Source organism: Palaemon carinicauda, chromosome 4 (assembly GCF_036898095.1).
Source record: "Palaemon carinicauda isolate YSFRI2023 chromosome 4, ASM3689809v2, whole genome shotgun sequence".
NCBI classification, from domain to species: Eukaryota; Metazoa; Arthropoda; class Malacostraca; order Decapoda; family Palaemonidae; genus Palaemon; species Palaemon carinicauda.
Genome location: NC_090728.1, coordinates 64,710,258 through 64,854,436, shown reverse-complemented (window position 1 = coordinate 64,854,436; position 144,179 = coordinate 64,710,258). Strand labels below are relative to the sequence as shown.

Genomic DNA, 144,179 nt, shown 5'->3' with positions numbered 1-144,179 from the left:
TGTTATGTACTGTAAACAACTTATTTAAATGTGACTGGTGGGAATTTTATTTATTTTTTCTAAAATCTTTACATTAATTGGTTGTGAATATAACCTACACCTAATTGTTTGAACTCGATAATTTCATTTGCTATTCATGTTTTCAATTTTCATTAACTAGCTATTGAATGAACTGTCAATTTCCTCTGGACCTTTTGACATACTTCTAGATCATATTTCTAGAAATATTTAATGTTCTGTAAACAAGTAATCTGAATGTGACGAGGGAAATTTATATATATTTCTTTTTTAGCAACTGGTTCAAATTAATACTGCAATCTTTATACTAATGACATTAATTGCATGTGAATATAACCTACATCTAATTATTTTAACTCTATAATTTCATCTTTCTCTTTTGAGGCTATCATCTAGTTATTAGCAACTATCATTGAATTTTCTTTTTCAATAATATAGACCTATGCTGCTTCAATCTATGCTTATGTTCTCTTAAAAGGTATAAGCAAATTTGCATAAGATAGTAGCTATTGGACGAAAAAGTCTGGCTCTCAAATTAGCCAAATCTTGCTAGAGCATTTGTTCCCTATTTTGGGGGGCTAGGAAGAATTATATATATTTTGCTTAACTGAAACATTCAAATAAAGCTTCATGCTATCTACTTACCATTAACTACACCCAATTTTAGTGGGTAGTCGACATATAAAAGAAACAAAATTGGTTTCCCCCCCCCCTTGTTCTTCCTTGCCTGACGAGGGACCCAACCGAGTTTGGTTGGTACTGCTAGGGTGCCACAGTCCGCCCTCCCCCGTGTTCCATCACAATTGAAGCTTTACATGCTGATTCCCCTACTGCAGCTACCTCATCGGTCACCATACAGTGACCTGAGGTAGCAACAGTGCATATCAGAACACTTACAATTGCTCGCCTTTCATTGCTATTCCTAGCTTGCTCTTTTGCTTCAAATATGTCGTCTTGTCACTTAGGGCTTTCTTCACTCAATTCACCCATCCAAACCTTGGCCTTCCTCTCGCACTTCTCCCATCGATTCTAGTATTCACCACCTTCAGTAGACGACCATTTTTCCTCCTCTCTACATGACTAAACCACCTCAACAAATTCATATCCACTTTAGCTGCTAGATTATTCCTCACATCCGTTCTCACTCTTACTACTTCGTTTTAAACCATATCCAACTGAGATAACACCCAACATAATCCTCAGACACATCATCTCAAACACATTTAATTTCTCTGTTACTTTCATTCCTCACAACTCCAATCCATACATCATAATTAGTACAATCACTTTCTCATACAGAACTCTTTTCTCGCTCATCCTTAACCCTCTATTCTCTACTAGTCCCTTCACTGCTCCCAACACTTTACTTCCTTCATTCACTCTGACGTATATCTGCTCCCACTCCACCATTTGCAGCAACAACAGAACACAAGTACTTAAGATTATCTCCTTCCTCAAGCAACTCTCCATTTAACATGGCATTCATCTAGCCCCATCCTCACTTCTTGTGCACTTCATAACCTTACTCTTACCCACATTTACTTACAACTTCCCTCTCTCACATATCTCTCAAAATTCTGTCACTATTGAACACATCTCTTCTGAGTCTACAACCAATACAGGATCATCTGCAAACAAACAGCAACTGATCAACCTCCCATTAATGATCACTCTTATCTATATTTCAATCCTCGACGAAGCACTCGAGCATTCACCTCTCTTACAGCTTCAATAGCAAACAAATTGAACATCCATAGCTACATTACACATCCCTGTCTTATCCCCACTCTCACTGGAAACCACTCGCTTCATTCCCTATCCTAAAACACACTTTACTGCCTATGTATAAATTATTCACTGCTGGCAACAAGCTTACACCAATTTCATATTCCACATCAGATCCCTATCAACTCTTAAAAGTTTTCTCCAGATTTATAAAGGCAAAATCTAACCCCTTACCTTTTGCTGAACATTTTTTGCATATCTAACTAGAAATCTGATCTACACATCCCATACCTCTTCTAAAGCCACCCTGTACCTCTTAAGATAACATCTCCAGTTTATCCTTAATCCTATTGATTAACACACTACCGTACACTTTTCCAACCACACTCAATAAACTAATCCTCCTAGAATTGCAACACTCGTGCACATCTTTATCTTTGCATAGTGAAACAATACATGCACACACCCAGTCCACTGGTACCATTAACAACAAAAAACGTTTAGATATTAAACAATATCACCAACCATATCAGCAGGGTCACCAACCATTTCAGCAGGGTCACCAACCATTTCAGCAAGGTCACATCCCCTACCTTTAGCATCTCAGCAGAGACACCATCCATACAAGGTGTTTTTCGTGTTCTCGTCTCTTCTAGGTCTATCTTCACTTCCTCTCTTGTAATTACTTTCTCATCTCCTATCACATGTCACCTCAGCATATGCAACAGCAATTATATTTAAGTCCCTTTCAGCCTCAACATTCAACAACCTTTCAAATTTGCCTCCCTATCATTCTTAACATTCAGTAACCTTTCAAATTATTCAGGCCACCCTTTTTCGTCTTATTTCCTTTCAGTAACTTTCCATTTTCATCTTAAATTGTCTCTTCACTCGATCCACCCTTCCTTACTCTCTTCACTTTTTTTCCAAAACAGCTTATTTCTTCATGCAAACTACCCAATCCCTGACCCCATCTCCAGTCAACCACCTCTTTGCCTCAGCCACCTTCCATTTTACTTCCACATTTCTCTGTATTTTTCATACTTCTCTATACTGTTACTCTACAGCTATTGTTCAAATATCCTATTTTTCTCTTTCACCTTCATTTCATCACTCAGGACCATTCCTCGTACTACCTTCAACAATCCTCTTACTATATACATCACTTGCATACCCAACAAAATTTTCTTCTCATTAACTTCATCTCCTCCTCTAGATCACTAGTTTCTCTTGCTTTCATCCTGTCATATGCCACTTTCAACCTCTGGTTTTTTTTTATAAATTCTTCCGACGTCACTACTTCTTTTACATAGCCCCATTCTATTTCTCCATTCTTATACTACAACTAATTTTGCTTCAACTAAATATAATGGTCAGACATACCAGTAGCCATACTCCAAACATATACACATCTTTCTATCATCTTTCTTATTACCAATGCTCTTTCTGTCAATCTTCCATTAGCCCCACTTATCCATGAATGTATACTAATATATCTCCTCTTGAAAAAAAACTTACTAGCAGCTCTTGTTCAACACATTTCTAGCACTCTTGCCATTCTCATTTCCACCTTGTACGCCATACTTTCAAATGACACCTTCTCCCTTCAGTACTAGAATTAGTTTTCATACATTTCAGTTAAAGGTAGACCCAAGTATGCTCTCTAAAGATTTCGCTTTATATTTATTTAAAAGGTTTGCATATTATGCTAGCAACTAAATAATTTATATTGTGTAATGGGAAGCAAGGAAAGTTATGGATAGAAAATTTTTGAATATTTGTGAAGAGAACCACTGTATTTAAGGTCTTGAATAGTATTGCTAGGCATTAGAAGGGTAATATGATTCTCTCTCTCTCTCTCTCTCTCTCTCTCTCTCTCTCTCTCTCTCTCTCTCTCTCTCTCTCTCTCTCTCTCTCTCTCTCTCTCTCTCTCTCTCTCTCTCTCTTTCTCAGTAAGGTTATATCCACAATGAAAATATTAAGGTTATATCCACAATGAAAATATTTTCGAACAAGTTTTTCTGGATTTTTTTCTCAAGGTGTTTTGAGTTTAATCTCAAAACTTCATAACAAATGTTTTAGTAATTTTCGTTAAATTAATCATTTCCCAAAATATCAATATTAATTATTCTGGTCACGTATAACATTCCAAATACTTGTTGGCAGTAGAAGATTGTTTCTTTTTAATCCAGTGAACGAGAATTTGTTTCAAAACATTTGAATGACAAAATTGGGATAAAAAGGATAAAATCTACTGGTTTTAAGCTTTGCATATTCTGTATAGAAAAGATGCAAATAACTGCTTGTTACTCTAGTCAAGAATATAACCTATATAGTTATCACCTGTTGTGGTTTGGAGCATTTTATAAATTATGGTTATATTAAAAGCTTTTATGAAAGGAATAGTAATATAGTTTGAGTTCCTGGGAAGCATTAGCTTTTCTATAGTCTTTAGAGAATTAAACAGTCATTGAAGTGGATTTTAATCAACATTCACGGTATATTTATTAAAGTGGATGTCCTAAGAGTTTTTTTAACTTAGAGATTATTTCTGAAAGGGTTACAGGAGTGGTTATACTTATTTGAAAAGTGAAAGGCTTATAGGATTAGTTGGATGTCCTAATAGTGGTTTTATTGTAAAACTTTACGATAATTTAAAATACTAACAGTGGCAGCTATGCTTATTGAAAAATGGAGGGCTTATATGAGTAGTTGGGTGACCTAATAGTGGTTTTATCGTAAAACTTTACGATAACTTGAAAGGCTTACAGGAGTAGTTATACTTAATGAAAAGGTTAAGATTTTTGTAAAGAAAATGCTTTGTCACATTTGGCTCTTAGTACGTAGGCTAAACTTGAAGGGATGCTTAAGGCACTGTTTTGGAAGAAAAAATAGTCAGGGTGTGATGTTACTTAGGACAATATGAGGGAATAGAGTGATCTTGGCACACTTGGCTCTTGGTACGTAGGCTAAACTTGAAGGGATGCCTTAGGCACTGTTTTGGAAGAAAAAATTAGTCAGGGTGTGATGTTACTTAGGACAATAGGAGGGAAGAGAATGATCTTGGCACATTTTGTTCTTGGTACGTAGGCTAAACTTGAAGGGACACAGGAAGAGAGGAATTGCACTTAAGGCGCTGGTTTGCAGGGAAAAAATAGTCAGGGTGTGATGCCTTTTTAGGACATAGAGGAATAAATAGTTACTTATAGAGGATTTAAAGACAAAAAAAAATAGCTTAAAACCATATGTAATATTTTGAATGCTTAGAATATTCCTTTCAGCATTTTTGAAAAAGTATTTAGAGGGTTAATACGGTTTAAGATATTAGAGGGTGGCGTTGTGGTTGAAATTTAAAATTTTTATAGAAAGGTAGATTGTATCTTTTAGCCCTCTCAAAAGTGGTTTTATAGGTAGAATCGCTTTGCAAATATAATCAAATTAACTTCATATAAATAGGATGTAAATTGTAGGTAATAATCATGGATATTTTTTTCAAATTTAGGTAGCAAAGCAGATATCAAATGCTTAAAACCAGTTTTTTTTTATATATCAAAATGTTTTATTTTCGAGTATCATTCACAAATATTGATAATTAAAACTTGATATGTGAAACTTGTATAACTTATTTCAAATATTTTGTTGTAAATAAAATGCCCTACTTGATAAGGTCTATTGCAAAAGAAAAATATGTATTGAGGAAAATACTTAAAAGATAGAACTATGGTTTTAGATGATAATCTATGGCAAAAAGGTGACATACCACTGCTACAACTACATATTTTGAATAAGTAAAGGTATATGACCCAGTATTTGGACGTCAGAAATGTGAATATTACTGACTAGTTTTGTCATACCATAGTTTCATTATAGCCAGAGAACTGAGAAGGATTTATTCATGATAAGTACAAGATATTTGAATAAATAATTAGAATCAATTACTTCCTTCATAATAGAAGTTGGACTCAAGTTGAGAAATCCTGGGGTTTATCAAGGGGAGGTCATATTTCTTAAGATTTCCATTGAGAAATGTTATAAGATTTTGTCTTTCTCAAAACTGAGATAGAAAGTTCAGACTAGTCTTATATAAGAGATTGATTGAACAACTTTTGTTCAGTAGACTCTTTCCTAAAAAGCCTCCTTTGATTTGAACAAGCTCGTATTGTTATTGATATTACAGATGTAATCTTCCTTAGCACGAAGATAACATAATATATGGTAGTCCACATAAGGAAAGTTAAAAGATAGTGTATATGTAGAAATGTTCTACAGTTTCGTCCGCCACTGGACCTCTTCTTAGAGCGTTTATTTTTCCCTTAATAAACTCTCTCAGAAGAGGTCCAGTGGCGGAAGAAACTGTAGTGCATTTCTACATATATACACTATCTTTTAATTTTCCTTATGTGGACTACCATATATTGTTACTAATGTCAACAATAGATACTGCATGTCTTAAGTCAAATGGGGCATTTCTAGGAATAGTTTACTGAGCAGAAGTTTAGAGTCGAGCTTAATCATGTAAGATTGGTATTTTCATCATATTTCAATTTTGAAAATGAGCTAAATCTTACTTTATCATATTTATCAGATATTAAGAAATAACACCCCTTGCTAAACCTAAATACTGCTTAATTTAAGAAGTTTCATTTCTGGTATGGACTAATTAGTTAATTCTAATTACTTATTAAAATATCTTTCACTTAATATTATGAATAAATAATTACCAGCTCTGACTATACTGAGCCTAAGATGTGAATAAAGTAGTCCATAATCACCTTATTATTGACGTCCAAATGCTGGGACATCTACCTTAACTTACTAAAATATATGTAGTTATAGTATTATCAGTGGTATTTCACTTTTTTGCCATAAATTCATTCAGGACTATAGTTCTATCTTTTAAGTATTTTCGTCCATACTAATTTTTCTTGAGCAATGGACTTTATCAAGTAGTGCTTATTATTTACAACAAGATATTTGAAATTGTTATATTTCTGATAAACCATGAAGATATTTTTTATATAATTTGAATGTTTTTGTAAAATTATGAATTCCGAAATAAAAGATATATGAAAGGTATTACATTCTTTAATTTAGTTACCCTTGTATACATAAAGAAAACCTGAAAACATAAGGTAGAAAAAAAAAATTCATAAAAAAGTAAAGAAAATGGGAAGACTTGAGTATTCTCCCTAATTTAAGCCTCATATGACAGAGTATTCTCCTTAAACGCCCCCCTACCTCTTATAGCACTAGCAAATGCCTTATTCCTCACGAAAAATGAGCCCAAAGGCTCATGAAATAGTCCTCTCTCCTAACTAGTCACTTGTCCGTTTGGACTGTTATTCATCCCCCATATAGAGTTCATTCACTCCCCCCCCCCCCCCACTGGGGTATGAGAGCAGCAGTTCCAGTGCTTTATGAATATAAAGTACAAAGCCAAGATGGCCGACATGTGTGTTGGTATTTCATTTTGGATCTAAGTCCACTTCTTGATCCAGATGTCTATGAAGTAGGTTTTTTTCCTGACTAAAGTCATGATAATATTGGCTTGATATTTCCTTAGTTAATATTCCTCAAAAGCCTCTTATTCACTCAAAGTATTTAATTATAAATTTAGGTACAAAATCATAGCTAAACAAGTACGTAGAACTTCCAATTAACATCATTTGGTTGAAGAAAAACTTAGAAATTCGTTAAAGACTTTTATTGTAGAAGATTGGAATATCAAACATGAGACAGGTTTCAGTATAATCAGATTGGTTATTTAATTAAATTCAAACACTTCAGTCAATGATAATATATCAAATTTATGAAACCCCATTTTCTGAAGCTTTAAATGCCCTAGATTCAAAGAAAACTTAATGTTTGTCATGCATTGAGCACAGAATTCGGTAGAATTCAATCAAGAAAGACTTGAGTAAGTCACCCTTCATCGACAAAACAATACGTTTTCTTTGTTTCCAAGCCGGTGTCCATTTTCTATGTTTGAACAACCATAGGGACAACTAAAGCTTAGCATTAGAGGTTACACCTTTCATGATTGTGTAAGCAAGTAGTGATTTCTCTAATAGATATATAAAATTATTAATAAAAAAAAGGAAAAGGAAAGCCCACCAAGGCCATCCCCTGTCCCACCTAGTAACCAGAACTTAATACAAATTTTTCTTTTGATGAAACAATGTTACTAGGCCCTTGAATGCTTTCCTTTTCCTTCTTTTTTTTTCTTTTATTGATAATTTTACAAACACTGATATCTGAATTGTGATTTAAAGACTTCATAAATAGTTTGTAGCTCTCATGAAGTTAAATGGTAAAACATTTATATAATTATTTGCATTACTATAAGGCAGATTCCAGTGATCATAGAGCTACGTTAATTATGTAAAGAAAACTACACACTTAAACAAGAAAAAATCCTTAAAATTTCTAGAATTGAAACAAATTAAAGCTTTAAAACAAGTAAAATTAGTCATTTTCAGTCCTTTGTGCCATTTCACAACGATCCATTACTACAGACACCTGAAGCTCGGTCAAAAGCAGACAAGATTCACAAATGCCAAGTTGCCTCCCTGTCTCGCCCCATTTCATACACATGATTGAGTCAGGTAAAAGAGAAGAGCCGTGCAAGACTACTGCCCTGACCATCCTTGCTACTCCTCCCAGCAGACAGTCAGATCGGACCGAAGTACGCATTCATCTTATACGTGGACACCAAAAATCACTTTATTTGTGTAATAAAGTTCTCGAATACAAACCCTATAATATGCAATTTACCCGAAACACTTTTTAAAGCTAACCATACCTTTCTAAACTATAGAATATAATTTTATATAACTATAACTAAAATAACCTTATGAAAAATGGCTTTCTTTTCACATGCAAATAGTGTTATGAAATAATCTAATTGAATATTTGCTTATATTTTTAGGTAGATTAAGTTTTAATTCATTGTTATTGTAACGCCCAACAAACATAGGCCTACAATTAGTACCAAAAAGTTTACAATACTCTTTAAAATATGGTTATGTCTTATACACCTATAGAATTTGATAAACTCATCCACACTAGATAATTTCCTGAGCTTTTCATCCTTTAATATATTATCTTCAGCTTACAATCCTACTACAATATAGCCTACTATCCTCAGCATATAAGCCCTTAGTATACTAGCCTCAGCATATAAGCCCTTAGTCTACTAGCCTCAGCATAAAAGCCCTTAGTATACTAGCCTCAGCATATAAGCCTTTAGTCTACTAGCCTCAGCATATATGCCCTTAGTATACTAGCCTCAGCATATAAGCCCTTAGTATACTAGCCTCGGCATATAAGCCCTTAGTCTACGATCCTCAGCATATAAGCCTTTAGTATACTAGCCTCGGCATATAAGCCCTTAGTATACTATCCTCAGCATATAAGCCCTTAGTATACTAGCCTCAGCATATAAGCCCTTAGTATACTAGCCTCAGCATATAAGCCCTTAGTATACTATCCTCAGCATATAAGCCCTTAGTCTACTAGCCTCAGCATATAAGCCCTTAGTCTACTAGCCTCGGCATGTATGCCCTTAGTATACTAGCCTCAGAATATAAGCCCTTAGTATACAAGCCTCACTATATAAGCCCTTAGTATACTAGCCTCAGCATATAAGCCCTTAGTATACCAGCCTCAGCATATATGCCCTTAGTCTACTAGCCTCAGCATATAAGCCCTTAGTATACCAGTCTCAGCATATAAGCCCTTAGTATACCAGCCTCAGCATATAAGCCCTTAGTATACTAGCCTCAGCATATATGACCTTAGTATACTAGCCTCAGCATATAAGCCCTTAGTATACTATCCTCACCATATAAGCCCTTAGTATACTAGCCTCAGCATATAAGCCCTTAGTATACTAGCCTCAGCATTTAAGCCCTTAGTCTACTAGCCTCAGCATTTAAGCCCTTAGTCTACTAGCCTCAGCATATAAGCCCTTAGTATACTAGCCTCAGCATATAAGCCCTTAGTATACTAGCCTCAGCATATAAGCCCTTAGTATACCAGTCTCAGCATATAAGCCCTTAGTATACTACCCTCAGCATATATGCCCTTAGTCTACTATCCATAGCATATAAACCCTTAGTCTACTAGCCTCAGCATATAAGCCCTTAGTATACCAGCCTCAGCATATAAGCCCTTAGTATACCCGTACTACAGTAAACTATCCTCAGCATATTAACCCTTAGTATACTATTATCATCTTATAGCTATTTATAATACTATCCATATCTTATAAGGACTACTATACTATCATGAATATAATATTCCCTTCCTACGGTATCCTCAGCCAATAATCAAAGGAGATGATTCTTTATTACGTATTTTGCAGGTCCTGTGTAACTTGATATATAACTAAAAATAACGGTCAAAATAGTTATGATTAAGCTGTTTTTGGTAAGTAAAATAATTGGATATTTTCTGGAATTTTATCCATAACAGACTTTAGATCAACCAAAACTGAAATGAAGTTAAAAAAGCATTTTTAAAGTTAACAGAACGAGATCAGCTACAAGACACAGACAGATCGAGATCAAATTCGCCAAGATGAAGCCGTCTTTTATAATAATTTGATACTTTCTGCAATTCCGTCCTTAACAAACTTTAGATTAACCCAAGCTGAAATGAAGTTTTAAGTGCCTTCTTAGAGTTACCAGAAAGAACTCAGACGCAAGAGACAGGGACATATATCACGTTCACGGAGTACGATTTCTCTACTGAAAACCAACACAAGATGAACACGTATCAAATAACAGATTTTAGTATTGTTCGGAACTCGAATTGCTCTCAGCTACTTAATACCTTTCAATTTAAGGCAGTTAAAAGATATTACTGACGAAGGCAAATATATATCTAATATTTAATTATCTTGAATATTTAATTATCTTTAATTTTTAATTATATTTAATTAGCTTTAATATTTAATTATCTTTATTTAATTATCTTTAATATTTAATTATCTTTATTCAATTATCTTTAATATTTAATTATCTTTATTCAATTATCTTTAATATTTAATTATCTTTATTCAATTATCTTTAATATTCAATTATCTTTAATATTTAATTATCTTTAATATTCAATTATCTTTATTCAATTATCTTTATTCAATTATCTTTGATATTTAATTATCTTTAATATTTAATTATCTTTATTTAATTATCTTCAATATTTAATTATCTTCAATATTTAATTATCTTCAATATTTAATTATCTTTAATATTTAAATATCTTCAATATATAGCTATCTTCAATATTCAGTTATCTTTAATATTCAATTATCTTTAATACCCAGAATTTCTACAAAATAAAGACATTTAATAATGATGAAATCATTACGCGTTTTAATTCAGAAAAAAAGCTAATATTTTCTATAATTAAGAAACACAGGACCAGAAATTATTACTTCTTTGCAAATTGATTATTGTTCGTTAAGTATATATTAATAAATAGCGAAGCTTCAAACTCAAATTTCTCTAAAAAAAAAAAAAAAAAAAAAAAATATCTCATTTATTTCGTGATGAATTTATGAAGACTAATATTTTCCTTAGATAATCTAGTCCAGCAAATTATATGATTGGAACCTCAAAACTCTAAAATCGAGAAAAGAAATTGTTAAAGATTTTTTACATAAATTTATATATAAAAAATTAAGTTTAAAAGTTATTTCAGAAAATTTATATTTAAGCATATACTAAAAATTCGAGTGATTTTTTTACTCTAATACAATTTTGAAATTATAACATGATAGTTATTTCAGAAAATCTATAATATTTAGGCATATAGTAAAAATTCGAGTGATATTTTTACTCTAATACATTTTTGAAATTATAACACGACAGTTATTTCAGAAAATCTATAATATTTAGGCATATACTAAAAATTCAAGTGAATTTTTTTACTCTAATACATTTTTTAAATTATAACATGAAAGTTATTTCAGAAATCTGTAATATTTAGGCATATACTAAAAATTCGAGTGATTTTTTACTCTAATATATTTTAACGATTATAACACGAGCTAGTTCAAAAACTTAAGAATGTAATTTTTACATATCCTTTGGATACTGAAACAGGACTCTACACTCTTGGAAAATATTTAGGCATATACTAAAAATTCGAGTGATTTTTTACTCTAAATATATTTAAGGGATTATAACACGAGCTATTTAAAAACTTGAGAATGTAATTTTTACATATCCTTTGGATACTGAAACAGTATTTTACTCTCTTGGAAAAAAAAATTCTTTGAAGAAACTCGAGTTTGAAGCTTGCCAGTGGTCTGACTGACTGAGTGTTGTACTTGCTAAATGGATAGAGGATATTTTTAACCTTTCCACAAATTCAAATAGAATTTCTTTAGAAGCTACACTACTTAAATTAGAATACAAAACCCACCCTAATTCTAAATGAAGAGCCTGTAATCCTAAATTTGTACTCTACAAAAAAAAAAAAAAAAAAAAAAAAAAAAAAAAAAAAAAACTATTTAGGTCTGACTTCTTCAAGTACACAGATACATAAAAACTGAATTCTTTTATCGGACTGATAAAACCTGTTATCCTAAATTTGTACTCTACAAAAAAACCTGTAACTAAAATCATTTCAGTCTGACTTCTCTAAGGTCACGGCTATTTAAAAACTGACTTCCTTCATTGACAAACAAAATTATTTCCCTCTTACCCCTTGGGACATGATCTACCTGAAGGGAAATAGTTAAAAGAACGACCTAACTTCATAAGAATCTCACACAAATCAATCAATACTAGAATAGTAATCCCTCATTCCTTGCAGTGGAAATCATAACTATCATAGCATAAATTCTCATCATAATTAAATCAGACTGACATTGATGATCCAAATATACTGGGGTTTAATACTTTATACTGATGTGCAGTGATTAACTATCTGAGAGAGTAAAAGTGGCTTAAAAACAATAGAGATCGGTACCATTAAAAAATATTATTTGACGAGTAATCAGGTGACTAGAGTTTTTTACCTGACGAGTAAGACGAGTAATCAGGTAACTAGAGTATTTTACCTGACGAGTAAGACGAGTAATCAGGTGACTAGAGTTTTTTATCTGACGAGTAATCAGGTGACAGAGTTTTTTTTTTATCTGACGAGTAATCAGGTGACAAAGAGTTTTTCATCTGACGAGTAATCATGTGACTAGATTTTTTCATCTGACGAGTAATCAGGTTTCTAGAGTTTTTTATCTGACGAGTAATCAAGTGACTAGAGTTTTTTAACTGACGAGTAATCATGTGACTAGTGTCTTTTATTTTACGAGTAATCAGGTGACGAGTTTTTTATCTGACGAGTAATCAGGTGACTAAAGTTTTTTTTTATCTGACGAGTAATCAGGTAACTAGAGTTTTTTTATTTGACGAGTAATCGAGTGACTAGAGTTTTTCATCTGACGAGTAATCAGGTTAGTGTTTTTTTAAGGAGATAGGATTGGATTTAGAAATATAGCCTAGTGTCTGTGCTTGTTGGGCCATTCAGCATCTAAGGACAAGAAGGGTAAAACCAAGATTGAAGAATGAAGGTAGGATAGGAAAAGTTGAAGCTGGAGAATATAAAGATAGTGAGGTTACAGTATAGTCTGAAGGGAAGCTGACAAGATCATTGAGTAAAGCCTAGTGAATCCTCTGAGAGAGAGAGAGAGAGAGAGAGAGAGAGAGAGAGAGAGAGAGAGAGAGAGAGAGAGAGAGAGTAACGCCTACGGAGATTCCTACCTCCTGGATTTTGAGAGAGAGAGAGAGAGAGAGAGAGAGAGAGAGAGAGAGAGAGAGAGAGAGAGAGAGAGAGAGAGAGAGAGAGAGACCTTTTCCATTACGTCGTAGAACTAAACAGTAACACTAAGGTAACTTGGTTATACAATATCAAATTGCCCATATTCTGTTTTCATTAATTTTGCAGTTTCATCAATCATTTTAATGTAATCTTATAAATCTCAATTTATTGCTCAAACTACTTTCTGATGATCCCTTAAAGGCCAACAACTCAAGCAACGGTTAGCTATCCTCGAAGGGTGTGGGCACACAAAGAATTTATTACAAGATCAGTAGTGAGTACTTTGTTTTTGACAAGATTAAAACCCTAAGAGACATCTAAGACATAACTATTAATATCATACTGTAACATTTTAAATTGTACCCTCTTTATATAAAACAATTTGTAAATTTCTTTCATTGGATTCGTTAGAATTCATAAGTATTTTCCACTTTTTTTCTTAATATTCTTTACAAATAATGAGTAAGGTTTGTTATTACTTTGAAAACTATCAATGATCTGAGAGTGAGGAATTTTAATCATTGTAATTCGAGTCAAAGTTTACGGTAGTTTCAAATGGGATACAATTAATACTAATTAACTACTGAATTAAAATCAAAACTGGCCAAAATGCCAAGTAATTCAACAATCGAATAAAAGTTAAAATATCCACAGAAAAATGTCAGGGATGAATCTGCCCACGATCCAGAGTATAATCTAATAATCTTACAATATCTATTCATTGCCAAGATGGCTAACCATAAAGTAAGTTAAGGAAATGTAAAAAGGGAGTAAAGCTAATTATGAATTATATATATCTAAGGCATTAACGAGCTTTTGCATACAATATTCTAATCGTTGTAAAATTTGCAGGTGTAGAATACCTAATACGTCTCTTACAAAGTTACGGATTTTCCTCAAAGGAAGGATACTGTTTAAAAAAAAAAGGACCATTTCTGCACATCAGTATTGCATTAACCAAAAAAGCTACCCAGAAATCAATGCATCTTTAAAACACAGGTTATGAGAATATGTAAAGTAAGCAACTTTATGGAAATCAAACTTTCAAACCTTGACCTATGTATGAAAATAAAAAAAAATACCATAATTTCATGAAACTTCACACTAAAACCACATAAACCTGGTGAGATTCTTCCCAAGGATTTGTAAACCTATTCTTCATACCAAACCAGTTTTCCCACCCTTTAAACAACAAGAAAATATTCAAGAACTTATTACACAATTCATGTAAAGATGATTAAAAGTGTTATTTATCCCTCCTTTATGTCATGGGCCCAAACGACACGAGACAAGAAACAAAGTGGAATTTCTGAACCGAGCTGTGCACCTTTTCAGAGAGCCCAGGTATCTCGCCATAATAGAAAGTTCTGAAATGCAAGACTTCAAAATGACCCTCTTACTAAAGTCCTTAAAACACTTACGTTAAATACACTTATTATTAATCTTATAAGTTTAATTATACTTGAACTGGTAGATTTTTTTAAAAAAAAATTTGGAAATGAAAATTACCACTGATTACACATTAACTTCAAAAGAGCATAAACATGTCTGGAACACATTAAATCACAATTCTTTTACATTACATAGATTCATCACTACTTACATTACACAATTCATGACAAATTTGATATTTTTGTCATTGATACAAGTGCATACAACTTTGCTAGAAATGAAAATGATAGTACCAAAACCTGTACATTTGACATTATAACCTCCTACAATATTCTGAAATATTTAATTTAAATGAGATCATCTATACCAAATTCTAAAATCTTATAAATCATTACATACTTAAAGAATTTGAGGCTTTTGAGTAAATTAATAATGGTATAACAATGCCATAATTTTTCATGACTTTAGCTGTCAGGATAAAACCTACACTTACAAGACAGCTAGATAAATAAGTAGACTAAAATCCAAAATATTTACCAACACAGACTATCGGCCTTTGACAAGTACAATATATTCAAGCAAACACATTGAGGTACAGCTCTCAAGACACCAGTGAAAGAATGAACAAATTCTGTACATGGGGAATAAAATAACAGTCCAAAAGAACAAGTGATTACTCTAGTTAAGATCAGGACATATCTCATGGACCCTTCAGCCCATTTTATAGTGAGGAATAAAATGGCAAATGCTGATGCTCAAGAGGAGGGGGGCAGTGGGAGACACATCTGCCATATAAGGCGAGTGTTTTTTCTTTTTATAACATTTCCAAATTTTGGGATAGGGAAGGATCAAGGATGGGGAGTGGGAGATCTGAAATTGGTGGTGAGCATCAGGGTGAGATAAAAGAGAACTTCATAATCTAAAATTATTGGAAATTTATACAAAATCTCCCATTACTTTTAGCAGTTAATCATGTAATTTTTTCAAGGTATATTCATGTAAGAGAGAGAGAGAGAGAGAGAGAGAGAGAGAGAGAGAGAGCGAGGGAGAGAGAGAGAGAGAGAGCGAGGGAGAGAGAGAGAGAGAGAGCGAGGGAGAGAGAGCGAGGGAGAGAGAGAGAGAGAGAGCGAGGGAGAGAGAGAGCCAGAGCAAGAGTGAGGGAGAGAGAGAGCAAGAGCAAGAGTGAGAGTGAGAGAGAGCAAGAGCAAGAGCAAGAGCAAGAGTGAGAGTGAGAGAGAGCAAGAGCAAGAGTGAGAGAGAGCAAAAGCAAGAGTGAGAGTGAGAGTGAGTAAGAGCAAGAGCAAGAGCGAGAGCGAGAGTGAGAGAGAGCAAGAGCAAGAGTGAGAGTGAGAGAGCGAGAGTGAGAGAGAGCAAGAGCAAGAGCAAGATCGAGAGTGAGAAAGAGCGAGAGTGAGAGAGAGCAAGAGCAAGAGAGAGAGAGATAGTGAGAGATAGTGTGAGAGAGATAGTGTGAGAGAGAGATAGTGAGAGAGATAGTGTGAGAGAGATAGTGAGAGAGAGACAGTGAGAGAGCGAGAGAGAGAGAGAGAGAGAGCGAGAAAGAGTGAGAGAGAGAGAGCGAGAAAGAGAGTGAGAGAGAGAGAGAGCGAGAAAGAGAGTGAGAGAGAGAGAGCGAGAAAGAGAGTGAGAGAGCGAGAACGAGCGAGAGAGAGCGAGAACGCGAGAGAGAGCGAGAACGAGAACGAGAGCGAGAGCGAGAACGAAAGCGAGAGCGAGAACGAGAGCGAGAACGAGAGCGAGAACGAAAGCGAGAGCGAGAACGAGAGTGAGAGAGAGCGAGAGCGAGAGTGGGAGTGAGCGAGAGCGAGAGTGAGCAAGAGCGAGAGCGAGCGAGAGCAAGAGCGAGCGTGAGCAAGAGCGAGAGTGAGCGAGAGCGAGAGCGAGCGAGAGCGAGCGAGAGTGAGCGAGAGCGAGCGAGAGTGAGCGAGAGCGAGCGAGAGCGAGAGAGCGAGAGTGAGCGAGAGCGAGAGTGAGAGAGAGCAAGAGCAAGAATAAGAGAGAGCAAGACCGAGTGAGAGAGCAAGAGCGAGAGTGAGAGAGCGAGAGTGAGAGAGAGCGAGAGTGAGAGCGAGAGTGAGAGAGAGCGAGAGCGAGAGTGAGAGAGAGCGAGAGTGAGAGAGAGCGAGAGTGAGAGAGAGAGCGAGAGTGAGAGAGAGAGCAAGAGCGAGAGAGCGAGAGAGAGCAAGAGCGAGAGCAAGAGCAAGAGCAAGAGAGAGAGCAAGAGTGAGAGCGAGAGCAAGAGTGAGAGCAAGAGCAAGAGCAAGAGCAAGAGAGAGAGCAAGAGCAAGAGCGAGAGCGAGCGAGAGTGGGAGCGAGCAAGAGCGAGCGAGAGTGGGAGCGAGCAAGAGCGAGCGAGAGTGGGAGCGAGCAAGAGCAAGCGAGAGCAAGAGCAAGAGCAAGAGCGAGAGCAAGAGCAAGAGCGAGAGCAAGAGCGAGAGCAAGAGCAAGAGCGAGCAAGAGCAAGAGCAAGAGCGAGCAAGAGCAAGAGCAAGAGCAAGAGCGAGCAAGAGCAAGAGCAAGAGCAAGAGCAAGAGCGAGAGCAAGAGCAAGAGCGAGAGCGAGAGCGAGAGCAAGAGCAAGAGCGAGAGCAAGAGAGAGAGAGAGAGACCAAAATATTACTAGATTACTTAAAGTGCCTGGAAACTAAAAGATCTTCCTTAGATTGGAGTGACCATTAAAATAAATCTAACTTATATCCCATTTATTTTATACCTAATTAAAAATCCACTTTTATCTGCGACTATATAATTCCAAACTCTTCTCCCTCCCTTTAGCTAAACAGAAACACTTTACATGAAGGCTTTCTTGACCCAAGAACTTAGAACAAAAAATCTAACTATGCAATTAACTACAGAAGTTTTCAGTAATCAGCTGCTCGCCGAGGTCGCCTTCTAAAACTCCCAATTAACTAAAAGATCTTTTTTAATATCAGTGATCAGTCACAACATTTAGATATTTTTAGTTCATGCAATAGGTCTATGTTTAGTGATTCTTAAAAAACCAAAGTGTTTAGGAACTGACTTAAAATGCCTACCATAGATTATTTCTATTTACCAAAAACATTACGAACACTTTATCAAAAAGAATTATTTAATTTAGTTCTATAATTTCATTACTTTCCTCAACATTCAAGTTATCAAGTTTCATTAGCTAGTCTCTCCATCACTTCTCATTCACTTTAAGTTCCTAAATTTCTTACAAAATGAGAGAGAGAGAGAGAGAGAGAGAGAGAGAGAGAGAGAGAGAGAGAGAGAGAGAGAGAGAGAGAGAGAGAGAGAGAGAGAGAGCCAACTGCTGTAAACATATGCCAAAGGTCAAAGAGAGGATGGCCATTGGGACGAAATTTGTCTAATATCTAAGAATTATTCAAACATTAATTAAACATGAGTCAAGATACCATACTATTCTTTAGCTTTAACATATGAACCAAAAGAAGTATTCTAGTTTGTTTTCATCCTTAGAAAACATAGAATTGTAAAGGGGAAATACATTAGTGTATTTTACTCAAATTAAAACACAAGCTAATTACTATACACGGTTTTCTATTAGCAATATACAAAAAAATTATAGAATATTCTTTTATTATTTTCTTATCTAAGAATCAAAAGGGGACAAGTTAATTACTGTACACGGTTTTCTCTTAGCAATATATTGAAAAAAAAATGCAGAATATTCTTTTAATATTTTTCTTAAGAAACTAAAGGAGACAAGTTAATTACTGTACACGATTTTCTCTTAGCAATATACAAACATTACAGAATATTCTTTTAGTATTTCCTTATTTAAAAATCAAAAGGGGACAAGTTGATTACTGTACACGGTTTTCTCTAGCAATATACAAAAAATTTACAAAATATTCTTTAAATATTTCCTTATTTAAGAATCAAAAGGGGACAAGTTAATTACTGTACACGGTTTTCTCTTAGCAATATAAAAAATTACAGAATATTCTTTTGATATTTTCTTATCTAAGAATCAAAAGGGGACAAGTTAATTACTGTGCACGGTTTTCTCTAGCAATATACAAAAAATTTACAAAATATTCTTTTAATATTTCCTTATTTAAGAATCAAAAGGGGACAAGTTAATTACTGTACACGGTTTTCTCTAGCAATATACAAAAAATTTACAAAATATTCTTTTAATATTTCCTTATTTAAGAATCAAAAGGGGACAAGTTAATTACTGTACACGGTTTTCTCTTACCAATATACAAAAATTACAGAATATTCTTTTAATATTTTCTTATTTAAGAATTAAAACAGGACGAAGCAAATCTCTCGTCAATATGCTCATTTGGCAGATAGCATAGGAAGAAAAGATTAAGAGGCTACATGTGAGTAATATACCTTGAATTTCAATACAGAAGTTCTCTTTTAAATATCCCGAAAAAGTAAAATTATTAGATACAGTATATATTGTATAAATCTTATATCCACCCATTGCAAAAGTTTTGTCAATTAGATCATAATTCACATAGCAATGCCAGATAACTCTAGAGCCAAAAGATTGACAAGAAAACTGCAACTCTTGGAGCCAAAAGGTTGACAAGAAATTAAGAAATTGGAACTCTTGGAGCCAAAATATTAACAAGAAAACTGCAACTCTTGAGGCCAAAAGATTGACAAGGAAACCAACTCTTGGAGGCAAAAGGTTGACAAGAAAACTGAAACTCTTGCAGCCAAAAGGTTGACAAGAAATTAAGAAATTGGAACTCTTGGAGCCAAAAGATTGACAAGAAAACTGGAACTCTTGGAGCCAAAAGATTGACAAGTACACTGTAACTCTTGGAGCCAAAATATTGACAAGAAAACTGCAACTCTTAGAGCCAAAAGGTTGACAAGAAAACTGCAACTCTTGGAGCAAAAAGATTGCCAAGAAAACTGGAACTTTGGAGCCAAAAGATTGACAAAAAAAAAACTGCAACTCTTGGAGCCAAAAGGCTGACAAGAAGACTGGAATTCTTGGAGCCAAAAGATTGACTGGAAAACTGCAACTCTTGAAGCCAAAAGATTGACAAGAAACTGCAACTATTGGAGCCAAAATATTGAAAAGGAAACTGGAACTCTTAGAGAAAAAAAAAGATTGACAAGAAAACTGCAACTCTTGTGGCCAAAAGATTGACAAGAAAACTACAACTCTTGGAGCCTAAAGATTTACAAGAAAACTGCAACTCTTGGAGCCAAAAGATTGACAAGAAAACTGCAACCCTTGGAGCCAAAAGATTGATAAAAAAAATTGGACTCTTGGAGCCAAAAGATTGACACGAAAATTGGAACTCTTGGAGCTAAAAGATTAACAGGAAAACTGGAACTCTTAGAGCCAAAAGATTGACAAGAAAACTGGAACTCTTGGAGCCAAAAGGTTGACAAGAAACCTGGAACTCTTGGAGAAAAAAGATTGACAAGAAAACTGGAACTCTTGGAGCCAAAAGGTTTAAAAAAATAAAATAGAACTCTTGAAAACAAGAGTTATTGAAAGAGAATGAAACAAGGAATTACTTGAATAGAAACAAGAAAACAATGAGTAACAAAATAATCGATCCAATGAGTGTACAAAATAGCTTCTTAGACCAAGGGGTGTAGTGGATAACTCCATACACAAAGAATTGCTCTCAATACTTCCGTGGACAATAAAGTGCTCAAAATAACTTTAGAACAAGGCATATCCCAGATAACTTCATTATTCAATGAGTACCAAAGAGACCACCATAGAAGTGTTCTAAATAACACTAAAGGCGAAAATGTAAAGAACAACTTCCTAGACAGAGAAGGGTCATGAATAACTGAATGGACCAAAGAATATAGTCTAAATGACTCCATAGAAAAAGTAATGTCCTGGATAAACCAGTGTATGCTATAAAAAATCTACTAAAGAGGGAATATTCAAAACTGGTAAATCAAATAAATGCCCAGATAACTTATTGAAACACCTTGAACTAGTGGGGCACTCAATAGAACATAGACCTCTTGTCACGGCAGCTTATTACTTGACCCTTTGCTCGACCTTGACCTCTGACCTAGGACTTTCAAGACTGAATCACTTCCACTTCTCAACATAATAATTAATCCCTGAAAGTTTCACTGCTCTATGAGTAAAATTGTGGTCAGGAAGTTGTTCACGAACAAACAACCTTTTGCTCGACCTTAACCTTGACCTTTGAGCTAGGACTTTCAAGACTGAATCACTTCCACCTCTTAACTTAACAATTAATTCCTGAAAATTGCATTACTCTGAGTAAAATTGTGGCCAGGAAGTTGTTCACACACAAAGAAACAAACAAGGGTAAAAACATAGTAAAAAACATAGATTTTCTGAGAGAATAACTTTCTGGACAGAACCTTCATATACAATAGGTTATTAACAGCGTAAACTTGATACTTTAGCAGAGTTTACCAGTTGATTAACATAAGGTAAGAATGCAACTCTGCACATTATTCAAAATCATAAGCAGTCTTTCACATCAATCAGAGCAGAAGTGGAACTGAATTACTGCTGATAAAACTTGGCTATTCACCAAAATGCAGCATCTGTTGTAAGCAAAGAACTTCGAAAAAGCATAACAATTTTTAAAGGTTTTATGTCATATTGGTGCATATGATGTGTTTTAATAAAAGGCAAAGCTTATGACCAACAGATGTCTACAGAATAAGAATTCCCAATGGAAAGTAAAGATAGAAACAATACTTATACGACCAGAAAAGCAGCCCTCTAAGTAATTATAGTGAAGTCATAAGCTAAACCACAAGTTTAAAAAATCCAGGAATTGTTAAGCAGATTTCAAAGCTAATGACCAATAGGTATTTACAGAATAGGAATTCCTAATGGAAAGTAAGGAGAGAAACAATACCTTAGAGGACCAGAAAAGCAGCCCTTAAAGTAAGTAATAATGTAATAAGCTAAAACAGGGTCAAAACCCTGGAATTGTTAAGCATCTTTCCAATCTATAACCCTTAGTCCAATATCCAAAGGTACCACCAAGATCACTGTATCATAGATATACAATGAAGAACAGAAATCACAGTATAACAAATATCATCACGAAGTAAGACCTCGCCTGATAGAAAAACTGGTGACCAGTTGAACTTCAAGTCTCAAAAATATGTTCAGTAAAGTTAAGATCAAATATTTTGACTTGTGCTGATATATCGTTTTAAAAACATACATTACATAATATAAATTGATTGAATATTTTCTACGTCATTTTCGTAAGAAGAAAAAATCACCTAAAGAGACCACATTGCTTGCTAGTGAAAAAAATAATCATTTAATATTAGTACCAAAAGTTTTAGCTGTGTTTTCTTATTCATAACAGTACTATGATTATGTGTTTGTGATACTTCAAATACTATATAGACATTATAGCTATTAACCCTTTAAAGTACATATTCAGATAGTATACAAGTGATATGAATCATGTGTTTAAAAGAAGACTAGCAAACACACAAGCAGTGTGGTCAAATCACATAAAAATTAAGTGGCATACAATTAAAAATTACAAAACAATTTTTCTTTAGTCCTGATAAAAGAAGACTACTAAAATTCTTATACCTCGTATAAATACAGAAAAAAATATTATAAGTAAAATATTCAATTGATGGCAATACAATAGTGAGACTGATAATTAATATTGAGTCTTCTAGTAAATTTAGTATGACACAAGATAGCAGAAGACTAAGATGGTGATCAAAGTTAATGAAGCTGTGATTCAGTGATATTTCAAGTTGCAAATATAGTTAACTTAATTTTACGTTTTGTTCTTTGTAAAAATTCTCTGATAAAACTGACAGAAGCGTTTACATTAGTTAAAACTTAATCAGTATTATATAAAAAGAAATTGTATGCCAAAGACAGCAACAGACTTTTGATTCTATAGAAAAAATGTTAGTAATACAATTGAATTCTAACATTTAACTTTAACAGATCAATCAAGTAATATCAAGGTACTTAGAGCACTGTTTAGTATTATACAAAATGAAAACTGTAAGACAGACAGCAACAGACTTTTGATTATGTAAAAAATATTAGTAAAGCAATTGAATTTTCACCTTTAACTTTAACAGATTAATTAAGCAAAATTAAGGTTGCCTACTTAGAGCCTCACTGTAAATAGATCTAGAAAAAAATTTAAAAATTATTGTTATTCATGGAGAAATAAATTTCAAAAAAGTGTAAATTATCATGTCTCAGGACTTGATTGGGAACTAATTTTGAATACGGATTTTGTAGAAAGCCATGGTGTCTATAGTTTTTCTTCTTGAAGTCCCAGATTCTACTTGCTCATTAAGGGACGTCACTTTTTCTTCTTGAAGTCCCAGATTCTACTTGCTCATTAAAGGACATCACTTTTTCTTCTTGAAGTCCCAGATTCTACTTGCTCATTAAAGGACATCACTTTTTCTTCTTGAAGTCCCAGATTCTACTTGCTCATTAAAGGACATCACTTTTTCTTCTTGAAGTCCCAGATTCTACTTGCTCATTAAAGGACATCACTTTTTCTTCTTGAAGTCCCAGATTCTACTTGCTCATTAAAGGACATCACTTTTTCTTCTTGAAGTCCCAGATTCTACTTGCTCATTAAACATCACTTTTTCTTCTTGGAGTCCCAGATTCTACTTGCTTATGAAAGGACATCACTTTTTCTTCTTGAAGTCCCGGATTCTACTTGCTCATTAAGGGACTTCACTTTTTCTTCTTGAAGTCCCAGATTCTACTTGCTCATTAAAGGACATCACTTTTTCTTCTTGAAGTCCCAGATTCTACTTGCTCATGAAAGGACATCACTTTTTCTTCTTGAAGTCCCAGATTCTACTTGCTCATGAAAGGACATCACTTTTTCTTCTTGAAGTCCCAGATTCTACTTGCTCATTAAAGGACATCACCATTATATCAGCCCCCAGTCACCTTGTTAATTTCAACCAACTTTATCCTGAAAGAAAAAATATGAATTATTCTTCTTTCAATTTAGGATAAATAAGAGGCTTTGATAGGCGAACTCAAACTAATAGTAAAATATCATGTAAAAACTGCTATTAGATGAGATGATACCAAAAAACTACTATGCCTTTATAGGACAAAACACTGTCTTTTGTAGGCGAACTCAAACTTATAGCAAAATATTATATAAAAACACAGTGTCTTTTGTAGGTGAACTCAAAATTATAGTAAAATATCATATGAAAACACAGTGTCTTTTGTAGGCGAACTCAAACTTATAGTAAAATATATAAAAACACAGTGTCTTTTGTAGGTGAACTCAAAATTATAGTAAAATATCATATGAAAACACAGTGTCTTTTGTAGGCGAACTCAAACTTATAGTAAAATATATAAAAACACAGTGTCTTTTGTAGGTGAACTCAAAATTATAGTAAAATATCATATGAAAACACAGTGTCTTTTGTAGGCGAACTCAAACTTATAGTAAAATATATAAAAACACAGTGTCTTTTGTAGGTGAACTCAAAATTATAGTAAAATATCATATGAAAACACAGTGTCTTTTGTAGGCGAACTCAAACTTATAGTAAAATATTATATAAAAACAGTGTCTTTTGTAGGCGTCTCAAACTTATAGTAAAATATATAAAAACACAGTGTCTTTTGTAGGCGAACTCAAACTTATAGTAAAATATCCTATAAAAACACAGTGTCTTTTGTAGGCGAACTCAAACCTATAGTAAAATATCATATAAAAACACAGTGTCTTTTGTAGGCGAACTCAAACTTATAGTAAAATATCATATAAAAACACAGTCTCTTTTGTAGGCGAACTCAAACTTATAGTAAAATATAATATAAAAACACAGTCTTTTGTAGGCGAACTCAAACTTATAGTAAAATATCATATGAAAACGGTGTCCTTTGTAGGCAAACTCAAACTTATAGTAAAATATCATATAAAAACACAGTGTCTTTTGTAGGCGAACTCAAACTTATAGTGAAATATCATATAAAAACTGCTATTGGATGAGATTATAGTGAAAACTTTGACTTTCATAGCTATTCGTTCATGAAAATCAATTAAAAGCACATATGCTTCAATAGATTGTTTATGAAAATTGTTTGATCATGTGATCGAAAATTAGATTTCATATAAACAAAAGAGATTTGATTCCTGGGCTTACTAAAAATGGTGTTCTTAACTTTCAAGTAATTTTAACAAACGCACATAAGAGCATCAATTGGTATGCATGAAATTGCTTAGAAATTATAAGGAACGTTTTAACTCGTTGTTATGCTGCACTGAGACTCTTCAACGACCTTCCACTCGATGTCAAGAATAGCAAAAATGTGGCAGCTTTCAAGAAAAACCTGAAGACTTATCTCTTTGGAAAGTGTTATAATAGTGATCAGAAAACTATGAAGCCTGAATACAAATGCTAGCGAATAACTGAAAAGATACAGAGCAAAATATAAACTGGAAAGAAATTATTTTCACACATCAAGGCCCGCCTGAACAGACTCTTAGTGTCTGATGGAGGGCGAGAAATAAACCCCTAAAAGTAAAAAGTAAAAGTAGGGGTAACATTTACAATATCAGAACACTCTAAGACTCCTCAATGTGGAAGTAATTAATTCTATATTAATAAATCTATTATTATATCCCCTATTATTTTCTTTAATTGTCTAACAAACTTTTTAAGAATTTTCCTTTTGAGAAATTTTTTGTATATCTAGAATGATACGATAGTATATTGACATAAAACTATTATGTATAGTAATGACAAAATCTATGACCATCTTGCTAAAAATGATATTTTAATTATAAAATAAATTTTTGAATATACTTACCCGGTGAATATATAATAGCTGCAACTCTGCGGCTCGACAGACAACATACTCAAAAAACTCGCGAGCGATTGCTATGCAGGTTGCGGGTGTGCCCACCAGCGCCAACTGTCGGCCAGATACCACTCTTATATGTAAACAAAACCTTCAATTCTTCTCGTCCCGCTGCGTCTCTATTGGGGAGGAAGGGAGGGTCATTTAATTTATATATTCACCGGGTAAGTATATTCAAAAATTTATTTTATAATTAAAATATCATTTTTTAAATATTAAACTTAGCCGGTGAATATATAATAGCTGATTCACACCCAAGGAGGTGGGTAGAGACCAGAGTTAATATGTTTACAGCGTATAAGCTAAGAGTTTTTTCATTTTGACAGTTATCAATATAACAAAACCAAAATAAATAGGTACCTGGTAAGGAAGTTGACTTAGACGATTACTCTGCCTTGTAAGTCTGTCTTCCTCACGGAGCCCAGCGATCCTCTTAGGATGCTGACAGACTCCCAGGAGCTGAAGTATCAAGGGCTGCAACCCATACAACAGGACCTCATCAAACCCCTAATCTGGGCGCTCTCAAGAAATGACTTTGACCACCCGCCAAATCAACCAGGACGCGAAAGGCTTCTTAGCCTTCCGAACAACCCATAAAAACAATATTAAAAAACATTTCAAGAGACAGATTAAAAGGATATGGAATTTAGGGAAGTGTAGTGGTTGAGCCCTCACCCACTACTGCACTCGCTGCTACGAATGGACCCAGTGTGTAGCAGTCCTCGTAAAGAGTCTGGACATCTTTCAAGTAAAATGACGCGAACACTGACTTGCTTCTCCAAAAGGTCGCGTCCATGATACTTTGCAGAGATCTATTTTGCTTAAAGGCCACGGAAGTTGCTACAGCTCTAATCTCGTGCGTCTTAACCTTAAGCAAAGATCGGTCTTCCTCACTCAAGTGTGAATGAGCTTCTCGTATTAACAATCTGATAAAATATGACAAAGCATTCTTTGACATAGGTAAGGATGGTTTCTTAACCGAACACCATAACGCTTCAGATTTACCTTTTAAAGGCTTAGTACGAGCTAAATAGAACTTAAGAGCTCTAACGGGGCATAATACTCTCTCTAACTCGTTGCCTACGATCTTTGATAAGCTAGGAATATCAAAAGATTTAGTCCAAGGACGAGAAGGCAGTTCATTCTTGGCTAGGAAACCAAGTTGAAGAGAACAAGAGGCTTTTTCTGTCGAAAAACCGATGTTCTTGCTGAAGGCATGAAGCTCACTGACTCTTTTAGCTGAGGCCAAGCACACCAGGAAAAGAGTCTTAAGAGTGAGATCCTTCAGGGAGGCTGAATGTAAAGGCTCGAACCTGTCTGACATGAGGAATCTTAGGACCACGTCTAAATTCCATCCAGGTGTAGCCAAACGACGTTCCTTAGAGGTCTCAAAAGACTTAATGAGATCTTGTAGATCTTTATTGTTGGAAAGATCTAAGCCTCTATGCCGGAAGACCGAAGCCAACATGCTCCTGTAGCCCTTGATCCTATACTCAGGTATAGGAGAAAGTCCGCGATTTGGGCTACAGAGGTACTGGACGAGGATACAGATACTGACTTGCACCAGTCTCGGAAGATTTCCCACTTCGATTGGTAAACTCTAATGGTAGAAGCTCTCCTCGCTCTTGCAATCGCACTGGCTGCCTCCTTCGAAAAGCCTCTAGCTCTCGAGAGTCTTTCGATAGTCTGAAGGCAGTCAGACGAAGAGCGTGGAGGCTTTGGTGTACCTTCTTTACGTGTGGCTGACGTAATAGGTCTACTCTTAGAGGAAGACTTCTTGGAAAGTCTACCAGCCATCGAAGTACCTCGGTGAACCATTCTCTCGCGGGCCAGAGGGGAGCAACTAACGTCAACCTTGTCCCTTCGTGAGAGGCGAACTTCTGCAGTACCTTGTTGACAATCTTGAATGGTGGGAATGCGTATAGGTCTAGGTGAGACCAATCTAGGAGAAAGGCATCTATATGTATTGCTGCTGGGTCTGGGACTGGAGAGCAATAGATTGGAAGCCTCTTGGTCATCGAGGTTGCAAAGAGGTCTATGGTGGGTTCACCCCAAGTCGCCCAAAGCCTCTTGCACACATCCTTGTGGAGGGTCCATTCGGTTGGAATTACCTGACCTTTCCGACTGAGAATCTGCTAGAACGTTCAAGTCGCCCTGGATAAACCTCGTCACTAGGGAGATGCCTCGATCTCTTGACCAGATGAGCAGGTCCCTTGCGATCTCGTACAGTGTCAGGGAGTGGGTACCTCCTTGTTTGGAAATGTACGCCAAGGCTGTGGTGTTGTCCGAGTTGACCTCCACCACTTTGTCTCGAAGGAGACTCTCGAAGCTTATCAAGGCCAGGTGAACTGCCAAAAGCTCCTTGCCGTTGATATGCATGCTCCTCTGACTTGAGGTCCACAGACCTGAGCATTCCCGACCGTCCAGTATCGCACCCCAACCCAAATCCGATGCGTCTGAGAAGAGAACGTGGTTTGGTTTCTGAACTGCTAGGGGAAGTCCCTCTCGTAGACTGATATTGTCTTTCCACCAATTCAGGCAAGTCTTTACTGTTTCGGAAATCGGGATCGAGACCGCCTCTAGTGTCTTGTCCTTTTTCCAGTGAAAAGCTAGATGGAATTGTAGAGGTCGGAGGTGTAGCCTTCCTAGCGAGACAAACTGCTCCAGGGATGATAGAGTTCCTATTAGACTCATCCAATTCCTGACTGAGCAACATTCTCTCTTCAACATCTTTTGGATTACGAGCAGGGCTTGATCTATTCTGGGGGCCGACGGAAAAGCCCGAAAAACTGGACTGCGAATCTCCATCCCTAAATACAGAATAGTTTGGGATGGGATCAGCTGGGACTTTTCCAAGTTGACCAGAAGACCCAATTCCTTGGTCAGATCTAAAGTCCAATTGAGATCCTTCAGACAGCGATGACTGGACGAGGCTCTGAGAAGCCAGTCGTCCAAATAAAGGGAGGCTCGGATACCCGATAAATGGAGGAATTTTGCCACATTCCTCATAAGCCTCGTAAACACGAGAGGAGCAGGACTTAGGCCAAAGCACAGGGCCCGAAACTGGTACACCACATTGTCGAACACAAATCTCAGAAAAGGTTGGGAATCTGAGTGAATGGGGATGTGGAAGTAAGCATCTCTTAGGTCGAGAGAGACCATCCAGTCTCCCTTTCTGACCGCTGCTAAAACTGACTTCGTGGTCTCCATGGTGAACTTTGTCTTTGTGACAAAGACATTCAGAGCACTGACGTCTAGCACCGGTCTCCAAATTCCTGTCTTCTTCGGTACTAGGAAGAGACGGTTGTAAAACCCCGGTGATTGAAGGTCCGAGACTTTGACCACCGCTCCCTTCTCTAGCAAAAGAGACACTTTTAGTTTCAGGGCTTGTCTCTTTGCTTCCTCTCGGTACCTGGGAGAGAGATCGATGGGGGACGTCGCTAGAGGAGGTTTGCGTACAAATGGGATTTTGTACCCCTCTCTGAGCAACCTCACAGACTGTTGATCTGCGCCTCTCTTCTCCCAGGCTTGCCAGAAGTTCTTGAGTCTGGCACCTACTGCTGTCTGAAGCTGCGGGCAGTCAGACTCTGCCTCGCGAGGACTTGGCTCCTTTCCTCTTTCCTCTCTTCCCTTCGGCACGAGTACTTCCCCTGCTGGGGGCTCTGCCACGAAAGGGCGGAATAAACCTGGACGCTGGAGTGTCTATCCTAGGTCTAGCAGATAAGGCAGACGAAGGGGTCCCTTTGCGAGCCGAGGACGCAACCAAGTCATGGGTGTCCTTCTGCACAAGAGACAACGATATTTCCTTAACTAAAAGTTCAGGAAACAAGAACTTAGACAAAGGGGCAAAGAGTAGCTCAGATCGTTGACAGGGCGTCACTCCTGCTGACAGAAAAGAGCAGAGAGACTCTCGTTTCTTTAGGACTCCTGACGTAAACGAGGCGGAGAGCTCGTTGGATCCATCGCGGATGGCCTTATCCATGCAGGACATAATGAGTAAGGAAACATCTCTATCGGCTGATGAGATTTTCCTACTCAAGGCTCCCAAACACCAGTCAAGGAAGTTAAAAACTTCAAAAGCCCTAAAGATGCCCTTAAGTAGATGGTCCAGGTCTGAGGATGACCAACTAATCTTCGAGCGTCTCATGGCTAGGCGACGGGGAGAGTCTACAAGACTTGAGAAGTCGCCCTGGGCAGAGGCAGGAACTCCCAAGCCGAGAACTTCTCCCGTGGCATACCAGACGCTCGATCTAGACGAGAGTTTAGTTGGGGGGAAGGCAAAGGCAGGCTTCCCTAAACTCCTCTTGGTTTCCAACCAATCGCCTAACAGCCGTAAAGCTCTCTTGGATGAGCGAGAGAGAACGAGTTTTGTAAAGGCTGGCATGGCAGCAGGTACGCCTAAAACAAACTCAGACGGCGGCGAACGAGGAGCCACAGAGACAAAGTGTTCAGGGAACAACTCTTTAAAAATGAGCATGACTTTTTCAAAGTCCATAGATGGCGGAACTGCTCTAGGCTCATCAATATCTGAAGGATGATCCTCAGGCTGAGGGTCAGCAACGTCCTCATCCGAAAGTTCCTCATCTGATAACTGATGAGAAACAAGCAAAGGGGTAGGCAATGCTTGACACGCAGCGTCCGCCCGCACTGGTGCATAAGTGGCGGAGCAGGACGCAGCGTCCTGAAACTGCTGAACAGTCTGGGAACTGTCAACAACAACAACAGGTGTGTGAGGACGCACAGCGTCCACCCGAGACTGCTTAGACCGCCTGGGTTGTGCAGTCAAAACAACTCAAGGTTGCGGAGGTTGACGCACCGCGTCAAAACATGTCAACTCTGATGGTTGGCGAACGTCCTGAACGTCACCAGGCGCATCAGTGAGTTGCTTAACGTCCACATGCGGTTGAAAGTCCACACGAGACCGCATCGGGTGTGGTACAACCCCAACTGGTTGACGTGAGTTGGCTACACCAACGTCAACAGGACGCACAACAGAACGCTTGGGTGGCTGACGGCCAAGATCTCCATGAGATAAACGGCTAGGTTCAACGGAAACCTTCTCTGCGTTGTAATCTTCCATAAGGGATGCAAGCTTAGACTGCATGTCCTGCAGTATAACCCATTTAGGGTCTACGGTAACGGGTGCGGTAACAGACGGGGTTAGCGTCTGAGACGGCACAACTTTGCCTTGCTTAGGCGGCGAGCAGTCATCCGATGACAGCAACGGGTCCGAACTGTCCCAATGACTACATCCGGGACGTTGGACCTGTCCTGAAGAGACCGACTTGCGTTTCAAAGGCCTAGAAACCTTGCTCCATGGTTTCTTGCGTGAAACGCCTTCGGAAGACGAAGTAAAAATGGGCTCTCTCGTCTTATGGTAGGGGCGATCTTGACGAGATACGCCTGATACCATAGAGGGAACGTCTGTTCGCTGATCAAGGCCTCTCGAACCCATAAGTCGTACGACATTGCTTTTCCCCTGGGCTTGGGAGCTTGCAAGAGGTCCCGGACTAGGTGAACGACAGGCACGAACAGACGAACCCTCGGTCGCAACACTGTTCACAACACTTTGCACACTAATCACTTTCCCACTTTCCGCCGTGGCACTGTGGCACTTAAGTTCCTTCACGTCAGCCATGAGTTGATTACGGTCACTTGCTAACGCTTCAACTCTCTCCCCCAAGGCATGAATAGCACGTAACATGTCTTGCATAGACGGTTCCTGAGTGCTAGAAGGGGGGTTAGGAACAACCACTACAGGGGAAGGATTAGGTTCAGGGGCATGTGGAGAGGAAAAATCTACGGACCTAGATGAACTTCTCCTTACCCCATCTCTCTCTAGTCTGCGTGTGTACTTATCATATTCGATAAAATCGAATTCCGAAAGGCCCACGCATTCCTCACACCGATCTCCCAATTGACAGGTTTTACCCCGACAATTGGAACAAACAGTATGAGGGTCGAGAGAAGCCTTTGGAAGACGCCTATTACAGTCCCTAGCATTACACTTTCGAAATCTAGGTACTTGAGAAGGGTCAGCCATTTTGATTTAGTCAAAGAAAATTCCAAAAACAATCCAAGTCATCAACAAATAATCCGATTCAATAAAGAGTTCAAGAGTTTATGTTGAAGAAAAACACCTGTACTGCGAAAGCTCAAACCAAAATAAAGTACTTCACCAAATATGATGGGAAAACTCCAGGTTCTACAGCGAGTATAAGTACGTCTTGTCGTCAACGTCGACAGAGAAGAATTGAAGGTTTTGTTTACATTCAAGAGTGGTATCTGGCCGACAGTTGGCGCTGGTGGGCACACCCGCAACCTGCATAGCGATCGCTCGCGAGTTTTTTTAGTATGTTGTCTGTCGAGCCGCAGAGTTGCAGCTATTATATATTCACCAGCTAAGTTTAATATTTAAAAAAAAACAATTTGCGAACCATCTCATTTTCAAGAGAATTTCTGCAATACTGGACTCTTTTGCATAGAATATGTTTAACACTATATTGTATACTGTATATGAGCTCCTCTCCATAGATGTTTATTACCTACTCTGTAACCTGAGCTGTAAATTTATAGAAAAAAAATAAACTTATCTTTAAGTTGATGTCAGCTGAATCTTACAGCCTCCGTCCCTGTTATCAGCTTTGATATAGATATGATTCATTTCATCTCCTTTTCATATCATTGGGGGAATAAAGTTGACCACTAGTGTTTTTTGTTTAATGGCCTCGACTTTTGGATTTCAAATGTCCAGGTAAATAAGAGCATCTGAAAGAAAAAGAAAATATCTTTACTCTATATGTTCTCCAAGACATAACCTGACCTTATAAACAATTTAATACATAGTCACTTTTTAAAATTATCTATTAGAATAACTGGCATATTCAATTTCATACTTTAGAGATCAATAAAATATATACTTTTTAACCATAAACTTGACAATGCTGAAGGAAGAACAGAGCTAATAACCAGATTTCGTGAAAAAAAGAATGAAACGAAGTTCACTTGGATAATAGTCGGCAACTACAGTAGCAGCCATGTTTAATAAGAAATTGGCGCTTTCATATAAACCTTATTATTTATACAATGGTTTTATGAATACTATTCTTGGTTATGAGCACCCCATCCTTGAACCGAGGTGTCAGACCAGAACATGAGGTATGAAGGACCGAGCAGAGAGACACTCCGGCTTTGAGACGCTCCCTCTGCAAACACCAAAGAAGGTCCTAGCACTATGACCAGGGCTTTCGGTGATGTCCGATGATTAACTGGGAACTCGACCTGAACATGAGATTGGGGGTCTGTGGCCAGCAGTCCTGAAAGGATACCAAATAACCTTCCTAAAAGACATTCACTACCAAAGATTTGGCCCGGTGTCTCTGCAAAGTCATCTAGTGTCGACACAGGGACTAACATCTGCATTTAATTCTACCTCCCTTCTTCCCACCACGACCCTTCCAAAAAGTAGCGGGTGGGGGTGTTTGAAAAGGCTGTGGACACACAGGGTCTTTTCAAGATGATGTCGCGGGCATTGCCTACCAGGGTCTTAGAGTGGGTATCGAGCTTTCCTTGATTCTGATCCCACAGGCTTAGCTAAAACACCCAAATGTTTGGCCAATGCCACCTTCAAAGAGCCAGGAACCCTGAAAAAGAAAGAATGGTGGATCATGGAGTCCTGGGAAGCAGTCTTCAAAGATTCCACCGTCACCTGCATATAACTCCCAGGAAGGAGAGACATGGCACCCCGCATCGACGAGTTCCTCATCGGCAATGGCACCTCTGTGGTAACAGATTTTGAGAAAAAAAAAAGGCTCGTCTCTTCAAAACCGAGTCAGCGCAGTGGTTTTCAGCCTGGTGGGCCAGGAAGGTAACTGCATTCCCACCAAAAGGTAGAATAGTCTTCTACTCCTCCAAAGCCTACAGGGATCGGAAGCCACTCAGGCATCGTCCACCTCCCTCAAAAGAGAGGCAGAGTTACAGGGAACCCTATCCCTGTGAATATGGCAAACCTCCCTGAACTTCTTCAACCTATTCCTCTTCATCTTAAAAGAAGAGTCAAGGAGTCGAAGGACTAAGAGGAGGATAAAATTGAGTCAGAACCAGAGTCGGAGGACAAAGCGGAGGATGAAGAAGAGTCAGCATCAGTAGGAGGAGGGAGGAGGAGGAAGAACAGCACCCACATTTCTTCCTCTTCTTTTATCTTGTCCCTGGCTCTGCAAGCAGAGCAGTTGAGGTCTGAGCAACAATTGATGACGATGCTCTCCCAGGGGGTGAAACCACAGGTGTTGCTCTTACAGGAGCCACGACACTGAGCCACGCTGTCACAGGGAAGAGGGAAGGCATATTCACAAGGTCCATTGACCCCACTACAAGCTGGGCCGGAGGCACAGACACAGAGGGAGCAGGAACTCACCTCGGACCTCTAGACACAAGGGTTCGGGCGACTAAAACAGAGAATGGGGTAGGAATCCCTTGGGGAGGTTCAGGGATCAGAGTAACTCCAGTTACAGGGGTAATGCTTACCTTAGCCTTAGCTTACTTCTGACCACTTATGGGGACTATGCCTCCCGGCCCCAGGAGCTACCTTACCAGACTTACCAACCTTTACAGCTTAGAGGGGGAAAACCACCAGAGTCAAGACACTGGGGAACCACAACACCCTTCACCACCGGTATCACCCGTGACACTTGGATACTAGCTACCCCAACAAAGCCATGGAGAGCCTACAAGAAAGACCAAAGAAAGCCCAAGACTTCCTTTCGGTCAAACTCATTGTCAACAACCTGCAATGCCATGAGAGAAGAGCGTCCAGCCTTAGTGAGGGTGCAGCGAACACTATAGGTTTCCCACACATCAACGAAGTCTGAAAAACTTACTGATGTAGATCAGAGGGTTCCAAGCCCCTTCACAATACTTCTCAGGGACCAATACAGGGCCATATGCATAGAGGCAGCAGCAGCAGCCCCAACCACCAAGCAGACCAAAGAAGCGAAAGACTCCACTGAAGTTTTCCTGGCAGTTCCCCAATCTGACCTCAACAAACGCTTGGCATGCCTCTTTTCCTTCAGGGCATACACCTGTCACTGCACCGGAGGCCATGACCTACACTCAGCACACAGGGATGATTGTGAACAACCATGTCCCCTACAAGACTCACAGAGGGAGTGTAAATCAATAGCCAGTTTAGCCATAAACCGGTTGTAGCATCCTTTCTTGCCCTAGCAAACACAAACTTCTTGCTTCTATTCTATCACTAACAGCCAAAGCAAAAGTAAAGGCTCTCTGCCCGAAAAGGGGGCAGAGCTCCTTGCCCAACACCCTCACCAGCTGGATAATCGCTAGTCGTCCAACTTTAAGGACAGTCAACAGCTCATGCAGAAAACCGCCCTAATCATGAACGGGGGTTTGTATGCCGTGAAGGAACAATTGTTAATCTATTGTAATAAGACTTTCATATGAAAATAACACTTCAGAACTAATGTACACTCTCTCATGCCTTACAATTACAAAATAATGGGGGACTCGATTTTGAGGTCAAGCAATCCCTGCACTGGTAGCAGATATAAATAAATTACACTTACACTAACTTGAAAATACATGTCATAATTATGTGCTTCCTGGGAACCAATATCTCCTAACTGGGGACAATATAGAAAAAGGTAAAAACATGGATGTTAGCTGCCATTACCACACCCAAATAACCTATCCTAGGGTTTCGGGTTTTTCTCTTTACTTACCAAGGGTTTTCGACTACCTGGAATAGCCCTTCCAATCCCATAACTGTTTCACAAAGAAACCCATAATTAAAACATTGACCCATGTAACAAACCTAATTTGTTCCTTACCTAAGTCTATGAGGTCGAAGACTTTGGACTTTCTGCAGCTATGGGGACTATTGAGTCCACTTTCTGCTGTTAGGTGATTGATGGTATAACGTAGCTGCTTCAAGCAAGTAGTTGTGAAGCTGTTCGTACCTCTTGTTCTGTTGAATGGATGAATTTTTATGAATAAGACAATCATGAAAAAATATTTAGTAAAAAGTGGCTTTAAAGATACCTTTACATTATGACTAAACATATATAGAATATTAGTTATTACAAAACTTTTTTATTCCCCGAGATCATATCTCCACATCTGATCAAAGCCTCTCGATGTTCTGGGTATATGCACCTGTGTCAGGATCAACAGAGTTCTTAGTGATTAACAGAGGCACATATACTGTATTCATCACTGGTAAAATCTTTATCAGCACTCCTTTTTGAATTACCTACTGCAACTCGATAGAATGTTTTCTTGTTGGGCACAAGAGTATCAATATTGGTTAACCCCCAAGTTTTTGATCTCCTATTTTATGCCACCATCTACACCAGACAAAGGTCTTCTATCATATCTTTACTTCCCAAACTCTGATGTATTCACTTTAATGCCAATGATGGCCCCACAAAAACTTCCTATAGCCTTGGCAATAATTATCTATAATGTCCTAGCAATAAGACCTACATTTAATCAATGTTTGTTTGATCTAGTCAAGGTTATGGGAGGTACAGTCACTAATGTAGGAAATTTTGAAGAAATGATTCACTAAGTTTTTGCCTTCCTTCTGTATGAGCCCTTTCCAGGAAAGATCTTATAATTGTTACCTTCATCGTATGGCTAAAAATCCACTAATTAACTTAAAGACTAAATACTCATGACTTTCATATGGTCAGGCATAACACAGCTGAAGTGATGAATCCATAGTGTTGGGAAAATTTGTATAAATCAGCCTTTTTGACAAAACACTGATGTTTCATCCTGCTCTCTTATGGAACAACCTTGTCATAATACAGACGTAGTGAAAGTTATTTCAAGATTGTAAAAATTGGAAAAATATGAGGGAACATTCATAAAAAAATTCAGTTTCATTATATTGGATCTAATTGTTAGCTAATGACTATATCAGAGAAAATTAAGAAAATCTTCTACAAGCAATGGGGTATAGCCTACCTTTGAGAAATACACCACCATCGCCTTCCTAAACATCAATATTAAACTTTGGAAACGGCATTTTTGCTTACATATTTATCTATGCAAAAACATGCACAAAAGAATCTTGTACACAACCATATCTCATGGTAAATTGTTATTTACCATGATGATTGATAAAGTATACCATCACCCTTCATAGTACATATACAGTATATTTAATGGTAGGTAAGGTAAGGATAAGGTAGGTAAGGTAAGGATAAGGTAGGTAAGGATAAGGTAGGTAAGGATAAGGTAGGTTAGGTAAAGTAAGGAAAGGATAGGTTGTAGGTCAGAAAAGGGGAGGTTGTAAGGAAAAGGAAAAAGAGCGTAGTTTAGGTTAGGCAAGGTAAGCAAATGGTATGTTTGCTGAGGTAAGGTTAGGTAAGATGAAGGTACAGTGGCGTGGGGTAGGTTAGCTAAGGTAAGGCAAGGGTAGGTTAACTAAGGTATGACAGGGTAAGGGTAGGTTAGTTAAGGTGAGGTAAGGTATGGTAAGGTATGGGCAAGCTAGCAAAGGTAAGGTATGGGCAGCAAAGGTAGGTATGGGCAGCAAAGGTAAGGTATAGGCAGCTAAGGTAAGGTATAGGCAGCTAAGCTAAGGTTAGGTTAGGTTGTGTTACATAAGGTTAAGTTACGTAAGGTTAAGTCATGTAAGGGTAAGTTACGTAAGGGTAGGAAAGGTAAGCTTAGGGTTGGGACTGTAAGGTAAGGGTATTCAAGGCAAGGGTATGTAAGGTAAGGGTATTCAAGGCAAGGGTATGTAAGGTGAGGATAGGTAAGGCAAAGGCAAGGGTAAGTAAGGCAAGGGTAAGTAAGGCAAGGGTAAGTAAGGCAAGGGTAAGTAAGGCAAGGGTAGGTAAGGCAAGGGTAGGTAAGGCAAGGGTAGGTAAGGCAAGGGTGTTTGAGGCAAGGGCAGGTAAGGCAAGGGTGTTTGAGGCAAGGGCAGGTAAGGCAAGGGTGTTTGAGGCAAGGGCAGGTAAGGCAAGGATATGTAAGGCAAGAGCAGGTAAGGCAAGGGCAGGTAAGGCAAGAGCAGGTAAGGCAAGGGCAGGTAAGGCAAGGGCAGGTAAGGCAAGGGCAGGTAAGGCAAGGGTAGGTAAGGTGAGGATAGGTAAGGCAAAGGCAGGTAAGGCAAGTGCAGGTAAGGCAAGGGTGGGTAAGGCAAGGGTGGGTAAGGCAAGAGCAGGTAAGGCAAGGTTAGGTAAGGCAAGGGTATGTAAAGTAAGGATAGGTAAGGTAGGGGTATGTAAGGCAAGGGCAGGTAAGGCACGGGTAGGTAAGGCAAGGGTGTGTAAGGTAAGGATATGTAAGGCAAGGGTGTTTGAGGCAAGGGCAGGTAAGGCAAGGGCAGGTAAGGTAAGGGCAGGTAAGGCAAGGGCAGGTAAGGAAAGGTTGGTTAAGGCAAGAGCAGGTAAGGCGAGGGCAGGTAAGGCAAGGGTATGTAAGGCAAGGGTAGGTAAGGCAAAGGCAGGTAAGGCAAGGGCAGGTAAGGCAAGTGCAGGTAAGGCAAGGGTGGGTAAGGCAAGGTTAGGTAAGGCAAAGGTATGTAAGGTAAGGATAGGTAAGGCAGGGGTATGTAAGGCAAGGGCAGGTAAGGCACGGGTAGGTAAGGCAAGGGTGTGTAAGGTAAGGGTATGTAAGGCCAGGGCAGGTAAGGCACGGGTAGGTAAGGCAAGGGTATGTAAGGCAAGGGTACGTAAGGCAAGGGTATGTAAGGTGAGGATAGGTAAGGTGAGGATAGGTAAGGCAAAGGCAGGTAAGGCAAGGGCAGGTAAGGCAAGGGCAGGTAAGGCAAGGGTAGGTAAGGCAAGGGCAGGTAAGGCAAGGGCAGGTAAGGCAAGGGTGGGTAAGGCAAGGGTAGGTAAGGCAAGGGTATGTAAGGTGAGGATAGGTAATGCAAAGACAGGTAAAGCAAGGGCAGGTAAAGCAAGGGTGGGTAAGGCAAGGGCAGGTAAGGCAAGAGCAGGTAAGGCAAGGGTAGGTAAGGTAAGGGTAGGTAAGGCAAGGGTAGGTATGGTAAATGAAGGCAAATTTAGGGTAAGTAATGTATGATTAGGTAAGGTAAATGCTAATAAGGTAAGATTAGCTAAATTAAGGCCAGGTAACGTAGGGGTAAGATATGGGTAGGCAACTCAAAAAACCATATTTTCTCAATAATTAAATCACTAGAATTAATGTTTCTGATAATCACAGGTGATGAAATTAACTTAGTAATCAAAATCGTTGTGACAAAATACCCAAAATAGAATGTCAAAACTATATAAAACTCAATATCATTAGGAGAGTTTATTTTGGAAACTAAACCATCTTTGTAAATTTCCTTTTCGTCATTTGGTTTAAGTCTTTGCTTCATTTTTTTTAAATCTATTAAAAAATCATAAATAAACCATACGCGAATCTGTACTGATAAGCCTACTCTAATGGTATGCCTAATTAGCATGAAATTACTGTCTAAAAAAATATAGGCCTAGGCTATAAACATACCTCTATCAGACTAGTTTCACATCAATGAAGATCACTTTAACTGTAAAATTATTTACATATTAATGAAGTTAATAAGCATTAAAGGAAAGCCTTACCTTCAAAGTAATGGAAAACAGAAGAATTGCACAGTAAAATTCAATATATCGCCATTCCTTGTTGGCGGAAAGGAGTAACATGACGGACAGGAGACATTTTTGTTTCAAACTTTCAAAAAGGTTCCAATAATGTTCAGCCAATTTTAACACCTTTTTGCTTATTTATTCCACAATATCAATCATTTTGATCATCCAATTTCATTAAAATATCCATTAAATTGCTATTATAAATTTGGAACTATTATTATTGAAAGATATATTGAAAGGTTCCAATAATGTTCAGCCAAATCTAACACCTTTTCACTTATTTATTCCACAGTCTAAATCCTTTTGATCATCTTATTTCATTAAAATCTACATTGAATTGGTGATGTAAATTGGAACTATTATTATTGAAAGATATATCGAAAGAGTTCGAAAGAAGCAAAGACAGTAATGTCTTTGTAAAGAAGAGAAAGAGAGATTCTTGTTTGCTTTGAAAAACACAATAACGGGTTTATATTATTCCATATCAAGTTAAAATAGAAAATGGGTTGAAATATATTTGAGTGAAAATGATAATCAGTTCAATATCAGACTGGGGATGGGGTTCAGTTGGGCTATTTTCATCCCAAGGTAATAAAAAAAGTAGTGTAACAAGTTTCGAATTTATTGAAATAAACTGTAGCCTACACAAAAATAAAACATTAAATCTATCGCAATAGTTTGCAAACCCCAGAAAACAAATGCAAATGTAATTTTAGATGTTCGGTATGCTCAATGAGATGACTGACATAAAAAGAAAAAATAGGTAAGCCTGTTTGTGGAAATTTCAATCTTTGGAGGGATAGTTTGCAAACCCCAGAGGACAAATACAAATGACATTTTTAGGAGTCTGGTATGCTCATTGAGATGACTGGCATGAAAAAAAAATGGGTAAGCCCTGTTTGTGGAGATTTCAATCTTTGGTTAAAAATCAAATTAGTTAGGCCCTATTTTTGGTAATTTCAATCTTTGGATAGATAACCCATCAAATCATGATATTTCAACCTTATAGTGAGCTATAGGAATCATATCAATTAGTTAACGTTGATTGTGTAACAAATTTGACTTGATATAAGTTATATGTTGTTTTCAGCGATGAAACTGATAATAGTGTATCATATATCAATGTAAATAAGAGCATAATTTCTCCAGTGCACAAGCTTATAACTTTCAGATTATCCTTAGAGAAAATCACAGCACCAAAGACAATAAGTTTTAGAAATAAATAAAATGTCTCTCCACGTGTAGGCCTATTTATTAATAAAGTAACTAAGATGATATCAATATTACCTGTCGTTATGGGAACTCAATATTATTAGGCTGTGTGTGTGTTGAGTTAAAACTATATGGTAAATAAAAATCAGCATGATAACATGCACCCATTTGATGAAAAGACTATAACTGTTAAGGAGAGATCTCCTTGGTTCGATGGGGAGACTTTCAGCGAAAAATAGGGAAAAAAGACGAAAATAGGGACAGTGGAGTAAGTTAAAAAAGATATAAGTAAAGGGAAGGAAAAATGCGGGTATAAAACTATCGAAAAAAAAATTAGAAATGCATATAAAAACGAGTCAATAATTTCTTAATATTATGCGAAAGAAAAATCCAAATAAACTTATTTCTCTATTGAAATCGTCTGCTAATGAATCCAGTTCTGAAACACGTCCTTCCTTTAAGATTGTTTCATACAAAGCCAAATAAGCCCATTTCTACTATGATATATATATATATATATATATATATAGAGAGAGAGAGAGAGAGAGAGAGAGAGAGAGAGAGAGAGAGTCACTAACCAACTTAGAATGAGAGAAAGTATTACTGTCCAGTTAAGAGAGAGAGAGAGAGAGAGAGAGAGAGAGAGAGAGAGTATCACCAACCAGTTAGGAGTGAGAAAAAGTATCACTGCCTAGCTGAGAGAGAGAGAGAGAGAGAGAGAGAGAGAGAGTCACTAACCAACTTAGAATGAGAGAAAGTATTACTGTCCAGTTAAGAGAGAGAGAGAGAGAGACAGAGAGAGAGAGAGAGAGAGAGAGAGAGAGAGAGTATCACCAACCAGTTAGGAGTGAGAAAAAGTATCACTGCCTAGCTGAGAGAGAGAGAGAGAGAGAGAGAGAGAGAGAGTATCGCTTTCCAGCTAGGAATGGACGAATATAATTGAGAACTTATCCCAACAGGAAATCTTTCATTACATACACACAAAGTTTGGACTATAGGTACAGGGTATTATACTTCCATTGATGCACGTATATATGGAGAATCGTGCACGAGAGAGAGAGAGAGAGAGAGAGAGAGAGAGAGAGAGAGAGAGAGATTGGATTGCTTAAACGACATAGAGGGTCTTGTTACAAACCCGGAAGCTCCCTGTTTTTCTATTTGAAACCCAATGCCTTCAATTAAGGATTGGAGACTTATACAGAGACTAACTTTCCTGAGAGAACAGCCAACGGAAATGCAAGTGATATACATATATATATATATATATATATATGTATATACATATATATATATATATATATATCATCTCGTCCTATGCCTATTGACGCAAAGGGCCTCGGTCAGATTTCGCCAGTGGTCTCTATCTTGAGCTTTTAATTCAGTACTTCTCCATTCATCATCTATTTAACGTTTCATAGTTCTTACCCATGTAGGCCTGGGTCTTCCGACCCTTCTAGTGCCTTGTGGAGCCGAGCTAAACGTTTAGTGAACTAATCTCTCTAATAGTCTCATTTCTAATCCTGACCTGCCATTTAACTCTCAATATCCTTCTGAGGGGTTGGTTCTAAAATCTACAGTTTCATTGCCATACCTTGTGAGTGTGTGTGTGTGTGTGTGTGTGTGTGTGTGTTGTGTGGTGTTTAGGAATATATTTCTCCTAATATACTGAATGGTGTGGCTTAATGTAAAAGTTAAAGTGTTGGGTAAATTATGAACAATTATATATGGTTCGTTTCTTCAGTCTTCTTTCCTTTGCTACCTTTCAACCGTGTTTATTATCGCCTTCTTTCCTCTGTTCCTTTCTCTATCTATCTTTATTATCGCCTTCTTTCCTTCCATCCTTTCTCTCAGTTCACTAACCTGCCTGGTAGATGACACCCCTTCTCAGCCTGCGCTATCGTCAAACATACAAGTCCCCCTCCTCACCGACTCTCATTCGAGGCTCATTATGTTAAGCGAAAGGGAAGAGCGGAGCCAAGTGCCTGGAATTTCCATTTTTAACTCGGCCCGAGGCCGAGGTTGTTCAATATTCAACAGATGTAAATGAAACATCGTCCTCATCATCATCAGGGAACTCTATAACTCGCCCGGCTCTCCAAAAACACAGCCAAGAGGCAGGAAGAGGCGTCGGAGTGGAGTGGACAAGCTTGAAATGTTGTTCTTTTCCCTGAGTGTATTTGACACATTATAATTATTTTAATCAATTCTATGTATTCTGTACCTGAGTGGTTTGAAGGTTTATAAACTCGACTATATTATGTATTATGATTATCATTACTAGAAGGTTACTGCTACTTTTTCCTGAATACTCACGACGCAAATCATATTTGCGGGCACTTTATCAATAAATTTCTAATTTAGTTTTTCATGACTAGGATTCTTTTATCCATGTCCATTTCTCCAATATGTGGCTGTGAGCCATTTCCTTCAATAAATCTCATTTTGCTTATATTTTTCTATTTAATTGTTTCCTCAACCTTTTCCAGAATTCTCATGATTTCTTTTTTCAGAGCCATTTCAACACCAATTCATATTTCATTTATTTCAATTTCTCTTTTATTTTTCCCTCAATTGTTTCCTCCACCTTTTCCAGAACTCTCATGATTTCTTTTTTTCAGAGCCATTTCAACACCAATTCCTATTTCATTTATTTTCATTTCATATTTACTACAAATTTCTTCAGTGTTGCTGCTACTCCAGCACTTTCCATAATGGGTTCTGCAATTTATCTTCAATTACCTCCAAGATTAATATCTTTTCATCAGTTTATGGTGCTATAATCTACAGTATTTTACGTTACTGGATATATTATTATTATTATTATTATTATTATTATTATTATTATTATTATTATCCAAGCTACAACCCTAATTGGAAAAGCAAGATGCTATAAGCCCAGGGGCTCCAACATGGAAAAATAGCCCAGTGAGGAAAGGAAATAAGGAAATAAATAAATGAAGAGAACAAATTAACAATAAATCATTCTAGAAAAAAAAGTAACAACGTCAAAACAGACATGCCACATATAAACTATTAACAACATCAAAAACAAATATGTCATAAATAGACTATAAAAAGACTCATGTCAGCCTGGTCAACAAAAAAGCATTTGCTCCAACTTTGAACTTTTGAAGTTCTACTGATTCAGATACCATTCCTGTTTCTGCTATGATGAGCCAGTATGGAGTACTTGATCGATGTTCATATATATATATATATATATATATATATATATATATATATATATATATATATATTTATATATATAATATATATATATATATCTTATCATTCTGTATTGTAGGTTTTCTATATGTTTCATTTCGATGTTTTTTATTACGCTTCAAATCTCTACTTTTACAAATATTGTTGGTGTAACCAGTTTCATACATTTTCTTGCCGTCTTCCAATGCCCTATTCTTCTTGTCTCCTTATTTACGTATTTCTTGCCCTTTTTTCCATTCCTTTTCATACTATCAATGCTTCTTTCCATGTTATTATTTTCCAATCTTTTTAAGTCAATCCAGACGAAATTAACCAGTCAAATATGCACGTCTTCATTATTTCTTAACAGTTATATTTTCGTCAAAAAATTAATTCTCTTCAAATTTGAGTACTATATGATTTTTATGATTTTGTACAGCACCGGTAAATCTCTCTCTCTCTCTCTCTCTCTCTCTCTCTCTCTCTCTCTCTCTCTCTCTCTGATATTCCACAAGAAAATTCAATATTGCCATAAACAAAAAAGTAACATAACACGTAGAACTCTCTCTCTCTCTCTCTCTCTCCATAGATATTCCACAACAAAATTCAATATTGCCATAAACAAAAGAGCAACATAACACGTAGAACTTTCCTCTCTCTCTCTCTCTCTCTCTCTCTCTCTCTCTCTCTCTCTCAACATATATCAATAACTAGATATTTCACAACAAAATTCCATATTCCCATAAACAAACATAAAAAATCGTAACACGTAGAACTTCTCTCTCTCTCTCTCTCTCTCTCTCTCTCTCTCTCTCTCTCTCTCCTCTCGCATATCAATAACGAAATATTTCTCAATCAAAAGACTAAAAATACCTGACAAGTGGAGAGAAGCCTCTTCAATGGTGTCTTTTAATAGCGAAGCCATTCTGCAGTGAGAGACACTGTTCAAGCAGATACCATCTTTGTAGTCATCTTCTACGTCTTCGACTCTTTGTCTTTCTTACTTACTTACTTGTTTACTTGTTTTGGGTTTAAATCCAACCCTCCACTGAAGTCGAGTGAACTACTTCTCGGGCGGGTCCATATTAATCATCTATGGAAACATTTCCATTATAACTTATACAATTCTTTGATTGTAGCATCTTCCAAATCATATGATCTTGTGAAAAGTAATGTCTTTAGTTTCTTCTGAAATTCAATTGCTCCCTTTAGGTCCTTCATTTCAGTTGGCAGTTTATTATAATGTCTAGGCGCACAGTAGCTAAAAGCCCTTTCACCAAATTACTTACTTACTTATTTACTTACTTACTTACTTAGACGGCTGTTTTTCCAGTCCTATACAGCAGGGGAACCTTACTCTCTGCAGAACCTCCACTGTCATTTTATCTTGTTCGTTCAGAGTATTCAACATTTCATATCACGTATTACTCATTTACTTACTTACTTACTTAGACGACTGCTTTTCCAATCCTATACAGCAGGGGAACCCTACTCTCTACAGGACCTCCACTGTCATTTTATCTTGTTCGTTCAGAGTATTCAACATTTCATATCACCTATTCCTCATTTACTGTTAAATCGTCACTATCAAAAGACACATTATAAGTCTTCAGTTTCCTCTTGAAAGTCTTAAGATCTTCAATTATTCGGATGTCTCTTGGGCCGCATATTTAAAGGCTCTAGAACCTACAGTAGACATATATCTAGATTCCAATAGTTCTAAACCATCTATAACTATTCTCGTGTCAACACGATTTATTATCTAGATTCCAAGAGATCGAAACCATCTGTAACTATTCTCGTGTCAACACGATTTGTTGGCTGCGTAGATCTTTACAAGTGTCATTTCCTTAAGGATATTTCACTTTCAACTCCACCTGAACCAGGCTTCTCTGTTCGCCTTTGATTCCAGGTTGCCAAATTCTTCTGAGCCCCTCTTGAACTGGAAACAGAATCAGAGAATTCTACAACTTGAGGTACTTATCAGAACGGGACCACTTTCTCAGTGCAATGATCTTGAAGACTTTGTACAAATAATCTTCTGTCAAATAACTTCTCTTTTACGGGCTGCCAATGCAAGAGCCCGTGTCTTACATAAGGTAAAATAGTTTAAAACGAACGAACAAACTTGACTGTTGAATTATGTCATCTAAATCGATTAAACTCATTGTGTCAAGGTCTCTTAAAGCTGCTTCCAACAGCACATTTTTCTACATTCAGATGTACAGTTTAAAAGTTTAAAGGCTACTTATGAACGGCAGAGGCAAGGGGACAATGACATTGCCCTATCGAGCAGGACAATGCCCTAAAGACTGACCATATATACGATCAGCACCCAAGCCCCCTCTCCACCCAAGCTAAGACAAGGAGGGCCAGACAATGGCTGCTGGGAACTCAGCAGATAGACTTATAAGGTCCCACAAACCATGCTTCCTTAGCTCACAAGGATGGTAAGGTTGCAGCGATCAAAGACACTAACCCCAGTCTGACGTTCACCAGTCAGGGATGTTACCGCATTGGCCACCACAACCCTGAGGTAGCGCATCATGTCACACCTCTACTGCATGGTAAGTTCCTGTGTGTAGCCCTGCCCATTATATCTGCCTTCTCCCCCTACAGTATCTGTTTGGTTACTCCATGTGCAGTAATGGTATGACAGGGTGCATTTAATGAGAGCGAGGTGTGCCAGAAATTCCTGTCTCCAACTGTACATATGTTCGTCCACATTGTGGTGGCCCATTGAAAGCGTCCATGCTTGGGGCTCGCCAGACTGGGGTTCCAGTCCCGCTCAAACTCGATAGTTTCTTTTAGTGTCTGCAACCTCACCATCCTTCTAAGCTAAGGATAGGGGATATGGGGGAGCCTTTAAGTATACACAGGACCTACAAGATCAGTTTATTGTATAGATTAGTAGGTATTTTGCGTAGCACACGGCATATTGGGTGTTTGTTGTCAAATACAAATTATCGAAGCACTTTGAGTACAAGAAAATCTTCAGATTCTTCTTGAAAACCTTGATCTCTTCAGTCTTGCGTATGTCTAGTGGGAGTTGCTTGAATAGTCTTTGGGCTAAATAAGGATAAATATGCAGTAAAAAAAAAAAAAAAAAAAAAAAAAAAAAAAAATGTATTTTCTTAACAACTGAAATAGGTATATTCTCTTTTTCATTGATAATTAAAATTGTGACAATGTTGAAATATATTCTAAGACGAAAGAATCTAGTCCTTGGGACAAAATAGCGATAAATATGCAGTAAAAAAACACAAAAAAAAATTATTTTCTTAACAACTGAAAGATATTAATTTTTCATTGATTATTAAAACTGAGACAATGTTGCAATATATTTTTAGACCAAAGAGTCTAGTGGGAGTCTTTTGTATAGCTCTGGGGCTAAATAAGAATAAAGATAAACTAAAAAAAAAAAAATAATAAAAAAAGTAATTTTCTTAGCAACCAAAAGAGGAATATTCTTTTTTCATTGATAATAAAAATTGATACAATGATTGCAATATATTTTTAGACGCAAGAGCGACATCAAAGGACAAATCGATCGGGAATTCTTCGCGAGGATCATCAAGTGTGCTCGAGTTGACATCTTCCATGAAAGGATTATTAGTCCAACAGTTTCTTTTTCGAGGTGATAAAGATCATAGTTTTGAACCCGCGTCCTTAAATGTTGATTTACTATACTATACATGACTTTCCAGTTAACGTTAACAGCAATAAAACAATGTTGTGTGATGGGATTTTTTTCTATTACACATTTTCCCTTTGCCTACACACACCAAATAGTCTGGCCTATTCTTTACATATTCTTCTATGTCCTCATACACCTGACAACACAGAGATTACCAAACAATTTATCTTCACTCAAGGGGTTAACTGTTGCACAGTAATTTTTCAGAGGCTGCTTTCCTCTTGATAAGGATAGAAGGGACTCTTTATCTATGGTAAGCAGCTCTTCTAAGAGAAGGACACTCCCAAATCAAACCACTGTTCTCTTGTCTTGGGTAGTGCCATAGCCTCTGCACCATGGTCTTCCACTGTCTTGGGGTAGAGTTCTCTTACTTAAGGGTGCACTTCAAACACTATTCTATCTTGTTCAGTGGCTACTTTCCTCTTAGTAAGGATAGGAGGGACTCTCTAGCTATGGTAAGCAGCTCTTCTAGAAGGACACTCCAAAATCGAACCACTGTTCGCTAGTCTTGGGTAGTGCCATAGCCTCTCTACCATGGTCTTCCAATGTCTTGGGGTAGAGTTCTCTTACTTGAGGGTGCACTTGGAACACTATTCTATCTTGTTCAGTGGCTACTTTCCTCTTAGTAAGGATAGGAGGGACTCTCTAGCTATGGTAAGCAGCTCTTCTAGGAGGACACTCCAAAATCAAACCACTGTTCTCTAGTCTCGGGTAGTGCCATAACCTCTGTACCATGGTCTTCCACTGTCCTGGGTTAAAGATCTCTTGGTTAAGGGTACACTCGTGCACATTATTCTATCTTGTTTCTCTTCCTCTCGTTATTTTGGAGATTTTATCCTCTTGTTATTTTCAAGTTTTTATAGTTTATATATGAAAGATTTATCTTGATTTTATCATTGTTCTTAAACTTCTCTTGTAGTCTTTCCCTATTTCCTTTCCTCACTAGGCTATTTTCCCTATTGGAGCCCTTGGGCTTATAGCATCCTGCTTTTCCAACTAGGGTTATAGCTTAGTAAGTAATAATAATAATAATAATAATAATAATAATAATAATAATAATAATAATAATAATTTAGGAAATGCACTCTGTCACCCTTACTGCACTGTAAGCAACCAAACAGATAGCATAGATAGATGCCAGAGATGTTAAACAAGGCTAAACACTGGAACTCGTCGTGCAGTAAGGGCGTGACAAGGTACACTTCCACAGAGAGAGGTGTGATAGTTCCTGTGTCCAGCTGTACATGGCAAACCCGAAAATGAAATATTGTGAGAAGATCCACTGGAGACAATCCATATCAATGGAGAAAAACAGGTAATAAATATTTTCTTTTGAGTATAGAAAAAAAAATTACTTTTATAACTATTACTGTTATATTCAAAGTAATCATAAAACTTTTATAATTATTATAATTATATCCAAAGTAATCAAGAATAAAGTTGTGTTCATTCTAATCTGAAAGGGAAAATAAATTTACATTTTCTTTAAAATATTCAAGGCCAAACTAGAGGTACTTCTTCCCTAAAAAAACTAAGTAATGCACAATCAATTATATGTTGCTAAATATGAATATGTTCGTGGAAATACAGTACGCAGTTGCCAGTGCCTACGACTTATTGGTCGAAAAGACTCTATAAGCAATGAATCGTGAACTGAAGAACCCAAGGCCACACAAAAGATCTCTCACTTCAAGTGCCCTCTTTTGTACTGGAGAAGGTCTAGCCTCCTCCTAATAACCCTCCCCCCTCCTTCTCTCTCTCTCTCTCTCTCTCTCTCTCTCTCTCTCTCTCTCTCTCTCTCTCTCTCTCTCTCTCTCTCTCAATAGTATTGACAAGGTCTTTTCATAAGAAAAATCAATAAATGACGAATGGATTCGAACTGTTACCATTTCAACACGCCTTTCAAGTGCCGTGAACCAAAAGTTTTTCAAGAGTCGTGAACCAAAAATGTATAGATTCGCTCTAATGACGTAAGGATTGGGTCAAAAGATTTGATTCCCAAGAAATGGAGTCGAAGTACATTTCTCATGACTGCATGAAAATGTTGGAAAGTCAATAGTATTGTCAAGTTCTTTTCATAAGAAAAATCAATGAATGACGAATGGATTCGAACTGTTACCATTTCAATACGCTTTTCAAGTGCCGTGAACCAAAAATGTATCGATTCGCTCTAATGACGTAAGGATTGGGTCAAAAGATTTGATTCCCAAGAAATGGAGTCAAAGTACATTTCTCATGACTGCATGAAAATGTTGGAAAGTCAGTGGCTTTACCTTTGTTTTTCGTCAATATGAATCACGTGAAGTTATTGCTAAAAACATTTACAAAGAAAATAGTGAAATTCTAGGTTGGAGAGATTGACAATACATAACTCATCCTAAATAAATTAATCTATACAAATAAAAAGTGATAGAATATATTTCAGGCATAAAATTTTTGCCTGATTAAACTATTCTATAAAAACAGTATAGTGTCACAATATAGTTCAAATATGCCCTTTTTAGTAGAGCTTATTTGGTTTACAAAAGAGAGCGTGCTAGAAATAGGAATGTATGGCGAGCGATTGTGACGCAGTTCCGGTAAGCCCTGCTGCTTCCTCCGGTGCCTTAGATGACCGCGGAGGTAGCAGTAGTAGGGGATTCAGCATTATGAAGCTTCATCTGTGGTGGATAACGGGGGAGGGTGGGCTGTAGCACCCTAGCAGTGCCAGCTGAACTCGGTTGAGTTCCTTGTCAGGCTGGGAGGAACGTAGAGAGTAGAGGTCCCATTTTTGTTTTTGTTTCATTTGTTGATGTCGGCTACCCCCCAAAATTGGGGCAAGTGCCTTGGTATATGTATGTACTGTATGTATAATCTAACCATCATTTAGTTAGCAGTAATATTGCTGTGAAATTACTATTTAATATAATTATCTATTTAGCAATGTTTTCACTCTAATTTGCTCGTCTGATAATTTATGATAGTGAAAACTAACAAAATTCGCTGGATGTTTGTTTTCTGGTTACCATACACCAATCCCATTTGCTAGATTTATGAGTAGTTAAGATAAAGGTCCCTAGAAAAGAGAGCGTGCATTAAAGGTATTGACTGGTTGTCTCCAAAATTATTATCAATTGAATATTTAAAGTATTCATCGATTTATGACAACTCCTTGAATTCTCAATGTGTCGCTATCAAAAATTTTCTGTCAACTTTTTAGTCTCTTATACCCATATTGTAACAATTTTTCTTAACTTGTTGACTCTCTAATTAAGCTTAAGGATCTTTTAAGTTAATTTATGTATAGGATTGCAAAAAATCAAATCTCCCTACTTGCCTATTGGCTAGTTTGTAGATCCTGAATCTAAAAACGTTCTCTCGTCAAAATTAATTATAAGTTCAAGAGAAGTGATTAGATCTGTATCGACAACTAGGTTATACAATTAACTTGTTTTATAAGTCTCAGTACAGTGTTAAAAAATAAGAAGATTCCTATCATCTTAAAAAGGAAAGTCTATGATCATTGTATCCTCCCCACTGTCACCTATGGGGCCGAAACTTGGAATCCAACAAAAAAGCTTTCCCTTAAATTACGAACAATGTAGAGGGCACACGAGAGAATTATGCTAAATCTAACATGGAAGGATAGAAAAACAGCTAAATGGATACGTCAAAAAACTAAAGTAATGGATATCCTTGAAACCATTAGCAAGCTCAAATGGAACTGGGCGGGGCACATTGCCAGGATGACAGACAACAGATGGACATCACGAACAACCTTCTGGACACCCCGAGGATACACAAGAAACCGAGGAAGACAAAAAACCCGCTGGCGAGATGACTTAGACCAACATAAGCAACAGTGGCACAGAATAGCTTGGGATAAAAGTCTGTGGAGGAACCTGGGGAAGGCCTACATCCAACAAAGGACTTTTGAAGGCTGAAATGATGATGATGATGATAAGTCTCAGGGTATCTTGTTGTGATTGAAGGTTTCAATAAAAAGCACGAACTTGCATTTTAGTTTTTATCTTTACTTGAGATAATATATTATCCATTTTATCTAAACCAATCTAAGAAAATTATGGAGTCTATGTTGTTGCAGTTTCTGACAACTTAGAAGAATAACCAGAACTTACCTTAAGTAACTTATTTAAACACCTTTCAGCAATCTGTTCTCATAATGACTGAACATAAGATACATCATCAGAGTAGGGCTCTTCCTCTGCATGCTCTCAATCTTCATCTTCCTGTTCTGAAACACAATCCCTTAACTTTGATTATTGTCTTCCATACTCACTTACCTTTAACAAGAAAACTCAAGGTGTGCTAGTGACAGAGCCTATACGCGAACGACGCCCACTGTCGTCCGATATATAATGCAACTGTACCAACCGTGTGTCACACGATCGTACATAATTCATTTTGTATATAATATGCTTGTATCTTCGCTCTTCCCTCGCACTAAAAAGAACCAGAATAAACATGTCTGTGCTTCTCCTATGTAACATTGTCTGTTTCTCAAACATGTAATTTCCTGTTGCCTTGAGGTTTTGTATATAAAGGAATGTTCTATAATAAATTAACTCAGTTGTTTTCACACTGCCTTTGAGTTCACAACCTTCTCTCAGCTCTTCACACAACCCATCAGTAATAGCAACCATATGATTGGCCACACAATTACTAAGAGAAATAATTTGTTGCCTGGTAGCACCTACTTCCGTACACAGAGGGATATTAGGATCCAGATCACCAGCTTAGACTTCTTCCTCACAAACCAAAGGTCCATAGGAGCTGATTGGTTCGCGGACGTGTGAGGATAGCATAGTGGAAGATGTATGAGTGGTATTAGAGTTGGAGGCTATAAGAAACGATGACGACTCTTTCATGTGTTGTGCACCATTTGAACACTTTCTGACTGGTGCACTAGAAACACTGGTGAAAATTTCAGGAGTTAATCGAGGAGTTATCGTAGGGTTCGAAACAGGGCAGGTTAAGTTTGCTTCTCTGTTAATGCCCAAACATTCACTAGGATCCTTAAGATTGTATAGAAGCTACAGATCTCAAGAACTTATGAAAATCATTACTATCAAATCTTTGAGTGGATGGATGGTGTGAAGAAAGCTCTGGGTGATAGGAGGATAGATGTGAGAGAGGCAAGAGAGCGTGCTAGAAACAGGAATGAATGGCGAGCGATTGTGACACAGTTCCAGTAGGCACTGCTGCTTCCTCCGGTGCCTTAGATGACCGCGGAGGTAGCAGCAGTAGGGGATTCAGCATTATGAAGCTTCATCTGTGGTGGATAATGTGGGAGGTTGGGCTGTGGCACCCTAGCAGTACCAGCTGAACTCGGTTGAGTCCCTGGTTAGGCTGAAGGAACGTAGAGAGTAGAGGTCCCCTTTTTGTTTTGTTTCTTGTTGATGTCGGCTACCCCCCAAAATTGGGGGAAGTGCCTTTGGTATATGGATGGATGGATCAAACCTTGAATGCTCGTTACGGGTCGAGGGCTCATTAACTGGCTTGATATTCCCAACTACATCCCCACTGGATTCTACTAGCCTAAGCTACTCTAGATTTTCCCATGAACTCAAACCTAGTTTCCTTTTAGGTTAGCACTCCCAATCTGATCAGTAACATATTTTTCCAAGAGCGGAATAGAAAGGCTTTCACATTCTTTCCAAGAGCGGAATAGAAAGGCTTTCACATTCTTTCCAAGAGCGGAATAGAAAGGCTTTCACATTCTTTCCAAGAGCGGAATAGAAAGGCTTTCACATTCTTTCCAAGAGCGGAATAGAAAGGCTTTCACATTCTTCAGAACGATTTTGCACATCACAATAATGTCCCCTGTATGAGAGGCAAAGAGAAGGAAGATCATAATTGCTATGAAATGAATCCCTCGAACAATCTACACATTAATGCTAACATATCCCGACGACATCAAAAGAATGATACCAAATTGAGTTTTAATCTGGGACTGAGCAACAACAATATTGTAATCATCTTTATTCAACTAGAAGACTGCAGGCAGGATGAGTGATAGCTAGCCACACAGTGACAAGGTCTAAACTAGGTCAGAACTAGGTAGCTCCCTGCCGAGGAAAGGATGCTACGGCAGCGAGTCGAGTTCATTGTCACCCTAAAGCCCTGTCCACACGATCGAGCATGCCCGGCCGGCAAACAGTGATACCAGACCACAATAGTTCGTAAGAATGGGGGTTAATGACGACAGAAGCGGGAAAACCACAGACAGGGATCTGGCATCATTGTGTTGCCAGATCCCTGCTTTTAGTTTTCCCGCTTCTGACGTCATCAACGCTCATTTTCACTAACTATTGTGACCTGGTATCACTGTTTGCCCGTCGGGCATGCTCGATCGTGTGGACAGGGCTTAACCCTTTTACCCCCAGGCTATTTGGAAATTTCCAACCCTTAACCCCCAGGGGGTTATTTTTTTCCCAGCACATTTTGCAGTATTTTTTTTTTAAATTGCTCTAACAGCCTTAATTTTTGTCATAGAGAGGTCAGGTTGGTCTCATTCTCTTGGAAAATGCCTGAATTTTCACAAAAAATTATCAAAAATATGAAAAAAAAAATTTTTATAGCATTTTTTTGCAAGGACGTACCGGTACGTCCACGGGGGTAAAGGGGTGGCTTTTGTGAAACGTACCAGTACGTCCTTTGAGGGTAAAAGGGTTAATAGAAAGAGAGTTAATGACACTTTCAGGTGGGGGGGATTTGCGTACGGTCCGCCATTCACAAAACATACCAAGCACTACCACTGCTTACCTTTAGGTGCCGTTGAACTGTCACAAGCAATAGCACTCACAAAAAAAAACTTATAACCAACCAATGTAAAAGATTCAACAGTGAAAAAAGTGGATACTGTAGTCTGTGATAGACGGGCGGACAAGACCTAGCCCTCACACCAACTGTTGTTAACCAAGTTAAACAATAAACTAACTGAAAACCCAAGACATTCGTAAATACAATCAGACTTTGTTAACGAATTAATGCCCTTTCCAGTTCTCGCTGATTTCAAGTATTTTAAAAAACGGAATGTTTGCATACACGTAGGAACAAAAGGCATTTTGCGGGAGATTTGTAATATGAAATGGTAGCAAAAGATGGAGAAGTTTGGAATAACTTGTTCTGTATGCTACTTTGACATGGCAGCCGATAAGCAGAAACAGTCACGCCATAAAAATGAAAAAATGTAATCCCAATAGATTAACTAGGAGAAAAGCTCATATATCAGTGGTGGAGAAGCATAAGTAAACTACAAAAAAATAACGATGGTGAGAAAACCCAAACTGACCGACAAGGGATTATTTGGTATCATTATACATCGGAGAACCCCAAAAAACAGAAAGATATTTTGTAAAGGCTGATTACAAAATCATATTACAGTACTACAGTTATTATCAAAGGTTAAAGGTGTCTGGTTTCAGTTCCAGTTCCATCAGAATAGATGCTCACCAGAACGTCAGCCTGGCAAGCCCAACCCCCCACTGTGGTGCCCTACCACAGCAGTAGCCTCCCCAGTAAACAGCTTAAACTCACGGCCCTGGGCGGGGATCAATCTCTTGCCACGCGAATGCGAGGCAAACACGTTACCACTGTACTAGCCATCATACATTAATTTGATGTGACATTTCTCAATATCACTACATTTTTATTACCGAGAACTTGTCACATACAATTGTACCCAGGCCTACATCGATTCGCCACATGACAGTTTCGATTTTACATTACATTTTTCTAACTTTACATTGGTTTCTACGACATAAAATAATGATTAATTACTGTAATATACAGTACAGTATTGGACCTCACATAGAAGTTTATTAATATAGCTATCTGGTTTTTATAATGCTACCAGGTTATAAGTACTTGATCACGTTCAGTACGTGTATTTTATAGAGAACACTCGAGTCACTTTGTAAGAGAAGATTCAGACCTACATCGGGAGTCACCTTACGTCAACTCTTTTAGAACTAATTAACAATGTACGGTGGGGATATTTATGTACTAAGACTTTTATTTCTCAAAGATCTGATAAACATAAACTGGTACACTAAAAACAAATCTATAAACCCTTTTACCCCTAGGCTATTTGGAACTTTCCAACCCTTAACCTCCAGGGGTTATTTTTTTTCAAGCACATTTTGCAGTATATTTTTTTTTAATTGCTCTAACAGCCTTAATTTCCATCATAGAGAGGTCAGGTTGGTCTCATTCTCTTGGAAAATGCCTGAAGTTTCTCAAAAAATTATAAAAAATATGCAAAAAAAAAAATGTAAATAGCAGTTTTTTGCAAGGACATACCGGTACGTCCATGGGGGTAAAGGGGTGAGTTTTGTGAAACGTACCAGTACGTCCTTTGGGGGTAAAAGGGTTTAGTAAACTTTTATGCCAATACAAATGGCTATTTCAACAATAAATGTTTTCTAAACACAAAATTATAAAAAATACACACTCTGTAACATTCAAATACAATTATTTATTGTAAACGGCAACATACATTATAAAAATTTATAAACATAATTACAATTGACTTACACCGAATAAGGCTCAATTATTTCCTCCCTTTCAAGAGGAACAGTGCCAGCTGCTCCTGCTCATCCATCGGTAAGTCGCTTAATCTACTTCCTTCGGATGCTTCGGATGCTTTTGAACGTTTAGCCTCACGCATCTTAGCTCGAGCTTTCCTTTTCCCGCTGAAAGAAAGATGAAATACAATGAATGGTGGATAATGTGGGAGGGTGGGCTGTGACACCCTAGCAGTACCAGCTGAACTCGGTTGAGTCCCTTGTTAGGCTGGGAGGAACGTAGAGAATAGAGGTCCCCTTTTTGTTTTTGTTTCTTTGTTGATGTCGGCTACCCCCAAAATTGGAGGAATCGCCTTGGTATATGTATGTATGTGATGTATAATGAATCGACATGGCTAATTACACTTTTGTGGTGAAACCACACAATTTTTCATGCAAAACTTTTTTGAGGTTACAAAATTGTCTCTGAAGCTTCCAAGATTTTTAAAGGGAACGACCATTGTTCTCTAGTCTTGGGTAGTGCCATAGCCTCTGTACCATGGTCTTCCACTGCCTTGGGTTAGAGTTCTCTTGCTTGAGGGTACACTCGGACACATTATTCTATCTTATTTCTCTTCCTTTTGTTTCGTTAAAGTGTTTATAGTTTATAAAGGAGATTTTTATTTTATTAATGTTACTCTTCTTAAAATATTTTATTTTTCCTTGTTTCCTTTCCTCACTGGGCTATTTTCCCTGTTGGGGCCCCTGGGCTTATAGCATTCTGCTTTTCCAACTAGGGTTGTAGCTTAGCAAATAATAATAATAATAATAATAATAATAATAATAATAATAATAATAATTGGGAAGTGGTGAGAAATCACAAGGAGATCTAAAGAACCTCAGGTAACTTCCAGTTTCATTTGTTTTCTGAATCCTGGATCGTAAGAAATGAACAAATTTGAGAAGCGGGAACTCCAATTATAAAGATTGTCCTGTAATGACTTTGTATGAAAAGAATTTCTTTGAAAAATGTTCTATATCAATATAAAACCAATTAACTATATGTAGCCTGAACATTGACCCAAGTAAGAATTACAGCTAAAATAGAAATGAACCTGAATATCATTTTTAGCATTAAAAAACATTTCTCTCAACAACTTACAGTACCTTCTCGATATGCACATTGGCACCATATATGATCATCTAGGCAACAAATTAAATATAAAACCTACCTTAGCTTTGTTTCCCCTTCTATTTGTCTCTCACTATCAGATTCCTCTTCAGAACTGCTAGGGCCTGCATCATCATCATCATCATCGTCGTCATTATCGTCATCATCATCAGAACTTTCCTCCTCTCCTGATTTATCGCTCTCATTTTTCTTTCCATACATTTTATCAGGATCAGGTAAAGAATCAATGATCTCATTGGTAAAATCGTCGGCTCCGCTATCTTCACCTTCATCCCCACTTTCTCCTTCATTCTCCTCCTCCTCCTCATTTCCCCCCATAGCTTTTTTCCTAAGTTCTTTTTCTTTCCTCTTCTTTTCTCTATAAATAAACACGAAAAAAGAGATACATTACATGGAAGTAAATTTGCAGAAGTGTATATAATAGGACATAATTGAATAACTGAAAGAGATTGAGCTAAAATGCATGTAGTCTAACCTCTATGATATTACTCCAAATGCTTAATTTTTAATTAATTTAATAAATCATAAATGCATTAGATTATTTTAAAGAACCATGATCCCAGATATTCTATCTAAAATAAAAAAAATTAAACAAAATTGTAACAATATAATACTTTACTTTTCCTCTATAAGTATAAGAAAGCTGTCATCAACTTCATAAATTGTACAATAATTAGCATCAAAATTATCTGAACAATCAAATTAAAATATTAAATAAGTTATTTATCATAATAAATTATACAGCACAGTACAAAATTATTTTTAAATACTTAAAAATATATAATCAGTGTCCCCTAGAAAGTATCATTAGGAACACTGAAATCACTGACACTTGGGTCTCTTCCACTACATCCTTTATCACTAGCATCACCTCAGGAAACACTGGCACTGGATATGTTATGGGCAAGGTAGCCTCAACTACCAGTTCCCTTAACAAGGTAAGGAAGGGCCTACTTCCAAACCTAAGGAGGCCCAAGGCTTCCTCAAGTCAAACTCATTGTCGGTCGTCTGCGCTCCAACAATAGATTTTCCATCCTCTGATGGAGTAGAGCAATCACTGGGGGAGCCCAAAATGCTGCTACCAGAACCCGAAAAAACCACAGACGCAGATCTAAGGTCATGTCACTCCTACCACATAGTCAGCAGAGACCAGAGTCAGGGGCATATGAACAAACACAGTAATGACAGTCTCACTTGATGAGGGAAACAAAGAGGTAATAGCCTTCCTTGATGTCTTCTTGATTATTGCCAAAATAGACCCCAGGGAGGGCTTAACTCTCATCTTCCCCTTCAAATCATATACCTGCCACTGCTCAGGAGACCACAACCTGACTTGGCCCACAGGGATGATTGTGAAAAATCATGCACTCTACAAGACACAGACCGTGAGGATATACAGCCAGTTTTGTCATAAACCAGTTGCAGTGTCTGCCCTTTCTCCAGCAAGTATGAATCTCTTATTTCACATCCATAATCAAAAACCACAACATCCAACATTCATTTTCAGCAAAGAAAAAGAAAAATATCAAAACCTTTGTATAGTTTGCAATAGTATATCTCTACTCGTTGTGGCCAAAGACAAATGTTTCAGAAGAGCTTCTGGCAGGTGGAAAGAGGTTTGGTTACTCTCAAGCACTCACCGCCTGTCATAAACTTCCTTGTTAACAAAATTCTGTGGTCATTCCAGCTCCACTGAAGACACTTCTCTATTTTAAAGGATGAAAGGTTTGCCTACACTTAAGAGCAAAACATATTTTGAGTTTATAAGAAGGTTCTCAATTTACAAACACTCGGAGATACAAACACAAACCCAACCGAAATCATAAATATCATATATTGTATCAAAAGTTCATAATGAAATCATGTAATAAAATCATAAATTTTAAGTAAATTTGTATTTTTCCTAACAGTACTTTCTTCGAACTACTTTCTTAGGAGTATCTGGGATTCTACACAAAATTCTGGTACTGTAGGTTGGGAGGAGAATCCCAGATACTAAGAAAGTAGTTTGAGGTAAGTACTCCGTGTTGGAACAAATAATATTATAGAATTTAATGCAGTAAGCAAGATGACATTTGCAATATGAAACAAGACTATTTGTGACTTTTGCAGCTGAAAATTGTAAGCATGAGTTAGATGAAACCTACCTTAGGACAAAATTCAACAAAATTCAACTTACAAACAGCTAAATATAATACTCAATTTGGGAGCATGGATCTCCAAAACACCTAACATCTTCACAAACACAAAATAACACAGAGCTACGAAAACACGTCCGAACGTTCACGGGTGCTAACAAGGAATGATGGGAGAAGGATAGGTAGTGGTGGTGGTGGTGGGGGGGGGGGGCAGTAGCTGTAGTGAACGACACCTCGTAGTAACGGGGGATTTTGAGGAGGGAGAAGTCTAATTGGAAAGGGACCTCTGGTAGTGGTATCACTCGCCCCAGTTTTAATACCAACAACCTTTAGGGGTCAGCGAGCTGGATATATTCCTGGCATTCCATGCAACTTTTTTCTCTGGTATATTTAGCAGTATTTATACCTTTGAAATGGTGCTTTAAGGAGCATTTCACAGAGCGACACAGGTTGAGCCCAGAAATAGATTTTTCCTTCGTCAAAATCCCTTCTTAGGACCTACTAAGTTTATAACTAGAGGTCTTTCTGTATTACCTACTATTACTGGGAGAGAGGGCCCTTAAAGGCTGCTCATGAATGGCAGAGGCAAGGGACAGTGACATTGCCCTATCAAGCAGGACAATGTCCTAAGGACTGACCATATACACATATGATCAGGGCCCAAGCCACCTCTTCACCCAAGCTAGGACCATGGAGGGCCAGGCAATGGAAGCTGATGACTCAGTAGATAGACCTATAGGCTCCCCCAAACACCCCATCCTTTGCTTACAAGGATGGTGAGGTCGAAGCGACCAAAGAAACTAACGAGTTTGAGTGGGGCTCGAACCCCAATCTGACGTTCACCAGTCAGGGACTTTACATCGGCCACCACAAGCATAAACGTAATAATCGCGGATAAGGTGTTGCGATATCTTGACTAATTCTATGGAACATTTATAAGGAATATAACAACAATAAGGAAAAAAATAAATGAATGACTTACTGTTTTCTCTCTTTAACTCTGGCACCATGGATCTTCTTATCAATTTTATCTTCTTCTTGAATGATTGCTTTGAGCTCATTGATGTCAATACCTTTACTGGGAGCATTCTCAGATGTATCTGATATCTGGAAAAATAGAGCTGGCTATTATAAAAATTCTTCAATGGAAAATAGAATATACATACATACATACATATACCAAGGCACTTCCCCCAATTTTGGGGGGTAGCTGACATCAACAAAGAAACAAAAACAAAAAGGGGACCTCTACTCTCTACGTTCCTCCCAGCCTAACAAGGGACTCAACCGAGTTCAGCTGGTACTGCTAGGGTGTCAATAAAAACTCAACTAATATAATATGACGTTTTAAAATCCTGAGAAAGGTATACAGTACTATTATTTTTATTATTACGATATTAAGAAGATTTCATATAATAACTGAAAAATATCCAATGAAAATAGATGTCAACATATACTCCAATATATTATGATAAAAAAAAAGAAGAAGAAGAAGAAGAAGAAGAAGAAGAAGAAGAAGAAGAAGAAGAAGAAGAAGAAGAAGAAGAAGAAGAAGAAGAAGAAGAAGAAGAAGAAGAAGAAGAAGAAGAAGAAGAAGAAGAGAGTAGTTACAGGGTACTTCAGTTATTTCTACACTTTCCAGCAAATAAAAAGTATTGTAATTCTATGACATTAAGAGGTTGATAGACCTGAATATTTTGGGAGTAAAATGAAAATAGTTTTAGCTTACATCATGTAGTACAAGTGACACTAAAAACTAACAAAAATTGCAAACAACTAAAGCTTTTCTGGTGTTCTAAATTCACACAAACATCGAATCACATACAAGAATGTGCTCCTAAAACATAATAGCCTGAATCTAAAGTCAACAGAAAACTGAAATAAAGCTGACTTTATGAAAAATTGAAAATATCAAGTATTCTATCATTCAGAAATTAGTGAGTACTGAAATCAAACTAATATACCCCAACCTTACCAATGAAATAATGACGTATGCAGTGAATACTATACCTGCAACCCTAATATTGAATAACAATGCAAACACTAGTTTCTCTCATCAAGCAAAATAGAAAACCCAGTACTTATATAAATATCTAAAAAAAACAGCTATCCTTATAGGTGAGAATAAAAAAAAAGGAAAATATTGCTAATCACTATATCATGAGCTTGCAAGAGTAACAAGACAATTTTTTGCAAGGAACTGAAAGAGGAGAAAAGGAATCCAACAAAGTAGAGGACTTGTAAATGCTCATAAAATTATTCCAGTAGCTGCTTGAGATCTGTGATCTTCTAAACATTCTATTTTTTTCATCTATTTTACAAGAATGAAGACTATCTGCTAATTTCGTTTTCAAAGATTTTTCCCGTACTTTTTTTTCACAAATTAATCAATTACTTAATTATGACTTAATCAGTAGTAGCAAAAATATTAACCCTTTTACCCCCAGGCTATTTGGAAATTTCCAACCCTTAACCCCCAGGAGTTATTTTTTATTCAAGCAAATTTTGTAGTATATATTTTTCAAAATGCTCTAACAGCCTTAATTTTTTTTATAGAGAGGTCAGGTTGGTCTCATTCACTTGGAAAATACCTGAATTTTCGCAAAAATTATCAAAAATATGAAAAAAAAAAATTTGTATAGCATTTTTTTGCAAGGACGTACCGGTACGTCCATGGGGGTAAAGGGATGAGTTTTGTGTAACGTACCAGTACGTCCTTTGGGGGTAAAAGGGTTAAAACAATATCATATCATTTAATACAGTAAGTAAAACAACATTTGTAATAACCTGATATCTATTTCATATGAAACCCGACTATTAGCTGATTTTTCCCGCTGGAAATCATGGGCATGGGATTCAGGTTAGGTTGACCCTAGGCCAAAATATAACAAAATTCAACTTGAATTCAATTTGACTAACAGGTCCTTGGAACCAGTTAACTTTGCAAGTTGAAGAACTTCTGTATACATATCGTCACCCTCATAAACTAACTGCCTAAGTCATTTTCTCCACTTGTTGGGAAATAAAAAAAAACCTTCTCATTTCCTAATTTTTTATATCATTGTGTTGAGCTTCAATTAACAAATTCTAATTCACAAATTCTTCTGTTAACCCTTTTACCCCTGGGGTTTTTGGAAATTTCCATCCCTTAACCCCCAGGGGGTTATTTTTTTCCCAGCACATTTTACAGTATATTTTTTTTAAATTGCTCTAAAAGCCTTAATTTTTGTCATAGAGAGGTCAGGTTGGTCTCATTCTCTTGGAAAATGCCTAAATTTTCTCAAAAAATTATCAAAAATAAGAAAAAAATATTTTTTATAGCATTTTTTTGCAAGGACGTACCAGTACGTCCATGGGGGTAAAGGGATGGCTTTTGTGAAACGTACCAGTACGTCCTTTGGCGGTAAAAGGGTTAACAAATTCTAATTCACAAATTCTTCTGTTAAGAATTTGTGAATTGAAACTCAAGACAATGATATAAAGAATTAGGAAATGAGAAGGTTTTTTTCTTTGATTTCCCAACAAGTGGAGAAAATGACTTAGGCAGTTAGTTTATGAGGGTGACGATATGGGACCCTTAGCGAATACCACAGGGAGAACTTATCTATTTTTTCATTCTACCCGAGTATGAATATGGGACCCTCAGTGGTCCTTGTTAGAAGAACTTATCAATATCACAAATTTCAAGTAATTTGTATTTTTCCTAACATACTTACCGAGAACTACTTTCTTAGGAGTACCTGGAATCTCCTGTCATCCGACCAGAATTTTGTGTAGTTTACCCTACTTCCGTTTTCTGTGAGGTCTAACCTCAGGTGGTAGGATACGTGCCCTGAGGCTGGGCCCGTGTCAGGCAGCCTGGTAGCTTGGGTCTCGGTCCTCAGTAAGTTCTCTGGTCGCGTCGCGATATTCTATAGTTCTAAGATAAAACAAAAATGGAAAATATATTCATCTTACCTGTACTTTCGTGGGATCAACAATAGCATTTCCCTCATCGTCAAATTTGTTAATTTTATTAACTTTGATATTTTTCCTCATGAGTTTCTTAGCAACATCTTCTTTGGTTATTATTTTCTTCTTCTTTTTATTGGATATCGAAATCAGTTGGTCAGGATCTAAGATTTCCGGTACTCCAACATTCTGATTCTTTGAACTGACAAGGAACTCGTCATCTTCCTCCTCACTGTCAACTGTTGAAAGAAAATAAATAAAGTTGGAAATTGCATAATCTTGATATCAAGTTTCCTAACCTTAAATCATCAAATGAAATCAATTATATTCATTCATAAAATTCTATACAGGCTATGATTTAACCCTTTTACCCCCAGGCTATTTGGAAATTTCCAACCCTTAACCCCCAGGGGGTTATTTTTTTCCCAGCACATTTTGCAGTATATTTTTTTTAAATTGCTCTAACAGCCTTCATTTTTGTCATAGAGAGGTCAGGTTGGTCTCATTCTCTTGGAAAATGCCTGAATTTTCTCAAAAAATTATCAAAAATATGAAACAAAAAATTTTTATAGCATTTTTTTGCAAGGACGTACCGGTATGTCCATGGGGGTAAAGGAATGACTTTTGTGAAACGTACCAGTACGTCCTTTGGGGGTAAAAGGGTTAAAAGCTTCTTCATCTAAGTAACCAATCACAGCATTCTTCCCTAACCCTTAGGATCATCTATTTTCCTACATATTGTGACAAAAGGCGAGTAGTGGATCTCGATCCTGAAGAAACTACTTTTCGGAAGCCAAGATCAACCAATGATTGTGACATCTTAACCCTTTTACCCCCAAAGGACGTACTGGTACGGTATGTTCACAAAACACATCCCTTTACCCACATGGACGTACCGGTACGTCCTTGCAAAAAAATGCTATTTACATTTTTTTTTTTTATATAATTTTTAGAGAAAATTCAGGTATTTTCCAAGAGAATGAGACCAACCTGACCTCTCTATGACAAAAATTAAGGCTGTTAGAGCAATTTGAAAAATATATACTGCAAAATGTGCTTAAATAAAAAATAACCCTTGGGGGTTAAGGGTTGGAAATTTCCAAATACCCCGGGGGTAAAAGGGTTAAAACGTATTCCCTGCGATGAAGGGCAAGCTATAGAGAGTGAACACTCGAGTGAGCATCTGAGGAGTAGAGGGCAGACTGAAACAGGACCTTGGACTGATGACCTTCTCCCTTGAGGACTTTCTGGAGGACTGAATGATTGGCAGTTAGATATAAAAAGCAAGATGTCCCCCTCTCTGATGGCAGAATTTGAACATTTCCCTACAACCAGTCCTTTTTGCTTTTGTCAAATTCCACAGCCTACAATTCCTCCACATTAACACCATAAAGGGAGACCCTTGTTTGTGATCTAGCATGTCGGGACTCTGAACATCCGACTCCGACTCCTATAATTTTTTAGAACCGACTCTGACTCCGACTCCAATTTAAATAAAATAAGAATAATTAAATATTCTAATATAATTTTCTTATTTTATGTTGCCTATTAGTTAAAATAGCATTTCATCATTACTAGCCTACTAGCCTAGAAGTAATTGTTTTATTGAAAACATTTCACGTAATTTCTTCTATTCAGCTTTTCCTAGGTTACACGAAACTGTAATCAAAACACCCGTCATTTTGAGATGTTTACATATAAATAATGACTTAATTCTAAGATTATTCAAATACGTGATGCATAAAACTATGAATCACTAACAACTCCTACTTTTTATATGGCTAATGTTGATTAAATGAAGAGTTAATCATGAAATAAACTTTAATGTCCAGAGACTCGTGCGTGGAGAGAACAGCTGATCGCATGTATAATATTATTGTTTTGGTTTGGCTTATGAATGAGAGATGGCAGGAGCTTTAAGTGTTTCCCAGTGACTGTCTTTATTCGAGAGGGTGTTAAAGAAAACGGCGGGTGATATGAAACGTTTTTTGAGTGACTTTGAAAAAATGTGACTTAGGATACCAAAAGAGAATATTTCTCCAGCGTAAAAATTTCATTTTTGAGGAGTCGGAGTCGGTGAAATTTTACCGACTCCAACTCGACTCCTCTAGTCCATAAATTGGCCTCGACTCCGACTCCGACTCCCCAGCCCTGGCTTTCTTACATCTGTAAACCCCAACACTACAAAAACAGCATCAAGAGAGACCTCCCAGTCCCTGTACATTAGTATGCACATAAGAGTTCCATATTCTTGGATGAAGAGTCATGATTTACCACAGTGGGAGCAAAAGTACCAGAGTCAAGGGTAATAAAGATACTAAATCCCATTGAGCAAGCAGAAAAAAAATAAGCAGAGGGCAAGAAATAAAAAAACAGCATATAACCAAATGCTCATACAAAATAATTATAAACTATTAGATCTGCACATCTACACAAATCAAGCAATGATAAGTAATTCCTTTGATTGGGAGGGAAAAAAAAATCATCGAATAGGTTTTACTTAACCCTTTTACCCCCAGGCTATTTGAAACTTTCCAACCCTTAACCACCAGGCGTTTTTTTTTTTTTAAGCACATTTTACAATATAAAATTTTTAAATTGCTCTAACAGCCTTAATTTTCGTCATAGAGAGGTCAGGTTGGTCTCATTCTTTTGGAAAATGCATGAAGTTTCTCATAAAGTTATCAAAAATATGCAAAAAAAAAATGTAAATACAGTGAACCCTCGTTTATCGCGGTAGATAGGTTCCAGACGCGGGCGCGATAGGTGAAAATCCGCGAAGTAGTGACATCATATTTACCTATTTATTTAACATGTATATTCGGACTTTTAAAACCTTCCCTTGTACGTAGTACTGTTAACAAACCCCCCTTTAATGTACAGAACACTTAATGCATGTACTACAGCACCCTAAACTAAAACAGGCACAAATATTAAAGGCGATTTTATATCATGCGTTTCCTAAACACCTAAAAAGCACGATAAAAAATGGCAACCAATGTTTTGTTTACGTTCATCTTTGATCATAATGAAGAAACAAACTCATTTAGTGTACACATATATGTATAGGTTAGTTTTTGCATCAATTATATTGATTATACAGTACTGTATGTTGATTTTTTTATTACCAATGTTTTAGTTTACGTATTTTTCTTAGGACTTCCAAATGAAATCTTTTTCTTTATGACGCCGCCTGAAACGACGGCGTGTACGCTCAGTAAACAACCACGCTCAGAACAAACAAGGCATTTAACGTGCATGATGATAGTGATAAATAATGATACAGTACATACAGTATTTACAGTAAAAGCATTTACAAAATATGTTACCTTACAAATATAAATTATACAGTATTGTACGTAGCAAAGCAGGAAAACAATTTACGAGAGAGAGAGAGAGAGAGAGAGAGAGAGAGAGAGAGAGAGAGAGAGAGAGAGAGATTGTTTTACGTACGTAAATGTAAATTTAAAAAAAAAAAATATGATAGGTTACAACATGTAGACTTTTAAAACCTTCCTTTTAACTTAATGCATACAGTACGTACATTACTAAACTATAAAACAGGCAGTAAGAATATTAAAGTAAAAAATAAAGATTGTTACTGTACTCACCACGAAAGAAGTTGAAGAAAAACTTGAATGGTGATGGCGATGAATTTGCTGCACAGTAGAAATGATGATGATGAAGCTGATGATGTGTTCTACTGTGCAGTCAATGATAGTATTTTACGTCTCTTCAGACGGAGGTGTCTTTTCCTGGGACACCTCTTCAACTTCTTCCTGGGAAACTTCTTCAATTTCTTCCGAAGGCGTACTAGCAGGAGGAACTGGCTCTTTTTTGCGAGGCTGGAAGAACATTGTGATCGGAAGTTGTTGCCGCTGCTTCTTTTTTCGATCCAAGAGCATCCTGTAGGGAGTCATGATGTCATCGACCTTGTTGGAGAATTGCATCGAGCGAACCATATCCTCATCCCACTCTTGTAACATTTCTTTCACCTCCTTGATATGGTTGCAGAACTTGGCAAGCCGTTCTAATGTTAAGCCCGTTTCTTCGACATTTTCTTGGGTCTCTTCCTGGGTATCACTCTCTTCCTCACTTGCCGATTTCGTCAGGTCTTCGAGGTCTGCGTCAGTTAGGGGCTGGGAATGGCAGTCCAACAACTCGTCGACGTCTTCAGTCGTCATGTCGCCAAACCCGTCACCTCCAATTATGGCAGCCAACTGCACAGATTTCCGTATTGCAGAGTGTTGGATTTCCGATGGAGTAAATCCCTTGTCGTCGTAAACAATATCGGGCCACAACTTCTTCCAGCTCGCATTCACGGTTGCAGGTTTCATCTCTTGAAGTGCCTTCTGAATATTCTGCTGGCACGTGGCTATGGTGTACTGCCGCCAGTACGCCTTCAAGTTGAAATCTTCATCCTCGTCATCTTGGGCAGCATCCATACACGCAACGAGGTCCGCCAAGGTATTCTTCGTGTAGAGGGCCTTGAACGCCCTGATAACCCCCTGGTCCATCGGTTGAATTAATGACGTGGTGTTGGGTGGCAGGAACTCAACCTGAATGCCCTCATGCGACAGGTCAGTTGCGTGTCCACCAGCGTTATCCATAAGGAGAAGGATCTTGAATGGCAAGCCCTTCTCTACGAGATATTTGCTGACTTGCGGGATAAAACACTGGTGGAACCAGTTGGAGGTCAGCATCTTCGTAATCCATGCTTTTTGATTATGCATCCAGTACACGGGAAGGAGATTCTTATTTTTATTTTTTAAAGCGCGAGGATTTTTCGACTTATAAATAAGCCCCGGCTTTAACAAAAATCCAGCAGCATTGCCACACATCACGAGGGTAACGCGATCCTTGAATGCCTTAAAGCCAGAGGCTTTGGCTTCCTCTTTGAACAGGAAAGTTCACGACGGCATTCTCTTCCAAAACAAGCCAGTCTCATCCATATTAAAGACTTGTTCCGGCTTGTATCCACCTTCGGCGAAAATATTCTTGAACGTCTGGTTCACGTAAGTTTCAGCAGCGGCAGTGTCAGCGGAAGCAGACTCCCCATGCAGGGAAACGCTTTTCAGGGCGAAGCGTTTCTGAAACTTCGCGAACCATCCTTTGCTTACGGAAAAACGTTTCTGAGGCTGGGAATCAGTGGATGTCCCTGGTTGAGGATCATCTGCATCATCATCATCTTCAGCATGGTTGCCGTCGTCGTCTTTAGGTTCCTTTGCAGCAAAATTCTCATATAAACTCAAAGCCTTTGTTTGGATGGTGTTCGTATCCAACGCTATGTTCTTCTTCCGGCAGTCGGCAATCCACACAGCTAAAGCACCTTCCATGCATACGATCGTTTTATTACGCGTTGTAACGACTCGCTTCGCTGATCTGCTAAAGGTGATTGCAGCCGTCTTTCTAATGTTCGCCTCGTCCTTTTTGATATAGCGAACGGTGGATTCGTTGATGCCAAAATGGCGGCCGGCGGCCGCGTAACTTCTACCATCTTTTAACATGTCGAGAAGCGTAACCTTCTCAGCTATCGTCATCATCCTTCGGTGGCGTTTAGGCTCACTACCAGCCTTAAGAGAAGCAGAACGCTTGGGAGCCATTACAGTAGGATTTACGTACAGTACTGTAACAAAAAGTTCAACTTAAAAAGGTCGCACACAGCACAGATTAAACTTCACAAACTTAAGAACGTCTACTCAGCGATACGCGGTAAGAGAAAGTGAACGATCCAGCCCCGCGAGAACTTTGATGCTGCGGGTAGAAGATGCGGGCAAAACACCAATCACAGGCTAGATAACAAAACTTGAGTTCTGATTCGTCGTCTATCAGCGCTTGAACCAATCACAACCCGTCTTACAGTACTATGATGCGTTGGTTACTCATAGAAGATGCCCCGCGCATACTGAACGTACGTAGATTAAGTACAATACCGTAATAATAATAAATAATGATAATAATACTGTACAGTAATAATAATAATGATAATGATAATAATAATAACAATAATAATTTTATTAACAACAACAACAATAATAATAATAACAATAATAAAAATTTACGTACGCTATTTTACGCCCCTCTCTCTCTCTCTCTCTCTCTCTCTCTCTCTCTCTCTCTCTCTCTCTCTCTCTCTCTCTCTCTCTCTCGTACGCTTATTCGAAATGTGATTTTTGCAACAAAGAATATTACTGGATGCAGTACTGTACTACGTACGTATACATACAAAAGATTCATGGAAAAGAAGCACATCCATTACAGTACACACCATTCTAATATGGTATGACTGCATCTGATTTGCGTTTCATGTTCGATTTAATTTTACTACGTACTGAATTATCGTATGATCACATTCTCTTTTCGTGTTTTATTTCTTTCTGTGCTGAATTATATATCATATGTAATGCAATGAACAATCAGTAAGAGCAGATATTACTAATTACAGTATTAATGGAATTACAGGTAACAAAATATCGTATTTGGGGGTCTTCAGATTTCGCGGTATTTTCAAATTTTCCGGAAAATCCGCGATATGTATATATATATGGGTTATGGAAAAACCCCGCGAAGTGGTGAATCCGCGATTGTCGAACCGCGAAGTAGCGAGGGTTCACTGTAGCAGTTTTTTGCAAGGACGTACCAGTACATCCATGGGGGTAAATGGATGAGTTTTGTGAGACGTACCAGTACGTCCATTGGGGGTAAAAGGGTTAATATCATCTTACTATGAAAACCTATACAATCATGGTCACTCAACCTCCTCATGCTGGAAGTCATAGCAGTCAGTGTAAAGGCTTTGAAAAGGTGTAGTGGAAGAAATAAAATATATGTCCAATCCTGAAAACTGGGTGCCCTTACTATTGACACTGTGGCTAGTCATACCTGAAGTAAACTGAAGTAGTGATGCAATAGCCATTAACCCTTTTACCCCCAAAGGACGTACTGGTACGTTTTACAACAGCCATCCCTTTACCCCCATGGACGTACCGGTACGTCCTTGAAAAAATATTCAATGAAAAAATTTTTTTCATATTTTTTATAATTTTTTGAAAAACTTCAGGCATTTTCCAAGAGAATGAGACCAACCTGACCTCTCTATGACAAAAATCAAGGCTGTTAGAGCAATTTAGAAAAAATATACTGCAAAATGTGCTGGGAAAAAAATAACCCCTTGGGGGTTAAGGGTTGGGAATTTCCAAAGAGCCTGCGGGTAAAAGGGTTAAATAAATACACATCTTTAACTTCATGATACAAAAAAATCAACCATAATACTGTAGTACATACTTGCTCCAAAGTCCATAGTGCTAGGACGTGACCTTCCAAAACCATCTTTCGGCCCGACATCAATCTTCTTGCCAGAACCCTCAAACTTCTGCTTCAGTAATTTTTCCAAAAATCTTACTCTGGGTGTTACTACTAAACCTAAAGAACTGAAAAGAAAAAATGTTGATGGTTAATACCTTTTAAAGGTTTAAAGGTCACTCATGAATGGCAGAGGCAAGGGACAGTGATAATACCATAGACACTGACGATATATACATATGATCAGCTCCCAACCCCTTCTATCAAGCTTGGACCTGGGAGGGCCCGGTAATGGCTACTGCTGACTCAGCTGTGTACCAACCGTGTGTCACACTATCGTACATAGTTCATTTTGTGCTTGTATCTTCGCTCTCCCCTCGCACTAAAAAGAACCTGAAAAAACATGTCTGTTTTTCTCAATGGTAACGGTGTTGATTTTGAACATGAAATTTCCTGTTGCCTTGAGCTTTTGTATATAAAGGAGAATGTTCTATAATAAACTCACTCAGTTGCTTTCATTCCGTCTTTGAGTCACAACCTTCTCTCGGCCCGTCACATTGAGAAAAACAGACATGTTTTTTCAGGTTCTTTTTAGTGCGAGGGGAGAGCGAAGATACAAGCACAAAATGAACTATGTACGATCGTGTGACACACGGTTGGTACAGCATGTAGACTTATAGGCTCCCCCAAACACGCCATCCCTAGCTCAAAAGGATAGTGAGGTTGCAGACACTACAAGAAACTATCAAGCTCCAGAACAGTACCAATCGACTAGACATACCCTAAATACCATATAGTTTATCCAAATATAAAACTTTAGTTGGCATTTGCAATATAAATTTCATTAAAGGAAATGTTACTAGCTTCAGCATTAGGTAGGTTTTGAACAGACGTGTAATTCAAATGTTGCATTATCTGAATATATTATTACAATTTTCAATCACAGAAAGTATCATTCATGCATTCTGTGGAAAATAAATTTCTTCCACACAAAAGATATTTGGACCTGGTATTACGCTAAAACTTCACTTTACGTATGGTCACTTTAATATAAATATGAGATCAAAGTAATCCATCCATATACCAAAGGCACTTCCCCCAATTTTGGGGGGTAGCCGACGTCAACAAAGAAACAAAACAAAAAAGGGGACCTCTACTCTCTACGTTCCTCCAGCTTAACCAGGGACTCAGCCGAGTTCAGCTGGTACTGCTAGGGTGCCACAGCCCAACCTCCCACATTTTCCACCACAGATGAAGCTTCATACTGCTGAATCCCCTACTGCTGCTACCTCCGCGGTCATCTAAGGCACCGGAGGAAGCAGCAGGATCAAAGTAATGTTACCATTTAATGAACAACTTGAAATACGCCACTAGGTAATTTTTCGCAAACCAAAGGCAATGATTTAATTCAAATACGTTTCCATTAAATATATCATAATTCTGGAATCTATTTTGGTATTATCACTTTCCATTTGTACTTGATCAACAACAGTAAAATTATATGTTTTTCCAGTCATTAATAAAAAAACCTTATATGTGTATACCATCTCCTTTCTAGATATGCTAGAAAGAAAACTCCCATCTTTTTGATTGTCCATTTAAACTTCAAAGCATCCTCTAATTGAGGCAAAATCTCACTTCATTACTTTCTATATAATAAGGAAAATCTATATGCATTCTTGGGAGTGGAAGCATTTTTAGGCCACTGATGGGGGTACTTCCTTTACCAAATACTTAAATGTCTACCTCTATTTCCATCTTGCAATAGCTTCTTCTCGGAAGACAAAAATATCACAACCTTTAAAGGTAATTTGTATTTTTCCGGGTACCATTTCGCATAGGGCAACTAAAGTCACAGCCCACCCTCCCCCATTATCCACCACAAATGAAGTTTCATATGCTGAATCCCATACTGCTGCTACCTCAGCAGTCACCAAGGCAACCGGAGGAAGCAGCAGGGCCTACCAGAACTGGGTCACAATTGCTCGCCATTCGTTCATATTTCTAGCATGCTCCCTTGCTTCTAATTAATAGTATATAAAAAATTAAATCTTACTTCCATAAGAAAAATAAATCTGTAGATGTAACCAGAATATATCTACTCACCCAGCATATGCATCACGATCAAGGGAGAGCACATTGAAGACTTTTTTGTCTTTCATTTGCGCTATATGCTTTATATACGCCTTGAATGCTCGATCTGCGTCTTGTTTTAGCTCCTTGTACTTCGCTAGAATAATCTGTATCTTAATGTTGACGCTGTGGTGTTTATTTTCATCAATACTGTAAAAGAAAACAAAAAAAAATTTATTAAGACTTACGATTCAGTAAGAACACAAACTATATATGGCATGTATAGTAGTTTTATTGATGTTATATCTAATTTTATGATGAAAATGTTATTTTCATTAGTAAAATAAATTTTTGAATATACTTACCCGATAATCATGTAGCTGTCAACTCTGTTGCCCGACAGAATTCTATGGAGGGATACGCCAGCTATCACAATACTAGAAGGGGGTGTACTTACCAGCGCCACCTGTGGCCAGGTACTCAAGTACTTCTTGTTGACACCTCCTCAATTATTCCTCGGTCCCACTGGTTCTCTATGGGGAGGAAGGGAGGGTCAATTAAATCATGATTATCGGGTAAGTATATTCAAAAATTTATTTTACTAATGAAAATAACATTTTTCAATATTAAACTTACCCGATAATCATGTAGCTGATTCACACCCAGGGGGGTGGGTGAAAACCAGTGTACAAGATTAAAGGATAGCTAAGTATCCCATATTTCATATAACAGTTATCTCAAATAACAATGAAATAATAAGTACCTGGTAAGGAAGTCGAATTGAACCGTTACTCTGTCTCTTTTTTAAGTTCGTCTTCCTTACTGAGCGCAGCGTTCCTCTTGGAGGCTGAATCAACCCAAAGGTGCTAAAGTATACAGGGCTGCAACCCATACTAAAGGACCTCATCACAACCTTTAACCTCGGCGCTTCTCAAGAAAGAATTGACCACCCGCCAAATCAACAAGGATGTGGAAGGCTTCTTAGCCGACCGAACAACCCATAAAAAGTATTCAAGAGAAAGGTTAAAAAGTTATGGAATTATGGGAATGTAGTGGCTGAGCCCTCGCCTACTACTGCATTCGTTGCTACGAATGGACCCAGGGTGTAGCAGTACTCGTAAAGAGACTGGACATCTTTGAGATAGAATGATGCGAACACTGACTTGCTTCTCCAATAAGTTGCATCCATAACACTCTGCAGAGAACGGTTCTGTTTGAAGGCCACTGAAGTAGCCACAGCTCTCACTTCATGTGTCCTTACCTTCAGCAAAGCAAGGTCTTCTTCCTTCAGATGAGAATTTGCTTCTCTAATCAGAAGCCTGATGTAGTAAGAAACTGAGTTCTTAGACATTGGTAGAGAAGGCTTCTTGATAGCACACCATAAGGCTTCTGATTGTCCTCGTAATGGTTTTGACCTTCTTAGATAGTACTTAAGAGCTCTAACAGGGCAAAGTACTCTCTCTAGTTCGTTCCCCACCATGTTGGACAGGCTTGGGATCTCGAACGACTTAGGGCAAGGACGGGAAGGAAGCTCGTTTTAGCCAAAAAAAAAAAACCGAGCCGCAAGGAACATGTAGCCGTTTCAGATGTGAAACCTATGTTCCTGCTGAAGGCGTGGATCTCACTTACTCTTTTACCTGTTGCTAAGCACACGAGGAAAAGAGTTTCTAATGTGAGGTCCTTAAAAGAGGCTGATTGGAACGGTTCAAATCCTGATGACATTAGGAACCTTAGGACCACGTCTAGATTCCAGCCTGGAGTGGACAACCGACGTTCCTTTGAGGTCTCAAAAGACCTAAGGAGGTCCTGTAGATCTTTGTTGGAGGAAAGATCCAAGCCTCTGTGGCGGAAAACCGCTGCCAACATACTTCTGTAACCCTTGATCGTAGGAGCTGATAGGGATTTTACGTTCCTTAGATGTAACAGGAAGTCAGCAATCTGGGTTACAGTGGTACTGGTTGAGGAAAACTGCATTGGCCTTGCACCAGCTTCGGAAGACTTCCCATTAAGACTGATAGACTCTGAGAGTGGATGTCGTCCTTGCTCTGGCAATCGTTCTGGCTGCCTCCTTCGAAAAGCCTCTAGTTCTTGAGAGACTTTCGATAGTCTGAAGGCAGTCAGACGAAGAGCGTGGAGGTTTGGGTGTACCTTCTTTACGTGAGGTTGACGCAGAAGGTCCACTCTAGGAGGAAGAGTCCTGGGAACGTCGACCAGCCATTGCAGTACCTCGGTGAACCCTTCTCTCGCGGGTCAGAGGGGAGCAACCAACGTCAACCGTGTCCCTTTGTGAGAGGCGAACTTCTGAAGTACCCTGTTGACAATCTTGAACGGCGGGAATGCATACAGGCTGAGATGGGACCAATCCAGCAGAAAGGCATCCACGCGAACTGCTGCTGGGTCTGGAATCGGAGAACAATACAAGAGGAGCTTCTTGGTCATCGAGGTAGCGAATAGAACTATGGTTGGCTAACCCCACAGGGCCCAAAGTCTGCTGCAAACATTCTTGTGAAGGGTCCACTCTGTGGGGAAGACCTGACCCTTACGGCTGAGGCGATCTGCCATGACATTCATATCGCCCTGAATGAGCCTCGTTACCAGCGTGAGCTTTCGATCTTTGACCAAATGAGGAGGTCCCTTGCGATCTTGAACAACTTCCTCGAATGAGTCCCTCTCTGCTTGGAGATGTAAGCCAAGGCTGTGGTGTAGTCGGAGTTCACCTCCACCGCCTTGTTAAGCTGGAGGGACTTGAAGTTTATCAAGGCCAGATGAACTGCCAACAACTCCTTGCAATAGATGTGAAGTGTCCTTTGCTCCTGATTCCATGTTCCCGAGCATTCCTGTCCGTCCAGTGTCGCACCCCAGCCCGTGTCCGATGCGTCCGAGAAGAGACGGTGGTCGGGGGTCTGAACAGCCAAAGGTAGACCTTCCTTGAGAAGAATGCTGTTCTTCCACCACGTTAGAGTAGACCTCATCTCTTCGGAAACAGGAACTGAGCCCGTCTCTAGCGTCATGTCCTTTATCCAGTGAGCAGCTAGATGATACTGAAGGGGGCGGAGGTGGAGTCTCCCTAACTCGATGAACAGGGCCAGCGATGAAAGTGTCCCTGTTAGACTCATCCCCTGCCTGACTAAGCATCGGTTCCTTCTCAGCATGCTCTGGATGCATTCTAGGGCTTGGAAGATCCTTGGGGCCGACGGACAAGTCCGAAAAGCTCGACTCTGAAGATCCATACCCAAGGAAACAATGGTCTGGGATGGAACGAGCTGAGACTCCTCAAAATTGACCAGGAGGCCCAGTTCCTTGGTCAGATCCATAGTCCATTTGAAAATCTCCAGACAGCGACGACTTGTGGGAGCTCTTAAAAGCCAGTCGTCTGACGGAGCCGGACACAAGATCATGATACTGCTGCACAGTCTGTAAACTGTCAATCATGGGCAAGCGAGGAAGTACAGTGACAACCCGAATCTGTCTAGACTATCTGGGTCGTACAGACAACTCCTTAACGGGTTGCTGAGGTTGCCGCACTGCGTCACAACAAGTCCCTTCTGTTGGTTGTTGAACGTCTTCCCCGTGACACATTGACTCCGTAAACAAAAAATCCTCTAACAAGGACTAAGCTTGGACTGCATGTCATGCAACACAGCTCAAGGTCTATGGGAGCAGGTGTGGTAACAGACGGGATTAGCGGCTGAAGTGGAACCATTACCTTCCCTGTAAGCATGTTATGCTTAAATAAAAGTCCATAAGAGGTTATGCAGCTAAAGGCTCCCTCCAAATGACAGAGTCCTCAAGGGAATATCAGAAGGAGGGAGAAAAGAACTTTCTCATCTACAGGGACCTTATCCTAGAAAAGCTAAGTTCTCTGAGTGAGGGTTCACTGGTGCAAAAGCAGCAGACTAGAAGGCAACGTTATGAAACTGCTTGACAGTCTAGTGAGTTGGCAACAACCCAAGATATGTTGAGAAGCATGCGGTAAGGTATGCAGAGCATGATGAATGCAGAGTATGCTGTATGCAGAGCATGCTGTATGTAGAGCATGTTGTATGCAGAGCATGCTGAATGCAGAGCATGCTGTATGCAGAGCATGTTGTATGCAGAGCATGCTGAATGCAGAGCATGCTGAATGCTGAGCATGTAGTAAGCAGAGCCTGCTGTAAGCAGAGCCTGCTGTAAGGAAAGCAGAGCGTGTGCATGGCGTTTAACATTTCTCAGAAATTCCATGACCAGTGCTAGAGTGCTTTATGCATGCTTGCATGGGGTTTAAAAATCAACATAATGTTTACCTTACATTCATAACTCATGATTCATATTTTTGCCATGGTTTGAAAATGGAGGTAAGGTATGCTGAACAGCAGAGTCAGAACGAGCTGGAACAACAACAGTGGAAGGTGCAGAAAGTTCCTGTTCCTGTGGTATGAGTGGAGCGTGAAGAGACCGAGGTTGCGCAGAACAAGGTAAAGTTCCCGCAAGCAGAGGTGTCTGAGGCGCAGGATCAGGGTGCACGGGTTGAGCTCGGTGCAGCAGCTGAGGAGACTGACTCACAGGTGGAAGAGGTTGTACCTCCACCGAGAGTTGCACCACCGGTGGAGCAGCCAGGGGAGGAGGAGGAAGAGTGGAGTAATCCTCCTGATCCCAAACCGAAGGTTGCCTTAAAGAAGGCTGAGGCTGAACAACACTGGGAACAGCGAACACAGAAAGAGGTTCAACATCGTACGCCTGGCAGATGGTGCTGCGACTGGGTGCAGCGAGTGCAGGCGGGTTGAGCACAGGCTGAACGGGTGCAGGTGGAGGTGCAACACTCTCAGCCCGACACTCACGCAACAGGTCCGAAAGCTGTGCTTGCATGGACTGTAGTAGAGTCCACAACATCGTACGCCTGGCAGATGGTGCTGCGACTGGGTGCAGCGAGTGCAGGCGGGTTGAGCACAGGCTGAAAGGGTGCAGGTGGAGGTGCAACACTCTCAGCCCGACACTCACGCAACAGGTCCGAAAGCTGTGCTTGCATGGACTGTAGTAGAGTCCACAACATCGTACGCCTGGCAGATGGTGCTGCGACTGGGTGCAGCGAGTGCAGGCGGATTGAGCACAGGCTGAAAGGGTGCAGGTGGAGGTGCAACACTCTCAGCCCGACACTCACGCAACAGGTCCGAAAGCTGTGCTTGCATGGACTGTAGTAGAGTCCACAACATCGTACGCCTGGCAGATGGTGCTGCGACTGGGTGCAGCGAGTGCAGGCGGGTGCAGCACAGGCTGAACGGGTGCAGCCGGTTGGTGCACCACCGGTGCAGGAGGAGGAGGAGGTGCAACACTCTCAGCACGACACTCACGCATCAGGTCCGAAAGCTGTGCTTGCATGGACTGTAGTAGAGTCCACAACATCGTACGCCTGGCAGGTGGTACTGTGATCAGGCGGAGCGAGCATAGGCGGGGGGAGTGTAGGCGCACTCTCAGCCCGACAAACTGATGACTGAGGAGAGTCAGAGCTAACCCAATGACTGCATCCGGGTTGTTGAACTTTACTTCGTACGTCTGGCATAGGTCTGGACTTTACGTTTAAGAGGTCTTGAGACCTGAGACCAGCGTTACTCTGCCTTTATTTTCTCCTCTAAATCTCTTCTGCAGACGAGCAAAATAAGGGCTCAATCGTCTGCGGGTGGGAGTGACGGTCTCGGTAAGACACGCCCACAACCACCGAGGATACTTCTGTGCGCCGATCAAGGCCTGCCGAACCCTTTGCCCTTCGACATTGCTTCTCCCCTGGGCTTGGGAGCTTGCAAGAGGTCCCGGACTGGGAGGACGACTGGCGCGCACAAAAGTACCCTCACGCATAACACTGACATACTTTGCGCTAATCACTTATCACTTTGATTTCTGTTTGCACTTATTTCACTGAACTCGAAACTTTAAGTGGTTTGTACCTGAAACACGCAATTCTATCCTTCTCAAAAGTTAGTAATTGCGAAAACAGAATTACAATGTAACAGAAAAATCTAATGAAAGAAAATTCAGTGGCTGGAAAGAGACTAAACACTAGATCACTCTAGAAACGTTTAGTTTCTTCCCCTAAAGAGACTAGGGATAAGAGCAAAACGATAACGACGTTACTCGTACGCCTGGCAGGCTTGAGGGAAACGTTTATCCTCTTTCTCCCTCCGTCTCTATCTCTCTCTCTCTCTCTCTCTCTCTTGACTTAGAACCTGAGAGAAGAGCCCAATCATATAAATCGTTAAAACATATTATTGTTAAAGGAAAAAAAACTGAAATATTTCCCAAAAAGAAAAGTTCCTTATTAGGATCAAAACCATTAAGTTAAGAAAGAATGAACAAAACGCTAGACACGGTTACTCTTACTGCAATGTGAAACCGTGAACATTCTTTCTCTATCGTAACGATAGAGTGCAAGTTGAAACGTTCTGAACGTCAACAACTGCCGAGACAAACAAAACGTTAGTTCAACTTTGAAAAAGTACGAGACTATCAAAGAAATTCTTTCAAGACCTTAAAATAGCATAATATGTTAACAGGTAAAACCGAAATGACGGGCTCACGATAATTAACTTCGGTACCAAGAAAAGACCGCCTACTATTAGGAAGGTCGAATATAAACAAATATAAAAATTAATTTTAATAAGTTTATAATAAAAGGAAGTTAATCGAAGAGGCCTATAAGAGGCGGAGAGATATAAAATAAATCTATAACTTTTGTTAAGCAAAATTAAGAAAGAGAGTCTAAACTCTCTTAGACACCAACACTTCCGTCTAAGGGAAGGGTCGGCCATTGAAAGGTGAACGAGAGTTCATACTCTCTTCGACACCAAAATTAATCAAATTAATTCCAAAAGCTAACTAAGCTAAAATAGAAGTTTCCAGTAAAGCGACAGCCGAAATCAAAGAGAAATACTTCACCAAAGTCGTGAAAATACTCCAAGAACATAAGCGTATCCCAGAACGTCTTGTCAGAAGCACGACAGAGGAATAATTGAGGAGGTGTCAACAAGAAGTACTTGAGTACCTGGCCACAGGTGGCGCTGGTAAGTACACCCCCTTCTAGTATTGTGATAGCTGGCGTATCCCTCCATAGAATTCTGTCGGGCAACAGAGTTGACAGCTACATGATTATCGGGTAAGTTTAATATTGAAAAATCTTCAACTAACTCCTAAGAATCACTAATTAAAAAAAATCCAATTTTCAAAATGCAAAATTTTAAGTAAATTTTGTAACTATGCAAATGCATGCTCATTACCTATAGTCCATTTCTTTTAGAGAGTCATATTTGCACCGACTCGCAGCGGTGCCCTTTTAGCTCGGAAAAGTTTCCTGATCGCTGATTGGTTGGACAAGATAATTCTAACCAATCAGCGACCAGGAAACTTTTCCAAGCTAAAGGGGCACTGTTGTGAGTCGGTGCAAATATGACTCGCTAAAAGAAATGTACTATAAGTTGAAAGCTTTAATACCAAGAACATGGAACAATGAAATATTGAGCATTTGTTTAAACTAGTGAAACTCCTATCACTATTAGGTGATATTTACCCAATCAATTAGTCTCACATCTGTCAAATAGATGGTTGTTTAAGTATTGTGACAGCACCCTCAAGAAATATCATTTCAGCCCTCATTGATTGGTGCACTAGAAACACTGGTCAAAACTTCAGGGGTTATGCTGGGGTTCAAAACTGTGCAAGTTAGGTTAAAGAATTTTATTTGCTGTATAAATGAAGGTAAAGCAATTGAGTCTATGGAGTTCATTACCATCAAAACCCTGAGACTCGTTAACAGATGAGGATTCTTCAACGACTAAAGGTTCATTAATGGCTCAAGTAGCATTAATATTATTCTCCCTTTGATGTACCTATTATTATCATTATAATCCTAATTATAATTATTATTACAATTATTATTGTTAAGTATTAATTATTATTATTATTATTATTATTATTGATAATCATTATTATTATTATTATTATTATTATTATTATTATTATTATTATTATTTGCCAAGCTACAACGCTAGCTGGGAAACCAGGATGCCATAAGCCCAGGGGATCCAACAGGGAAAATAGCCCAGTGAGGAAAGGAAACAAGGAAATATAAAATATTCTAAGAACAGCAATATTAAAATAAATATCTCCTATATAAACTATAAAAACTTTAACAAAACAAGAGGAAGAGAAATAAAATTGAATAATGTGCCCAAGTGTACCCTCAAGCAAGAGAACTTTAACCCAGACAGTGGAAGACCATGGTTCAGAGGCTATGGCCCTCATCTAAACTTTGAAACTCCCAAACTATTTAGTAACCATTTGAAGATAATTTTCCATTAGGGGAAATGTCACACTTTCACATTCCTCACAATGATTATCTAAACCCTAATGCAGACCTTGGCAAGAGACTATGAGAATAAGGATCATGAAAGCACAACATTCTGAGCAGTTAATGCTAAATTCTTTATCCGATTCTATTCACCATCATCATCATCAATATTTCAAATAGCAGTACATTCCAGAGTCCTTATACAAGCTAGGTCATCAAAATCAACATAATCCAACAGTACATACATATACCAAGGCACTTCCCCCAATTTTGGGAGGTAGCCGACATCAACAAACGAAACAAAAAAAGGGGACCTCTCCTCTCTACATTCCTCCCAGCCTGACAAGGGACTCAACCGAGTTCGGCTGGTACTGCTAGGGTGCCACAGCCCACCCTCCCCCGTTACCCACCACAGATGAAGCTTCATAACGCTGAATCCCCTACTGCTGCTACCTCCAACAGTAATCAAACCTAAGTTTGTTTTAATTCCTTTGAATAACCTACGCAGTATTTACTAACGATTCCAGAACACATCCCAAATGACTACTATTAACCCTTTTACCCCCAAAGGACGTACTGGTACGTTTCACAAAAGCCATCCTTTTACTCCCATGGACGTACCGGTACGTCCTTGCAAAAAGCTGCTATTTACAATTTTTTTTTTGCATATTTTTGATAATTTTTTGAGAAACTTCAGGCATTTTCCAAGAGAATGAGACCAACCTGACCTCTCTATGATGAAAATGAAGGCTGTTAGAGCAATTTAAAAAACATATACTGCAAAATGTGCTTGAAAAAAAATAACCCCTGGGGGTTAAGGGTTGGAAAGTTCCAAATAGCCTGGGGGTAAAAGGGTTAACATATTTTGGATCTGGAGTAGGGCAGTAAATGTCGACCTAAATGCATCATACCATCAACACTTGGGCTTTAAGACGAAAAGAGGAAGCAAAGCTTGAGAGAACAGAGATTAGAATAAGTTGGATTATGGGAGTATCACTATTTCAAAGATTGGAAAATGATGATTGATTGATTTAAGGTTTTCAGGCATCCTGACATCTACGGTCATTGACGCCGATATCATTTGGTTTATATATGCAAAAAAATCAAATATTATTCGATTAAAACCGTAAAAGTTGGATGTCATTATAAACGTTAGATAGTTTTCAGAAGACCTGCTTCTGAAATAAATCTAAAAATGTCACTTGCATAGTAGGACACATCATGTCCAAGAATCTTGGCAAGGATGAACCTGCCACCCTCACCTCGAGCCTCAAACAGATATCTATTTCTTAAGTTATTATATGTTGGGCATTCGGTCAAAAAATGCCTCGCTGTTAGAGGTACTAAACAGTCTTCACAATAGGGTTGGTGTTGGCCCTTCAGCAGAAACTTGTGTGTCAACCGAGTGTGACCAATACGGAAACGACAAAGAGAAGTCTCCCATTTTCGGGGCATCATGTTATACCTCCAAGGAGATATGGCATTTGTTACTTCTCTCATTTTATTGCCATCTAGACTATCCCAGTGCTTGGAAAATGATGAAGTCAGAATGGCAGGTGTAGTGAAGATTACTGAGATGATAAGAGTGTCATGACTGAGATGGTGTGGTCACCAGTTAAGGATGGATGGTGGGGAGGAAGTGAGGAGAGCTTGGGAGGAACCTGTACGAGGGAGAAGATCAAGAGGGAGGCAGAGAATCAGGAGAGATAAGGTGGAGGATGATATGGAGAAAAGAGGTTTGGTGGAAGATGATGCCTTTGATCGATGGCATTAGAGCGGGGCACATCAAGCAACCGACCCCTTATTGTACGGATAACAGTGGGGAAGAAGATCAACACTAAAAATGACAGGTATGGCTACTCACATAGTGGTATGTGCCATTAGTCACCAGATGTCATTTTAGTGAGCAAGAAGTGAAAAACATCTTGAAGGGAAGAAAACGGGAATTTTCTAGTTTTTAGGTTAACGTAGATATAAGTAAAGCTTCGGCAACAAAGCAATATCGTACGAACGTCAAGGGAGGTGCATTGAAACAATAATAACTGGACAGGGATATACCTGATGCCACCTATTGTGTGTGTTCCTATCCTCTGCTTGGATTAGCCCATGAAATCAACTATATAACTCCATCTTTTTAATCTCTATGTCTATTGAGCCTGTCTTCGGAAACCAGCGATATAGATTTACATCTATAAACCTGCGATGTACAGAGAAAGCAATACACGAACCATGACATAGCAAGGAATTACTATAAAGATATGTACACCTGATAAAAACTAAATGCATTCCCTTATAGAAATTCACCCACAGTAACTCTTCAAACCCTACATACAGTACTTACAATATCTTCTCTATAGGAATATTTTTCGCTTTAAGATTAGTAACCATGGCTTTTTCTTCTGACGGCGTTAATATTAAGAGTGACTCTCCTTCCATAGCGTAGCGAGCGGTTCTTCCTGCACGATGAATATAGGTAGTTACATCTTCCGGACAATCTGCCTGTACAACCCAATGTACAGCTGGTATATCTGCAAAGTACAAAAATATTACATTACAATACCCTGGGGGTTCTATTTATAAGCAGTGGGAGATACAGGTCTCAGCTGAAAGGGATGTCATATATAATGCAAGCTCTAAATATCATCTAATTTCTGGGACAAACATTTGTTTTAAAATATCGTTTCAACACCAATTCATATTAAATGCAATTTAACTCAGAAGTTCCACTGTATATGCTCATTCATACAGAAATAACTGCTTTATTTTATATTTTTACTTTTTAGGAACCTAAACAAATTTTAAACCAACATACACCAATATTCCAGTTATGGTAAAAGATATATCTATTTTTTTCTAGACTGAATTGTACAATTATTACAAAAAATCTGGCTAGTTGAAGTACATTATGTTGAAATACTACTTCCTTTTTAATATCTTATCTTTATCATTTTCTAAGCTAATTTGTACATTATTATCATCATCATTACTAAATAAGCTATAACCCTAATTGGAAAAGCAAGATGCTATAAGCCCAAGGACTCCAACAGGGAAAAATAACCCTGTGAAGAAAGGAAACATGAAAATAATCAAACTACCGTACAAAAGAAGTAATGAAAAATTAATATAAAACATTTTAAGAACAGTAATAATATTAAAATACAGGTAGATCTTTCACATATAAACTATAAAAAACTTAAAAAACAAAGAGGAAGAGGAATGAGATAGAATAGTATGACGAGCGTATCCTCAAGCAAGAGAACACTACCCCAATACAGTAGAAAACCATGGTACAGAGGCTATGGCCCTATCCAAGACTAGAGAACAATGGTTTGATTTTGGAGTGTCCTTCTCCTAGAAGAGCTGCTTACCATGGCTAAAGAGTCACTACTACCCTTACCAAGATGAAAGTAGCCACTGTACAATTACAATGCAGTAGTTAACCCCTTGAGCAAAGTATTGTTTGGGAATATCAGTGTTGTCAGGTGTATGAGGACAGAGGAAAATGTGGAAATAACAAGCCAGTTTATTCAGTGTATGTGTAGGCAAAGAAAAAATGAGCCATAACCAGAAAGAGGGATCCAATTTAGTACTGTCTGGCCAGTCAAAGGACCCAATAACTTTAGCGGTAGTATTTCAACGGGTGGTTGGTGCCCTGGCCAGCCTACTAACTTTGGTTAACATGGGTTTAATATTAATAAAAAGTCAGCTACCCATCCCTAGCATATGTCAAAGGCTTGAAATACAAAACTTTATTGTACTTCTTACTTTTATTCTTATTGGTCATCCATTTTTATCATATCCATTCAATTTCTAAAACGCTGCTTTCCAAAAACCAGCAAAAAATATTAATTATCAAAAGTGAATTGTATTTTTCCTAGGGACGACCATTTTTATGTCAGGCAAGAACAAATAACAACTTTCCTGAAGCATTAAAAGGAAATTTGGTTAGCCGAGACAATATTCAAAAGCACTTACCTAAACCTCGAGAAGCAACGTCGGTAGCAAAGAGAACGGCAGACTTTTTGCGACAAAACTGTTCATACATAGCCATGCGTTTCAGCTGCTTCATGTTACCATGAAGTCCCATCACAGACAAGCCAGGTTGAAGCTTACAAAACATATTGTAGATATATTTGACCTTGAATAAGAAAAAGTACATTAGTACTGATATTTTTTTAAGGGACTAATGTAAAATGAATGATAAATTTAAGCGAGTTAAGAGATAACGAAGCAGTAAGCATAAGAGTATTTATTCATTTACAATTCACAAATTAATAACCTGGTCTTTATGAATAATAACATGCCATTAAGATTGAAAAATGTACCGTAAAAACAAGTGCATTTTGAGGATTCTCTAACAGAATTTTAAAGAGAACTCCTATAGTTAGAATATTAAAATTTTTCCTCAGCCATTCAAGCTGCTGGTACTCATTTGATTTTAATTTTCATAAGTTAGGATTTGTACCATATTAGAAATAACTAAGGAATGTTGAGTAGCTATTCATTTATCTATCTACCATGGTACTTCTCCCAGTTCTTGGGGTAGCCAACATGAAAAGAAACAAAAGAGAGATTCTTCCTCTTTGTTCTCCTTGACCGATGAGGGACTCACCCAAGTTTGGTTGGTACTGCTGGGTGGACCCTAGCATTAGTTATTCACACACTCCTCAAAACCCTTTGTAAATACTGTACTCATATTATACTTAAAGAAATCTGTCATCGTCATCAAAAGTTTTGACGTTAGTTTTTCATTTATGGAAACAGGAAATGAATTATTTATTCTGTATTGACTTCAACTCCTATTAAGGCCAATTCTTCATCTATCACCCCTGTCCATTATTTCTATGGTCTTCCTCAGGTCTTTGCCCTGGCTACCAAATTTAGTGTTTTTCTTACTTTTATTTTTTATTGCCCAAACAATCTCCATCTTTGAGTTCTACTTTCTGTCTGCACTAAAATTTTCTTCATTAAAAACTTTTAATGTTTGTGTTTATTACTTCCTCTTCCAATTTATGAGGAGTAACCTTCTCTATTATTTTGCTCTTGATATTATTTGTCATTATCTTTACAAATACAATTATTTGTTCTTGAAAGCATTTCTCCTCATAAACATACATTAAAACAAGCTAAAACTGTATTTTCTTAAGAAGATATACAGTATTAACACAACCTAACTAAAAGCTCATGCATAAAATGTTAAAAAATAATATGAAAATTAAGAAATATTCATGGCAATTAAAATAAAATAAGATTCAACATACCAATTTCAAACACAACATTCACATCATTATTCTCATATGGCAATCGAGTCTTAAGAAAAAGAACCTTACCTGTTTGCACGTTGACAGAAAAACAAGTATTTTCTGCTTCTTGTGATACGTAATGAAAGACCAGAGGAAACTAAATTTTTCGTGCGCTTCGCAAACGACGTAGCTTTCCTTCAGCGTTTTAGGAGTTGCCGTTTTCGAATGTTCGTGCACGGAACAAAACACGGGATTACGACAACCAGCGCGGATCAAGTCTTTCACATCTCTGAAAGCAGAAGAAAACAGATGCAATAAGTTATAAAATTATATATGCTTATTTCATACAAGTTCTTAAGTTTTCTTTATACAGTATCTTAGGATTTTAATACAGCAAATGACAGTTTAGAGATGATATAGTAACCTGTTCTTTATAACCAGTAATTAAACTTTCACACAATCTCCACACGAGTTCTACAGATAATTATATTATTTTGCCTCAGAATGAAATACAGTACTACTTCCTTTTTAATATCTTATCTTTATCATTTAGAGATGATATAGTAACCTGTTCTTTATAACAAGTAATTAAACTTTCACACAATCACAATCTCCACAAGAGTTCTACAGATAATTATATTATTTTGCCTCAGAATGAAATACTACTTCCTTTTTAATATCTTATCTTTATCATTTTCTAAGCTAATTTGTACATTATTATTATCATCATTACTAACTAAGCTATAACCCTAATTGGAAAAGCAAGATGCTATAAGCCCAAGGACTCCAACAGGGAAAACAGATACTGAATTACGGCAAATGGACCCGAATATTTATGATACTCAAGAACAGAAAGTCTGTGACATATTAAAATTATTTTCCATCTACAGCTTAAAGGTGTCTGGTTTCAGTTCCAGCTTCATCAGAATAGATGCTCACCGAAAGAACGTAAGCATAAAGCTTCAAAGGTATCTAATCAGAACAAAGCATATTAATACGATGCTTGTCTGACCATAAGGATAGTGCACACAAACCTAACCACAAAAGGAAATAAGGTTGCAAGTACAATTCCAAAACATATTCACACAAATATTTATGACAATAATTATTGACAATGATTAATATCCTAATTTTTCACCCACTACAATTAGGTTAAAATTTATATCATCTGAATTTTCGATAGGATGGAAAATGTCCTGACTGCATTGTTGATATATGATGGAAAGGGAACTGGAGTAACTGACTGAAGAGGCAGAGGCAAAATGAGAAGCTGGTAAGCTTATCCCTCTTAAAGACCAGACAAAAAAGAAGAATCTAGATTTAACTGTTTCCAACTAAACTGGAACCCAGCTAGCCTATAGCCTTCCTTCTGTAGGGAAACGGGGAATGTAAACATAATTGAACCACCTTGCCCATTAACCCTTTTACCCCCGGGGTATTTGGAAATTTCCAACCCTTAACCCCCAAGGGGTTATTTTTTTCCCAGCACATTTTGCAGTATATTTTTTTTATTGCTCTAACAGCCTTAATTTTTGTCATAGAGAGGTCAGGTTGGTCTCATTCTCTTGGAAAATGCCCGAATTTTCTCAAAAAATTATCAAAATGTATGAAAAACTAATTTTTATAGCATTTTTTTGCAAGGACGTACCGGTACGTCCATGGGGGTAAAGGGATGGCTTCTGTGAAACGTACCTTTGGGGGTGAAAGGGTTAAGAGCTTTCCTTGCTGGGAATACTCTTCTCATGAAACAAAAACCTGAGAAGCTTCAAACCTAAATTAAACTGCAGAAAATTATTTGGAAGGCGGAAAATAATTGAAAGGAAAGGAAGAGGAGGAAGGATTTTGAACTGATTTGAGAGCTCGAGCATACGTGTCTCTCTGGATCTGACAAAAAGTCTGCTCGATGATGAGAGCGATTCTATCTGCATTCAAGATATGACCCTAAATAGCAGATGTTGGTTGCTTGTAGATTTATAGCCACTTGCTGTTTAGCAACCAATAGTGAATAAGAAATATCATCAAAGAATGCTGCTGGGACCCAAGAGACTGATCAGGTTAAATAAGCAAAAAGCTCTTCTCTTTACTTAAGGATAAAGTTAGACTAAAGACCAGTAAATTCATAAGAACTATCAACGGACGGTTGTCTCTCTCGAAATAAAGCTTTACAATATTTTACTCTCACAAGAGAAAAAGAGGGCTTTTGAAGAATGGCTGCAGAGTAATAGTATAGAGAAGTATGAAAAATATAGAGAGAAAAATGTGGAAGTAAAGCGCAAGGTACGTGAGGCAAAGAGGGCAGCTGACCTGAGGTGGGGTCAGGGATTGGGTCAGTCATATGAAGAGAATAAGAAGAAGTTTTGGAAAGAAGTGAAGAGAGTAAGGAAGGCTGGGGCAAGAATTGAAGAGACAGTGAAAGATGGAAATGGAAGGTTGTTAAAAGGAGAGGAGGCAAGGAAAAGGTGGGCGGAATATTTTGAAAGTTTGCTGAATGTTGAGGATAATAGGGAGGCAGATATAATTGCTGTTCCAGGTGTTGAGGTGCCGGTGATGGGAGATGAGAATGAGAGAGAGATTACAATAGAGGAAGTGAGGAGAGCACTAGATGAAACGAGAGTAGGAAAAGCATCTGGTATGGATGGTGTGAAAGCTGAGATGTTGAAGGAAGGGGGTGTGACTGTACTTGAATGGTTGGTGAGATTGTTTAATATGTGTTTTGTGTTGTCAATGGTACCAGTAGATTGGGTTTGTGCATGTATTGTACCACTATATAAGGGTAAGGGAGATGTGCATGAGTGTTGTAATTCAAGAGGTATTAGTTTGTTGAGTGTAGTTGGAAAAGTGTATGGTAGAGTATTGATTAATAGGATTAAGGATAAAACAGAGAATGCAATCTTGGAAGTACAGGGTGGTTTTAGAAGAGGTAGGGGTTGTATGAATCAGATTTTACAGTTAGGCAGGTATGCGAGAAATATTTAGCAAAAGGTAAGGAGGTGTATGTTGCGTTTATGGATCTGGAGAAAGCATATGATAATAGAGTTGATAGGGAAGCAATGTGGAATGTGATGAGGTTATATGGAGTTGGTGGAAGGTTGTTGCAAGCAGTGAAAAGTTTCTACAAAGGTAGTAAAGCATGTGTTAGAATAGGAAATGAAGTGAGTGATTGGTTTCCGGTGAGAGTGGGGCTGAGACAGGGATGTGTGATGTCGCCGTGGTTGTTTAACTTGTATGTTGATGGAGTGGTGAGAGAGGTGAATGCTCGAGGGCTTGGACGAGGATTAAAACTGGTAGACGAGAATGACCATGAATGGGAGGTAAATCAGTTGTTGTTTGCAGATGATACTGTACTGGTTGCAGACACAGAAGAGAAGCTTGACCGACTAGTGACAGAATTATGTTATTTTGATAATAAAATAAATTTTTTAATATACTTACCCGGTGATTATAATAGCTGCAACTCTGTTGCTCGACAGAAAACTCTAAGGTAAAATTCGCCAGCGATCGCTACACAGGTTACGGGTGTACCCAACAGCGCCATCTGTCGTCCAGATACCCAGTACTCAATGTAAACAAAGAACTCAATTTTCTCCTCGGTCCACTGCGTCTCTATTGGGGAGAAAGGGAGGGTCCTTTAATTTATAATCACCGGGTAAGTATATTCAAAAATTTATTTTATTATCAAAATAACATTTTTCAATATTTAACTTAGCCGGTGATTATAATAGCTGATTCACACCCAGGGGGGTGGGTAGAGACCAGCAAAATATGTTTACATTATTATGAGCTAAGAATTTTTATTTCATTTTAGAAGTTATCAAAATAACAAAAACAAAATAAATAGGTACCTGGTAAGGAAGTCGACTTGAACAATTACTCTGCCTTTTTAAGTACGTCTTCCTTACGGAGCCTCGCGATCCTCTTAGGATGCTGAGCGACCCCTAGGATCTGAAGTATCAAGGGTTGCAACCCATAATCAACAGGACCTCATCAAAACCTCTAATCTAGGCGCTTCTCAAGAAATGACTTTGACCACCCGCCAAATCAACCAGGATGCGAAAGGCTTCTTAGCCTTCCGGACAACCCAAAAACAACAATAAAAACATTTCAAGAGAAAGATTAAAAAGGTTATGGAATTAAGGAATTGTAGTGGTTGAGCCCTCACCCACTACTGCACTCGCTGCTACGAATGGTCCCAGAGTGTAGCAGTCCTCGTAAAGAGACTGGATATCCTTAAGATAAAAAGACGCGAACACTGACTTGCTTCTCTAATAGGTTGCGTCCATTATACTTCGCAGAGATCTATTTTGTTTAAAGGCCACGGAAGTTGCGACAGCTCTAACTTCGTGTGTCCTTACCTTCAGCAAAGCTTGGTCTTCCTCACTCAGATGGGAATGAGCTTCTCGTATTAACAGTCTGATAAAATAGGATAAAGCATTCTTTGACATAGGCAAAGATGGTTTCTTAACTGAACACCATAAAGCTTCAGACAGGCCTCGTAAAGGTTTAGTTCGTTTTAAATAGAACTTAAGAGCTCTCACAGGGCATAAGACTCTTTCTAGTTCATTTCCAACCATATTCGATAAGCTTGGAATATCGAACGATTTTGGCCAAGGTCGAGAAGGCAGCTCGTTTTTGGCTAGAAAACCAAGTTGTAGAGAACATGTAGCCGTTTCAGATGAAAATCCGATGTTCTTGCTGAAGGCATGAATCTCACTGACTCTTTTAGCTGTGGCTAAGCATACCAGGAAAAGAGTCTTTAAGGTGAGATCTTTTAGGGAGGCTGATTGTAGCGGCTCGAACCTGTCTGCCATGAGGAATCTTAGTACCACGTCTAAATTCCAACCAGGTGTAACCAAACGACGCTCCTTCGTGGTCTCAAAAGACTTAAGGAGGTCCTGTAGATCTTTATTGTTGGAAAGATCTAAGCCTCTATGACGGAAGACTGATGCCAACATGCTTCTGTAACCCTTGATAGTGGGAGCTGAAAGAGATCGTTCTTTCCTCAGGTATAAGAGGAAGTCAGCTATTTGAGTTACAGAGGTACTGGTCGAGGATACAGATACTGACTTGCACCAGTTTCGGAAGACTTCCCACTTCGATTGGTAGACTCTAAGGGTGGATGTTCTCCTTGCTCTAGCAATCGCTCTGGCTGCCTCCTTCGAAAAGCCTCTAGCTCTCGAGAGTCTTTCGATAGTCTGAAGGTAGTCAGACGAAGAGCGTGGAGGCCTTGGTGTACCTTCTTTACGTGTGGCTGACGTAGAAGGTCCACCCTTAGAGGAAGACTTCTGGGAACGTCCACTAGCCATCGAAGTACCTCGGTGAACCATTCTCTCGCGGGCCAGAGGGGAGCAACTAGCGTCAACCTTGTCCCTTCGTGAGAGGCGAACTTCTGCAGTACCTTGTTGACAATCTTGAACGGAGGGAATGCATATAGGTCTAGATGTGACCAATCTAGGAGAAAGGCATCTATATGAACTGCTGCTGGGTCCGGGATTGGTGAGCAATATATTGGGAGCCTCTTGGTCATCGAGGTTGCGAAGAGATCTATGGTTGGCTGGCCCCAGGTGGCCCAAAGTCTCTTGCATACATCCTTGTGGAGGGTCCATTCTGTTGGAATGATTTGTCCCTTTCGACTGAGACAATCTGCCATGACATTCAAGTTGCCTTGGATGAACCTCGTTACTAGCGAAATGTTTAGACCTTTTGACCAGGTGAGGAGGTCCCTTGCGATCTCGTACAACGTCAGTGAGTGGGTCCCTCCTTGCTTGGAGATGTACGCCAAAGCCGTGGTGTTGTCCGAGTTCACCTCCACCACTTTGCCTTGAAGGAGAGACTTGAAGCTTTTCAAGGCCAGATGTACTGCCAATAGCTCCTTGCAGTTGATATGCATTGTCCTTTGACTCGAGTTCCATATTCCCGAGCATTCCCGACCGTCTAATGTCGCGCCCCAGCCTTCGTCCGATGCGTCCGAGAAGAGAACGTGGTTGGGAGTCTGAACAGCCAGGGGCAGACCCTCTCTGAGGCTGATACTGTCCTTCCACCATGTCAGGCAAGACTTCATCTTCTCGGAAATGGGGATCGAGACCGCTTCTAGCGTCTTGTCCTTTTTCCAGTGAAATGCTAGGTGATATTGAAGAGGACGGAGGTGTAGTCTTCCTAATGACACGAACTGTTCCAGGGATGATAGCGTCCCTATCAGACTCATCCACTTCCTGACTGAACATCGTTCCTTCTTCAGCATGTTCTGGATGCATAACTGGGCTTGGCTTGTTCTGGGGGCCGACGGAAAAGCCCGAAAAGCTAGACTGTGAATCTCCATCCCTAAATATACAATAGTTTGGGATGGGACCACTTGTGACTTTTCCATATTGACAAGGAGACCCAATTCCTTGGTCAGATCTAGAGTCCACTTTAGATCCTTCAGACAGCGACGACTGGAAGAAGCTCTGAGAAGCCAGTCGTCCAAATAGAGGGAGGCTCGGATGTCCGCTAAATGAAGGAATTTGGCTACATTCCTCATCAGCCTCGTAAACACAAGAGGAGCTGTGCTTAGGCCAAAGCACAGGGCTTGAAACTGGTAGACAACCTTCTCGAAAACGAATCTTAGAAAAGGTTGGGAGTCCGGGTGGATGGGGACGTGGAAGTAGGCGTCCCTTAGGTCTAACGAGACCATCCAGTCTTCCCTTCTGACCGCTGCTAGAACCGACTTTGTGGTCTCCATGGAGAACGTCTGCTTTGTGACAAAGACATTCAGCGCACTGACGTCTAGCACCGGCCTCCACCCTCCTGTCTTCTTTGACACCAAGAAGAGACGGTTGTAGGATCCCAGGGTTTGATGGTCCAGGACTTTGACTACCGCTCCCTTCTCTAGTAAGAGAGACACTTCCTGTTTCAATGCTCGTCTCTTGTCTTCCTCTCTGTACCTGGGAGAGAGATCGATGGGAGACGTTGCTAGAGGGGGTTTTCGTACAAACGGGATCTTGTACCCCTCTCTGAGCAACTTCACAGATTGTGCATCTGCGCCTCTCTTTTCCCAGGTCTGCCAGAAGTTCTTGAGTCTGGCTCCCACTGCTGTCTGAAGAAGCTGGCAGTCAGACTCTGCTCTTAAAGGACTTGGAACCTTTCTTCTTTCCACGTCTCCCTTCGGCACGAGCACCTCCTCTGCTGGAGGCTCTGCCACGAAAGGGCGGAATAAAACGGGACGCTGGAGTGTCCATCCTTGGTCTAGCTGACAAGGTAGGCAAAGGGGTGGCTTTGCGAGCAGAGGACGCAACAAGATCGTGAGTATCCTTCTGTATCAAAGAAGCGGCAATCTCCTTAATCAGGTCCTCTGGAAAAAGGCACTTGGAAAGAGGAGCAAACAGAAGTTCGGATCTCTGGCATGGTGTAACTCCAGCTGACAGGAATGAGCATAGGTTCTCACGCTTCTTAAGGACTCCGGACACAAAAGATGCAGCAAGCTCATTAGACCCATCACGTACCGCCTTGTCCATGCAGGACATGATGAGCAAGGAAGTCTCTTTCTCTGTCGGAGAGATCTTTCTGCTTAGAGCTCCTAGACACCAGTCTAAAAAGTTAAAAACCTCGAAGGCTCTAAATATACCTTTCAAAAGGTGGTCCAGGTCCGAAGATGACCAACATATCTTTGAGCGTCTCATGGCTAGCCGGCGGGGAGAGTCTACAAGACTTGAGAAGTCGCCCTGGGCAGAGGCAGGAACTCCCAAGCCGAGAACTTCTCCCGTGGCATACCAGACGCTCGATCTAGAAGAGAGTCTAGCAGGGGGAAACGTAAAGGCTGTCTTCCCTAAACTCTTTTTGGACTGCATCCATTCTCCTATCACTCGTAAAGCTCTCTTGGACGAGCGTGCGAGGACGAGTCTAGTAAAGGCAGGAGTGGTTGACGGCATGCCTAACACAAACTCTGACGGAGGAGAGCGCGGAGCCACAGACACAAACTGGTCCGGAAACATCTCTTTGAACAGGGCCAAAACTTTCCTAAAGTCCAAAGAGGGTTGCGTAGACTTAGGCTCGTCCAGTTCTGAATGCGGTTCATCTACGTGTGCAGCACCATCATCATCAGAAAGTCCCTCATCCGAGTATTGAGGAGGAAGCGGCAACGGAGTGGGTAACGGCTGGTTAGCTGAGTCCGGTCGCACGGGTGCATGCGTGACTGAGCCGGACGCAACGTCATGGAACTGTTGCCCAGTCTGTGAGCTGGCAACAACCATAGCAGCGCGGGGACGCACAGCGTCTACTCCAGACTGTCTAGACTGATGTGGGTGAGCAGTGGCAACCACACTGGGTTGCGGAGGTTGACGCACCGCGTCAAAACAAAACAACTCTGACGGTTGTTGAACCTCACGAACGTCAACGGATAACTCCGTGCGTCGCTGAACGTCAACATGCGGCTGGCAGATCACACTGGAACGCATGGGTGGCGGAACTCTCTCAACTGGAGTGCGTGAGAAGGTTACCTCAGCGTCCCCAGGACGCACAACCGAGCGTGTGGGTGGTTGTAGGCAAGGAGCTGCACTAGCTGGTGCGGCAGCAACCTTCTCCGCACGAAAGTCCTGCATAAGCGAGGTTAGTTGAGACTGCATGTCTTGCAGTAAAGACCACTTAGGGTCTACAGGAGCAGGTGCGGCGACAGACGGTGTAACTGTCTGAAGCGGTACCGCTTTGCCTCTCTTAGGAGGTGAGCAGTCATCGGATGACTGCAGCGAGTCCGAACTGACCCAGTGGCTACAGCTGGGCCGTTGGACTTGCGCGGAAGGGACCGACTTGCGCTTTAACGGTCGTGAGACCTTGGTCCATGGTTTCTTGCGAGAAACACCTTCCGAAGACGAGGTATAAATGGGCTCTCTCGTCTTTGTTAGGCAGGGGCGATCTTGGGTAGATACGCCCGATACCACGGAGGGAACGTCTGTTCGCTGATTAAAGCCTCTCGAACCCATTTGTCGTACGATATTGCTTCTCCCCTGGACTTGGGAGCTTGCAAGAGGTCCCGGACTAGGAGGACGACAGGCACGAACAGACGAACCCTCAAGCGCAACACTATCCACAACACTATCACTCACTTTAACACTTCCCACTGCACTTTTACACTTCAGCTCCTTCACATCCGCCATGAGCTGGTTACGGTCACTAACCAGGGACTCAACTCTCTCACCCAGAGCTTGGATGGCACGCATCATATCAGCCATCGAAGGTTCCTGAGTGCCAGAAGGGGGGTTAGGAGCAACCACTACAGGGGAAGGAATAGGTTGTGGGGCATGAGGAGAGGAAATGTCAATAGAACGAGAGGAACTTCTCCTAACTCTATCTCTCTCTAGCCTACGTGTATACTTTTGGAATTCGATAAAATCGAATTCCGAAAGCCCAACGCACTCCTCACATCGATCTTCCAATTGACAGGTTTTATCCCGACAATTGGAACAAACAGTGTGAGGGTCGATAGAGGCCTTCGGAAGACGCCTTGAACAGTCCCTAGCATTACACTTCCTAAATTTTGGGACTTGTGAAGGGTCAGCCATTTTGAATTGGTCAAAGGGGAATTCAAAAACTATCAAAAAGTCATCAACAAAGAATCCGTAATCAAAAAGAGTTCAAGGAATAGCGAAGAGAAAGCCTGCACAGCGAAAGCTCAAAACTAGAATAGTGTACTTCACCAATTAGTTGTGAAAACAAATCCAGTTTAGCAACAGCGAATAAGCACGTCTTGTCGGTAGCACGACAGAGAGAAAATTGAGTTCTTTGTTTACATTGAGTACTGGGTATCTGGACGACAGATGGCGCTGTTGGGTACACCCGCAACCTGTGTAGCGATCGCTGGCGAATTTTACCTTAGAGTTTTCTGTCGAGCAACAGAGTTGCAGCTATTATAATCACCGGCTAAGTTAAATATTGAAAATGGAAGGGTGTGTGAGAGAAGGAAGTTGAGAGTTAATGTGGGTAAGAGTAAGGTTATGAGATGTACGAGAAGGGAAGGTGGTGCAAGGTTGAATGTCATGTTGAATGGAGAGTTACTTGAGGAGGTGGATCAGTTTAAGTACTTGGGGTCTATTGTTGCAGCAAATGGTGGAGTGGAAGCAGATGTACGTCAGAGAGTGAATGAAGGTTGCAAAGTGTTGGGGGCAGTTAAGGGAGTAGTAAAAAATAGAGGGTTGGGCATGAATGTAAAGAGAGTTCTATATGAGAAAGTGATTGTACCAACTGTGATGTATGGATCGGAGTTGTGGGGAATGAAAGTGATGGAGAGACAGAAATTGAATGTGTTTGAGATGAAGTGTCTAAGGAGTATGGCTGGTGTATCTCGAGTAGATAGGGTTAGGAACGAAGTGGTGAGGGAGAGAACGGATGTAAGAAACGAGTTAGCGGCTAGAGTGGATATGAATGTGTTGAGGTGGTTTGGCCATGTTGAGAGAATGGAAAATGGTTGTCTGCTAAAGAAGGTGATGAATGCAAGAGTTGATGGGAGAAGTACAAGAGGAAGGCCAAGGTTTGGGTGGATGGATGGTGTGAAGAAAGCTCTGGGTGATAGGAGGATAGATGTGAGAGAGGCAAGAGAGCGTGCTAGAAATAGGAATGAATGGCGAGCGATTGTGACGCAGTTCCAGTAGGCCCTGCTGCTTCCTCCGGTGCCTTAGATGACCTCGGAGGTAGCAGCAGTAGGGGAGTCATCATTATGAAGCTTCATCTGTGGTGGAAATGTGGGAGGTTGGGCTGTGGCACCCTAGCAGTACCAGCTGAACTCGGTTGAGTCCCTGGTTAGGCTGAAGGAACATAGAGAGTAGAGGTCCCCTTTTTGTTTTGTTTCATTGTTGGTGTCGGCTACCCCCCAAAATTGGGGGAAGTGCCTTGGTATATGGATGGACAATTAACATCATGAATTTTCTCAAAAACATAATTTTTATAACCATTTTAATTTTGAAACTGACCTCTATGTCAGATACTTACATAAAAAGTGAATAATTTGCTATCAAAGCAAAGTAGGTCACCTGAATATTATATACCAAGGCACTTCCCCCAAGTTTGGGGGGTAGCCGACATCAAACAAATGAAACAAAAAAGGGGACGTCTCCTCTCTACGTTCCTCCCAGCCTGACAAGGGACTCAACCGAGTTCGGCTGGTACTGCTAGGGTGGCACAGCCCACCCTCCCACATTATCCACCACAGATGAAGCTTCATAATGCTGAATCCCCTACTGCTGCTACCTCCGTGGTCATCCAAGGCACCGGAGGAAGCAGCAGGGCCTACCGGAACTGCGTCACAATCGCTCGCCATTCATTCCTATTTCTAGCACGCTCTCTTGCCTCTCTCACATCTATCCTCCTATCACCCAGAGCTTCCTTCACTCTATCCATCCACCCAAACCTTGGCCTTCCTCTTGTACTTCTCCCATCTATATAGTACTATACTTAAAGAACAAGGGAAAGGAGTAAATACATTCAAAACTTATTGCTGCATTTTTTACCTGGTTTGAGTGGCCGAGAAAAGTAAGGTCTGCCTCTCTGGAGGTAACTCTTCCAGTATACAATTCACAGAATCGGCAAATCCCATTGACAGGCACATATCTGCTTCATCAAGAACAAGCAACTGAAAATCATAAAGTTTATTATTTATAAGGGTATGCAATAAGCATGATCATCTTTTCAACTTATAGGTACAGTATATACATAAGAGTATATTGCTACCGTATGATTATGAACAATATTCTATGCATGATTTAGTTGTATAGATACAAACACTTCTTTTAAAAATATATTTGGAGAGAGAATAATGAAACTATAAGAGAGATTACTCGAGTGCCATGTGTGGATGAGATAATGGTGAGGGGTAGATGGAGATGGTTTGGGCATACTCTTTGCACTCCCCAAGAGAGATTAGTTCACCAAACTTTCAACTGGGCTCCACAGGGCACTAGAAGAATTGGAAGACCAAGACCTACATGGCTGAGGACTATGAAGCGTGGAGTAGGAGATGATGTATGGAGAAGTATTGATTTAAAAGCTCAAGATAGAGACGACTGGCAAAATCTAATTGAGGCCCTTTGTGTTAATAGGCGTAGGAGATGATGATGATGTGATTAGATGATTATACTTGGTAAAAGATAGACCAAGTTTGGAATTATAGGACATTTTACAGATGCACCAATAGTTTAAATGGATGGAACATCCACCAGAAAGGAGACTGTTACCTAGTCTAAAGAAGTCTCAAAAAAAGACATGAAACTCCATTGTGAGTGTGGAGTTATACAAAATAATTGTTTAGAAAATTTTACAGCAGTAGCCATTCAGCACTTAATTGGACATACGTATGTGTTTATGGTATAGGGAAAATATTTTACTAATGCTACTAAACTGGCTACATAAGTTACCTGAACATTTTCAATAACAAAATCTGGATTTTCAGTCATATGTTGTACAAGACGGCCCGGCGTGCAAATCATAATGTTGCATGTTCTAATTCGCTTCCATTCGAATTCCAAATCTGTTCCACCTGTAAAAGGGACAAAATTTATTGACAACTAAATTTGCATAGATATATATAATGTATTATCTCAATACTTACATGATAGTCATCTTCTTAACATTATCAAAGCTACTGCTTCCGAACCTATATAAATTTTTTATGGATCTTTTTTCCCTCAAACAAATCATCATCTACTGGGAGGAATATTAGCAATTGATAGTGTGGATCTGCTTAGATCATCCTATGATTGGAGTAATTGTAGCTCTTCACGTACCCTAATTCTTTTGACATTAATGAAAGTGAGGGAGAAAAGAGGAAATTAAATGACTATCGGGAAAGTACTGAACTTTTAAAACATATTTAATAAAATTTATGAATCTTATGTAATAATCACTGAACAGAATACTACACTCATTTGGAGAGCAGTATAAGAAAGAAAGGAACATAAATACTAGCCATCAAACCAACCTGATATATCTCATCTAATAAACATTAATAGTAGTCTATGCTTGTCCTCATTATGGAATTTAAATTTCCTTTGCTTTACCTTCCATACAAATAGAACGCCTCCACTTTTGCTCATTACAGCTTTATTTAAGCTATGTGGCATATATTATTATTATTATTAACTACTAAGCTACAACCGTAGTTGGAAAAGCAAGATGCTATAAGCCAAAGGGCTCCAACAGGGAAAAATAGTACAGCAAGGAAAGGAAATAAGGAAATAAATGAACAATCGTTTTTCAAAAACCACAGAAAACATAAATCTTAAAAGGTCATCTGTATTTTTTCTAGATATGAAAACCTGAATCTTTTAAAATAGTGGAATGTCTTCAGCGGAGCTAAAATGGCTGTTGAATTTGTTACCGAGATTTAGTTGAACCTCCTAATAACGGACTAACGGGGGAAAGGGGTTTCCGTTATTACCGATAGTCCATAGTATCCAAAACAAGTTTCCTGAAGCATAAAATCAAGCTAAATCATACCAAATTGTATAGGGTACAGGCCTACTATAAATGCCCAATATCTGGGGTAATATCATATAACATACCAATGACAAGGCCAGCTGAAAAATCATGCTGTTTCCCAACTTTGTTCAACACATCAAAGATCTGATAGGCTAGCTCTCGGGCAGGTGTGATTACTACAGCTCCAACACCATCCAAGGCAGTCCACATACTGTCATATAACTTCTCTAAAATCTGCAAACGAAAAATAATCAGATGCTGCGGAATAAACAATTATTATTTGCGTGCTTTAAAACAGTTGTCATTGAATTTATTCTAATTTTATTATAAACAAGTAAGCTGTAGTTGAAATTCTTACAAGATGCTATGTGCAAAAGTATACAGAACTCACAATTATTTTTGTTAATACATACAAATATCTAATGTCGTTTTACGCTTAATCTCATGATTACAACACTCCTGAAAAGTTGTGGACATCAGCAACATTGTCACACATCTATATACATCTATAATGAGGTTTCTTGCAATACATTATTCCTTATCAATTAGACCTATTAATAAAAGGTCCATACCAATCCAATGAAACCGAAGTGTTACGCAATCAGGGGTCAGCAGAAACCTATCAAGGGTTCGGAGAAGGGGAAATTCAATATATTACAGTTGATCCTGTCATGGCATTTTTTCATAATATATCAAAGGCTGTGTTTGTCTTCGTGTTGGAACAACTATTATTTTCATACTTACTTCCAAGTCAAAAGCTACTATGTATAATAATTCCAATGTGCAATACTCAGAACTTTTAAAACAAAAAATTTTAATAAATTACACTCCGTACTTCCTCTGCTAGATCAGTTATGTGACTAATATCGCAGATTTTAAAGTAATATGATATTTTGATTATAAAATAAATTTTTGAATATACTTACCCGGTGAATATATAATAGCTGCTGCTCCAGCGGCTCGACAGAAAAACACACAAAAACTCGCGAGCGATCGCTATGAAGGTTGCGGGTGTGCCCACCAGCACCAACTACCGGCCAGATACCGCATATGCATGTAAACAAGCCTCAATTCTTCTCGTCCCGCTGCGTCTCTATTGGGGAGGAGGGGAGGGCCTTTAATTTATATATTCACCGGGTAAGTATATTCAAAAATTTATTTTATAATTAAAATATCATTTTTAAATATTTAACTTAGCCGGTGAATATATAATAGCTGATTCACACCCATGGTGGTGGGTAGAGACCAGAGTTAATAAAGTTTACAGCGTATATGCTTAGAGTTTTTGACAGTTATAACATAACAAAACCCAAATATATAGGTACCTGGTAAGGAAGTTGACTTAGACGATTACTCTGCCTTGTTAGTCTGTCTTCCTCACGAAGCCCAGCGATCCTCTTAGGATGCTGAAAGACTCCCAGGAGCTGAAGTATCAAGGGTTGCAACCCATACAACAGGACCTCATCAAACCCCTAATCTGGGCGCTCTCAAGAAATGACTTTGACCACCCGCCAAATCAACCAGGATGCAAAAGGCTTCTTAGCCTTCCGTACAACCCAAAAAACAAGATTAAAAACATTTCAAGAGACAGATTAAAAGGATATTGGAATTAGGGTAATGTAGTGGTAGAACCCTCACCCACTACTGCACTCGCTGCAACGAATGGACCCAGTGTGTAGCAGTCCTCGTAAAGAGTCTGGACATCTTTTAAGTAAAATGACGCGAATACCGACTTGCTTCTCCAAAAGGTCGCGTCCATAATACTTTGCAGAGATCTATTTTGCTTGAAGGCCACGGAGGTTGCTATAGCTCTTACTTCGTGCGTCTTACCCTTAAGCAAACATCGGTCTTTCTCATTCAAGTGAGAATGAGCTTCTCGTATTAAAAATCTGATAAAATATGACAAAGCATTCTTTGACATAGGCAATGATGGTTTCTTAACTGAGCACCATAATGCCTCAGATCTACCTCGTAAGGACTTAGTACGGGCTAAGTAGAACTTAAGAGCTCTAACAGGACATAACACTCTTTCCAGTTCGTTGCCTACGATCTCTGATAAGCAAGGAATATCAAAAGATTTAGGCCAAGGACGAGAAGGCAGTTCATTTTTGGCCAGGAAACCAAGTTGAAGTGAACAAGTGGCTTTTTCTGTAGAAAAGCCGATGTTCTTACTGAAGGCATGAAGTTCACTGACCCTTTTAGCCGAAGCCAAGCACACTAAGAAAAGTGTCTTGAGGGTGAGATCCTTCAGGGAGGCTGAATGTAATGGCTCAAACCTGTCTGACATGAGGAACCTTAGAACCACGTCTAAGTTCCATCCAGGAGTTGCCAAACGACGTTCCTTAGAGGTCTCGAAAGACTTAAGGAGATCTTGGAGATCTTTATTGTTGGAAAGATCTAAGCCTCTATGACGAAAGACCGAAGCCAACATGCTCCTGTAGCCCTTAATAGTGGGAGCTGAGAGGGAGCGAACATTTCTCAGATGTAAAAGAAAATCTGCGATTTGGGCTACAGAGGTACTGGACGAGGACACAGATGCTGACTTGCACCAGTCTCGAAAGACTTCCCACTTCGACTGGTATACTCTAATGGTAGAAGCTCTCCTCGCTCTTGCAATCGCACTGGCTGTCTCCTTCAAAAAGCCTCGAGCTCTTGAGAGTCTCTCGATAGTCTGAAGGCAGTCAGACGAAGAGCGGGGAGGCTTTGATGGACATTCTTTACGTGGGGCTGACGTAATAGATCCACCCTTAGAGGAAGACTTCTTGGAAAGTCTACCAGCCATCGAAGTACCTTGGTGAACCACTCTCTCGCGGGCCAGAGGGGAGCAACCAACGTCAACCTTGTCCCTTCGTGAGAGGCGAACTTCTGCAGTACCTTGTTGACAATCTTGAATGGTGGGAATGCATATAAGTCCAGATGAGACCAATCTAGGAGAAATGCGTCTATGTGTATTGCTTCTGGGTCTGGGACTGGAGAGCAATAGATTGGAAGCCTCTTGGTCATCGAGGTGGCAAAGAGGTCTATGGTGGGTTGACCCCAAGTCGCCCAAAGACTCTTGCACACGTCCTTGTGGAGGGTCCATTCCGTGGGAATTACCTGACCCCTCCGACTGAGACAGTCTGCCAAGACGTTCAAGTCGCCCTGGATAAATCTCGTTAACAGGGAGATGCCTCGATTTCTTGACCAAATGAGCAGGTCCCTTGCGATCTCGTACAGCGTGAGGGAGTGTGTGCCTCCTTGCTTGGAGATGTACGCCAAAGCTGTGGTATTGTCGGAGTTGACCTCTACCACTTTGTTTCGAAGGAGACTTTCGAATTTCATCAAGGCCAAGTGGACTGCCAAAAGCTCCTTGCCATTGATGTGCATGCTCCTCTGACTTGAGGTCCACAGACCTGAGCATTCCCGACCGTCCAGGGTCGCACCCCAACCCAAATCCGACGCGTCTGAGAACAACACGTGGTTTGGGTTCTGAACTGCTAGGGATAGTCCCTCTCTCAGACTGATATTGCTGTTCCACCATTTCAGGCATGCCTTTACTGGTTCGGAGACCGGGATTGATACCGTCTCTAACGTCTTGTCCTTGTTCCAGTGAAAGGCTAGATGGAACTGGAGAGGCCGAAGGTGTAGTCTTCCTAGCGAGACAAACTGCTCCAGGGATGATAGAGTTCCTACGAGACTCATCCAATTCCTGACTGAGCACCGTTCTCTCTTCATCATTAGTTGGACTTTGAGCAGGGCTTGATCTATTCGGGTGGCAGACGGAAAAGCCCGAAAAACTGGACTGCGAATCTCCATCCCTAAATATAGAATAGTTTGGGATGGAATCAGCTGGGACTTTTCTAGATTGACCAAGTCCCAATTCCTTGGTCAGATCCAACGTCCAATGAAGATCCTGCAGACAGCGATGACTGGACGAAGCCCTGAGAAGCCAGTCGTCCAAGTACAGGGAGGCTCGGATTCCCGATAAATGGAGGAATTTTGCCACATTCCTCATGAGCCTCGTAAACACGAGAGGAGCAGGACTGAGGCCAAAGCACAGGGCCCGAAACTGGTATACCACATTCTTGAAAACAAACCTCAGAAACGGTTGGGAATCTGGGTGTATAGGAATGTGGAAGTACGCATCTCGTAGGTCGAGAGAGACCATCCAGTCTCCCTTTCTGACCGCTGCTAAGACTGACTTCGTGGTCTCCATAGTGAACTTTGTTTTCGTAACAAAAACATTGAGCGCACTGACGTCTAGCACCGGTCTCCAACCTCCTGTCTTCTTTGGGACTAGGAAGAGACGGTTGTAAAACCCCGGTGATTGAAGGTCCGAGACTTTCACCACCGCTCCCTTCTCTAGCAACAGAGACACTTCTTGGTTTAGGGCTTGTCTCTTTGACTCCTCTCGGTACCTGGGAGAGAGGTCTATGGGAGTTGTCACTAGAGGAGGTTTGCGTATAAACGGAATTTTGTACCCCTCTCTGAGCAACCGAACAGACTCTTGGTCTGCGCCCCTCTTCTCCCAGGCCTGCCAGAAGCTCTTCAATCTGGCTCCTACCGCTGTCTGAGGCTGTGGGAAGTCAGACTCTGCCACGTGAGGACTTGGCTCCTCTCTTCTTACCTCTCTTTCCCTCGGCACGAGCACTTCCCCTGCTGGGAGCTCTGCCACGAAAGGGCGGGATAAATCTGGATGCCGGAGTCTCGATCCTGGGTCTTACAGCAAAGGATGTAGAAGGAGTCCCTTTGCGAGCAGAGGACGCCATCAAGTCATGGGTGTCCTTCTGCACAAGCGAAGAAGCTATGTCCTTAACCAGTTGTTGCGGAAACAAGGACGCTGATAAGGGAGCAAAGAGCAGTTCTGATCTCTGACAGGGAGTAACTCCTGCCGAAAGAAAAGAGCAAAGGGAATCTCGCTTCTTTAAGACTCCCGACGTAAAAGTGGAGGCGAGCTCATTGGAACCATCGCGGATGGCTTTATCCATACATGACATGATAAGTAAGGAAACATCTCTGTCAGCAGACAAGATTTTCCTACTTAAAGCTCCTAATGACCAGTCAAGGAAGTTGAATACTTCAAAGGCCCTGTATACGCCTTTCAACAGATGGTCAAGGTCCGAGGAGGACCAACTAATCTTCGAACGTCTCATGGCTAGGCGGCGGGGAGAGTCTACGAGGCTTGAGAAGTCACCCTGGGCAGAGGCAGGGACTCCCAAGCCGAGAACTTCTCCCGTGGCATACCAGACGCTCGATCTAGACGAGAGCTTTGAAGGAGGGAAGGCAAAGGCCGTCTTCCCCAAACTCCTCCTGGTATCCAACCAGTCGCCTAAAAGTCGTAAAGCCCTCTTGGAAGAGCGAGAAAGCACTAGCTTAGTAAAGGCTGGCATGTTAGCAGGTAAGCCTAGAGCAAACTCAGACGGTGGCGAACGAGGAGCAACGGTAACAAAGTGATCGGGAAAAAGCTCCTTGAAAACTAACATGACTTTCTTAAAGTCCATCGAAGGAGGAACCGTTCTAGGTTCGTCTACATCCGAAGGATGATCATAATGATGAGGATCAGCAACGTCCTCATCTGAAGAACTTCGTCCGACAACTGCTGAGTAACAAGCAAAGGGGTTGGCAATGCTTGACACGCAGAGTCCACACGCACTGGTGCATCAGTAGCAGTCCAGGACGCTACGTCATGTAACTGCTTAACAGCCTGACTGTCAACAACAACAGGAGCGGGAGGACGCTCGACGTCAACTCGAGACTGCTTTGACTGCCTAGACTGAGCAGTCAAAACAACTCTTGACTGCGGTGTTTGACGCTCAGCGTCAAAACAAGTCAACTCCGCTGGTTGGCGAACGTCCTGAACGTCAACAAGAGCATTAGGAAGCGGCTGAACGTCCATATGCGGCTGAAAGTCAACACGGGACTGCATCGAGTGAGGCTCTACAAAGCGTGACTGACGTGACTTAGTAACGCCAACGTCAAAAGGACGAGCAAAGGCTCGTTTTGGCGGCTGAAGGCCAGGATCTCGATTAGCTAAGCGGCGAGGATCATCGTGAACCTTTTCAGCAGAATAGTCTTCCATAAGGGAGGCGAGCTTGATCTGCATGTCTTGCAGTACAACCCATTTAGGATCAACGGGAATGGGTGCGGTAAAAGACGAGGGTAACGTCTGAGACTGCACAACCTTGCCTACACCAAGACTCTCGGAGCCTGTGTAACGTTTCTGCTTAGGCGGCGAGCAGTCTTCCGATGACTGCAAAGGGTCAGAGCTGTCCCAATGGCTACAACCAGGACGCTGGACCTGTCCTGAAGGGACCGACTTTCGCTTCAAGGGCCTTGAAACCTTGCTCCACGGTTTCTTATGCGAAAAGCCTTCGGATGACGAGGAGAAAATGGTCTCTCTCGTCTTATGGTAGGGGCGGTCTTGATGAGACACGCCTGTTACCATAGAGGGAACGTCTGTTCGCTGATCAAGGCCTCTCGAACCCATAAGTCGTACGACATTACTTCTCCCCTGGGCTTGGGAGCTTGCAAGAGGTCTCGGACTAGGCGAACGACAGGCACGAACAGACGAACCCTCGGTCGCAACACTGAAAACACTTTGCGCACTAATCACTTTCCCACGATTTTCCGCTGTGGCACTCTGACACTTTAGCTCTTTAACGTCAGCCATGAGTTGATTACGATCTGTAGCTAACGACTCAACTCTTTCGCCCAAAGCATGAATGGCACGTAACATATCCCGCATTGATGGTTCCTGAGTGCTAGTAGAGGGTTCAGGCACAACTACTACAGGGGAAGGATTAGGTTCAGGGGCATGGGGAGAGGAAAAATCTACTGATCTAGAGGAACTTCTCCTCACCCTATCTCTCTCTAGCTTACGAGAATACTTGTCATATTCAAGCCAATCGAATTCCGAAAGGCCCACGCACTCCTCACACCGATCTCCTAATTGACAGGTTTTACCCCGACAATTAGAACACACAGTATGTGGGTCGAGAGAGGCCTTTGGAAGACGCCTATTGCAATCCCTAGCATTACACTTACGAAATCTAGGAATTTGAGAAGGGTCAGCCATTTTGAAAAAGTCAAAGAAAGTTCAAAAAACAATCCAAAGTCATCAACAATTAAATCTGTCCAAAAAAGAGTTCAAGAGTTTAAGTTGAGGATAAAACACCTGCACTGCGAAAGCTCAAACCAAAATGAAGTACTTCACCAAGTCTGTTGAAAAACTCCAGGTTATACAGCGAGTAATGGTACGTCTTGTCGTTAAGACCGACAGAGAAGAATTGAGGCTTGTTTACATGCATATGCGGTATCTGGCCGATAGTTGGCGCTGGTGGGCACATCCGCAACCTTCATAGCGATCGCTCGCGAGTTTTTGTGTGTTTTTCTGTCAAGCCGCTGGAGCAGCAGCTATTACTGTATATATTCACCGGCTAAGTTAAATATTTAAAAAGAAGTGTTACTCAATCAGGGGTCCGCAGAAACCTATCAAGGGTTCGGAGAACGGGAAATTCAATATATGACAGTTAATCCTGTAATGGCTCAGTTTCTTTTCATAATATATTAAAGGCTGAGCATTTGTCTTCGTGTATGAACAACTATTATTTTTATATTGTACATAGCTACTATGTACAATAATTCCAATGTACAATACTCAGAACTTCTAAAACATAAAAAAATTTAATAAATTACACTTCACACCTTCTCTGCTAGACCAGTTATGTGACTTATATCGCAGATTTTAAAGTAATCTGTATTTTTCCAAACTATACGAATTGAAATAGTAATCCTTTTATATCTCAGCAATCTTTGCATAATTCAGTAATGTCTCCCAAGAAAGTTAAAGTGAGTGATTCTATGAGCCATGCGATTACAATGTAATACAAATTATACATGATAAAAATATATGAAAAGGGTAAAAAGGTAATAAACATTGCGCATGCTGTGGGCCTGCCTTATACAATGGTGTCCATCATTGTTTATTATAAAGACCTCATTGTTCAATTGTAACAATAATAATAACTAGAGGGGCACTCAGTAGAGCGCAGACCTCCGCCATGGCAGCTTATTTCACGACTTTTTGCTCGACCATGACCTTGACCTTTACCTTTCAGAATTTAATAATTTCTAGCTTTTTACATAACAGTTAATCCCTGCAAGTTTCATTACTCTACGAATAAAATTGTGGCCCAGAAGCTGTTCACAAACAAACACCCACACAAACATGGGGTAAAACATAACCTCCTTCCAACTTCGTTGGCAGAGGTAATATATAATAATAGTGATCAATAATAGAATACAAACGATGGCATACAGTAAACTTTCTAAAGTTCATATGAATGTAAATCATTAAAAGAAACTTAAACAGTAGTAGTGATTTTCATGCAATATTGACAGAAAATAAACTTACTGGAATAATGAAGGCTAGTGTTTTTCCAGAGCCTGTTTTTGCAGCAGCTACAACATCGCATCCACCGAGGGAATACAGGAGGGACTGGCGTTGAACTTTTGTAGGAACTGTGAATCCAGCATTTTTCAATCCTCTGAGAGTTTTGGAACTAAGAGGTAACTTTGCGAAGCTGTCTATTTCCTCTGCTGTCATTTCAGGAAGCTGAAATATCAAAAGAAAAATGTGCAAACTGACAACTACTTGTTGGGCATACTACTGTACTTTTGTAAATATTCGAAAGAAATTAGTTGATGATAATCCCCTCTATATAATAAAGAACCTAATCGGGTAGTTGAATCAGTAGAACTTCAAAAGTTCAAAGTTGCAGCAAATTTTTTATGTTGAACAGGCTGGCATAAGTCTTTTAATAGTTCATATATGACATATCTGTTTTGACATTGTTGCTGTTTTTGGAATTATTTATTGTTAGTTTGTTCTCATTATTTATTAATTTCCTTATTTCCTTTCCTCACTAGGGTATTTTTCCATGTTGGAGCCCTTGGGCTTATATCATCTTGCTTTTCCAACTAGGGTTGTAGCTTGGCTTGTAACAATAATAATAATAACAGGTATCTGGCTACATATATATATAAATATATATCGGACTGAGCAGCATTGCCAGATGTATAACTATTCAGTCTCTCCCTGTCCATCAGGTTAGGGGAGTGGGATTAGTCATACCCTGGTGAGAGAGGGTACCCCAAGAGGTACACTTGAAAACCAAAGCTGCTGTGTTATAGTCAGGAGAGGGGGAGGGAGTGGGAAGAGTTGAATTTGTGTGTGCATATCTAAATATTCAGCCATCATTTTTGACAGGTCAAGTACACTAGAGTAATAAACGTACCGTAATTCAACTTAAGAGATGTCATGTCAGTATAAAATCTGGTGATCATTTACTTAAGCTAACAAATATAAATATCAATAATCTAAAACTATAGTAAAATATACACTGTACTATATGACATACCTTTGTCCTCATTTCTCGAAGTTTCTCGATTTCTTCACGCATAACTTGGTTTTTCCCTTTTCCTGCTTTGAATTTAGGATTACCTTTCTTGTCCTTGAAATCCCTTTTTTTCCCCGGCATTCTTTTTCTTAAGGGGGCTTTTTCCATTTTGAATCAAAGGTAGTGAATGCAGCACAATCTGGAAAATAAATAACAGTACTTGTAATACAAATAGATAATAAGAATTTCTATATGATCAAGCTCAACATCAAACAATTCTCTTTACTGGAACTAATTCATAAAGAAAAAATGTTTACTATTGCAATACTTAAATACAAAAAAATATACTGTTAGCAATTTTTGCTCCATAAATATAAATTTCTAATTTTCAACTACCTTTAACACCAAGAATAAATCAATTGCAAGAAAGTAAAGCCATTAAAAAAACACAATATCTATTACTAGAATATAATTACAGGGAAAAAATAATCGATCAGATCACACAAGAAGTCACTTTCGGCAATATGTTTTATTTTCACTCTCTTTAATCCGAACGTGAGCAGGAATCTGGTATATTTTGACATGCCGTACACACCATCATTATGTTATCTTTGGAATTAATGCTCAATAGGGAGTTCGTACTACTTGAATTAACGAATTCCGTAAATTTCTGTATAGTACGAGTAAAAAATAGTTAGTCCTCCTTATACAAGGAATTTACGGTAAATACGACCGGGTGGTTTGCCCCAATAATCAAGGTCAGAAATGCATAAAACACAAGATAGCGAGTAATAAAAATATATGGTTTTGTATTTGGCTAGAAATTAAAAGTATCATATATTTACCGGTGATTACTGCAGCATTTTCTCAAAGTACAGTATTTGTGAATTGCATCATGTTTACGATGGAAAATTAACTAACAATGGCAAGCCCATGTTTTTATGACACTGTTCCAATAGTTCATGCCGAAGGAAGATGGACCAAAAACATGAAGGTATTTTTGAAAGATACAAACTATATATCTTGTGCAGAGGTTTTTGTTATATTATCTTGCTTTGCATACAGTACACCGCAGAGTACACAGTGGTTCATCTCGTCCACCGCAAAAAAAAAAAAAAAAAAAAAAAAAAAAAAAAAAAAAAAAAAAAAAAACTTGTCCCTTCGGAAGAAGACGATGCAACCAAAATTTCCTAATATTCCGACTTCAATGTCATTGCATAATGTAAGTATAGCCAAATTTATTTCTGTTATAATATATTATGGGGTGAATGTCTTACTTTGGGATAAGTATAAACTTTCTTATTATATCTACTTATAATATTGATTTATTTTACAAAATATATAGGAATTTGTGTTATCTTTGTCATGAGTCAAGCCGGTTAAGAAGCAAACACAGGAATACGTTAGTCTATGGGGGATTGCAGGGGGAGTAAGCCTCCCCGGTATGTAGGTAAGGATACGTATCGTAGGTTAGGTTAGGTGGGGAACCTTACATTAGGTGGGAAACCTTAGGTTAGGTGGGAAACCTTAGATTAGGTGGGGAACCTTAAATTAAGTGGAAAGCCATAGGTTAGGTGGGGAACCTTAGGTTAGGTAGGGAAGTCTTACATTAGGTGGGGAACCTTAGATTAGGAGTAGAACCTTAGGTTAGGTGGGGAACCTTACATTAGGTGGGAAACCTTAGATTAGGTGAGAAACCTTAGATTAGGTGTGGAACCTTAAATTAAGTGGGAAACCTTAGGTTAGGTGGGGAACCTTATATTAGGTGGGGAACTTTACATTAGGTGGTGAACTTTACATTAGGTGGGGAACCTTAGATTACGTGGCGAACCTTACATTAGGTGGGGAGCTTTAAGTAAGATGGGGTTCTCATGAAGGGGTTTTGCAGTATGACGGCCACAGCTACGAACAACTAGAAAATGGGGAGAAAATCCCCATTTTCTATGCAGACAGAAGACCCTGGCCATAATTATACAAAGGCTCTAATTCTGTAAATTTATGTATATATAGTATATATACACAAATAGAGTTAGCTCTCATTGTACAAGGATTATTGGGTAAATATTTACAGTAGTAAAATATTTCTAATGAAGAAAATAAGCATTTCCGGTGTATTTATAGGTACCTTGAACTGTCCTGCTGCAAATAACTGGGGGGAAACTCATATTTTCAAATTTGCAATGATTTAAAGTTCCAAAAGTTGAATGAAAAACCATATTCTAATAATAGGGAAAAAAAAGATGAGGGAGCCTTTGTATATCAGCGGCCGCTTTCTTCCCGCAAACATAAAAGATCAACAATACCTGACAGATTTTTCCCCCTTAACCTAACCTACAAGCTGTGTCTCTGCCTAGTTTCCTAACGGGGGGCTAAAGCCAGTAAAGTTTTACAAGTCTACAGGGTATCAATTCGAACAGAAAATATGTTTTCCTGTAGCAAATAACATGATTTAACTGAATTTAACCTTCATTTCAACCACAAACAAACAGAACAGCCAGTTTGACTAACTTTAGATAGCTAAACTGATTGTTGTTGTTGTGGTTGAAATGAAGGTGAAAACCGGTTAAATCACTTTATTTACTAGACGAAAACATATATTTTCTGTTAGAATGTTTAAATGTAATGGTTCTTCTTCAGCAATGGGCTTGCTTCGCTCGCCAGAAAACAAAAACATCAAGCTCGTACATACTGGCAAGCGGTAATGTTTTGGTGGCCACGTTAACATTACAACGCTAAATATAATGGTTCTTGTTCCGCCACTGGTTCGCTTCGCTAACATTAGCAATGTTACGCTATCACATATATATTTCTGAAACTATTCATTTCCAACAAGAACGAGTATCATTTTCAAAGAGAACAGACCTTTCTCTTATAGAAGAAAGTAGTTTTTTCCATAGGTTACATTACCCTGTAATAAACTACAATAGAACTCAAAAGCCACCTGCGAACCCCCTTATACTGCCGTATTCTTAATCGACCGTCATCATACATACAGGTGGCCGCTATTCTACATACACCCCAACACAAGACCCCCTAAACTATCCCAGGAGCCGTATCCTTACCTACTTACTTATAGAGGGTAAGCCTGCTACGCCTACCCTTAGATTGCCATATCCTTAGCTTTAATAGCTTACACTAAGGGAGTCCTTAATCCTAGATTCACACCCTTAAATTGCCGTATCCTTGGCACCATGAGCCGTATCCTTACCTACTTCCTTATAGGAGGTAAGCTTGCCACGCCTACCCTTAGCTTTAATAGCTTACACTAAGGGAGTCCTTAATCCTACATTCACACCCTAAAATTGCCGTACCCTTGGCTTACCCTAAGGGAGTCCTTAACCTTGGATTCACTTCCCAACTGGATACACCACCTTACCTTAATAAATTAAATGTGAAGAGATGTATATATGGGAAGAATAGTTATCCAGAGACCAGATAAATCAATTAAATATCACTCAAACACGAAATTGGCTATAATTAAACGTTAATGAGGTTATAATTATAGTTTTCACTGAATAACGCATTGCAAATATACACGAGAATGCGTGGATACGACCGTGGATACGCTTTGAAAGGAAGTAGTAGTAACAGATTTACTGAACTATGTAACGGCTCCCCATCGCCTTGTATATATCTTTCTTGTAATTGATTTAAATTTTAATTGTACTTTTAGTAAAGAATGGCAATGGCTAGTTAAGTAAAATTTAAGTTTCAATTCATTATTTCTTGCGTATTTGTACTGTTTATGCATTTCTTGGTTTATTAAGTACAAAGTCTATTCCTGAATCACCATTATAGATGTGGTTAATTGTACTTTTAGTAAAGAATGGCAATGGCTGGTTAAGTAAAATTTAAGTTTAAATTCATTATTTCTTGCGTATTTGTACTGTTTATGCATTTCTTGGTTTATTAAGTACAAAGTCTATTCCTGAATAACCAATATAGATGTGGCTATAGAAGTATCTTGTTAGCAATGGCTAGTTAAGTAAAATTTAAGTTTCAATTCATTATTTCTTGCGTATTTGTACTGTTTATGCATTTCTTGGTTTATTAAGTACAAAGTCTATTCCTGAATAACCAATATACTGTACATGTGGCTATAGAAGTATTTGTTCTCATACTGAGTAGCAGAGTGGCTTATGAATAGAGATATTCTTATTAAAAACTTGTAAATGAAAAGGGAAACCAGTTCAACTATTGATATGTATTATAGGAGGTATACTAATCAAGAGATCGGGTAAACTAAATACTAAATGGAAGAAAGAAATCGTTTGAAATATACATAAAATCTGATTGTAGATACCAATAGATGCATAGCTTCTTTAATTACTTTACAATATTTTCTGTTGTAGGAAATTTTCTTGGTGCCACATATCAAATATGATTATGTTTGTATAGATTCTTTATAATTCTATACGAATTTCCTAGTAGTTAGTGTATTTGCTAAGCTACAACCCTAGTTGGAAAAGCAGGATGTTATAAACCCAGGGGCTCCAACAGGGAAAATAGCCCAGTGAGGAAAGGAAACAAGGAAAAATAAAATATTATAAGAACAGTAACAACATTAATATTTCCTATTGGGATAGAATGGTGGGACATTGAATTCATATAAATCTATAATTACATATAAATAACTGTAGAATTTTCGAGAAAGTGGATAATTACAAGCAGTTTTAGCCATTCTCAAAAATGATTTAAAGCAATCTTGCATTTTTCACTTTTTGCATAGGCCAGGTTGTTCAAATCTTATATATTCTATGTATGTAATGATAAAGTTGACAAACTTGTTTGTAATCAAAAGCAATACAGAAATAAACATATTTGATTTCTCTCTCTCTCTCTCTCTCTCTCTCTCTCTCTCTCTCTCTCTCTCTCTCTCTCTCTCTCTCTCTCTCTCTCTCTCTCTCTCTCTCTCTGTATATATATATATATATATATATATATATATATATATATATATATATATATATATATATATATATATATATATATATATATATATATGTATATATATATATACAGTATATATATACATATATATATATATATATATATATATATATATATATATATATATATATATATATATATACAGTATATATATATATATATATATATATATATATATATATATATGTGTGTGTATGTATATATATATATATATATATATATATATATATATATATATATATATATATATATATATATATATATATATATGAAAATCTTCGGCAAAAGAAGACCACATACCTGGCTTCTGACTGATCTAAAGAAGTCACCGGAAACTTGCTACAGAAAAAGATTTATATATATATATATATATATATATATATATATATATATATATATATATATATATATATATATATAAACCTGCTAAAATATCACATTCATTATACACATATTCACTCACGCTACTGAAATTTGATAGACACTAGCTGAAGGTGAGACTTCAGTTCAGTACCTACAGATTGCGTCAATAGGCGTAGGAGAACATATATATATATATATATATATATATATATATATATATATATATATATATATATATATATATATATATATATATATATATATATATATATATATATATATATATACATATATATATATATATATATATATATATATATATATATATATATATATATATATATATATATATATATATATATATATATATATATATATATATATATATATATATATATATATATATATATATATATATATATATATATATATATATATATATATATATATTGTAAAATGTATGATAATGCGAGATAACTATTTTATAATAAAATTTATAAATATAAGATTGATTATTTCCTGAGACCTGGAAGTGTGAGTTTTAATCTTTATCGAACATTAAATAAGATATTTTATTCTAAAGTATTCCTAATAATTCTATTTGACCAAAGTTACTAGAATATGCTAGATCATAATAATATGTTTACTGTCTGCTTCATAGTGAGTGTTAGATTGTTGGCCATCTTAAGTTGGCATATTAATAATATAAATAATGCATTCAAGCAAGGTAAAAGTTATATACTTGTCTTTTATTGTGAGTGTTATGTAAGCTATGAAATTTAGTAAGAAGTCATGGGAGTTAATTTATCTTAATATATTGGTGTGTAAATAGTCACTAAACATTGTCTACTTAAGATGAAATTAATCTTTAATTGTGTTTTATATACATTAATTGATCATTACCACTTCTAAATTACCTATTTTTTTTTCTCTTTAAACTGAAACTTTGGACAAGGCAAACTTTATTGATTGAAAAGTTAAAGTTTGTACATGGGAGTGGCTGAAGAGAATACATTAGAGAAACAATAAAAATATAATTGCAATGAAAACAATGTTATACAGTCTTGGTCCAAAAAATATTTACAAAAAACAGAAATTTGTGAGTTGTGCAGAGAAACAGATGGCATATTAACATTTGTTTACTTGAAGAAAATTATAAGATTTTTAGAAATATAAGCAGTAGTATAGAGAAAGCTATATCCATTATAAAGTCGTTAGACTTTTTAAATAACCATAAACTTAATGCTATCTATATAGGTGGTTACCAATAATAGCAATGTCTCTAAAGATTGCAAGCTATTTGCACCCAAACTATGTGAATAAGATAAAAATTAAATAGTTGCAAATATATATTCACACATGGTAATATCAAATCTGAAGAGAAAGTGTTCACCACATACGTAGAATAATAAAATATAATATAAAAAAGAAATATTCATCGTTGGATATCTATGGAAATTCGTGTTCAACTGAACAGCCGTAAGAAAAGACAAAGTCTTGATGCCCAACGTCATACAGAAAAGACTTTTCTTTCGATTTTATGGGAAACTTTAAGTAACAGCTCTCTTATTACTTACTTATAACTGCTTAAAATTAATTATATATAGATAATTCGATAATTTTACTTAAGAATTATATATAATTAGATTAAAATATAGTTGTTGTATTATCTAATAAGTAAAAATAACATAATAAATACACATTGTATTTGAGAGTCACTACCTTAAATCAATTTGTTTTGTTTACATTTTCTCGATCAGCTGATTCAGTAGTTGTAGGACGACCTAAGACCCATTTATGGTGTTTTATATACTACTATAACTGAAAATCGTTCCAGTGACATTATATTATGGTTACCAGGAAAGCTATTACTAGTGGGCTAGGTATTTTAAGGCCTAACATAGCTAGAACGTTAAAATCACGACTGTGTTCGAAGTGCTGGCTGAGGAAAGAAAGTACCATTAGTGCTAGTAATACCGGGAAATATTTTATTACAACGCCAATATTTTATGTAAATGCTCAGCCTCATATAGGACATTTGCATTCGGCCTTGTTAGCCGATGCTTCCTACAGGTTTCAGCTTTTGAAAAATAAAGATAACCATATTAAAACGTTGTTTTCAACTGGTACTGATGAACATGGGTTGAAAATTCAGCAGTCGGCTGCAAAGAAAGGTCTTCCACCCATAGAATTTTGTAATGAAATATCAGAAAAATTCAGACGCTTGTTCGATGCAGCAAATATAGGATATACCGATTACGTACGAACAGTTGAAGAAAGACATGTAAATGCCGTTCGTAATTTTTTCCAAACTATCGTGGATAGAGGTCATATATATAAAGGTGCCTATAGTGGGTGGTACTGCATTTCGGATGAAGCCTATCTTACGGATACGCAAGTCAAAGAAGTAATTAATTCCGGTGCTAAACAGTTTATCAGCATAGAAAGTGGACATCCTGTGGAGTGGAACAGTGAAGAAAATTATATGTTTAGGTTATCAGATTTTCAGGACGACTTGAAATATTGGTTAAAGAGTGATGATAGAGTTCAACCGAAGCGATTTTTGGAAGAGCTACGGATATGGTTAGAAGACGACCTTAGAGACTTGTCGGTGTCCAGGCCAAAAGATCGCGTATCTTGGGGCATATCAGTCCCAAACGATGAAAATCATAACATTTACGTGTGGGTTGATGCGTTAGTTAACTACCTTACTGTTGCCGGATACCCAAACTTATCGTCATGGCCCCCGGATGTACAAGTGTTGGGAAAAGATATACTGCGTTTTCATGGAATATACTGGCCGGCGCTTTTGATGGCTGCTGGTTTGGAACCTCCCAAAAAGTTACTTTGTCATTCGCATTGGAAAATTAACGATCAGAAAATGAGCAAATCGCTTGGTAATATTGTTTGCCCATTCAACTGCATTGAGTCTTACTCATCAGACGGGCTAAGATATTTTCTTTTAAGGGAAGGAACTGCGCATTCTGACAATAATTGGAGTGACACACGTGTTGTACGGTTATTAAACGCAGAATTAGCAAATTCGTTGGGCAATCTCCTCAACCGATGCTCAGCTCCATCACTTAATCCAAACCAGGAGTTTCCATCCCTGAGCCTGCAGTATTTGAATGATATTTCTCCTGTAGGAAAGCAATTGATTGAACTCATACATACCCTCCCTAAAGAAGTTGAAAATCACTATGATAATTTCAATTTTTATAGAGCTGTAGATGTTATTATGGCAGTTGTACATTCAGCGAATGTTTTTGTACAAGAAGAAAAGCCCTGGGAACTTAAAAACATGACGGACAGATCAAAATTGGATTCTATATTGCGAATTGCCCTTGAAACAGTGCGTGTAGTAGGCATTGCTCTTCTCCCTGTTATACCAATATTAGCCTCAAAACTCTTAGACAGCATCGGTGTTATGAAACATAATCGATATTGGGAAGATATCGAGAATGTTTTCTCCAAAGAAAATGAAAAATATTTGTGCAATACGTATAAATTAGGTTCTAGAACTAAGTTTTTTTCAAAATTGAAAGTGTGATTATGTACAGTATTTGTTTAATTATCTTAACTGTGATGAAACTAAAACTTTAATACATTTGTGCTGATGGTAATCTTTTCAGAACAGATTGATGTTTTACTTTGTGGATTTTAGCCTTTTTCCATAATTTCAGAAATAATAATTGAGGTCTTGAAGTATTTTGAACTTATAGTTGAAACCAATATAATAATTCTATGAGTTCCAAATGAGTTTAACAGATTTAAGTGTACTTCGGCTAAGCCATGTAGCATAGCCTAAATGATTATCATTACTATACCATATGCAAAATAGTGAAAAATTTCTTAGTGTTGGTAGGCATTCAATTAAAGAGAGAACTCGGTCAATCACCATAATTTCAACAAATGTCTAGTTATGCATTTAAATTTCCTAGACCACTTTCAGTCTTGGATAATTGTGCCTTTTAATCCCAGCAATATTTTCTTTGTATTATTTTTAGTGATTTAAAGCCTGTATTATTTTGTAAATATTAATTATTTGGATTTACTTCATGTCACATACTTGATTTCTACATCAATAAACTTTTTATATTGAAAATTATATTGCTTACTTTACCTTTCAGTTGATAGCATTATACTAATGACAGAAACAAAATTTTGTTCGTATCCCAAGTCTTTATTTTTGTGTATAACCTAAAGAGTTTTGATTAATAACTATGTAAAGTTTTCATTTTGAAAGCAAATGTAATGATTCATGATTTTATCGTAGTACATAACTGTTGTTTAAAATTTGTTAATACGAGGTACAAACTCTCCTGCAATGTGTGTTTTTATATCAAAGCTAAAATACTGTATATCATTGGATGGGAAGAATAAGTATTGAATTTTTGTTAAATGAACAAAGCAGTAATTAAAATGCAAGGTGCACTATATGTGTGATGAGTAATTTGTGTGTGAAATGATATCCAATTTATTTTTTATCCAAAATCCTAAAATATAACAAATTTTTTAATATATTTGTATTTGTCCCAACACATAAGGTAGGTTAGGTTAGGTGAGGTTAAATTTGTATTAGTTCCAACATATAGGGAGGTTGGGTTAGGTTATTATACAGCTTCAACCTTTCAGAAGAGTATGATTTTACTGAAGCTGGAGATGGCAATTTTAAGTTTCAACTAGGTAGAAGTAATAGCTGTTAGGTGATGGGTAGGTCCCTGCCACCTGCCTGATAGCGTAACCTACACTTTGACTTCGGCTGCTGGAAAGTACAAGTGTACTTCTTTTAATCTTTTGTTTCTTCATTGAGATAAATGGTCTTGCAAACTGTCATGTTTGATGGCTATTAATGGAACACAGGATATGCTGTGTTTTCAGATAACTGTAATTGATTTACAGTTCTGTGGTAGGAAGTCTGATTGATACATACGTGTAACTCCCACTGTTCCTCTCCCCATGGGAGAGACAGAGCACTGTTGGTCAGGATGTGGTGCCTGGCTCTCTTCCTTCTACTGCCAGGGATATTCGATCTTCGTCCTGTTTAAAAGGATTACAGTACAGCAAGCATCGTACGGTCTGCCATCAGGAAGAAGACTTCTCTTGCTCGGTAACTCTAAGGGGGAAAGAATGCAAGGGTCATTTGTGGATCTACGGACGCAGGGAAAGATTCACTCACACAGGGTCAGTAGGACCAATCTTCTTGTTCTTTTTGTGATGATCAAGAAAACTTCTTTTCTATGGGAAGATGACACTGGTTCCTCATGAGGAATCTGGAACAGCTGGTACTTTTCTTGGAGAAAGATTAGCTGCTTTCCTTCTTAGGAAGAAAAAGACAAATTTGAAAGTAATTTGTATTTTTCCTAACTATGCAAACCTTGAAATCTTTACTAGGAATATATACTTCGGCAAAATCTGAAACTAGCAATAAAACTTTTAGCGCGGTATAGCCGCCCACCGCTAGTTAGAGTGGGGAAAGTAGACCAACCACCCTGCTCATACACACACCACTGATATGACGTCACTTTTGATTGTAAGCAGGACTTACTGGGGGAGGATCCTCTCCAACTGAAGACATATATTTGATTGCCCTATTTCGTGCAGTATTAAAAACCTTCCTGGGAAAAAATACCCGTACACTGTAGCTTTATTCACGAGGTAAAATGATGCGTATTGGGAACCTACCAATCCCCAATAGATGGATTGGCACGCTGTACTGGAGCATGTGCGCTACTTATAGGTAGGAATAAAGGCCCCCCCCCTTCTTTTCCATTCCTGGATGCTTGCCTTCTCTGTCTCTTGTCTAATTTTTGGAAATAGTGCATGCTGATATTTTCCTAATGTTGTGACATTAAAAGACTTGGCTGCTGCTACCCAAGCTTTATTCAACTTGAACTTCAGTAGATTATTCCCTGAAACAACCATGAACATAATTAGCAGACCCCATAATAATTGTAATACAAACTATGTTAGATCCTCAAAGTAAATCTAATTAAACCAAATAGATACAAATGGAATAAACAAAAGGAAATACAAAAGAAACAGAGAATTACTTTAATAAGTTGCTTTGACTGTCCCTCCATCAGGTAAGTAAACAAAGTATGAAAAGATCACCAGACAAACGGTTCAGAGTGAGGTATGAAAGAGCAAAAGGACAAAACAATATTATAAAACCTAATAAGCAAAAATACAAATAAAAAAAAAAAAAACTGAAGGAAGAAGTCACCAAATCACAAGATGACCAATTGGGCCGATTCTCACAAGACATCAACTGATCCCTCCAACGTTGGCAGCTGTCATCGTCCCTCTCCTATCTCGGGACATTCCCGAGATGCTTCAGTGACTTCATCAATTTTGTCCATCGAACCATTAATTGCAGCTCCTACAAATGGATCCGATGAAAGTCTCGGATACGGGGGCACTTAGTTCTCAGACCCGGAGTCTCTTGCCATGGAAGGCGCTTACCTATCAGCCAAGCAGTATCATGTTTGACCTTTGGTTGGGTGCAGTCTATACTTCACCTCGACCCAGAGCTTGACATTCCCAGGCAGGCAGAAAGCAAGGACTTTTCTGACACTAAAGCCACCTTACCAATGGGCTTTCGAATCCCACAGGAATGTGAGGGATAGGAATGCATTCAAACTATTTTAAACAGTTTGTCAGGTCTTTATAGTCATCTATTCTAGAGGGAAAGTCGACTGGAGACCAGTGACTGATCATCTTCCCGTTTAAAAGGAATATGCCAAGCACAGTACAGTCTGCCGTCAGGAGGAAGACTTCTCTGAGGGAGAAAAACCAAGGGCCGTTTATGGATCTGCGGACGCACGGAAAGATTCACTTGCACTGGGTTGGTAGCACCAATCTTCTTGTTTTATTCTTGTGATGATCTGGAAAACTTCCTTTGTAGGAGAAGATGGCACTGTGGTTCCTCGTGAAGAATACCGAAAAGCTGGTACTTTTCTTGGAGAAAGATTAGCTGCTTCCTTTATAGGAGAAAACTTATTCTTAGGCCCTCCAGGTGTTACTGGAAGGCCCGACTCGATATGGGATCTCACTGGTGAATAGTACAACTCTACCAGTCATGGTAGGCGGAGACACATTTTGCCTATTCGCTGAACAGTGCATTACCATGATGGCATACATTTAGGAGACAAATGGTCTAATTCAATTGGAGACACCTCCTGCACTATGAAGGGGAAATCCTCTTTCTTTCTCATTTAGTATCTGAAATATATAAGTGTTCCCATTAGTTTAACTTTGGTGATACAATATTTATTGTTTAGGTAAAAAATCCTAGCTAATTAAAAGCTGAATCTAAAGGATCATAATCACTATGGGCATTCTCCACTTCACTTCGCACAATCGGAGATAACACATCTACAAACTCGTGCGGGAACATATGGCCTCCAGCCTTTATTATTGGAGCCTCTGGGAACTCCAATATCGAAGGATCGGACAGGGAAAATCAGAACTTGGAAGAGAAGGTTTCTGCTTCTTGATTTCTTTGGTAGAAGAAGCAGAAGGAGAACGATACACGTCTTTTTTTAATGACGTCTATCATACTTTTACCATTCGGAAGACGGCCACTCCTGCCAGATTTCACAGAGAGAGTTTATAGAGCATTTTTTAGCACAACACACTAGATACAAAGGACTCCGCTACTAGAGTATTCATACTATTCCAGTATGCTTAACCTAACCTAGGTTAGATGCTCATGTAATATTCTTGGTCGCCTGTTTCTAAGCTTTTAGGCAAGCCGTACTTTTCAACCGTGTGGGCCCGACATATATCGGAACATTTTTCGGGGTTATCAAATACAGTATTGTATCTTAAACCCAAACCTGAGAAGCAATATATGTTACATAAAGTGCTCTAGGGCAGTTTTATATCCAATTTATGTAAAACTGCTGTATACCAGAAGAAAACAAATACAGTACTGTACACAAATACAGTACTGTACTAACTGCTCTGAGTCGTCATCTATTTTCCCCCACTGTAAGAAACAAAGCTGTTGCTTTATATTTCTAGATAATTAGTTATACAGAAGGTCGTCATCTTACAAAATTAATTAGTTCCAAAAAGCTGTTTGCAGTCAAATTTTGATTTCCAGCTACAAGTCAACAAATGGTCGCGTTTCATATTGGGCGGGGATGACGTCAGCAAGATGGCTGACGCATATGACGTCATCCGAGTGCCCATAACAGTAACGGAGGAGGAGAACTTTGTAACGGCTCCTCCTATATCTTGCCACTGGTTCCCCCCTCGAAGCGTAAACGCTATGTGGGGTGCAGATAGCTATGTGGCGTGTCAAGAATACGTCCCCTGTTCTCATGCGATATCCTAAAGGACAACCTTAAGGGTACTGTACTCGCGCCAGAAGTTAGAATTCTGGAAACCTTTAGTTTAATTCTCTGGGAATATTCACTGTAGTCATATATACCCTTAGGAAGCTACTAAAGGAACCTTCCATCAGGACAACATGGCTATCTCACCCAAAAATAGGTCAGCTGATGACCTTTAGTATCAACCATTCTGGAAAATTGAATATAGCATCAAATGGGTAATCCCAATTAATTGTTGGGTGACTTAAGTCTTATGGAAAACTTAACCCTTTTACCCCCAGGCTATTTGGAAATTTCCAACCCTTAACCCCCAGGGGTTATTTTTTTCAAGCACATTTTGCAGTATATTTTTTTTAAATTGCTCTAACAGCCTCAATTTTTCTCATAGAGAGGTCAGGTTGGTCTCATTCTCTTGGAAAATGTCTGAAGTTTCTCAAAAAAATATCAAAAATATGAAAAAAAAAAAAATTTTTATAGCATTTTTTTGCAAGGACGTACCGGTACGTCCATGGTGGTAAAGGGACGAGTTTTGTGAAACGTACCAGTAGGTCCTTTGGGGGTAAAAGGGTTAAAAGTATTTTACCAAGATATTCTAAATAACCTATACCTCGGCCAAGTAAATATAGTATCAATTACTATCAAACTAAATCTGCATAGTTAATAGGTCATTCTATGTTCTAAAATTTAAAGAATTTTCCTTTCTTTAACCTTATTACTATTGCATGTAACTCTACTGTAATTGGCTCAGCCTTTCATGAAATATATTCCAGTCTTCAGTCTTGGCCCTTAATGCAGAGTTATTCACTATATTGTTAACCCTTTTACCCCCAAAGAACGTACTGGTACGTTTAACAAAAGCCATCCCTTTACTCCCATGGACGTACCGGTACGTCCTTGCAAAAAAATGCTATAAAAATTTTTTTTTCATATTTTTGATAATTTTTTGAAAAAACTCAGGCATTTTCCAAGAGATTGAGACCAACCTGACCTCTCTATGACAAAAATTAAGGCTGTTAGAGCAATTTGAAAAAAATATACTGCAAAATGTGCTGGGAAAAAAATAACCCTTGGGGGTTAAGGGTTGGAAATTTCCAAAGAGCCTGGGGGTAAAAGGGTTATAGGCTATGTACTTATTAGGTACTGTGTGTGCAAAGGATTTGGACATAGAAGAAAAATTTACAACCCAGTGTTCTTACCTGAAGTATAGTGTACAGTACTGTACCATTCAGATGCTATTCTACTTTTAACATTGATGTAAAAAAAGAAAAAGAAAAAAGCATTGTGTTTTATTTGCTCTCTCTCGAAGTTGGGTGAAGAAAATAGCTTTGATCCAATTTTCACAAATGATTGTAACCTGTGCAACGAACATTTCAAAGCAGCCATTACCCAAACAACGGCTGAAACTTCATACAAAAAATAGTCCTGGAATGCCTCAACTCTATTATTATTATTATTATTACTAGCCAAGCTACAACCCTAGTTGGAAAAGTATGATGCTATAAGCCCAAGGGCTCCAATTGGGAAAAATAGCCCAGTGAGGAAAGGAAATAAGGAAATAAATAAATGATGAGAATAAATGAACAATAAATCATTCTAAAAACAGTAACAACGTCAAAACGGATATGTCCTATATAAACTATTAACAACGTCAAAAACAGATATGTCATATATAAACTATATAAAGACTCATGTCTTATTGCTCAACGATTGTGATGATCTATTAAAAAACAAATAAGACAAATAGAATTCACCTTAGTCGGATCGTTACTTTAACCCTTTTACCCCCAATCGACGTACTGGTACATTTCATAAAACTCATCCCTTTACCCCCATGGACGTACTGGTACGTCCTTGCAAAAAACTGCTATTCACATTATTTTTTGCATATTTTTGATAACTTTATGAGAAACTTCAGGCCTTTTCCAAAAGAATGAGACCAACCTGACCTCTCTATGATGAAAAGTAAGGATGTTAGAGGAATTTAAAAAATATATATTACAAAATGTGCTTGAAAAAAAAAAAAACACCCGGGGGTTAAGGGTTGGAAAGTTCCAAATAGCCTGGGGGTAAAAGGGTTAAGAACCGTGGTCAAAGTTTTTTTTTTTTTTTAACGTAAATTTGAATTTTAAATATAAAACTTACAGCGGGTTATATAAAAGAGCTGAAGTCCCTGACGCCAGGGCAGAAAATTCAAATCTCGCGCTATCGAAGATACGCCAGGTGTACCAACCGCACCCTAGCGGTAGAACAGGTGGAACTACACACCAACTCCAGTTCTTCTCTCTGCCGTCATAGCTGACTGACATACAGAAGTTCGCTCTCGTGTTTTTACTCTCTTGGGAAGTTGTTTGGTGATGTACAACGTTCTTTTTTGAGTTTAAGCTATCGTTGATTAATTTTCCTTGGTTCTTATCTTGAAATCTTTTTGTTTGAGATTTTCTTTATTGTTTTTTCCCTTACTTTTTGCTTGTCGGTCTCTCACGTTAACTTTAAAATGGCCGACTCCTCCCCTGCTCAGCGTAGGTGTGTTAGTGAGGGTTGTCGTACACGACTTCCTAATGGATCTATTGATCCTCATTCTATTTGTGTAAAATGTAGGGGTAAATTTTGTTCATTAGATGATAGGTGTAATGAGTGTCTTTCCTTAACTAATGATGATTTTGGTACTTACGATCGTTATGTTAGGAGATTAGAGAGAGATAGACTTAGGCGTAGTTCTTCCCGATCTGTGGATAGAACCTTACCTATTTTACCTGTTCCTAATCCTGTTCCTTCCCCTGTGGTGGTAGATCAGGAACCTACTATGAAGGACATGTTTACTGCTATTTTGTCTCTTGGTGAGAAAGTTGAGTCCTTAGCAGCCGATAGAAATACTATCTTTTCAGAGTTAAAGGTATTGAAAAACCGTGATCCTATCGGAACTGTGGAAAGTGTTTCAGTGTCTGATGTGGTACCGAAGAATCGTGACTCTCTCGGTGTTGTGACAAGTGTTGATAATGTGTTTAGTGTTGCGGAAGGTGCGTCGACTCGAGTGTCTGATGTGGTACCGAAGAATCGTGACTCTCTCGGTGTTGTGACAAGTGTTGATAATGTGTTTAGTGTTGCGGAGGGTGCGTCGGCACGATCTTGTCGTTCACCTAGCCTTAGACCTCTTTCGAGCTCTCGAACCCATGGGAGAAGTAATGTCGAACGGCTTAAGGGAACGAGAAGCATCATCAATCGTGCAGACGTCCCCTCGAACGTTCCTGTTGCCGTAGCTCAGGTCGTTCACCCTCATCGTAGGAAAGGTGAGGTTCATACGTTATCCCCGTCTTCCGATGAAGGGTCGGGGAGTGAGATCTGGCGGCGAGCGTCGAGACCGCTTAAACGCTCCCATGTTGATTTGGACGCGGCGCGTCAAAACACACAGCGTCGGGAATCGCCTGTGCGGCCAGGATGTAGTTCGTGGGGTTCACCGGAACGTTTCCGTTCTCCCAGCGCTTGCACTCCGGCCAAACGTTCAGTTCACCGTGTTCGTGCGGATATGATTCCTTCCGATTCGGACCTTGTAACTATTCATGCACCTCCTCTTCCATCGGATTGGCTTTCTTCCCCTGAAATGCGTGGTGACATTAGTGCGAATCTTCCTTCTAGGAGTTCTGTTGATCCGAAATGGACTGCGCTTTTGTCTATGAAGGAACAACTCTCTTCGTTGATGGATTCTTATCAACCAAGTGTTGGCGTTGTGTCTGGGCGTTCGATGTCAGACCAGTTATCGCACAAACGTTCGATGGTATATGGCCTTGACGAGTTATCACTTAGACGGTCTCCCATTCACAGTGTTCAACGCCAGGTTGATTTTGATGAGTCGCGTCAGAGAGTTTTGGTTGACCAGTTTGCGTTTTCTGGTCGCGGGGAAGAGCGTCGGCGTCGACAAGTGGACGAGACGCGGCAACAATTTGAAGTAGTGGATCGCCCGCGGCAACAACTTTTGGACGCGGCGCGTCAAAACATTGGTTTACAGCGGCGACATCCTGACTCCTTTGATCGCTCGCAGCAACAGTCCTCGGACTTTACGCGACCTCGCGGCGATCTTCAACAGTTTCCTTCTGATTTCAAGCGTTCTTCTGTTCAACAACAGTTGAATTCTAAGCGGTCTAAGCAGTTGTTGGTTGAGGATGATCGTCTACATGTCCGTGTTTCGCATCAATCTACTTCTACTTCTCCCCACCAAATTGACTCAGATGTTGGCCTTGACAGGCAGTCCCATCCAGACGTTGTTCCTTCGGTTCAGGCTGCAGCTGTTGCTGCACTGCCAGAAGACGAACCAGAGGAAAAGTCGGATGAGGATAATCCTATTGAGGAAGTCTCTGAGAATGAGGAGGAGAAGCATTATCAGCATGCTGTGGACCTTCGCAAGTTTATGCTTATTTTGACTGGAATTTTCCCGGATTCTTTTACCCCTGTGGCCCCTCGTTCTCCGCCTTCTGAATTCATCTTAGGTAAAGCTACTAAGGTTCCAGTTTACACCAAGATGGTTCTTTCTCGATCTTCTAAGCGGGCCTTGAAGTTAATGGGTTCTTGGTTGGACTCCAAGAAAGCTTTTGGCAAGACGGCCTTTGCCTTTCCTCCCGCTAGGTTAGCCTCTAAATCTAGTGTGTGGTATGAGACTGGTGAAGTGTTGGGCTTGAGTTTTCCTTCGTCTGCCCAAGGGGATTTTTCAAGTTTGGTAGATGCTTCTCGTCGTCTTGCCTTAAGGAAGACGAAGATTTGGTGGTCCATTCCAGAGTTCGACCATTTGCTTAAAGGTCTTTTCAGGGCCTTCGAAGTTTTTAATTTTTTGGACTGGGCTTTGGGGGCTTTGAGTAAGAGGGTCTCTGATATGACGGAAACGGACACTAGTGGTTTGGTTCATTTGATGTCCTGCTTGGACAAAGGTGTGAGAGATGGCTCCAACGAACTTGCTGCCTTGTTTACAGCTGGAATTCTCAAGAAAAGGGCCACGATGTGCTCCTTCCTCTCCGCAGGAGTGTCTCCCTATCAGAAGACAGGCCTTCTTTTCGCACCTTTGTCTAATTCTTTATTTCCTCAGGAATTAGTGGGCGAGGTGGCTACTGCTCTCACTCAGAAGGCCACACATGACTTAGTTACTCATTCGACTAGGAAAGTTTTGCCTCCGTCTTTCTCCTCTCGAAAACCTAAGGAATCTTCTTCTGGGTTTCGTCCTCAGTCCTTTCGTGGGAAGCCCTCTGGGAGAGGCTCTTTTAAACCAGAAGGAAGGAAACCTAGAGGCAGAGGGGGCAAGTCCGGCCGAGGTAAAGTCTGACTGCCCTCTCCTTCAGACAGCAGTGGGGGCCAGGTTGACTCACTTTTGGGAGGCTTGGGAGAAGAATGGAGCGGACCCCTGGTCCGTCCAGGTGTTAAAGGAAGGCTACAAGATCCCCTTCCTGACCAATCCTCCTTTAGTCACAGATCCAGTGGATCTTTCGCCCAAATACAGAGAGGGTCCCAAGAAACAAGCCATGCTTCTACAGATGTCTCTTTTATTAGAGAAACGAGCAATAGAGGAAGTGCAAGATGTTACGTCTCCGGGGTTTTACAACCGCCTTTTTCTAGTACCCAAGAGTTCCGGGGGGTGGAGACCGGTTCTGGACGTAAGTGTGCTCAATGGTTACGTCCAAAACTCGACGTTCACCATGGAGACTCAGAAAACAGTTCTGGCAGCTGTGAGGAAGGACGATTGGATGGTCTCTTTAGATCTTCAGGATGCCTATTTCCACCTTCCGATTCATCCCAGCTGCAGACGTTATCTGAGGTTCATGGACGGAAACAAGGTCTTCCAGTTCAGGGCTCTTTGTTTCGGACTTTGCACGGCTCCTCTATTGTTCACCAAGATCATGCTGAACGTGGCAAGCATGCTGCATTCGAGGGGAATCAGGGCCTCTCTGTATCTGGACGATTGGCTGATAAGAGCCTCCTCAGCCGATTGTTGTTTGAAGGACCTCAAGATGACTTTGGATCTCTCCAGAGAACTGGGTCTCCTGGTGAGCTCGAAAAAATCACAACTCATTCCATCCCAGGAGATTCTTTATTTGGGGATGGAGATTCACAGTCGGAGTTTTCGGGCTTTTCCGTCGTCGGTGAGAATCCAAGCAGCCCTCCTAAAAGTACAAACGTTCCTGAAGAGAGATCTTTGCTCCGTCAGAGATTGGATGAGCCTTCTGGGGACTCTCTCGTCGTTAGAGAAGTTCGTGACCCTGGGGAAGTTGTTCTTGCGTCCTCTTCAGTTTCATCTCAACCGCCATTGGAAGAAAGGGGACAACCTCGACAGGGATTGCATTCCCATCTCGACTTCCATCAAGTCTCATCTTCAATGGTGGAACAACGAGCCCAGACTGAAAGAAGGCTTGTCTTTACTTCAGAGGAACCCAAACCTCGTGTTGTGTTGCGACGCCTCCAACTCGGGGTGGGGAGCCACTCTAGAGAAGCAGGAACTTTCGGGGACTTGGACGGTAGAGCAAACCTCTCTCCACATCAATCAAAAAGAGCTTTTAGCTATTCATCTGGCTCTCATCGGCTTCGAAAAGCAGATCAGGGGCAAGGTAGTCCAAGTCAATTCGGACAGCACGACAGCTCTGGCCTATATTGCGAAACAAGGCGGGACCCACTCTTGGCCTCTGTTCGAGATTGCAAGACTGCTCCTCATCTGGGCGGAGGAAAGGAAGGTGACTCTTTTGACGCGGTTCATCCAGGGAGTCAACAATGTGAGCGCAGACAGACTCAGCAGGAAAGGTCAGGTTCTCTCCACAGAATGGATTCTGCACCCGGACATCTGCAAGAGTCTGTGGCGGTTATGGGGTCGACCTCTCGTGGATCTCTTTGCCACCGCGAAGACCAAACGACTAGAGTGTTATTGCTCTCCGGTTCCAGATCCCGAAGCTTTTCACATAGACGCTTTTCTGATGAACTGGTCACACATGGAGGTTTATGCCTTTCCTCCGTTCAAGATCCTTTACAAAGTGATTCAGAAGTTCGTTTCACACGAGGAGACCAGAATGACACTGATAGCTCCGTTCTGGCCGTCAAGGAGCTGGTTTCCAGAGGTACTGGAATGGATGGTGGATGTCCCGAGAAGCCTTCCCATGAGACCCGATCTTCTCAGACAACCTCACTTGGCCCGAAATCATCAAAACCTCCGAGCTCTACGTCTGACTGCCTTCAGACTATCGAAAAACTCGCTAGAGCTAGAGGATTTTCGAAGAAGGCAGCCAAGGCAATTGCAAGGGCAAGAAGGTCTTCAACCATCAAGGTGTATCAGTCCAAGTGGGAGTTGTTCAGGGAATGGTGTAGAACTAACGCGATTTCCTCTTCCAGTACATCGCTTTCCCAAATAGCAGATTTTTTCTTGGACCTTAAAACTAAGCATAACTTCTCGTCATCAACTATTAAAGGTTACAGGAGTATGTTGGCGACGGTTTTTCGACACAGGAACCTAGACCTTTCTGATAATAAGGATCTACGAGATTTACTTAGGTCTTTTGATACGACCAAGATGATTCAAACGGCTCCCATCGCCTGGAATTTGGATGTTGTCCTTAAATTTCTCATGAGTGACAGATTTGAGCCTTTACACTCGGCTTCATTTAAGGACTTAACCTTGAAAACCCTTTTTCTAGTTACCCTCGCCACTGCGAAAAGAGTTAGTGAAGTTCACGCTTTAAGCAAGAACATTGGTTTTCGGAATGGGAAAGCCATTTGTTCTTTGCAACTGGGGTTTCTGGCCAAGAACGAAAACCCTTCTCGACCATGGCCCAAATCCTTCGAGATTTCTAACCTTTCGGTTTTGGCTGGCGATGAATTGGAAAGGGTTCTCTGTCCAGTTAGAGCTCTACGTTGTTATGTGGACAGAACTAAGAATCTGAGAGGTAACTCAGACGCTCTGTGGTGTGCAGTTCGGAAACCCTCGATGCCCATGTCCAAGAATGCCTTGTCTTTTTTCGTTAGATTGTTGATTCGAGAAGCTCATGCTCAGTGTGATGAGTCGGATCAGAGGCTCCTCAAAGTCAAGACACATGAAGTCAGAGCGGTAGCGACTTCAGTGGCCTTTAAACAGAACCGTTCTCTGCAAAGTCTGATGGATACAACATTTTGGAGAAGTAAGTCTGTTTTTGCATCCCATTATTTGAAGAATGTTCAGACTCGCTATGAGGACCTTTTTACGTTGGGTCCTTTTATAGCTGCTAATGCGATAGTAGGTGAATGATCTACCACTACGTTCCCTTTTTTCCTAATACCCCTTTTCTATCTCTTGGAACTCGTTTTTTATGGTTGTTTGTGGAGATTGGGCGTCAGTCTTCCGCAATCTTTGATTGGGCTAGGTGGTCATTTTGTTCCTTGAGTGCACCCGGAACAAGGGTATTGGTTGAGGTCCTGTCATGTTATAGGTGTTTGTACCGTTTGACAGCTCCTAGAGATTTTCAGCCCGAGTGGATTACTGGATCTCTTAAGGATAGCGGACGAAATGAGGCAGAGTATCATTGCTGTCAGCTTCCTTATCAGGTGAGAACTGCTTAAGTTTATTGTATGTAACCCTTAAGTGAATTTTCTGTATGTAGCTGTCTCTGACCCGCCACCAAGGGGTGTCAATCAGCTCTTTTATATAACCAGCGGGTAAGTTTTATATATAAAAATGATATTTTCATAATAAAATAAATTTTTGAATATACTTACCCGCTGGTTATATAAATTTAACACCCTCCCTCCTCCCCTCTAGAGACTACCTATGGTATGGCTATGAGGCATGGAAGAACTGGAGTTGGTGTGTAGTTCCACCTGTTCTACCGCTAGGGTGCGGTTGGTACACCTGGCGTATCTTCGATAGCGCGAGATTTGAATTTTCTGCCCTGGCGTCAGGGACTTCAGCTCTTTTATATAACCAGCGGGTAAGTATATTCAAAAATTTATTTTATTATGAAAATATCATTTTGCACGAGCAATTTAAACAAGACTGTCTTATATGATGAAAATAGAATCAAAGCAAGCGCTTTAGGCTTGCGTTACATGAACACATAAAGCCATATATAGAATAACGAGGTATAAATGAAATACCTAAGATATTTCAACTTAAGAAGGCTGTTTATTTCAGTAAATTACAAAGGTACTATTTTGCTTAACTGACACATAAAATCACAAAAAACTATCTAAATGAAAATTGAAAGCAATAGCTAACTTATACTTTAAGAAAATACAAAAGGGATAATTCAAATAATGCATTGGTTGAATTAGGAATGCAAAGTTTTAAGAAAATAACGAAAGCACATGTTCCTCCAAAGCAAGAGTAAAAAATGAAATACGTAAAAAAACACAATCACAGTACATAAAATCTCTTACAAATACCATGAATAATTTAGGATGTTTGCAAACACCAATTTGTCATAGGAAATATTAAAATATTCTTGCTGTTTTGTGTATGTTCCAACTTCCTTCACTGATAAAAGCTACATTTTTGTCACAAAAAAGAAAAAAAAAAACATGGAATTTTCTTCTCAAAACAAAAAATTAGATTTAAAATAGTTATATAAGAAAAATATATTTAATAGCCTATCAGACATGGAAATTAAGACTATAGAAAGGGGCCGAATCGAGATGGCCGGTAAGGCGTAGGGGGGAGCCTTTGTATAACGACGGACAGGACTTGCCGCGTGCACAGAACACCACCTAACATAAAATTCCTCACCTAACCTAACATACAAGCTGTGTCCTTCCTTACTTACACACCATAAATTGCCATATTCTTAGTGATATGATTAAAACTATGGGAGTTATGGAGTATGGCCATCATCATACATACACCCCGGGTTAGGTTATGTTAACTTCATTTAGTTACGTTTAGGATAGATAAGTTTACGATAACTTAATAACTTGGGGGGATGAGATAGCTTTGTTAAGGGTTGATTTATTTACAGTTAAATTAGGTAAATTCCTAAATAGTATTCACAACAGAGAGGGGTGAATCTGTGGGAATATTAAAAGTTTCGCCCGCGTCCTCAGCCCCCCCCAAAAAAACTAAATCATAAAATTCAATACTTAATTCCAGTGCTTCCTCAGTCACTTCAATGGACTTTAAGCCGTCAAGTAAGTACTCGTGCACAACGGTATCGAAAGCAGCACTAAGATCTAACATAATCAAAATTCCACACTTTCCCTCATCAAGAAGACCTATCATATCGTTCATTATTGAGCATAAGGTAGTTTCTGTAGAGTGATTAGCTCTGTAGGCCGATTGATTTTCCGGGAATACCTCTAACTCATCAATATGCGCCCATAATTGCTCACTTATGATTTTTTCAATAAGCTTCGACATGTAGGATAAATTTGAAATGGGCCTATATGAATTTAGTTCGTTTACATCACCTTTTCCTTTGTATATTGGTTTGATCAACGCAGTTTTTTCACAGCTATGAAAACAGGATTGTGATATACTTAGGTTAATTATATTCAGGTAAATATTATATACAACTCGCTTGTTTGGAGCTTCACTTATTGAACTGTTTGGGAAAGGGTCGTTTCCACAATATGTATTCTTCATATCTCTCATAACCTTTAACAAGTCGCACATATTTATTTCCTTAAATTTTATTAATTTCTTACCCTCCTTCACTGGCATAACTGACTGTCCTTCTAAGTGATTTTGGGGGAAACCTCTATAAATTTTATCAATTTTTTCATTGAAGAATATTGCAAATTCCTCTGCACAGACATTTTCAGGCAAGACATATATTTTTTTTTTAATCCCATCAAATCATCTAGGTTTTGCGAAACTCCCTCATGTTAACCCTTTAACCCCCAGGCTATTTGGAAATTTCCAACCCTTAACCCCCAGGGGGTTATTTTTTTCAAAGCACATTTTCCAGTATATTTTTTTTAAATTGCTCTAACAGCCTTAATTTTTGTCATAGAGAGGTCAGGTTGGTCTCATTCTCTTGGAAAATGCCTGAATTTTTTCTAAAAAATTATCAAAATTATGAAAAATGTTATTTTCATTAGTAAAATAAATTTTTGAATATACTTACCCGATAATCATGTAGCTGTCAACTCCGTTGCCCGACAGAATTCTATGGAGGGATACGCCAGCTATCACAATACTAGAAGGGGGTGTACTTACCAGCGCCACCTGTGGCCAGGTACTCAAGTACTTCTTGTTGACACCTCCTCAATTATTCCTCGGTCCACTGGTTCTCTCTGGGGAGGAAGGGAGGGTCGATTAAATCATGATTATCGGGTAAGTATATTCAAAAATTTATTTTACTAATAAAAATAACATTTTTCAATATTAAACTTACCCGATAATCATGTAGCTGATTCACACCCAGGGAGGTGGGTGAAAACCAGTGTACAAGATTAAAGGATAGCTAAGTATCCCATATTTCATATAACAGTTATCTCAAATAACAATGAAATAATAAGTACCTGGTAAGGAAGTCGAATAGAACCGTTACTCTGCCTCTTTATTTAAAGTTCGTCTTCCTTACTGAGCGCAGCGTTCCTCTTGGAGGCTGAATCAACCCAAAGGTGCCAAAGTATACGGGGTTGCAACCCCTACTAAAGGACCTCTACCAAACCTTTAACCCAGGCGCTTCTCAAGAATGAATAGACCACCCGCCAAATCAAAGGATGCGGAAGGCTTCTTAGCCTACCGTAACAACCATAAAAACAACAATAAAAGCATTCAAGAGAAAGGTTAAAAAAGGTTATGGGATTAAGGGAATGTAGTGGCTGAGCCCTCACCTACTACTGCACTCGCTGCTACGAATGGTCCCAGGGTGTAGCAGTTCTCGTAAAGAGACTGGACATCTTTCAGATAAAATGATGCAAACACTGACTTGCTCCTCCAATAGGTTGCATCCATTATGCTCTGCAGAGAACGGTTTTTATTAAAGGCCATCGAAGTAGCTACGGCTCTTACTTCGTGGGTCCTTACCTTCAGCAATGCAAGGTCTTCCTCCTTTAAGTGAGAATGTGCTTCTCTGATCAGAAGCCTTATATAATACGAAAGCCCATTCTTGGACATGGGTCTCGAAGGTTTCTTGATGGCACACCATAAGGCTTCTGACTGTCCTCGAATAGGTTTAGACCTCTTAAGATAATATTTGAGAGCTCTGACAGGGCAAAGAACTCTCTCTAGTTCGTTACCTACCATGTTGGAGAGGCTAGGTATTTCGAACGATCTAGGCCAAGGACGTGAAGGAAGCTCGTTCTTTGCTAGGAATCCAAGCTGAAAAGAACATGTTGCAGATTCGGTTGTGAAACCAATGTTCTTGCTGAAGGCATGAACCTCACTGACTCTCTTAGCTGTTGCAAGGCAAACGAGAAAAAGAGTCTTGAGGGTAAGGTCCTTGAAGGAAGCTGACTGGAGAGGTTCGAACCTAGATGACATAAGGAACCTTAAGACTACGTCTAGATTCCAGCCTGGAGTGGAAAGACGACGTTCTTTAGACGTCTCAAAAGACTTAAGAATGTCTTGAAGGTCCTTGTTGGAAGACAGGTCCAAACCTCTGTGGCGGAGAACTGAAGCCAACATACTCCTATATCCTTTAATCGTAGGTGCTGAAAGGGATCTCTCATTCCTAAGATGTAGAAGGAAGTCAGCTATTTGGGTCACAGAGGTATTGGTAGAGGATATTGAATTGGCTCTACACCAGCTTCGGAAGACTTCCCACTTAGACTGGTAGACTCTACGAGTGGAAACCCTTCTTGCTCTGGCAATCGCACTGGCTGCCTCCTTCGAAAAGCCTCTAGCTCTAGCGAATCTTTCGACAGTCTGAAGGCAGTCAGCCGAAGAGCGTGGAGGTTTGGGTGCAACCTGTCTACGTGAGGTTGACGTAGAAGGTCCACTCTTAGAGGTAGAGTCCTGGGGAAGTCGACTAGCCATTGAAGTACCTCTGTGAACCATTCTCTTGCAGGCCAAAGGGGAGCAACCAGCGTCAGCCGTGTCCCTTCGTGCGAGACGAATTTCTGCAGAACTTTGTTTATTATCTTGAACGGTGGGAATGCGTACAGGTCGAGATGGGACCAGTTCAGTAGAAAAGCATCCACATGAACTGCTGCAGGGTCTGGAACAGGGGAACAATACAGCGGAAGTCTCTTGGTTATGGAGGTGGCAAACAGATCTATGGTAGGTTGACCCCACAAGGTCCAAAGTCTGTTGCACACACTCTTGTGGAGGGTCCATTCCGTGGGAATGACCTGATTCCTTCTGCTTAGGCGATCTGCTGAGACGTTCATGTCGCCCTGAATGAACCTCGTGACCAGAGTGAGGTTTAGACCTCTTGACCAAATGAGGAGGTCCCTTGCGATCTCGTATAGGCTCCTCGAATGGGTCCCTCCTTGCTTGGAGATGTAAGCCAAGGCTGTGGTATTGTCTGAGTTCACCTCCACCACTTTGCCTAGCAGGAGGGACTTGAAGTTCAACAGGGCTAGATGAACTGCTAGCAGCTCCTTGCAGTTGATGTGGAGTAATCCTTGTTCCTCGTTCCACGTTCCTGAGCATTCCCGTCCGTCCAAGGTTGCACCCCAGCCCGAGTCCGATGCATCTGAGAAGAGATGAAGATTGGGGGTCTGAATGGCCAACGATAGACCTTCCCTGAGAAGGAGGTTGTGCTTCCACCACAGGAGAGTGGTCTTCATCTCTTGGTTGATAGGGATAGAGACTGCTTCGAGAGTCGAACCCTTGTCCCAATGAGCTGCAAGATGGAATTGAAGAGGGCGGAGGTGGAGTCTCCCTAGCTCGACAAACAGGGCCAGTGATGAGAGGGTCCCTGTGAGACTCATCCACTGTCTCACTGAGCAACTGCTCCTCTTCAGCATGCTCATGATGCACTCTAGGGCTTGGCTTATCCTGGGGGCCGATGGAAAAGCCCGAAAATCCTGACTCCGAATCTCCATTCCCAGGTACACAATGGATTGGGAGGGAATGAGTTGAGACTTCTCTATATTGACTAATAGACCTAGGTCTCTGATTAAGTCTAAAGTCCAATTGAGATTCTCCAGACAACGACGACTCGTGGAGGCTCTCAACAGCCAGTCGTCTAGGTAGAGGGAGGCTCTGATGTTCGACAAGTGTAGGAATTTTGCTATGTTCCTCATCAGATGAGTAAAGACCATAGGAGCTGTGCTTAGGCCAAAACACAGGGCTTGGAATTGGTAGACAACCTTTCCAAAAACGAATCTCAGGAAAGGTTGGGAGTCTGGATGAATAGGAACGTGAAAGTATGCATCTTTCAAGTCCAACGAGACCATCCAGTCCTCCTGTCTGACCGCTGCTAAGACCGACTTGGTCGTCTCCATCGTGAACGTCTGCTTGGTGACATACTCGTTGAGAGAGCTGACGTCCAGCACCGGTCTCCAACCTCCTGTCTTCTTGGCCACAAGAAAGAGACGGTTGTAGAAGCCCGGGGATTGATGGTCCCGGACTATAACCACTGCCTTCTTCTGCACAAGTAGCGACACCTCCTGGTGCAAAGCTAGCCTCTTGTCCTCTTCTTTGTAGTTGGGAGAGAGGTTGATGGGTGATGTGGTCAGAGGTGGTTTGAGGCAGAATGGAATCCTGTAACCGTTCCTCAGCCAACTGACAGACTGGGCATCTGCACCTCTCTTCTCCCAGGCTCGCCAGAAGATCTTGAGTCTGGCTCCTACTGCTGTCTGGAGAAGCGGAGAGTCAGTTTTTTCCTTTTGATGTCCTGGATCCTTTCCTAGACTTGCTCCTGTGAGAGTCTGGACGGGAGCTTCCTCGGCTGGGGGCTCTACCACGAAAGGGCGGTATGAACCTCGTAGCAGGGGTATCAGCCACTGGGGAGCGATAAGTCTTGGGGACTGAGGTAGTAACCTTAGACTTACGAGCCGATGAGGCTACAAGATCGTGTGTATCTTTTTGTATCAGGGCAGCAGACAAGTCCTTAACCAGCTCTTCGGGGAAGAGGAACTTCGAGAGCGGAGCAAAAAGGAGTTGTGACCGTTGGCAAGGTGTAATGCTGGCGGAAAGGAAGGTACACAGTTGTTCCCTTTTCTTCAAAACCCCTGATACAAACATCGACGCAAGCTCACCCGATCCATCTCTAATGGCCTTATCCATGCAGGACATTAATAGCATGGCAGAATCTTTGTCCGCAGGAGAGGTCTTCTTGCTGAGGGCCCCAAGGCACCAGTCGAGAAAGTTGAACATTTCAAATGCTCTAAACATTCCTTTCAGTAAGTGATCCAGGTCTGAGAAGGTCCAACAAACCTTAGATCGCCTCATAGCAGTTCTCCGAGGCGAGTCTACCAGACTTGAGAAGTCAGCCTGGGCAGAGGCAGGAACTCCCAAGCCTGGTGCTTCCCCTGTGGCATACCAAACGCTCGCTTTCGAAGTGAGCTTCGTTGGAGGGAACATGAAGGAAGTCTTGCCAAGGTGTTGCTTAGACTGCAGCCACTCCCCTAAGATCCTTAATGCCCTCTTAGAGGATCTAGCTAGGACTAGCTTAGTATAGGTGGACTTAGCTTGTTGTACGCCCAGCGAAAACTCAGATGGTGGAGAGCGGGGAATAGCAGAGACAAAGTGGTCTGGGTAAACCTCCCTAAGTAGAGCCAAGACCTTACGAAAATCAATAGACTGTGGAGAAAGCTTGGATTCATCCACATCTGATGAGGGATCCAGGTGTGCCTCCTCATCATCCGAAGCCTCATCACCAGAGTGTAGCGAAGAGATCGGACAAGAATGCTGAACTGCAGAGTCAGAACGAGAAGGAACAATAATAGTGGTTTCCTCTTCAAGAGTCTGTTGAGGGAAAACCTGAGGCTCAGACTGCAAAGGCTGAATAACAGACGAAGCAGAAGGAAGGCGCATGGGTGGAGGAGGCTGACTCCTAGCATGAGTGGTTGAACCCAGGGATAGCGCTTGCTGAGCGGTTGGAGGAAGCGGAGTAGCAAGTTCCTGTTCCTGTGGTCTGAGCGGAGCATGATGAGGTTGAGGCTGCGCAGAACAAGGTAAATGTCTCGCAAGCTGAGGCTCCTGAGGCGCAAGGCCAAGGTGTAGTGGTGCCTGCCTGGTGGAGGGTTGAGCTCGCTGCAGCGAGAGCTGAGGAGACTGACTCATGGACGGGAGAGGTTGTTGTACCTCAACCGAGAGTTGCACCACTGGTGGAGCAGCAAGGGGAGGCGGAGGAAGAGAGGTATAATCCTCCTGATCCCATAGCAAAGGTTGCCTTAACGAAGGCGGAGGCTGAACACCACTGGGAACAGCAAACTCAGAATGTGGCTCAACATCGTACGCCTGGCAGGTGGTACTGCGATCAGGCGGAGCGAGCACAGGCGGAGCGAACGCAGGCGGAGCGAGAGCAGGCGGAGGGAGTGTAGGCGGAGGCGGAGGCGCAACACTCTCAGCCCGACACTCACGCATCAAGTCCGAAAGCTGTGCTTGCATGGACTGTAGTAGAGTCCACTTAGGGTCGACAGTCGAGCTCTGTTGTGGCAGAACCTTACTCCTCTTGGGCGGAGTGCAGTCGACAGATGACTGCGGCGAGTCAGAGCTGAGCCAATGACTGCAACCTGGCTGAGCACTCGCGGACTGGACTCTGCGTTTAAGTGGTCTCGAGACCTGAGACCAACGTTTCTTCCCTGACAGATGATCAGCGGACGAGAAAAAGACGGGCTCAATCGTCTGCGGGTGGGAGTGACGGTCTTTGGAAGACACGCCCGCAACCACCGAGGAAACTTCTGTGCGCCTAACAAGGCCTGCCGAACCCTTCTGCCCTTCGACATTGCTTCTCCCCTGGGCATGGGAGCTTGCAAGAGGTCCCGGACTGGGAGGACGACTGGCTCGCACAGAAGAATCCTCACGCACCACACTGGCACTGACACTAGCACTTGGCACTGCACTGACACTAGCACTCGTCACAGCACTGGCACTAACTCCACCCACTGCACTCTTGACCTTAAGTTCCTTAACTTCGGCCATCAGAGACTTATGGTCACTTACCACTGATTCTACTTTATCGCCTAAGGCCTGAATAGCACGCAAAACAACAGACATATCAGGCGGAGGGCAAACAGTAGGTTCGGGGGTAGCCACTACAGGGGTAGGAAAAGGTAGGGGATCATGAGGTGAGGAAAACATTGAAGAGTGAGAAGAACTCCTCCTAACTCTACCTCTCTCTAACTTAGATGAATATTTTAAAAGACGGACAAATTCCAGTTCCGAAAGTCCGGCGCATTCCTCACATCGATTTTCTAACTGACAGGGCCTGTCCCTACAGACAGAACAAGCGGTGTGAGGATCTACCGAGGCCTTCGGAATACGCCTATTGCAAGACCTACATCGTCTATGGGAGGGGGCTTGCGAATTGTCAGACATCTTGAATCCAAAGAGTTAGCCAAAGGGGTTTCCAAAATCAAGCAAAAGATCGTTAACCGTTAATCAGGACTATATAAAAGCTATCTAGCTAATATAAGAAGGTTTCCAGTAATGCGACAGCCGAAATCTGAGAGAATACTTCACCAATTAGCCGTGAACAAACTCGAAGATCATAAGCGTATCCCAGAACGTCTTGCCGGAAGCACGACAGAGGAATAATTGAGGAGGTGTCAACAAGAAGTACTTGAGTACCTGGCCACAGGTGGCGCTGGTAAGTACACCCCCTTCTAGTATTGTGATAGCTGGCGTATCCCTCCATAGAATTCTGTCGGGCAACGGAGTTGACAGCTACATGATTATCGGGTAAGTTTAATATTGAAAATTCCAACCCTTAACCCCTAGGGGGTTATTTTTTTCCCAGCACATTTTGCAGTATATTTTTTTTAAATTGCTCTAACAGCCTTAATTTTCATCATAGAGAGGTCAGGTTGGTCTCATTCTCTTGGAAAATGCCTGAATTTTTTCTAAAAAATTATCAAAAATATGAAAAAAATAATTTTTATAGCATTTTTATACAAGGACGTACTGGTACGTCCATGGGGGTAAAGGGATGGCTTTTGTGAAACGTACCAGTACGTCCTTTGGGGGTAAAAGGGTTAATAGTTTTTTTTACTTTCGCCATTGTGGAATTTTCTTTTTGTTTTTTCTAAAAGGAGGTTATAGTCATTTCTGGCCCTATTATATAGAATTCTGGCTTGTGAGGATTTGGCTCTTTTCCATCTATCTTCCATCTTACGTTTATGTCTTTTCGCCTCTAATAGCTCCCTATTATACCATCCAAAATTTTCGTGTACAACTATTTGTTTGCTCTTTATAGGACACTCGGTATCATACATTTTTCCAAAATTGTCATTATATTTTTTGGTATAACACCCAACACATTCTCTATCTACCATAGGTTCACATTGTATGTTCTCACAAGACATTTGCGCTGGGTCCTCTTTATCTGTATGTGGCGAAACTACACGGTTTTCTTCCATCTTAGTGTAGTATCTGCTGTCTAACCTAGAAATACAATAGCTTTGGTTAATATCCGTTCCTGTTAAATAACAGGCAATCCTAAAATAACAAAAGTTAATGTTCTTCTGGAGCCTTTGTATGTCAGCGGCTAGTTCCTCCCTTGTGGATTAAAAATGGACATCTACTAACCTCAATTTTCCCCCCTAACCTACAAGCCCTGTCGTTACCTACTTACCTAACGGGGGGGGGGGGGGGGGGGGGGGGGTAACACCACCTGCGACGCCCCTTTACACTGCCGTACTCTAAGTTAGCCATAATCATACATGCAGGTGGCCGCTATCATGGAGCGTTTGTAGGGTGACAGCCAGATCCCGTAGAAAACGGGAATATTCTGAACTGTGGCCGTCGTTCTATAAACGATTTTGGCGGGAGAAGCTAACTTGAAAAACCCACCTAACCTATACTAAAAGCCGTATCCTTACCCAAGAGGGCTTCGCCCCCCCCCCCCCCGGGACCCCCCCCCCCCCCTTACACAAGTTTCCTTACCTACGGGTACGACGGGAGAAGCTAACTTATAAAAACCCACCTAACCTATGCTAAAAGCCGTGTCCTTACCCAGGGGGGCTGCGCCCCCCAAGGACCCCCCCCCTTACACAACATATTTAAGATCCGTAGACCATTTCCAAACGTTTTTTTTCTATACAAGATAACAGTCGGAACGATAATAAGCAAATTAGGACGCTTGGCCGTAGCGCTACAAACTACCCCGCTATCATACATACACCCTGTTCTTCTGATATTAAGTATATAGAAAGTAAGAGAAAATAAGTATATAGAAAGTTAGAGAAACTAAGTATATAGAAAGTTAGAGAAACTGCCTATACCCTAAGCTAGGCCTCTCCAATTTTAAGGCTTGATAGAGTTACTGAATTTCCCCTTCGGGTAACTGGGTCTTTGCTAAGTTGGACAGCATAGAGCTATGTTGATTTATGCCCAGGCTTATCTCATTCCATAAAAAATAACTAAATTATAAATAATCCATAAAAAAATAACTAAATTCCAAATAATTTATAAGAAAATAACTAAATTCTAAATAATTTATAACAAACCTTCAACAGTTGTTTACATTTCTCAGTCTCCCCTTGCACGACATTAGTAACTTCGGGTCCAATCTTTGCAACGGCGCCTCTAAATCTCTAATAATTTGAATTTATCTTATTTTATATATATTATTTTGTCTTTTTCTCCACATCATCCTGTATAAAATTTCTTCCTTTTCTATATTTATTTCAATAAATAAGAATTAAACTACTATTTTCATTAAGTCTTCTTAAGGGTGTTTGTTTAAATGAATTTCTGTTGCTATATCCTAAGCAAAATAAAAAAAAAATGGGTTAAATCTCTTATTTTCACAAAAATTACAGTTAATTCAACTCCCTTTATGTCTGTTTATTATGTTTATTTTTTAAAGTATTTGTTCTTGCTCTAGATTAAATTACTGATGCAAATATATAATTATTTCTTTCAATAAATAAGAACTAAACTAATATTTTCACTAAGTCTTTTTCTTAAGGGTGTTGTTTAAATGAATTTCTGTTGCTATATCCTAAGCAAAATAAAAAAAATGGGTTAAATCTCTCCTTATTTTCACAAAAATTACAGTTAATTCAACTCCATTTACGTCTATTTATTATGTTTAATTTTCAAAGTATTTGTTCTTGCTCTAGAGTGAACTACTGATGCAAATATATAATCATATATGTTCTTTTATTTGTCTTCCATTTTCTACATATTTCTAAGCTTATTTTATTTACCCATTCTTTCGATCTTTCAGTGTCCCACTTTTTGTTTTCATATTCTATTTCTGCCTTGATAATCCTTTTTATTTGTCTTGTATCCAATTTTAATTCTTGCTGGTACTTGCCAGGTTTTCTGGTTGTTTCCACCATTTTCCCTTTTTCTTGTATGTCCAGGGCTACTGTTTTCAGTATATTTTGTCCTGTTTATATACTGCAGCTTCCCATCTATCACATTTCTTTACATAGATGTCCCTATCTTCTTCTGCTTCCTCTCCAATGCCTTCGATCAAAGGCATCCTCTTCCACTAAACCTCTTCTCTCCCCTTAATATATTATTAGCTTTACTTTTAGTGACATCTAATAATTCCCTATATACTCCATTCTCTATCAATTATAGTTTCTCTATTCCAGTTTCTGTCGAGTATTATTATTATTACTAGCCAAGCTACAACCCTAGTTGGAAAAGCAAGATGCTTTAAGCCCAAGGGCTCCAACAGGGAAAAATAGCATAGTGAGGAAAGGAAATAAGGAAACAAATAAATGATGAGAATAAATTAACAATATATCATTCTAAAAACAGTAACAGCGTCAAAACAGATATGTCCTATACAAACTATTAACGTCAAAAACAGATATGTCATATATAAACAATAAAAAGACTCATGTCAGTCTGGTCAACATGAAAACATTTGCTATAATGTTTGGTCCATACAGAGTAGATGGTAATGCAATACTTTATTAAAACCTTTTTTATTTTCAATTGGTACTGTATTAAAATTTTCTTTATGGTTGAATACATTAGGTTTTCTAGTTTTTGTGCATTTTCTATAATTTCTCCCTGAGTTTGAAATATCTTCTCATTACTGTCTAGATAAATTCATATGTATTTTGAATTTTCTGTTATTTTGATTCCCTCTACGTGGTTTGGCTTTTCTTTTATGTAATATATTATATTGGTCTTCTCTTTATTAATTCCTAACCCATATTTTTTCCGGTTTCTGCTAAAAGTTGAATGTTGCATTTTTCATTCTCTACATCTTTCTCGACCACTAAAGTATCATCTGCAAAAAAATATTGATGCTATCTCTATTAAATTTCTAAAACCGTTTCCTTCCCTTTCTATTTTCTCTATGATTATGTAATTAGTTTAAAAATGGAAGTCGACCCTGATATATGTGTGGACTACTTTAACTTCCTCATCTTAATGATTTTCTCATTCATTTCTCGCTGATCTATGATTAGGTTTCAAG

General features: G+C 39.4%; 3 protein-coding genes across 3 annotated transcripts; 2 read left to right on the top strand and 1 right to left on the bottom strand.

The window, feature by feature from the left end:
• The first annotated feature begins 15,702 nt into the window (after window positions 1-15,702).
• LOC137639471 (RNA-binding protein 25-like) lies at window positions 15,703-17,663 on the top strand. Its single transcript, XM_068371741.1, has 4 exons — window positions 15,703-15,761; window positions 16,270-16,374; window positions 17,006-17,058; window positions 17,122-17,663. The coding sequence occupies exons 1-4, from the start codon at window positions 15,703-15,705 to the stop codon at window positions 17,661-17,663; spliced, it is 759 nt and encodes a 252-aa protein (XP_068227842.1).
• Window positions 17,664-56,015: 38,352 nt separating this feature from the next.
• Window positions 56,016-112,670, bottom strand: LOC137639994 (probable ATP-dependent RNA helicase DDX10). The gene is made up of 15 exons (XM_068372335.1): window positions 112,467-112,670; window positions 109,112-109,289; window positions 108,106-108,306; window positions 99,797-99,947; window positions 98,651-98,772; window positions 97,748-97,869; window positions 86,364-86,565; window positions 85,009-85,171; window positions 83,375-83,561; window positions 72,753-72,929; window positions 70,629-70,774; window positions 63,351-63,583; window positions 60,376-60,500; window positions 57,296-57,613; window positions 56,016-56,252 (listed from the first exon to the last, which is right to left on the bottom strand). The coding sequence occupies exons 2-15, from the start codon at window positions 109,256-109,258 to the stop codon at window positions 56,111-56,113; spliced, it is 2,436 nt and encodes an 811-aa protein (XP_068228436.1). The 5' UTR covers window positions 109,259-109,289; window positions 112,467-112,670; the 3' UTR covers window positions 56,016-56,110.
• A 3,480-nt stretch (window positions 112,671-116,150) lies between these two features.
• MetRS-m (Methionyl-tRNA synthetase, mitochondrial) lies at window positions 116,151-118,461 on the top strand. The gene has a single exon (XM_068372334.1). The coding sequence runs from the start codon at window positions 116,253-116,255 to the stop codon at window positions 117,951-117,953; it is 1,701 nt and encodes a 566-aa protein (XP_068228435.1). The 5' UTR covers window positions 116,151-116,252; the 3' UTR covers window positions 117,954-118,461.
• The last annotated feature ends 25,718 nt before the right edge of the window (window positions 118,462-144,179 follow it).

Excerpts from the sequence above, each read along its gene's own strand:
- LOC137639471 (XM_068371741.1), top strand. The coding sequence starts at position 15,703 with ATGGCAAATGCTGATGCTCAAGAGGAGGGGGGCAGTGGGAGACACATC. Across the intron at positions 16,375-17,005 it reads GAGAGTGAGAAAGAGCGAGA|CAAGAGCGAGAGTGAGAGAG; the intron begins GTGAGAGAGAGC and ends CGAGTGAGAGAG. Across the intron at positions 17,059-17,121 it reads GAGCGAGAGTGAGAGCGAGA|AGAGCGAGAGTGAGAGAGAG; the intron begins GTGAGAGAGAGC and ends AGAGTGAGAGAG.
- LOC137639994 (XM_068372335.1), bottom strand. The coding sequence starts at position 109,258 with ATGGAAAAAGCCCCCTTAAGAAAAAGAATGCCGGGGAAAAAAAGGGAT. Across the intron at positions 108,307-109,111 it reads TTCGAGAAATGAGGACAAAG|CTTCCTGAAATGACAGCAGA; the intron begins GTATGTCATATA and ends TTGATATTTCAG. Across the intron at positions 56,253-57,295 it reads GAAGGGGAAACAAAGCTAAG|CGGGAAAAGGAAAGCTCGAG; the intron begins GTAGGTTTTATA and ends TCTTTCTTTCAG.
- MetRS-m (XM_068372334.1), top strand. The coding sequence starts at position 116,253 with ATGGTTACCAGGAAAGCTATTACTAGTGGGCTAGGTATTTTAAGGCCT.